The sequence below is a fragment of the Arachis hypogaea genome, chromosome 3 (genome assembly GCF_003086295.3).
Source record: "Arachis hypogaea cultivar Tifrunner chromosome 3, arahy.Tifrunner.gnm2.J5K5, whole genome shotgun sequence".
In the NCBI taxonomy this organism is placed as follows: Eukaryota; Viridiplantae; Streptophyta; class Magnoliopsida; order Fabales; family Fabaceae; genus Arachis; species Arachis hypogaea.
Window position 1 is genome coordinate 131291213 of NC_092038.1, and position 144179 is coordinate 131435391.

At 32.8% G+C, this 144179-nt stretch overlaps 10 protein-coding genes and 2 long non-coding RNA genes across 21 annotated transcripts in view; 7 read left to right on the plus strand and 5 right to left on the minus strand.

The window, feature by feature from the left end:
• Window positions 1–29754: 29754 nt before the first annotated feature.
• LOC112791684 (glutathione S-transferase U19-like) lies at window positions 29755–31880 on the minus strand. Its single transcript, XM_025834609.2, has 2 exons — window positions 31344–31880; window positions 29755–30241 (listed from the first exon to the last, which is right to left on the minus strand). The coding sequence occupies exons 1-2, from the start codon at window positions 31659–31661 to the stop codon at window positions 29897–29899; spliced, it is 663 nt and encodes a 220-aa protein (XP_025690394.1). The 5' UTR covers window positions 31662–31880; the 3' UTR covers window positions 29755–29896.
• Window positions 31881–32009: 129 nt separating this feature from the next.
• Window positions 32010–35032, minus strand: LOC112791683 (expansin-A13). 2 transcript variants are annotated; one of them, XM_025834608.2, is made up of 3 exons: window positions 34379–35032; window positions 32563–32893; window positions 32010–32379 (listed from the first exon to the last, which is right to left on the minus strand). In XM_025834608.2, exons 1-2 carry the CDS (start codon window positions 34918–34920, stop codon window positions 32584–32586), a joined length of 852 nt encoding a protein of 283 aa, XP_025690393.2. In that variant the 5' UTR covers window positions 34921–35032; the 3' UTR covers window positions 32010–32379; window positions 32563–32583. The 2 variants fall into 2 exon arrangements, with proteins under 2 accessions (XP_025690393.2, XP_025690392.2); XM_025834607.2 differs by having other exon boundaries at window positions 32010–32893.
• Window positions 35033–37227: 2195 nt separating this feature from the next.
• On the minus strand, window positions 37228–38823 carry LOC112782739 (protein MAIN-LIKE 1-like). The gene is made up of 3 exons (XM_025825295.1): window positions 38746–38823; window positions 37445–38187; window positions 37228–37360 (listed from the first exon to the last, which is right to left on the minus strand). Exons 1-3 carry the CDS (start codon window positions 38821–38823, stop codon window positions 37228–37230), a joined length of 954 nt encoding a protein of 317 aa, XP_025681080.1.
• Window positions 38824–49606: 10783 nt separating this feature from the next.
• On the minus strand, window positions 49607–53376 carry LOC112791685 (protein REVEILLE 2). Its single transcript, XM_025834611.3, has 6 exons — window positions 52239–53376; window positions 51652–51786; window positions 51435–51546; window positions 51233–51294; window positions 50689–51084; window positions 49607–50562 (listed from the first exon to the last, which is right to left on the minus strand). Exons 1-6 carry the CDS (start codon window positions 52248–52250, stop codon window positions 50203–50205), a joined length of 1077 nt encoding a protein of 358 aa, XP_025690396.1. The 5' UTR covers window positions 52251–53376; the 3' UTR covers window positions 49607–50202.
• Window positions 53377–68794: 15418 nt separating this feature from the next.
• On the plus strand, window positions 68795–69910 carry LOC112771428 (uncharacterized). The gene is made up of 3 exons (XR_003187062.2): window positions 68795–68899; window positions 69635–69729; window positions 69856–69910. It is a non-coding gene; the product is annotated as an uncharacterized lncRNA (long non-coding RNA).
• A 6420-nt stretch (window positions 69911–76330) lies between these two features.
• Window positions 76331–78110, plus strand: LOC112771433 (uncharacterized). Its single transcript, XR_003187064.3, has 2 exons — window positions 76331–76569; window positions 77711–78110. It is a non-coding gene; the product is annotated as an uncharacterized lncRNA (long non-coding RNA).
• Window positions 78111–83364: 5254 nt separating this feature from the next.
• On the plus strand, window positions 83365–89449 carry LOC112791686 (UTP--glucose-1-phosphate uridylyltransferase). Its single transcript, XM_025834612.3, has 21 exons — window positions 83365–83727; window positions 83877–83924; window positions 84109–84200; window positions 84299–84389; window positions 84830–84890; window positions 84993–85070; window positions 85153–85203; window positions 85304–85377; window positions 86077–86149; window positions 86271–86328; window positions 86440–86486; window positions 86584–86649; window positions 86941–86973; window positions 87406–87458; window positions 87535–87610; window positions 87690–87746; window positions 87830–87913; window positions 87994–88092; window positions 88170–88274; window positions 89038–89109; window positions 89190–89449. The coding sequence occupies exons 1-21, from the start codon at window positions 83645–83647 to the stop codon at window positions 89214–89216; spliced, it is 1428 nt and encodes a 475-aa protein (XP_025690397.1). The 5' UTR covers window positions 83365–83644; the 3' UTR covers window positions 89217–89449.
• Window positions 89450–92514: 3065 nt separating this feature from the next.
• On the plus strand, window positions 92515–93720 carry LOC112782745 (serine/threonine-protein phosphatase 7 long form homolog). The gene is made up of 3 exons (XM_029297472.1): window positions 92515–93064; window positions 93189–93275; window positions 93368–93720. The coding sequence occupies exons 1-3, from the start codon at window positions 92515–92517 to the stop codon at window positions 93718–93720; spliced, it is 990 nt and encodes a 329-aa protein (XP_029153305.1).
• Window positions 92904–94766, plus strand: LOC140182786 (uncharacterized). The gene is made up of 3 exons (XM_072230190.1): window positions 92904–93071; window positions 93189–93275; window positions 93368–94766. The coding sequence occupies exon 3, from the start codon at window positions 93757–93759 to the stop codon at window positions 94654–94656; it is 900 nt and encodes a 299-aa protein (XP_072086291.1). The 5' UTR covers window positions 92904–93071; window positions 93189–93275; window positions 93368–93756; the 3' UTR covers window positions 94657–94766.
• A 235-nt stretch (window positions 94767–95001) lies between these two features.
• Window positions 95002–96292, minus strand: LOC112782753 (uncharacterized). Its single transcript, XM_025825317.1, has 3 exons — window positions 96095–96292; window positions 95600–95995; window positions 95002–95514 (listed from the first exon to the last, which is right to left on the minus strand). The coding sequence occupies exons 1-3, from the start codon at window positions 96290–96292 to the stop codon at window positions 95002–95004; spliced, it is 1107 nt and encodes a 368-aa protein (XP_025681102.1).
• A 36880-nt stretch (window positions 96293–133172) lies between these two features.
• On the plus strand, window positions 133173–138526 carry LOC112791687 (FACT complex subunit SPT16). Of its 9 annotated transcripts, none has more exons than XM_072233547.1 (4): window positions 133184–133661; window positions 133813–133906; window positions 134368–134516; window positions 134970–138526. In XM_072233547.1, exon 4 carries the CDS (start codon window positions 134984–134986, stop codon window positions 138185–138187), a length of 3204 nt encoding a protein of 1067 aa, XP_072089648.1. In that variant the 5' UTR covers window positions 133184–133661; window positions 133813–133906; window positions 134368–134516; window positions 134970–134983; the 3' UTR covers window positions 138188–138526. The 9 variants fall into 9 exon arrangements, with proteins under 9 accessions (XP_025690400.1, XP_072089648.1, XP_025690399.1 ...); XM_072233546.1 differs by having other exon boundaries at window positions 133221–133661; window positions 134318–134516; XM_072233548.1 differs by having other exon boundaries at window positions 133223–133661; window positions 134318–134651.
• A 2090-nt stretch (window positions 138527–140616) lies between these two features.
• LOC112791688 (FACT complex subunit SPT16) overlaps window positions 140617–144179 on the plus strand; it is a 4880-nt gene continuing 1317 nt past the window's right edge. The window contains exons 1-3 of the mRNA XM_025834617.3: window positions 140617–141059; window positions 141403–141544; window positions 142032–144179. The exon at window positions 142032–144179 is cut by the window's right edge and continues 1317 nt beyond it. Coding sequence (XP_025690402.1) covers window positions 142046–144179 — 2134 coding nt within the window. The 5' untranslated portion in view covers window positions 140617–141059; window positions 141403–141544; window positions 142032–142045. The remainder of the gene's footprint in view (window positions 141060–141402; window positions 141545–142031) is intronic.

Consider the following 144179-nt stretch of genomic DNA (forward strand, 5'->3'; position numbering starts at 1 on the left):
AAAATCAATAAATGAGTATGTGTATCTTTTAGTCCTTTAAAAAATCTCACATCCACAAAACAGTAAAAAAAAAAAAAGGAAAAGGAGGGGGGCTGCTTTTATTTTTTTGCTAAATTCCTTTCTATATATAACATCAACCTGGTCACATTGCAGATTCTCTTTACTTGTTTACATGTTTCCTATCCTTCTTTTTCACAGTGAATTGTAATTCATTGTCATGTCCTTCATGCAAAGGACATTACTAGACCCTTTACCTTTCTTTAAAAAAAAAAAAAAAACTCTGAATAAAATAAAATAAATTAAAATTATGAGCAAATATCTATATGTGGAATTAATTATTTATTCACAGAATCACAGGGTCAACCTGTCCCTTTTGGAAACAGAATGATATAGGTGATTGTCCTCAGTCAATGCCATACTGTAGGTACTCTATAGAAATGGTTAAATACTAATATATTCCAAGGGAGAAAATAGGCAACAACAAAATATATTGAAGGTAAATGTTGATGAATTCTAGGATGCTTATCAATTGTTATTTAATTTTTGTCTAATTTATTTTTTGTGTTAAATTTTAATTTTTTAAAAATAATTTATTTTAATTTTTTTTAAATTAAATATTAATTTTTAATTTTTAATAAATAGACACTACTTTTTAGGCACCATAATATTCATCGTAAATGCTATATATGTGATATGATATTATTCATTATTATTGACTATTTAGCTAGTTATTATCTGGATTATGGATAGTTGCCTATTTATTTTTTTTGACAACTCACGCTAATAATAATTCACCCGATAAATCTGCAAATTATTTAATAGGGTAATAATAATTAACTATACCTGGCATATTTATGATAAATTTTGTATCAAATTATATATATATATATATATATATATATATATATAATAGTATGATTAAATTCCACAAGCATCCTTTAATTTATTGAAGGAGTAAAAGTTACTAATGAGAAAAAAAAAACGTAATTGTCGGACTCTGTTTTTGCTTGCAGACATTCAATCAAATTGAACTTGCCTTAAGCAATAAGTAATACAAATAACTTCAATATGATTCAAAGAAGGAACGAACATTCTTTGGCACAAGCAATAGTAAATTAAATTTAAAAGAAAACTTTAAAGAGACATTTGGTGTGTACGTTAACCCTAAATAATAATTTCTATATTGCCCACATTTTTCAACTTATTTATAGTTTGCAGGTGCAAACTGCAACCCCCAACCTAGCTAGCTAGCTACTACAATAATAAAATTAACCTACATACACTACATCATTGAGAAAATAAACATGCACGCCTTTATTTGCTAAAAGATAAATATAAGAACAGAATTATTTTAAATTGGCATGTCCAAAGAGTTAATCTTGACAAAATACAAGAGAGTGAAAGCGAACATAATAAAAATGTGAAACGAAAACATAAAAAAATGAGAAACATAATAACTACAAACTAATTAAAAAAATAAAACAACAGAATAATTATTTGATCTAACTAAAGCGATAAAAAACTTTAACAATATCCAAAGAAATAACCTTGACAACAGAAAAGAAAATAAGAATGAAAAAAATTAAAAAGGTGAAATAAATTATAAAAAATCAGATACTCCTCCTAAGACATTTTATATTTGGGCGAATTCAATGTGAAATTCATCGAAATATGACGAACTTTATATAAAATCTAGATTTATGACGAATCTTATTAATATAATGAGATTCGTCGAAAGTACAACAAATTTGGCTCAAATATATAAAAAAATATATCTCAAAAATTAAAGTTTGAATAATTTTTTTTGTTTTATAGTAAAAAGATCCAAAAAGTAGAATATCCATATAATAATTAAGGGGTAAGTTGCTTGAATTGATGTCTATACACTATATAGAGGTTAGGAAAAAGTTAGTATGTCGTTCCTAAGCAATTAACTGAAAGTGAAAACCCTTCCTTATGGTTAATTAAATTGCATTTCTATGTATATCATTTTCAAATTTAAACCCTTCCTTTCAAAGAAAGCGGCGGAACTAGTTTGACTTTAGTTATAGTTTCTTGAAAGTTGAAAATGTTAAAGCTAAGTATTCACTTCTCCTTAGTTACCAATAAAATAAGTTTATTAAAGATATATTATTTTTCATTTCTAACCATAGGATAACCCTAATTAAACATTCACTGCGCCAGTTTTAATTCTAATAATATAGTAGCTTTTATATGTTTAAATATGTTAAATATATAACTATTTATATTATTTTTTTATTGATTTAAATTTTTGGGATAAATAATTTTATAACATCGTATTAAAATTTTATATTCAAAAAATCTAAAATTCGATACTTGATAAATCTCAAAAGTTAAAAAATAGCATAAGATAAATAAAGGAAAAAAGAAAGCAGGTACAAAAATCAATCAAATTCAAAACTTTCACATAAAGAATAAACTACTATTTATATCCATGAACTTTGCAAGCATTGACAAAAGTATCCATCAAACAAAAAAATTAACATTATATCCATAAAAGATGGATTTCGTGTGACAAAAGTACCTAAACCTTAAATTTTTATTTAGTTTTTAATAAAATTCTTAAATTACCCCCACCTTTTATTATCTTTCCAAAACTTTCGCAATTCTCACTACCACCAGCATCTTTCAGGTCTGCGAAATGGGAGCATATAAAACTCTGTTGACCTTTGACAATCTATTGAATGCAGAAGAGACTTACACATTCAAAATGAATAGCCTAATACAGTTGTTTAATTTCATAGTGTATGGAGGTGGGACGAGTCGGAGAAAAGTGAAACTCGAAGAGTGTAACTATAATGCTTTGGGGTTCCATTACATGCATAGTCTGTGAATACTTTCAACATAATAGGGAGTCAATAGGGAGAGGTGGTTGGGTGTGATAACGTGACGAAATCGTGCACTTCCTTTAGTATCAGCTGTGTAGAAATCAATACTTATGTGATGGACGTGATCAATGAATGAGTCCACGTCACAGTAGGCACTAGCGGATTTGACGTTTTGGGGAAAGAGGTGGGACGCGAAATATATGGAGTAAATTGTAAGTTGGATATTGTAGGAGATGATGAGGAAAGATGAGATCACCATAAGATCATATCTACAAGGGTTTGTGATGATGTAGGTATATTGTCGCAAAGGCCAACAAATTTGACAGAAAGTGCAGATCAGGCAACGAAAGTGGTAATCGAGGTGTTGCAGGAGGAGGTTGAAGAAGAGGGTAGATTGGTAAATTCGGAAATAATTTTGAACGAGTGGGGTTATGAATATTTAAGACTCAATCAAATGAAATTGGTAACGTATCATCCTAATAATGGTGGTATTGAAGGTATGACAGATTTAATAAGATATGAGGTGAGTAATAAAGTGAATTCTGAACAAACTATTTCCTGGGATTATGGTTGTAAATCTAATGGGTTGGGTATATACGTTGCAAATATTAATTGGGTTGAACCTAAAATAAGGCTCACCAATGGAAAAGGAGGCAGCAATAACGTGTTTGGCCATGAAGGCCCAAGTTCCAAAGCACTTAATCAAGTTGCTGCTGCGGAAGGGTGTACTGGGCTAGGATTGAGGCAACTGGATCGCGCCTGTCCTGGGCGGGTCGTCAAGCAAGCGGGTCAGGTGAGCATGATTTATCATGGGAGAGTCGCAAAGAACAATGATGCCTCCATGCATAGGGATCTTCGTGAATTGGGGATGCGGTCTCAAGGCTGGGAGAAGCACAAACATACCCTGGAGAAAAACATCTTGCGGTGGCTGGTATAGTGACGTCACGATGGCCATTACATAAGTTGGGGGGCGCTGGCTCAGCAAACAGTGGTGGTGAGGGAAGGTTGACGTCGCAGTTGATCCGGGAAGAAGACGAATCTCAATCCTTCATAGATGCATCGGAATTGGCATATGATGGGGGTTAAGGAGGCTGGGAGAGGGAGACGGGTGGTGGAGGCGGAGGGTTGCAGAGGATTAAAATGTGATAGAGGGGCTATTGGGCTTCAAGGGGAGGAAAGCGCAAAAAAGGGATCTAATAACGGACACGGTGATGGTGATGACTCTGAGCATAATGGCGGTGTTAGTCAAGAAATTGGCAATATAGGGCTGCTAATAGAAGTGGTTAGTGACAGAAATATACCGGTACTAAATGGCAGAGATGGCTACGATGATGATGACACTATAAGGGGCACAACACATGTCAACGAGGATGAAGCCAATGACAATGAGGGTTTAACATTGGATAAACAACTGTTAGAAAACAAAAGGACTTGAGATTTAGCAAGGGAGTCAGGAGCAGAGCTATATAACGCATAAGATGACATTATGACTATTCTCCAACAACAGAATGAAGAAATTTCTCTGAAAAGAAGGTTGGCAAAACAGAAGGCAAAAGTTAGATGGAGCATACCAAAACTCATAAAAAGGTGTGTAATAATTTATTAAAATAATTTTTAGTTCTTGGAATGTTAGAAGATTGAGGGGTGATAGAAAGTTAAAGATGGTAAAGGACCTAAAGAGAAAATATAGATTAAATATGTTAGGTTTGGAGGAGACTAAAAGACAGTTAGTGACTAAATTTGATATACCAAAAATTTGGGAAATAGTTGTGTAGGGTGGGACTATGTTGAATCTGATGGTGCATCTAGTGGGTTGTTGTTAATATGGGATGATGAAATTTTTAAAATAAGAAATAGTTATAAAAGGGACAGATGGTTATGTGTCAAAAGAGAGTTATTGAAGAATAAGTTTAATTATGCTTTTATTTTGGTTTATGGTGCACATGTTAGAGATGAGAAGCTTTTTGTGTGGGAGGAGTTGAGTTACATAGCTGGGTTATGCCAGGTTCCCTATTGCTTCATAGGGACTTTAATGAGATTGCATAAATGGAAGAAAGACGAGGCACTGATAGTTTATCCTTGTCAGCCGAAGACTTCAAGAATCGGATACATGATATGGGTGTGGTGGACTTGCCAATTACTGACCGCAAGTTTACATGGTTCAGAGGTCGATACTGCAGCCGTATCAATAGGGTACTGGTTAGCCTAGAATGGCTTGAGAAGTTTCCAGAGACTCGGTTACGAGGTGGTCCAAAGGGTCGTCTGATCACTGTCCTATTATAGTAGAAGATAAGAGGCAAAGATATGGGCCGAGGCTGTTCCGAAGTCTTGACTCGTGGTTTACACATGAAGGTTTCCTAAGGATGGTCAAAGAGGAATGGAAAGGACTAGGTGAGGCGTAATTCACAGATAAATTGAAGGCCTTGACAGTTCTTCTGGGACGATGGCATAAACATCATTTTTGTGACATGGGCAAAAAAAATCATGAAGTTTGAGGAAGATATTAAGAAGATTGATGACATTTTGGGCGATGGTGTTTATGATGGAACAGTGGAGGTAAGAAGAATGGCGCTTGTGGTTTGCTGTGAGAAATGGTATGTAAGGAAGGAACCACATTAGAAGCAGATATCGTGCTCTAGACATGTGATGGACATTGATAAGAACACAAGGTACTTCCACAACTTAGCTTTTGCGAGAAGGAGAAACAATAGGATTGATACGCTACTCATTAATAGAAGATTGATAAGGAATCAAGTTAGAATTAAGATTGTGATTAGGAACTTTTATAAGAACTTGTATCATCAGGAAGAGTCTTCTTTGGTATGGTTCAGGGACGGTCTAGTGGAAATGATTGGTGAAGAGGATGCTTCGGCTTTGGAGGTGCAACCAACTCCTGAGAAAGTTAGAGAAGTAGTGTGGGATTGTAAATCATCCAAGACTCCAGGAAGTGATGGATACAATATGAACTTCATAAAAAGGTGTTGGGCTGAAATTGGCTCTGAATGTACGGCAGCGATGTCAAATTTTTTCCCGACTTCCAAGTTACCGGTGGATGCTAATCTCACTTGGGTGGCATTGGCCCCCTAAGTTTACTAGTGCAAAGGAAATAAAAGATCTAAGACCGATCAACATGGTAGATTGTGTGTATAAAGTCAGTTCAAAAATGTTGGTTAGGAGGATGCAAGAAATAATGTCACGTCTAGTAGGTGAGACACAGAGTGCTTTTGTCAAGGCCTCAAGGGGCAGAAGATTCATGATGGGGATCTTATCGCATGCAAAACTGTTCAATGGATTAAATTGAGGAAGAAGGAAGCGATGATAATAATGCTAGACTTCCAGAAAGCATATGATAGAGTCAAATGGAGCTTTGTAGACCTTGTGTTGCAAAATATGGGTTTTGGACGAAGATGGAGGAGTTAGGTTATAGAGTGTGTAAGAACGTGTTCTATGTCAGTATTGATAAACGACTCGCTATCTAAGCCATTTAAGATGGAAAGGGGTCTGCGACAGGGTGATCCATTGTCTCCATTTTTGTTTGCACTTGTCGTTGATGTTCTACATAGAATGTTTGGGGAGGCGGTAAGAAACGGGCGCATATCGTCGTTACTGGTGGGTAGAGATCATATTGAGTTATCATATCTTCAGTTTGTGGACGATACTGTTCTGTTTTGTCCCCCAGAGGAAGAGACCATTAAGAATTACAGGAGGATCCTTTGTCATTTTGAGCTAATGTTGGGGCTGAGTATTAATTTTAAAAAATCTAGCTTGATTCTAATTAAGTGTGATGATAAGTGGGTACAACATATGTGTCGCGCGTTGGGCTGTAAGGTAACCTTTCTTCCAGTGAAATATTTGGGGATCCCGTTAGGAGCGAACCCGAGGTTGGTAAAGACTTGGAAGTCCATTGTAGAAAAAGTAGAGGAGAAGCTTAGCATATGGAAAGCCAAGGTTCTCAATAAAGCCGATAAGTTGGTGCTTATTAAATCTGTATTGAACAGCCTCCCTGTCTATTATTTAAGTTTATATAAAATGCCAAAGGCTGTTGCAGAGAAACTAATTTCCTTACAGAGAATATTTCTATGGAATAAGGAGGATGGTAGGAATGGTATGGCAATGGTCAAGTGGGAGGTGGTGTAGGCTCCCAAAAAGTTTCGTGGGTTGGGCATCGGAAATGCCATGGTGCATAACACAACCCTTTTATTTAAGTGGAGGTGGCGTTTTTCGAAGGAGGATTGTCCCTTATGGAAGAAGATGGTTTGCCCTTATAATAACCTGAACCTAAATGTGATGCTATCATCCCAGGTGTTACCTGTCTGGGGGGCCATGGAAAGATATATGCGCTATATACAGTTCAAGGATCAACAAGTAAGACAGAATATGATTAATGGGTTGTCTATGGAGATTGGTGATGGAAGAGAGACTCGATTCTGGGAGGATGTATGGATATGTGGCGGTTCTCTGAAAGATCAATTTTTGAGGATTTTCTCAGTTTCAAACTAAAGAGGATCCGTTATAGGGGATTGTGGGTTCTAGGACGGGTTATAGTGGAGATGGAACTTCCAACGGAGGAGAGAGCTATTCAAATGGGAGTTGGATTTAGACTTAGTGAGCCAGTTGCAAGAAACTTTAAGACTGGTCAAACTTGCTTATGACAGAGAGAATAGAGTTGTGTGGAATTTTGATAAACAAAGTGTATTTTCTACTAACTCTTTTGTGCAGGTGTTGCATGCGGAAATGATTCCGGAAGATATAGCGAGTTATAGCTTTATTATGTAACAAAGGTGTTGAATATGGTCACCACTTGTTTCTTGGTTGTGAATTTTTTTGGCAGGTTTGGTGTGCATGGTTGTTATTTGTTGGAAGGAAATGGTCGTGTCCGGGGACGCTAAAGGAATATTTTCAAAGTTGGACTGAGCTATCAATTAGTAAGGAGGAGCGTAAGACGTGGATAGTGTGTTTCTGTGCAATTATCTAGAACATTTGGCTAAAAAGGAATATAATGATATTTTAAAATAAAGGAAAAGGGGTTGACGATATTATCCATCAGTCCTTTATGAACTATAAATAATGGTTAGGTGTGGATCCCTTTTGTTGTTGATGGCAATGTCGAAAATGACAGGAGGATATCTATTAATGTTCTTTGCGTTGGTTGCTTTGTTTTAATTGTTATTGATTGTTTTTGTTTGTTATCTTTTTATGCTCCATTTGTTGTGTTGAGCTTTTTTTTTTCAAACAAAAAAAAGGGTTATGAAAGTTTGAAATTTGATAAAGAAGATAAAGGGTAGGGGTAATCGAGAATTTTATTTAAAAAGTCAACAAAAAATTAGGATTTTGATACTTTTGTTATACGGAACTCATCTTTTATGAATACAACATTAATTTTTTTGTTTAATGGATATTTTTGTCAGTGTTCATAAAATTTATAGATATAAATAAAATAGTAGTTCATTCTTCACACAAATTAATAATATTAGAGATATAATAATCTAAAATTATTTTATTTAATCTAATATCTAACCTTATATATTTACTTTGATGGTAACTAATGAATATAAAATAAGATAATTTTTTATTGATTTAGACTGATTTTTAAAATATCTTTTAAATATTCTTTTCACAAATTGTCTTAATTAATGCTCTATAACAAACCGTGGATATGTGCTTTATCATATACAGAAGGGAGAAGGAAAAAAATCCTTCTCAATATAGGGTATGAAAGAACGGTTCCATCCAGGGACGGATCCATGCATGCATTGGGAAGAGGGGACATTTGCCCCACAAAGGTTTTTCAAAAAAAACTAATACTTACACTTTTATATATATATATATATATATATATAACTTATTATATTATATTTATTTTAAAATAAAATATAAATATTTTTTTTGTATTTTATATTTAAAAAATAAAATATAAATAATTTTTTTGTATTTTATATTTAAAAAATATTTTATTCAATTTAATTTAATATAAAAAAATAAAAAATAAATAAATTCAAAAATTATAATTAATTTTATTATATTAATTAATTAATTGATAATTAAATTAAAATTTAATTTTTTAATTAAATACAATTTAAATTATTAGTAATTTTTTAAAAATTATTTAAGATAAAAAATATATTATTTATATGTTAATATACTGTAATTATTTTGGTTAAAAAATTTATTTATATCATATATAAAGATTATAATAAGTAGATTTGACAATTAAATATGAGATAATAAAAAATAAAATAATTGTTTAAAAAATATATAAAAAAATAATATTTAGTCATGTTAAAAATAAAAATAAAAAGTCATTATAAATTATTTTTTGTTATTTTAAATATTCTACTGTGTATGAAATTATATTTTGATTATTTTAAATATTATAATAAGTGATTATATATATTTTTAGTTCCTATTAATAAGTATAGATAATTTTTATTTAAAATTTTAAATATATCTAAATCAATTTGGATTAGTTAAATGATAGCTTAATCGTTTGCTTAAGTAAATATTGGGATTTGAATTTCATTTCGTATGTATAGTAATTTATTACCAGCCAATTACAGACTATTAAATGAAACTCAAATTCATAATGAATTAGTCTTTAACTTATTGGGTATTGTAAAAAATAAAAAAAAATTTATACCAAAATTTTATTATATTTTTATTCTCACTATTAAATTTTTTTTGGTCTGTCACTGGTTCATCATGTTAAGCATTGATATATAGCTCTTGAGTAGTGTATCAATGATTCAAGTTCAACTTCTAAATTTCACCAAAGTTAGGGTTTAGTAAGCTATAATTTAGGTAGATGATAATGATATGAATTGAAGAAACAATTTCGTCAAATAAATTATTGTCTACCTTAGTTTCTTCCAATTATCTCCTTTCCTATTTAATATTACATCGCCATAATTAAATTCCAAATAAAGCAATATTTGTATGGTACCAGTTAATTAACAACTAGTAAATACCGTATATTAATAATACAAAATCTTGATAGAGAATTAGAGATACTTTTTAATCATATATGTGTAATTTAATTTTCTCTTAAAAAAAATGGACGTGAAGTATACATAGGGTTCATATGCTGATATACATAATTATATTAGGCATACATAACTTCATAAGTAATGTAAAGAAAATGCAATGACATTTTATATATATTAATTAAGGATATAAAAGTGGCGAATTATCAAATTCTCCTACAATAATGATTATCTATTCTTTATCAAATAACAAAAGGTAAATAAACCAGTTTTTTTTTTTTTTCATCAATCATCAACTCAAATTCATGGCATTTCTTATTCAAGAGATTCTTTATCTTTTAATGATTGAAACCATTAGCTTTTGACTATCGATGAATGTAATAATATAACCCCACAAGGATTCTTTTTGTGATGGAAAAAATCGAACCGTGGTAGAGTTAGTAAATTGTAGCTGGGGCAAAAGACATAATAATAATAATAATAATAATAATAATAATAATAATAATAATAATAATAATAATAATAATAATAATAATAAATATAAGGTACAATTTAACAACAAAAAATTATAAAATTTATTATTTTTGAACTATAATTAGTCAATAATATTTAAATATGTGAATTGAAAATATATTATTAAATTATTAAACAAAAAATATTAGACTAATAACTAAAAGTATTTACCAAAAATAATACATTCTGTTAACTTTTGAATTTTTCTCAATTAAAAGATTTGAAACACCAAACTGAAATATATTTAATTTAATTTGTATGAAAATGTGAAAAGTTGTGTCATCATTTTCTTTAATTGTCTGAGGCTTCATCCCTGCATGTCCCGGTAATTAGCTTCCAAAATTATTATTATTATTATTATTATTATTATTATTATTATTATTATTATTATTAAAACATGTCAAATTAACATTATTTAGTAATAAACAATCCCTGAAATACGAAAACAATATAAGTATGTAGTACGGACACCTACCTCTGAGTCCAACCAATGCTAAACTAACCAAAAGAGATTAGTAGCACATATCTTGACTAAAAGAGATTATTTATCCAAAAGCAACTTTAATTTGTCTCTCTAAAAGACTAGGTAGCTCAATAGCTCTTATTATATAGGAATCTTTGAAGATTGTACCAATGCTTAAAATCCAAAATTAAAAGGCAAACAAGTAAATTAAAGGTGTTTAATTATCTTTTCCTTCTATTTTATACGAATTGAATAATAATATTCTCCGGGTTCCATGGTTTTTATTGCTCCGTGGTATATATTTTTACAAAAATATTTTTTATATATTAAAATCAGTCATTAATATATTTATATATAAATATATGTAGTTTAATTTATTTTTAATATATATTTATATTCTAACATATATTTTATACTGATAACTAATTTTAATAGTTAATTTTAATATACATATAACACTACTCATATATCTAATAATATCTATACACACAAAGATAAGTTCTATGTTTTTTAAGTGAGTCAAATCATATTTTTCAACTTAAATTATCTTGTCATCTTATTTTTAAAAATTTATATGAATCTCCTTCAATTATTTAAATTTAAAACCTGAAATTTGAATCTTTATAAATTTCCTAACAATCTTTTTTATCTTCAATTTTCATAGAAGACAACTAATAATTATACAAATCTCTTGATTTTCTAAATCAATCGGATTTTCTAAATCTCTTAATTTTATTTAATAAAAAAATAATATCTCAACATATTTTTTAATGTTTAATTTTATCCTAAACATCCTCCAGCCCTATATATATATATATATATATGAAAAACTTTAAAATGATTATATTATTAAGATTTCAAGATATTATTTATGATTACTTTCTTTATTTAGTGCTTACAAGAATTTTTAGGATAATAACTATATCACATATTTCACATTCTTTGTGTTGCTGGGTCTTTGGAATCTCCATCTAATTAACTTTCGATCATTTTGAAATGATTTACACATTCAAATGTTATCATGAAGCCAGCAGACAAATTAATAAATGGGTGGATGCCAGTTGCTTTTATATATATATATATATATATATATATATATATATATATATATATATATATATATATATATATTAAAGAAAGAACAGTAAAACCTTCATAATCCCAAATATAAAATACTATTAGAGTATTATGTGTTAAACTGTTAATCCCTTGGCTCCAAACCAACCAAAAAGATTATTTAACACTTTTAATTAATCAATTAAATAATGATCATAAAAGGCAACTTTCCGTTTTGATCAGTGGTCCATGCATGACATAAAGACAAGTTTGTCCAAATGTAGCCAGCAGAAGAGCAAGATGTAATAGAATTATACAGCATAGTGTTTGATGCAAAATGCTTAATTTATTTTATTATTTATGATATCAATATCATTATAAATTCCATGCCAAGCAGTTCATCAATAGCTTTTGAAAGGTTATTTAATTTGCATATATTGAAAACTAAGACGAGGGGTCAGGGGAGGTTAATTTTTTTTAGATATGGAAAAAATTGTGTATAATTTACACTAATGGATAATTAATATATTTTTTTATATAAATTTATTTTTTTTGTTAATTTTAAGTAATAAATTGGACTTTCAGATTTTGAGAAGTAGAAAAATCTGATAATCAGATTTTATACTACTGAATAAATTAGAGAGTTCGATTTATATTGAAAGAAATATTTTTTCAATTGGATGGTTTGATTTGTAAATTTAAAATTTTTTAATATTAAAATATAAATCTAAGAGTTAAATTTATATGTTTAAAAAAATTTAAAATAAAATTTTAAATTTAATTCCCATATTTATGTGTTTAAAAAAATTAAAATAATAAATTTAACTTTTAAATTTATGCTTCACACATAAAAAAAAAAACATAAACTCTTCACATTGTTTAAAAAAAATATCATTGGAAATTTAGTAACAAAAATAAAAAACAACCATGAGACTGAAAAGTAATGTTATTTATGCAAACAATAAAAAATTAGAAAAAATACTTATGTATTGAGTGGTTATAGAATAAATAAATTTATTATATTTAGTTAAAAATTAAATAATAAAAGTATTTTTTATTAACGTAAAAAATGACAATCCAAGAACACTGAAAAAATAAATCAAAATGAAGGAACAAAAGTTTTCAACCCGTGGTCGCACGGGTCTTCTGCTAGTACATACTAAATAACGTAATTATCACTAGGACGCCAGGATTCATATGATTGTTCGCACATTTAGCACAAATTATTACGAGTTATATTTATTTAAGATGAGAGATCTTTTATACCCAAGCTTACACAGTTGAGTAATTTTTGTACGCCTTAGATTTCATTAATCCAACTGTTGAATCATGTCATATTATAATGATAATCAAATTTGCCAAATTATATATATATATATATATATATCATTTTGCATTTATGTAATTTAATAATTATATTTTTTTGTATTTTTTATTTTTTTTAAATTAAGAATAAGACTTAAATTCGTGACCTTTAGATGAATATGAAAAGACTATATCATTTAAATTATAACTTGTTGACTTATATTTTTAAAATTTAATAACATATGATCAAATCAATTTTATATTTTATAAATATCAAATTATTGATCTCTACAGTAAAATGCTGAAATTTACAATTGACTTGATAAAATTAATATGCATAAGAAGTTATTTAACCGTATAACTCAAATTTTTTTTCGATTGTTAGGTTACAACTTCGACCCGAAAGAAAGATAAAAGATATTAAACAACTTCTACATTTCAATCATATTTTTTTCGGTATTGTCATCAAAAATAATGATCAAGAATAGAACAATATTACTAATATAAAAATATCCAAAATACAAAAAATCACATCTAATATAAAGATTAATATAAAAAAAAAATTCTCCAACTAAATACTAAAATTATCATAACTCTTACTATGATATCTCTATCTTTTATTGCAATACTCTATTTCCAACCCTCTATAAAAGACCACATCCCTAAACGGATGTTTTGTATGAGAGTTGCATAAATCGATTATGAAAATAGCATTTCCCCATATGAATTTACATGCATATGTATTATTGAATTACTAATTCATTATTTTCACGAGTAAAGTTAACTATTCGTACTCCTTCCTCCTACGAACATAAATAATATTTATTTAAAATTTCATTTAAATAAAATCTATATCTAAACATATTATTGTCAAACTATAGGGAATTAAAGATATAATACTTACAAATGGGAATTTTATATCAATAATGGTGAGTATTATATATAGTTGTTTAAAAATTCTCTGAAATATTCTTATGATTATACTAAATAAAATAAAAATGGAGGCAATTAATATATTGACATTTTTAATTAATAATAACAAAATAATTTATTTAGTAATTTAAAACATTTTTTAAAAAGTCTTGTCAAGAGAATAAATTATTTCTACTATGTTGACCATTAATAGAAAGAGAGATAAAAAGACAAAAGAAATGAATGATGATGTAAAACTAAAGTCATGTTGTCAATTAAACAAAAACCTATCAATAAGTAAGATTATTGTTATTCCATATTTCCATTGTACATGTTTGTTTGAATGTTTTTATATATGATTGATGTAACTCCGCGATCCATACTCACACTCTACTTGGGAAAATTAAATAAAAAGACAAATTTGATATGATTTTTTTTTCTTTGTTTTGGTGGGGGGTGGGGGTTTAAAAACATTTAATTCCTCAACTGTGTGAATCTGACTATTTTTATTTTTCTCGCTCTAATTAAGTTTTTCCAATATTCCATACCACATATTTCTATGCTCAAACCAATAAGCATCTACTAGTATATAGAACTGATCCAGAAACAAGCTCTATAAAATAACTCACAGGATTTGATTCATTGATTGTTATATCTTACAACATTTACAGTTTACTCTTCTGGAGAAATAAAAAGTAAAAAAAAAATGGAAAATATTTTTAAAATGATGGAAATATAGTGAAATATAGCCCTATAGGGTAATCAAATCCTATTTTCAGACAACTGAGTCAATTTCTCATTTTTTTTAAATTGTTTAGATGATAAATATAAATGAAAATATTTTATATTATTATTATTATTATTATTATTATTATTATTATTATTATTTTCTTAATTACAATTATATTTTAATGTGATTCTTACTTATTACTATTGAAGTGTTATTTGTTATTCTTAAATATTATTGACAATTAATGAAACACTTACTTTAAAATATTCCAATATTATTATTATTATTATTATTATTATTATTATTATTATTATTATTTCAAACACTGCTAGGAAGACAATAAAAAATCTAAACAATGTAAGTAATAGGTTGCAGATCTAGTCCAATGCATGTAAAAAATAAAAAACTCTCCACAAATTACTTAAATAAAAAAATCCACTTAGTTATTCCAAAACATAACCATCTCAAATTTTAATTTACCAAAACATTTTCCTCCAATTTTCTCTTATTTTTCAACTGGCTGCCACCCCACCTTCATCAATAATCATCCCACTTCAGGCTTGTCACACATCGCTATCGGTGCCCCTCACCCATAGTAAAAATAACCATCCACTTAAAGATAAAAATAATCATCCGCATGCCTAATGAATTGAACATTCAACATATTTTAATTATATATAATTAAACTCATTCCAATAAAAATAATCATCGACATAAAAATTAAAATAACCATCTGTATATCTACTAAAATGACCATCTTAAACTGGCCATTGAAATAGAAAAAGAAGGAGATGAATAAACAAAACCAACAACCATGATCAAGCTCCCTTCAATCCACGTAAGGGGTGATGAATGTATCAAAATGCAGTCGCGTATGACAACGTATGTTGTTCGGATCTATCGCAGAAGGTAACGCTATCAACTAAAGGATGAGCGGCAGTGGCTGGCGTCTAGACGGCAGTGGACTGCAGGGGAGGGTGCATGGCCGGCGGCGGGTGGGCAGCGCGAAGGAGGTTGTCCGAGGATTGTGCGGCGCGATCGCACGTTCGTGGAGAGGTTAATCGCACGTTCGCAGAGAGGTGTGACATTGTCAGCTGAAGGATGGGTGGCGACGGCTGGAGTCTGGACGACAGTGGAATGAGGGGGAGGCTGCACGGCCAGTGGCGGTTGGGCAGCACGAAAGAGGCTGTCTAGAATCCGAACAACATCTGACCGAAGAAGTAAAGCAGCAGCTAGGTTACTCTGCAAACCAGAGTTTGCGATAGAAGAATGGATGTAATTGATTTGGTTTAAATTAAAATCCTTATCTTTTAAATTTTAAAATCTAAAATAATTAATAATTAATTAATAAAAAGATTTATTCTGTATTCTTTTTTTATTCTATGATTCACATTGTTTATTTTCGTTGTTATTTTTTCATATTTTCTCTATCATTATATATAGAAAATGGTATTTTTTAAATGAATAATGCTAGGACCAACACTTTTTTAAATTTTGGATCAATAAACAATTAGTATTTGAGAATTGAAGGATGGCTAAATTTGATTAAAATTGCTGGTGACGGAGGCTTTTCCTATTTAAATATATACGCATATTAAGAAAATATCTAACACAATAAATAAATGTAAAATAAAAAACTTTAGAAACAATTGATAAGAGAATGAGAGTCCGAGAGCGTGTGAGGAAGGAAAACACATGGGAGAAAAAGATCCTAGGGTTTGGAATCATACAAAGTATTTGCGTTTGGAGCTTGATTCGTTCTCAGTTTTCGTGGATAATTTGCCGAAAGACATATCAAAAAGAGAACTCTTTCATCTATTTAAGCGAACAGGAAGAATCATTGATATATACTTGTCGCGGAAGAACAAAAATGATCATATCTATCTCTTTGCGTTTGTGCAGTACACTAATAAAGGAGGTGCATTGAAAGTTGCCGCAAATATGAATGGTATGATGTTGAGAGGTAACAGAGTATTTGTTGGAGAAGCGAAGTACAGAAGGGGAGCGGCGAGCCAGAATGCGAGGGGCAAGGAAGTAAAGGACAACACCAGGGAGACTAATAAAGGACGCAACCCACTGAATAGAAGTGCGAAGGCAGCAGAAGAGAAATTGGTAAGGCAGCATGATGGAAACATCAAATATCCAAATAAAAATGAATGCACAAAGAAGGTAGAAATCCCTATAGTCAATGAGAATGTCGTCTGGCTACAAAGGAGCATCGTGGGAGATACGAAGCTGGCAATCAATTTTAATGCACTGCAGCAAAAGATTCATAATGTATTGCCAGGTGTAACACACATAAGGGAGCTAGGAGCATATAAGGCAATGATAACGTTCGACTCTGTGCTCAGTGATGAAGAAGCTTACACCTTTAGAATTAACGTTTTATTAAAAATGTTTTATCGGGTATGGAGATGGGATGAAACGGAGAGAAGCGAGTCTAGAAGAGTTTGGTTGGAGTGCTTTGGAGTTCCATTACATGCATGGTCAACGGACACTTTTCGCAGAATTGGAGAATAATGGGGTGAGGTGGTGAAGTGCGATAAACTGACAAAATTATGTAATTCATTTAGCGTGGGTCGAGTACTGATTGATACGAGTGTTTTTGATCTGATTAACGAATGGATACACATTACAATAGGAGCAAGTGGTTTCGACGTCCTTGTCAGAGAAGTGGAGAAGTGGAGGGAGAAGTATATCGAGAGGAATGCTTTGGGAAGAGGGAGGATGAGACAACATATAGGTGCATAGCAGATGGAGGAGAATTGCATAATGAACAGCTTGTCGGCACTCTAAACAAGGGCCATAAACGACCGGAGGTGGCATGGGACCAGGCGACTATTCTGATATCGATGGACAATCATTCTATCGAAGAAGAAAATGACAGAATGGTAAATTCAACTGTAATTTTGAATGAATGGAACCAAAAAAATTCAAATCTTCAGTATGGAACCGAAAATGAGTTTAATGCGGGATTGAAGGAGGCTGAGGATTCTCAGGGATCCTCTCATATTAACGGTGGGGCGGATTTGGAGGAAACAACATCTTGTGATTTTAATCAGCGTAACGGAAGCCAAAGCTATGTTGGCAATTGTTCTGATCCTGGGCTGGTTGCTACAAGGCCCACTAAGGGAATTATAGGGAATGGACCATATGGAGCTAAGGGGGCATTGTTGGGCCATTGGAGTAGGGCTAGCAAGGAATCCCCAAACCGGGTAGCAGCTGACCCGGTTTCCTTGCTGACCCGGAACGAGAAGGGGAGCATGGCGCATGGTCCAGCCATCGCGGCACACCCATCCTCATCTGCAGTTGGCCTTGGATCGCGACGCCACAGGGAGGAGAACCATGGACAACCCGATTCGGTGGCAAGGGAATTGGCCACTGTGTTGTCTCGGCTAGGAGTAACGACGCAGATCGGGGGTGTGGTGGGAGAGCAGCCTGGTCGGGTGAGGGCTGACGGGAAGGGATTGCGGCAATCTGTGGATGAGATTTGTGATCTGAGACTCGCGCCGGAGAAGGCCGCGCAGGTGACAGAGATGACGCGGCCTGCGGGAGGAACCGGGAGGAATGGGGCAGCCATGAATGATATAGGTGAAGGAGGGCGGTGGCCACAAGGAATGGAGATACGCACCGGTCCGATCCAGGAACAACGAACCTGCGAATCATAAGACAAAGTTCGACTACTTGAGGATGAGGGATATGGCAATGTTAATGGGCTTATGATGGGTTGCAAGGCAACAGAGGAGAACCAGCTCTCTGGAGGTGTTACATGGTCGGGACTGGAGGAGGGGGAAATTGTGATGGAGAGCGAGGAAGGGGTGAATGCCAGGGAACAAGAGGAACAACAGACTATCTACACACAACCAGAAACAGAGAGGGAAGCTGCCATGGATGGTGGCACTGATATGCAGAATGAAAACCAAAGACCAAGTTGGAAAGAGGAGATGGCTGAGAATAAATAGGCATGGAAACTAGCTGTAGAGTCAGGTGCACAATGCAGTGATGAGGATGATATTATGGCCATTCTGCAGGAGCAGAATGAAGTGCTTGCTCTGAAGAGACGACAAGTAAAGCAAAAGGAAAAAGTTCGACGAAGCAGGCCAAAAAACCGAAAGCAGGTGTGTAATAATGTTGCGAAATGATTTTAAGTTCCTAGAATATTAGGGGGTTGAGAGGTAATGAAAAAGTTAATATGCTTAAGAGTTTTATCAGTAAGAGTAGATTGAGTATGCTGGGGTTGTTAGAAACAAAGAAAGAGCTTGTAACTAAATTTGATGTTGCTCGTTTCTGGGGAAATAATAGTGCTTGTTGGGAGTTTGTGGGTTCCTTTGGAGTCTCTGGAGGGTTATTGTTAATGTGGAATGTGACGGTTTTTAAATTGAATAATTGTTATAAAGGTGATAGATAGCTCTGTGTAGAAGGGGTTGTGGTAAAAGATAAGTTTCACTGTGCTATATGTCTAGTGTATGATCCACATGAGAGAGCTTAGAAGACTTCTATTTGGAAAGAATTGAGCTATATTGCAGGGCTGTGTCAGGTGCCGTTCTGCTGCTTAGGAGATTTTAATGAAATTGTGCATCCTGAAGAAAGAAAAGGCGCGACTAGCTTGTCAGCGTCTGCGGAAGACTTTAAAGTGTGGATAAATAACATGGAATTGATCGATTGGCACTAAATGATCGGAAGTATACATGGTTTAGAGGACAGTCATGCAGTCGAATTGATAGGTGCGTAGTGTCTTTGGGGTGGCTTCATGAGTATCCGGGATTGCATCTGAGGGGAGGTCTACGGGGTTTGTCGGATCACTGCCCATTGATTATGGAAGATAGCAGAAGACTTGATGGACCGAGACCTTTTCATAGTTTAGACTCCAGGTTCACACATGAAGGATTCTTGAGAACAGTAAGGGAAGAATGGAGGGAGTTGGGGGCTATGCACTTCTTAAAGAAGATGAAAGCGCTGTCAACACCTCTGCGCAGATGGCATAAGCAGCATTTTGGGAATATACCTGAGAAGATCAAGAGGTTTGAGGAAGAAATACAGAAGGTTGACGATATGGCCAGTAGTGGTCGGTATGATAGTACAATGGAGGCAAGGAGGAAGGCGCTAGTGAAGTGCTGTGAAAAGTGGTATGAGAGACAGGATCTGCATTGGAAGAAAATGTCTAGATCTTGGCATGCTACTGAGATGGATAGAAACACAAGGTATTTCCATAATTTAGCTTCGGCGAAAAGAAGAAATAACATGATTGAGTCGTTCGTTATTCAAGGGAGGCTAGTGAGGAACTAACCAAGAATTAAGGCTGCGATTCTGGATTTTTATAAACGTCTGTACCAGCAGGAATATTCTCCAAGGGTGAGCTTTAGGGACGGACTAGTTAATCGACTAGATAGAAAGGAAGCTGAAGCTCTAGAGGCTTTACCGTCTATGGAAGAAGTGAAGAAGGCAGTGTGGGATTGTGAATCTTCTAAGGTTCCAGGGAGTGATGGGTATAACATGAACTTTATAAAAAGTGTTGGAATCAGATTGGGACGGAGTTCACTATAGCTGTTATGTGCTTTTTCGAGACAGCAACATTACCAGAGGAATCTAATGTTACATGGGTAGGGTTAGCTCCAAAATTTGTTGGTGCTAAGGAGATAAAAGATCTCAGACCTATCAATATGGTGCGGTGTATATACAAAGCCATTTCTAAATTGTTGACAACAAGAATGAGGAGTGTCATGCCAGGTCTAGTTGGGGAATCGCAGAGTGCCTTTGTGAAGGGGAGGAAGATACATGATGGAGCTTTAATCGCATGTGAAACGGTGCAATGGTTGAAACCGAAAAAGAAGGCTTCAGCAATTATTAAACTAGACTTTCAAAAAGCCTATGATAGAGTTAAATGGTGCTTTATTGATACCGTGCTAGAGAAGATGGGTTTCGGTAGAACATGGAGGTCATGGGTCAGGGAGTGTGTCAGTACGGCTTCTATTTCTATTATGGTCAATAGGTCTCCATCGAAACCCTTCAAAATGGAAAGGGGGCTCCATCAAGGTGATCCGTTATCACCATTCTTGTTTGTCTTGGTGGTAGATGTGCTTAACAGGATGATCGAAGAGGCGGTAAGAAATGGTCGATCTCTCCACTACTTGTTGGTCGGGATAATATAGAGCTATCACATTTACAATTTGCTGATGACACTATATTATTCTGTCCCCCGGATGAGGAGACAGTCAGAAACTATAAGAGGTTGCTGAGGTATTTTGAAATGATGCCTGGCCTAAGCATTAACTTTGAGAAATCCAACTTGATACCAGTGAATTGCAGACAGGAGTGGATTACCCGGTGTCAGCTGTTGGGTTGTCAAGAGGCGGCCTTGCCGGTGACGTATCTAGGCATTAGTCTAAGCGCGAATCCGAGACTGGTAAAGACTTGGAAGCCGATCATAGATAAGGTAGAAGAGAAACTCAACTTGTGGAAAGCAAAAGTCCTTAGTAAGGTCGGGAAACTGGTACTCATCAAGTCGGTAATCAATAGCCTACCAATTTATTACCTGAGTTTATATAAGCTGCCAAATGTGGTTGCAAGAAAAATCATCACGTTGTAGAGGAGGTTTTTTTGGGGCAAGGATGAAGGGCGACCAGGCATGGCTCTTGTGAAGTGGGAGCTAGTTCAGGCACCGAAGAAGTTAGGAGGGCTGGGGGTGGGTGATGTAGTGGTACGCAATGCTGCCCTACTGTTCAAATGGTGGTGGCGGTTCTCAAAGGAGGAATGTCCACTATGGAAGAAGATTGTGTGCTCCTATTATAATTTGAACCCGAACCTCTTGCTGTCAACTCAGAAACTACCCCTAAGAGGTGGACCATGGAGGGACATATGTCAAGTACCAATCAAGGAGCAACATCTGAGGCAGAAGATGATTGGTGGCCTTGCTATAGAAGTAGGGGATGGTAGATCCACCAGATTCTAGGAGATACGTGGCTCCAGGTGGGAAAGTTGAAAAACTCCTTTCCGAGACTCTTTTTGATTTCAAACAAAAAAGGATCAGTGATTGGGGACTGTGGGTTCTGGGATGGGATAGAGTGGGTTTGGCACTTTCAATGGAGAATGAAATTACGTGTATGGGAAACAGAGACCTTAGACCAGCTGCTTCATGTCTTGCAATCTGTTAGATTGATAGCAAAAGTGCAAGATAGAGTGGTGTGAAAATTTGATAAGGAAGGCGTTTATTCTACTAACTCATTTGTGCAGGTTATGCAGGAAGAGACTTTGGACGAGGAGTTTCTGAGCTATAAATTTGCAAAGGAGATTTGGAAAGGACTAGTCCCACATCGAGTAGAGCTGTTCAATTGGTTTGTTCTGGTAGGCCGGGTCAATACAAAGGATCGGCTATGTAGGTTGGGAGTTCTACAACTGAATGATAATCTGTGTGTCTTGCGTAACAAAGAAGTAGAAAACTTACAACACTTATTTGTTACTTGAGAGTTCTCTTGGCAGGTATGGTGTGCTTGGATCTCAGAGTTCGGACAAAAGTGGGCTGCACCGGGTACTTTGAAAGATCACTTTGAGAGTTGAAGATTAACGCCATTGAGAAAAGACTTGCGCAGGAGTTGGATGGTTGGGTTCTTCTCAATTATATGGAATATCTGGCTACGAAGGAATGATGGTATCTTTCAGAATAAGATAACAGGAGTTGAAGATTGTGTGACTCAGACATTTCTATATGCTAGGGAATGGTGTAGTAAGTAACTGAGGTTGTTGATGGCTATGCCGAAGATGAATTAGGAGTTATTTCTTTGTTTTCTTTCTTGTAATGTTTTCTCCATTTTGATGTTGAGCTTTCTCTTTCAAAAAAAAAATATAAAATAAAAATTACACTAAAATTTGAAAATAATAAAATAGATGTCAATAAAAAATATGATGATTTAAATTGTGAAAATATAGTAGTATGCTAGGCATTATCGAGAATAATTTATCTTCTGTTAATTCATAAATATAGCATCTTCAGATTCAGATTTGCTATATATATATATATATATATATATATATATATATTTTCACCTCCAATTATTTTTGTTTTATTTTATTTTATTTTTGTGAGCGTCTATAGGAATATTGTCAAGTCAAGACAAGATGGACAGAAGAAAATTGGGTAAATATTCTTTTTAACGATTTGATTGGTCCTCTGATCTCTCCTGTCACTAATTCAACCCTATTAGCACCAAATAATAATGTCAATTTCAGAAAGACACTATTCAATAGACCGGAGAAATAGCATAGCATGTAGCATTATTCATGAATCATGAGTCATGACCCTCCCCGACCCAATGTTTTTTCTAAAGTAAAAAAGCGAGTGCATTAAATTATTGTGATTATAATATCAACGTGATCATCACACGTAAGGCTATCAATTTTTGATTGCAGCCAATGAGAGAATGAAGGGAATTGGAATGAGAGGGTTATGTATGTTATGTGATATTAAACTTTAAAGTGATGGGTCATTGTGTCTAAAAGGGGCATGCATCATGCAATAGGCTTAAAATTTTGTTAACATGACAAGAAATGGCCATATAAGTTTCTATAACTATTAGGGGGAAAGGGGCACGTGCCCTTGTTGTCATGTTGTAAACTGTCCTCTTTAAGGGATGGCGGTGTCTTTATGCGTATGCGTGCTTTCAAACATATAACATGTCAAACACAAACAGACATATATACATGGCCAACACTTCAAAATTCAAACAATTCTCTAGTAGTAGATAATCTGATTAAGTTTTAGTAAATTGATTGATTATTGATTCTATTTAAAGTTAAACGTTAACGTAATTAAAAAAAGACACATAATGTAACAAGCAATTAAAGTGATTTTGGCTACAAATCCAAGCTAGGGGATCTTAGTGACATCCAGAGAGAAAATCCCAAAATGGATTTTGTCATACAACAACCCCCTCTCGCGTGTGTAGACTAGATGGGTCCTTGTTCCTCCTCCTTCTTGGTTTCTTTTTCCTTACGTCGTCATAGATGCTTAGATTAAACACTTTAAGCCAAAATGTTTGTTACGATGGCGGAATCAAGCTTATCTTATCAATTTGCAAGCACTCCACACTCAAGTTCATGTTGGTCAAAGATCACATTTTTAAAGTCCTTATAAGCCATAGGGCTACAAGGACATACGGTAATCCAAATATATAGGTCATATACAAAACAATAATAATAAATTAATAATATAATCATCATAGATAATCAAGTAGGATATAAATTTTATTAATTGGACGGTAAAAAAATTTTAAAAATTCTAATGAGCTTCCAAATTCATTTTCACGCTCTTTTTTTCATGAAAAAAAAAAACAAACTTTTATCCTTTTCTTTCGTGTCTCACGTCTTCTTCTTCAAGGACACACTTTTTCGCATAGCTACTTCCTCACTCTCTCTATGTCAAAAGAACATTGCTGCCTCATCGGAAGTCTATGCCATTCACCATGACCCATCGGAACACTATGGTGCTAACCACGTTGCATATTCAAAAATATGGAGAAAATAACATCCGAGACATGCAAAAAAAACATCCATAATATAAAAAAAAAACATCTAAAACATGAAAATAAAACATCCCAAAAATAACAAATTTTAAATATTTAAATTTTAGAAATTTTATATATTTTTGAAAATGTACAATAAAAAATAAATAAAAACAAACTATAAAAAAGATATCATTTTAAATCTTTCATATATTTAGATTTCGAATGTTTAAATTTTAAAGGTTTTGGTCCTTTTTCTAAGAATATACATTAAAAAGTAAATAAAAATAAATAACACATCACAAATCTCTTGAGAATGAAGAAGATTCACATGCTTATCAATCTTATTAGAAAGAGTAAAAGAGAATAATAGAAAAAGAATTTGTGTGTATTCAAATTGTATAAAATGATATAATATAGAAGGGTATTTATAAGTGTTAAGAGAATTAAAATAATAAAAACGTAATATCCTGTAATAAATAATCATATATGTTAAAAAAAAAAAAGGGGCAACCCGGTGCACAAGCGTCCCGCGTTTAACGCAGGGTCCGGGAAAGGGCCGCAATTATATCAGTGGCTGTTTCCACGGCTTGAACCCGTGACCTTGAGGTCACGTGGAGACAACTCATCCGCTGCTCCGAGGCTCCCCTTAATCATATATGTTAAATAATGTTAATTAATCTAATTGGTCCTAATTATACTATAATATCTCCCCTCTCAAACTCAAGTAATAACTTGAAGTTGAAACTTATTTAAAACAACGAAATAAAAAAATGTATAAACTAATAAAACAGGTGCAGACGGAACCGTAAAAAAGAAGCGCAGACGGAACTATCGGAAGGAAGCGCAGACAGAACTGTCGGAAGGAAGCGCAACCAGAACTGCTATAAGAAAACATAGGCAGAACTACCACAAGAAAAGCGCAAACGGAACTGCTGAAAGGAAGTGCAAACAAAATTGTTGGAAGAAAATGTAGACAGAGCTGCCGGAAGAAAACGCAGACAGAACTGTCGAAAGAAAATACAATTCCGAAAAGAAACACAGACGGAACTGCCGGAAGGGAACGCATACGGAACTACCGCAAGAATGGCCAACTGCAAAACTGCTGAAAAGATGGCAAATTATTGGAAAAATGCTGAAAAGTGACAAAGTGCGAAAAGAAGACAAACTATTAGAAGGTGATTAAAAACATATGATTTTTCCATGAAAATAAGAAAGTAGTGAATGAGCTAATTGGTAAGGTAAGAAAAGCATTGACAAAAGAGAAGGAAAAAAATGGCACGAAAGAAAAGTATGAAAAAAATCAACCTAAATCAACTTATCCTTCCCAAAGAGGATACCATGACTCTGATATCATGTTAAAAAAAGTGAGAGAGAACGGTAAAAAAAAATTTGTGTGTATTAAGTTAAAATAAAATGATACAATATAAAAAGATCAATGAATCAAAATCATAAAAACGAAATATTTTATAATAAATATTCAGATATATTAAATAATAGTAATTAATCTTAATTATTATCTAACACATGTTTTGAGCAGAAGAAAATTACAACACTAAAATTGAAATCTCATTCGTCAATTGAAGATGTCATTCACTAATCAGATAAGTGAAGGACGTGATGCTGCGTGAAGGACGCGATGGTGAGATAGGTGGTCCCGCGATGTTCACCGTGAAGAGGAGGTGCCGGTGATCAATGGACGCCGTGCGGAGATACTTGGTGTCCCCGATGATCAACAGGGACACGGTAGGGAGGAAGAGTGACGGAGGCGCACAATGCAAAAAAGTGATGATCTGTAGAAGAGCGCAATAGAAAGGAGGAGTGGTGTGTAATTAGAGTATAATTAGGATAAATCAGCGTTTTACTAATTTAAATTAGTATTTTATTAAATCATCTTTTTAGAATAAAATTGGCTATTATATGAGATAGTTAATAAAAAAAGATATTGGTTATCTAGACTTTTTCATGGTGATAAAGAACTATAGAGAATTTTTTCTGAGCTACATTTAAATAGACTTATTATTATCTCCTAATTATTATCGATGTATTTGATTTCAACATCCAATATTACTTGAGCAGTAATTGAGATGGAGGGGGAAAGGGACTATTAGAAGATCAAAATATCAATCAGGCAGATGAGTTGGACTTATCATCAATGGGGATAAGTTTGTCATGAGGGAGGGAAATTATTAATGATTTGAAAGTGAGTGGCAACTACCTTGAAATAATTAGAATAATAGTATAATACTATGCAAAATGCAAAAAATGAATTTTGGATATATGGTGCTAAACCGCTAATCATTAATGGTACAATGGAGTGGTTTGACATGTTTATCAAAAGTGCTTCCTTAGAGACCAACACACCCACTTAATGTGAATAGAGATCATGCATGCACTTATAACACTTCAATTCATTTTATTAGTCTTAATTATAATATAAGTACAAAATGTCCTTCATCTGATTAGTCTTGATTATAACATTTAGTGGTTAAAGTCCGAATTTATCGTTGATGATCTTATACAATTGATCTACCAATTAAGATGAAATTAATGTTGAATAGAATCTAACTTAAAATTGACCAAACTTTGACAATAACCTGACATTAAGAAATCAAGGTACCAATGAGTTGATCTTTCTCAGCCTTATGCCAATGTCTCATTACAATATATGATATGTTTTATCGTCTTATTGTATGTGGTTGTTGATGATAGAGATACATGCTAATGTTTTTTTGACTTGTCGCATAAGCATTGAATTAGAATCTTCAATAGTCTAAGTGGGTTAATGAAATTCCAAGAAAAATCAGCCAACCCTGCCTAACAGATATAAGAGAGAGCTTTCATGGTAATCACATACACAAAAGTTTTATTGCAATTGAAAAGCTTAGTTGTGGCATTGTGGTTGTTCTTTTCCTTCATTTCCCCATCTCATGTACATGGCCAATAAAGTAGCTTCACCAAAAAGCACTTTTGAAAGGGACTCAATTCAAGAAACTTAATTAAAATGCCATAGTTTTGGGAATTCAAGTCCAACTTTTGCTGTGATCAAATTAATTAGTCTACCAAAAAATGTTCATAGATTTATCAGTTTTGGGGAGTATGGACCAATTGTGAATGGCATCATTGTAAAGAACATCTGCTGAGAGTGACACATTGAAGTGAGTGAGGTACTCTTGTTGGCATGTGGATATGTTTTCAACCAAACCAAGTATTTTCAGAATATAGCCCCCCCCCCCCCCCCCCCCCCTCTTTTTTTTTTCTGTTTTTCTAGAGTTTTAGTTTTTAAAATTTTCCTTTTTGGACTAATATCCAAATTCTATTAATTTGCCTTAGTAGAATTTTATCTCCCTCTTTGTGGTATTGGGATTCAAAATTACTAGAAGATTTGACTATTTCTCTTTATTATCGGCATTTAGATTTTATATTATTTTATTTAAAGAAAAAGACGAAGTTATTTATTACTCGACTAACCCTATAATCCTGAACACATTCAATGATATAATGTATAAACTATGCTACCACATGCCTATGGAAGATGTAACAAGACATTAGCCTTGTCCTAAACTATAAGATAGTTGGGGACATGCTACAATTTTTGCTCATATGCTTTGTACTTAACTGCATGCATAGGGCTATATATATATGGATCCCCTTGTCAGTTCTCTACCATGTCATTTGTTGTGGGATCCATTTTTTGTGGAATTGTCTGCTTCACCCAGACATGATATGATTTGTTTTCAGCCTCTGCCATTTTCTATGCTTTTGGGAAAGCATTTCTTTCCCCTGCACCTTCCATCTTGGAAACCATACAATATGTTATTAGATTCTTTTTTTTCTGATTCTTTTAATTGGGATAAGCTTAAAAGCTACTAAAATTTTGGGTAATCAATTTATTTCTTAATTACTAATGAGGTTGTAAAGTTAAACCAAATTCATCTCCATAGCAGATGTTGTTCACTATGGAAATTTAGTAGTATTAAAAATTTGGAACTAAGTTTTGACTGCATTCACTTTCACTCATAAAAAACTGAGTTTATTAATATGGTACCATGCTACATTAAAACTCATCAATTCTTATTAAAATGTTGATGTGGTAAGATAGAAATTTAATCATCTCTAATTAAATTCTGATATGGCCCTACCATGAACAGATCTGGAAATTAAAGTAGTACTAGCTCATAATTTTGCATTTAAGGAATGATATTTACACATTACCAAATTTATGAAAATCTAATTGGACCCGCCTAATTCTAACCACAAGCCTGCAAGGAAAACATATTTATTTGGGTAGATGAAATTTTAAAACTTAATTAAAACACAAGACAAATGTTTTTACTTTTACCTAGCTACTCGTACAAATATACAGTTAATTGTTAATATTACCTAACTCGTTTTTTCCCTATTAATTTGGTTTTCGTGATAGAATCTTAAATGACTATAAATATAATGGTCATGATAAATCAATGCGGATGATAATATGGTATGGCATTAATGCTTCTTCTTTTTACTTTTTTTTTTTTAAACAAAATTCACTTTTCTCCAATTCTTCCCCTATTTAATTTGGTGGAGCATGGTGTATAAATTTTGTTTAAGAATGTTGGAGGTTTAAGAGTTTAAGGCTTAAAAAATAAAAATAAACGATTAGAATCTTGTTTGAAAGTTTTATTTTATTTTTTTAGGGTCAACTGGGCTTTCTGTTTCCGCCATATCTTTGGGTTTTGCGACTTAGCTTTTGTTCTGAAACAATGTAAACCTGCGATAGTTCGTAGCAAGTTGGGTAACAATTTTTAGTCATGCCCGAAATATTTGGAGAACTTTGAATTGCACATTTGATATGGTGCAAAAACAAAGTTTTGAATATTTGTTTGATAAAATACTGGCTGGAATTTCTTTAAAAAAAAACCGCAAAAGACAAGCTGGCAAGACTAACAGCAAAGTCCCCTTTATTCACTTTTAGCATAAAATTGGAAAATGTTATCCTAGTAGGAAATTTTTATTTCTAGCTATTGCCCAACATTTTATTGGGGCTTTAAAATAAGTACTACCCATATTTTCAATCTTTATGCATAACATAACACAAAAGCAACCTAGAAAGTAGATACTAAAAAGAACATACAACTCTCGTAATTTTGAATTTTTATTTTAGAGGGTAAAGTGTGATTTCTCATCCTTTAATAGTTTTTCTCTCATATTTTTTCTTAGTCCCACTTATAAAATAAATTATGAGAGATTATACTTTATCCAAAATTCAAAATTTAGAAGATCCAAATCCTAACTAATTATTCTTAGCAGAATTTTGCTAACTGCACTGGTTCAGGGATCACAAAGAGGGAAAATTTAAAAAATCTGACAATACTTTTTAACCAATGTTATAACAAAATCTCAATTATTTTTTGATAAAAGCTCACAGACAATTGATTTTATCTGAATTTATCAATTAAGAATTGTTAAATGATAATTTAATCAAATTATTTAAAAATTCTCAATTATTAATTTCATATAAAGATAACTGCACATGTGAGTCTGTGTATTATTTTCTAGTCTCTGGTCAGTGAGAACTGACTGATGCATACGAGTTAAGGTTTCGTCCATATTCAAAGGCCATGCATCTGCCTCAACTGTGTAGTAAACTGGTAGACATTTTCTGGGTGTGGGAGTGATTTGACCACAGTTGGCTTCTGAAAGCACCTCTTAATCCATGCTGTAATCTTGGGGCAGTGGTCTTCAACTTTGAAGGCACCAAATTTTTCACATGCCAAGAACCATGTTGTGAGAGGGATTGCAATCACATCAACATACCCAAAGGAATCACCACCAAAGAAGTCCTTCTCCCCAAGAGCTTCCTCTAGTTGCTTTAGGATCTCAATGAAATCCTTCTTCGCAACTTCTTGTTCTTCTCCTCCCTTGCTTAGCCAGATACCCTTCATGCTCTCAAACACCTACCAATCACACATATATATCAACTAACCGTTAATTGATTATTAATATTGTTACATGTCATGTTTGAATTACACTTTAAAAGGACATGCACGCTAGACTCTCAAGTGGTTGTGAGATTTAATAATAACAAGCATCTAGTTAATCTAAAACATAAGCACGTGACCAATATCCATATGATCTATAAAGAAACTTTGGTTTTCTTTCAATTAACTGCACAGCAAGAATGAATAAATTAACAATATCACAAAAAGCCTACGGTTTAAAAGCATGTACAAATTACAAACCACTTTTGAGATTTAAGCGAGATTACATACAGGGACGGATTTAGAAGGGGGCGAGTAGTGGTTTGAACCCCCAAAATTTTAAAAAATTATATTTATATATAAGATGTGTATTTAAAAAATAAAAAAATTATTATGTAATTTAATAGTTTTATATGTATTATTTTTGTGATGGATTTATGTTTTAATTGTTTAATTCACTAATATTTTTTAATTAACTAATTTAATATCATACTCTCAAGTCTTTGTATTTTTTAAATTAGTTTTTATATAATAATCTCTTTATTTATTTTTTATATTAATATATTTAATATTTATATTATTATATTAATAATGACTTACGTAGTTATATTTTAGTAATCACATTATGTACTTTAGATATTATTTTCTTGTAAAAAATACGTATTTTTCTTTTAAATTTACGTTGTTAAAAGAAAAAATTTTATAAAGATATCTTATATTTTGTATTCTATAATTTTAAATAATTAATAATTTTTAATTTATTTTTAAATTTTATAAAATTTTTAAAAGAATTAATTTTAATTAAGAAGATATGTGATAATTTTTAACTAAACACACTATAAATTATTTTTATTGAATGAAAAAAAATTATCTAAAATTTGGGTCTTCCATATTAAAATTTCTGGATCCCTTCCATATTATATAAGGGAAAAGATTGCATTGGGAACCAATAATCAAATGTAACATACACTTATTATTAACACCGTTGAAAATACAATTAAATGATGTGGTGTGTAATATTGCCTAAGCTAAGGTGAAGTTAGTAGAACTTATCCATTATGGAGCAGAGCAAATTTACCTTTTTGTCAATGAAGTCAGTCCAGAATCTTGCTTGGGCACGTTCATATGCACAAGTTGGAAGTAGTGGATTGGAAGTAAAAACCTCATCAAGGTAGCTGACAATGATGGAAGACTCTAGCAAAGGCTTGCCATCATGCAAGAACACTGGAACCTTCTGATGAATTGGATTGGATTTCAGGAGAAGCTCACTCTTTCCCCCAAACAAATCCTCCTCCCTTTCCTCATAATCCACACCTTTCTCCGCCAAGGCAAGCTTCACTCTCGCGCAAAAAGGACTTGTCGGGAATCCCAACAGAACATTATTTGTCTTTGACATCTTAGCTTCTTGCCTTTCTATTTGCTATTATGCTTTTCTATGTCCGTTACAAAATGTGAGAGTAGCTTGTAAGTTTATATAGAATGATAAACTTGAGTTTATTATGAAATCTTGGAGTTAACGAAACTTGCTGTTCTTGTTCTTGGTTTTGTGCAATTTTGTCCATTAAAACACTTTGTATCAACTTGTGTGTGTTGGTTTTAAGAGAACGTATGTGGTTTTCCGCCGTTGGAGAGGGAATATTATGCCGGCCATATAATTTATTTACCTAGTACGTGAGCATCTTCCTATGTTATCTTGGAAGAGATGATTTATTTTTCCTTTTCTTTTTGGGTTATAAGGGAATACTTTTATTGAAGCACTGATATTTATACAATCGTACTTACAAAATTGGTAGACATAAAATTGAGACTCATTATATATTCATATGACACTTACAAGTTACAACAGGAGGGTCCATCCTACGACAATGTTTAATATCTCATTTCTTGAGGATGATGATTCTTAATTTCAATTTGTTCTCCACTTGGACTAATATATTGGTACTTGGTAACTAGCAAGCATAACTCCTTGAGGGCACCATACTCTGAAATTTGGTTGAGACTTGAGAGAGTTAACGTTTTATAAAAAGTTTTATGCCAAGTTGATTTCTCTAATGTGAAACCAATTATTTTGTCATCCCCTTTGACAGACAGCTTCCCATGAATGCACTTTGCATCTGCAACACTTCATTTAATTATATTGCCCAAGTCTCATTGAAAGAATCATTTATGACAGAGTATAAATGTTTGGGTGTTCTCCCAAGAGTTATCCCAAGGGAGAAGTGTCGAAATAAATATAATTGATTATAACAAATAAAAAATAGTCCTTTATGGAGAAACGAATGAGACTAGTAGAATACCCTTGAAACAAGTTTTGTTGTTTAAGACTCAAATTGCTTGCCTTCAAAGGTTTGTCCAAAGGTCCAATGTTTGGGAGCAACATTGTAAGATGTAAGTGTGACACCATCGCTGGAAGTAACCTCGAAAGAAAGAGGTTGGTTCTGTAGTAAGGCGCTTACATGCCAGTTTTGGCCCCAGTTCCTCCCCATAGGAAGCCAGCCAGTTCTTGAACCCTTAACCTTCACGGCAACAATGTCTCCTGTCCCAGCCACATTGCTGATCAGCACAGAAATGAAGATCCCAGAACCAGCGATCGTGAATCGGATTCCTCCTTCCCTTCTGCACTTTATCCTGCGCCAAACAGTAAACATTATGTATGCTTAATAAGTAACAATGTAACATAAACCAACCGATTACATTCAACAACATCAAGATCCGTCTATGATATTTTACATAGTACTAAATCATCTAATAAATTTCATAGTATGTCAATATAATTCTTAAAAATAAATGTAAAGTAACTAACATTTTGTATTTTGTCTTGCATTTGAATCAACACTCTTTTGTTTTTAATATTAGTTTCCTAAAATGCTTCATTGTTAATATATTTATGAGCCACTTTTTTTTTGTCAGGAAACACTCCTGGACTTAATATTTCTTTTCTTTGGTCATGTGGACTAAACGTTGATATATTGTCTACACAATTAAAACTGTTAACTACATCTATAGATCTGCTCAGATGCTTCTACTTTGGGCCCCGGGCCCCGGTCCCCAAATAAATTTTTAACTGTTACAAATATAAGACCAGAAGTAAACCGAAAAAAAAATAAAAGACCGAAATAAAAGTTGTACAAACAAAATGGATCAAACTACGTTTATAAAGACAAAAAGTAAGCTTCTCAGCGCCTACTAATACCAAAATGGGCTTTTTGCCCCTTCTAATACCCAAAAAAAGAGACAAAAAAGAAGCTTTATAATTAAACTCATAATATAAATTATTTTGAATCTACCTCACGTATTTGATTTTGAGGAGTTCACTCTTGGGAGAAGAGAAACGCTCAAATATTAAACTAGAATAATGAATAGAATAAATTAAGAAACCTATACATTACGGATCTAGATATACTGGGCACTGGCTCTTCTATAATTTAATTGATAATGAACTTTTAGCGGAAAGTGACCGCCAATCCCTAGTTTGATGAAAGGAAATGAAAACGAAATCATATCCAACTAAAAAGTTATACACACAGACGGTGATGAGCTATACAGAATGGCGTGGTGGTGATTCTGGGGGAGGCTGTTGATAGGTCTGGGGTGTTAGGTGTTGGTTTGGTTGGTAGCTCGTTGTGTGTCTTCTTCTTTATTTTATGCTCCACTTTAATGTGTTGAACTTTCTATATTTCAAAAAAAAAAAAAAGTTATACACACTTTAACCAAACCATAATCTATGAGGCAGCAGCTAATAATAACACACGGACGGTGTTAGGGAACAATAATTTTATTGAACAATATAAACTACTAATCAAATAAAAACACAATACATTTTTAAATTAATCTTCTAAATTTTAATATTAAAATAATCATCCATAAAATAAATATTTGATATATCTATTATTTATATTATTTAATATTTTCATTATTTACTTATACTTTTTAATAACACAAATACAGACAACACAGGCTCTAAGCAGGCTGATATCTGATTTTGAAGATTTAAAATTACTAGTTACGTATTGTTTTAACTAATATTTAGTGTGACATTTTTTACTGTTATGCAGGTTGAATAATAATTAAGAAAAAAAAGAAGAGTAGATTAGCACAGTAGCCAGTAGGTACCTCCGATACTGAACCGGCAGGTTCCCTTGCTTCCAGATCGCGATCTTCTCGAAGGTGTCAACGGGGACCACGAAGTGCTGCTTCGGAGGGTTGCACCTCCCGCCGCCACTCTCCTCGTCGGCGTCGACACCGTAATTAGGTGCACAGAAGTCTGTCGCCGTTACCATCACCGACCTTCCGGGGATGCACCACCGACGGTCGAACGGAGAATCCTCCTCGGCACACCGCAGCTCGAAGCACGCACCACAGATCTGCCCCTGCTCAAACACCGCGTGGCTGAGGATCGCCGCGGCCGCCGCACCAGTGCCGTCAGAGTAGCCGCAGGCGCCTCCAAGCGCGTCGGTGGAATTGGCGGGGGTGTAGTAGGTGGCGTGTGCGGACAGCCATTCCGCATAAGGAGGAGAAGAGTGAGAAGAATGGGAAGAAGAGTTAAACGGCGCCGCCGGAGGTGAAGGAGAATAGTAGAGAGAGGTGGATGGTGAAGTGAGAATTACTAGTGTGATGGAGAAGATGGCGAGTATAGTAGATAGTGAGATTTGCATTTGCTTCCTTTCGTGTCTAGTTTGAAGGTTTAGGGTTGCCAACTTGAGAATCGTGACGATGATAAATAATGATGGTCGCAAAATTATTACTACTTCGTCTCCATCCCCACTCATCCCCATTTTGAACCCTCTTTTTATACCACTGCTTTCGATTCCCCTTTTTTTCTTGGGTAAAGGAACAGTAACTCACTGGCAGCTGCCATTCAATTTTTACTTGACCTTTCCACCAGAACTATCCTTTCGAGATAATTGTCAGGGCCGGGTTAGATTTTTTTTTTGTTAGGGGCCGGGTTGGGATTTTTTTTGTCAGGGGCCTCGTTGTCTTTCGAGGTAATTGTCAGGGGCTGATTTGGGTTTTTCTCTTATTTTTATGGTGAATACTATGGTGTCTAAAATATGGTATATATTTATTAAAAAGAATTAAAAATTAATATTTAATTTAAAAAATATAAAAATTAATTTTTAAAAATTCAAAATTTACTACAAAAAGAAAGTTAGACAAAATTTAAGCACCAAATCATAAACACTATAGAATTGGCCTACTTTTATTCTATTTGGTTAAACAGTTTGATTAAACTTCTTTTAAAAAAATAATTTAAATAATAAATATTTATATTAAAAGTAATTTATAAATAAATTATTTTGTGTTTGATTATTTAATTTTAAAAGTATTTATTTTAATAAACTTCTTTTAAAAAAATAGTTTAAATAATAAATATTTATATTAAAAGTAACTTATAAATAAATTATTTTGTATTTGATTATTTAATTTTAAAAGTATTTATTTTAAGAGAAGAACGATAAAAAAATTATTATAAAAAAATTATTTTTTTAACTTTTCTATAAACACTAAAATAACTTTTTTAAAAAATTATAATTTTATCCAAAATTAATTTATCGGGCAATTTACTAAATTAAACAAATTGGTTGAAATGTTTACCCAAATACATAAAATGGATTCCTCCTACGTGAATGTGCAAATTCAATTATATGTAATCCGTGGGAGGTTAGGACGGTTTAGGGTTTACACGTAAACCGTGGGAGGTTCCCACGGTTTATGAAGAAAGCAAGGCATGCATAAACCGTGGTAGGTTACCACGGTTTATGAGGAAAAAGAGATGAGTATAAACCTCTATGACCTACCACGGTTTATGTTGGAGGAGAGTTGTGCATAATACCCTGAATGTTGCCACGGTTTACAGTCACTGAAACTCTATATATATGTGAGTGATTGAAGCTCCATCAGAGATCATTTTCACAATGGCAGGTGAGGGAGAGAGTTTTCTAGCCTTAGTGCATTGCTGTGGCAAAATTAAAAAAAGCAAAAGCGAGGGTGTGAAGTTCACTGATAGAGAACCACTGAGTGTTTTCATCAGTTCGTCAAGCTCCTTATCAGATTTGAAGAACAGCATCTTGCAGAAGCTTGGCGTGTTTGGTAGCAAGTGGGTGAAGAAACTATACTACAAGATCCCCATCGCAGTTGTCTCGACCGGTGTTAAGTATGATACCTTTGTGGTTAAGGCTGATGAAGATCTTAGGGTTTTGTTCCATTGCGTAAGGAGTTTTCCGGAGATCAGAATCCATGAGTTGTTCGCGAAGTTGGAGGTCGGTGTTGAAAGTTCTGGGGCATCCGCTCCAGTTCCTGGCTCCACTGCCGCCGGAGGTGCATCTAGTTCCATGCCTACCGTCAGACCGTGTCATCAACCGATAGCATCCCCTTCATTCGCAGTGGATTTAGGCCGAGGAGAGGTTGTTGGTTCTGTAACTTTGGAGAATGCAGCAGTCGATGAGCCTCCTCACGATGTCGGCACTGGGGGTGGCCTGTTAACTTATATGGAAGGCTTTGGTGGACCCGATCGAGTAGAGAACGCAATGTGTGACGATGACTCTGAGCAGGAGCCTGTTGATATCGCAGGGGACAGTGACGATGACACAGGTGCAAATCCACATACGCAGCATATGCCTTCAAGTTCTGCCTCTCAACAGTACCCTCCACACTTCTCGACACTAAACTTGGATGCTCTGGCTCAACAGGAGGACGGAGGTAACATAGTCGGGGGCTCTTCTACAGAATTTCAGATCGGGCAATCATTCCAAAACAAGGAAGAAGCTGTGCTGAGTGTGAACCCTATCAACCTGGTGCCACTCAATCGCCGCAAAATATATCAGGCTAGTGAGGGCAGCCCAAAGCCTACGGTGCTCCTCAACTAGTATCTCGGGATGAATAACAGCAGCAACCTCGACAGAAGAATAAGGCTCCCACAGAAACTGTATCAAAGCAGTTACAATGTCGTTAGAACAGAAAATTTAGCATAAACCAATGCAAGTAAGATCAATATCTAAGTAACTCACATCATGGACACGCAATCGATCCAACAAAAGGCGTGCAGAAGCTAATCTTTGGGCCCCTCCATCGTTTCTCGGCATAAACGTGGCCCACCTACGAATTTCATTCAAATGATGTCAAAATGAAGAATAACACATGATGTTGAATAATTCAAGAACCGAAAATATAAAACCAAACCTGGAAGCAAGAGGAAACCCAAATCTATCAAATCCACTCGGCCTAAGAGTGGGAAACCTCCAGAAAATCCAAGACTGTAGAAGCTGAAGCGGCCCAGCTAAGTTAACAACGTTTCTGTTTGTTCCACGACAAAGACATCTATACAACCAGGCCAGCGCAGCCGAGGCCCAGCTATATCTACCCAAGTCGTCCAACGATGCCAAATAAGGCAACCACCGAAGGTGGACCCTGTTTGCATTCTTGTCCGCAAACAGCTGAGAGGACAACAACATCAGAATATAGGCACGAGCGTATACACGCACGGTCTCATCACTAGCATCTGCTGGGAGAACCCGGAACCTCTCATGGAACCATGTGTAGCACACTGTCATCTGCTTAACTTTACTCTGTGGAGGTAACTCCCCAAACAACTCCCGGAACCACACCCATGCTGGCCTACCGTGTTCCATAAAATTCTCAAACTCGGTCAGACACCCACTAACGGGCTCACCATCGATCGGCAAACCAAGCTGATATGCCACATCTTGCAAAGTAATACTGCACTCCCCAAAAGGCATATGGAAGGTGTGCGTCTCAGGACGCCACCGCTCAATAAATGCGCTAAGGAGAGGCTCATCGACCCAGAACCACTGACTGTTAAGCCTAGCCAAATGATACAACCCCGCTGTCTCCAGATAGGGTATAATCCGATCATGTAACGGCATATTCTGTTGTCTTCTGACGCCGCTAATAACCCTACCAGGCTGCAAAATGTGGGTAAAAAAAAACCTTCAACATAAATCCATCACTAAAACCATCAAAAATAACTTATAAAAAATTACTACAATAACAATAAAAATAATAAAATTAAATTCTACTAACAATAACCATGGTCATAAAAATTTCTAACCTACGAGTAATATTTCTACTAACAATAACAATAATAATTTTAATATTTATATAAATAAGTATAATCAGAGTAACAATAAGGATAAACATAACAAAATATATTTTTACCAACAATAATCCTAATAATATCAATATTAATATAAACAATTTTTCTAGGAATAACAATAAGAATAAAAATAAATTATTCTTACTAACCATAACCATAATAATGTCAATTTCTATATAAACAATTACATTTATATTAACAATAACCATAACAATATCAATATTTATATAGATAATATTAATCAGAATAACGATTTAAATAAACACATAAAAAAATAATTTTACAAATAACAACGCTCATAATGTCAACATTTATATAAATAACATTACTAACAATATTAATAACAATGTTAATGATAATAACTTACCTCTTCAGCGAGGTATCCTGCCACGTGAGCAACATTATTTAGTCGGTACAAGCGATCCTCAGACTCCGCTGGCTCCATCGGATTCCTCCTTCAAACCTTCAAAGCTTTTCCACAAGCTCCTCTCAACACAACAACTTTCCAAATTTTTTGGTGAAGCAAATGAACCGTGATAGCCTTCAACGGATTACATATTTATATATTACAACGCATAAACCGTGGGAGGTTAGAGGGGTTTATGCCTATGCAAACTTCTTCATAAACCGTGGTAGGTTACCGGGTTTTATACTCATATCATTTTCTTCATAAACCGTGGTAACCTACCACGGTTTATGCATGCAACGCAATGTTCATAAACCGTGGGAACCTCCCACGGTTTACGTAGAAAAGCAAAACCGTTCTAACCTCCCACGGATTACATATAATTGAATTTGCGCATTCAAGTAACAGGATCCCATTTTATGTATTTGGGTAAACATTTCACACACTTTGTTTATTCTAGTAAATTGCCCTAATTTATCAATAGAGATTAAAATCGTGATATGCAACATTATGAGTGTATGACGTATAATTCACAAATATAATCTATCATGGCCAGTAACCTGAAAAATGTAGATTACGTTTTATTTTTAGAGACACAAAAAGCAAAAGCTGCAACAGCTGCAAAATGCAACTTGCGTTTGTCAGGAAGGACCATCCAGTTGACGAAACGTGTCCCAGCTCCCTGCAACCTGCTGTGTTGACCGCCTTGCTAACGCACCAAACGAATGTTGCGTTTGTCAGGAAGTAGTGCATGCATGCGCAAAACGTGTTGAATGAGGATTTTAAGCAAGCCTTTAAAATGAAAAACATAGGTGGAAGGGAGAAGAGTTAAAACAAAACGTAAGCTACCACTTATAGGGAGAGATTCAAACGTTTAGGGGAGGAAAAGGGTTTGGAGAATAGTGTGGGAGGAAGAAGAAGAATAGAAGTTTTAGGGTTTTATTTTATAAAAAAAAATGGTTCGTAATTTTATGTTACTTGAAGAACACGTTATTGAATATTTAGATCATCTTTAATGGATAATTTTTTTATTTTATGATGAATGAATATATTTATTTGTATATTTTTATTTTTGTTTCAACTAGTAATTTTATTATTATTATTATTATTATTATTATTATTATTATTATTATTATTATTATTATTATTATTATTATAGAGTGGCACCCAATAGATCGAGTTAGACGACAGTTTAGGTTGGAGCAGCTTCCACCAAATCCTCATTTTAGATCGGTCGTGATCATTGCAGGTGTTTGAGCAACGCCCAGAATCATGACTGGAGAGACCGGACCAGGGAATGACTTGACATGTGGTATTATGGCCGTTATGATTTACTGCAGGTAAGGGATGAGATTGTCGACTTCCATCCCCTCCCATTATACTATGACTGGTACACACAGCAGTACGAGGGTCACCTACGACTGTCAGATAGAGTTGCAGGTGAAGAGGTCGACACGAACGCCCAACAAGAAGATCCACCACAACCAGCTGGACCTCAGCATCAAGAACCGGCCTATGACCAAGGGTTTCAGGTATCATTAAGGTTTATTAGCATTAATGTTATAGTTGTTAATTATTATCATTATTGTTACCGTTATTGATTAGCATCATTCATTTTCATTTAGGTTTCGGCACATGATCACCACTTTCAGGCCCGAGCATATGAGCACTAATTCATGATGTCGGGGTATGAGCAGCAGTACCAGGTGCCAGCATATGAGCAACACTTTTAGGAGCCGGCATGTGCCCAACACTTTCAGGCCGGGCCTACGGTCAACAGTGTCTGGCATATGAGGAGCAACAACCGTACATATCGGAAGGCAAAAGGGCCCTACATACCACATATGGTAATTCCAGCAGATGGTCAGTTCAGTCCGTTGGGTGGGTTTGATTCGATCAGCTTATCTCAGCTCATGAGAGACACAACCTATCTATTTTCGGCGCCAGAGCAGCAAGGGCCTGCTGGTTCTGAGCCATTTGTTGGTCGTCGCGCCACATCAGATCATGCCAATGACTTCGAGATGGATCGATCGTCGGGTCATGTAGATCCTCCTTATGCTTTCGCACTATCGCGCACCGAGTTGTTCGACTTGAATAAATACCCGCAGCTAGAAAAGAGATCTCTGGGACATGACCTGTAGCAGGAGTCTCATTATGGTGGAGATAGTGCTCCGGGCATGAGTGGTTCCGATTTGTACGACACTGGCGGTGCCAGCATGCCAGATGTCGGTGTTGGTGACACCGGTATTTCTTAGGATCGTTTGTATAATTTACGGACATAGACTGCACTGCTGGATAAATACACCCTATCTCAGTACGTGAAGAAGGCGCCGAGGAAGTAAGTTGTTGTAGTTTAGTTCAATCCATTTGAGTTTAGCTTTTTATTCAGTGTTTAGATCGTACATTATATTTAGATGTTTCTATTAGTCATCGTAGTTATTATTGTGTATTTAGATTTGTATCATATTTTTATGTTAGAGTTCCGTCTGTTGCACATTTTATCTAACTTCATAGTTATTATTCAGTGTTTAATGCATACATAAATAGACTGCGCAAAGACATAAAAAGTTTACACACTAGTTTGAACTAGGTAATGAAGGTACATAGAAAGTTACATAAAAAGTTAAATAGGTCATAAAAAGTTACTGACTAGTTTAAAATGCGTTAACATACGAAAGACTTAATCACGATTGACCCCCGGCAGAGCTTGGACCTGCACGCTGGGGACATCGGCTTCGGCTATTTCCCTCCCGTCCACTTATAGTACACCGGCGAGGACCATGCATATCCTGCGAATCCATCTCATTCAAGTATGGGCTACATTTTGGTCTTCCTTTGGTTGGACACCTCAATGTCCAATTCGCGATCACCTTCGCTCCTTCATATGGGAGCCCACGTAGATGGGTCACCCATCGGGACAAACTCGCATCTGTAGACCTTACGAATTTCAGACATCTTGTACACGTCATGCACATATACTTGCCAATCAATACGCTGGTTAGGCACAACATGCAAAGACGTGGCGACATGGGAGTCGCTCGACCTGGAAATGGCCACAATCGCAGTGTTGTTGCGCAAGGTTAACAGTGTAAATGGAACCATCTTGAATTTCGCGAACCTCAAATATCTCGTTGTGCTTGTCGAACCGATTGACCACAATGTTTCCTACACGTCGAAAACTTTCTTCAACTCTTTTGGTGGCAAATTCTAAATACGTGAATTCGTTGCGAACACGTTCATGAGCCTCGACAGTGAACAATTCGTTTAGCTGATAGAAAGTAGACCTAATAATGGCAGTCACAGGGAGGTTGCGTGCACCCATCAGGACAGAATTAATACACTCTACCAAGTTTGTCGTCATATGTCCCCAACGATGACCTCCGTTGAATGCCAACACCCATTTCTGAACATCGATGCCATCTCACCATTGAGTATATGCCTCAACCCACTCTTTAAGCCTTTGGTAGTTTTCATTGTACTCATGTTCTGTCCTATAATAGCCTATGAACAAACCATGTAATCATAAGCAGATGATTAAAAATTACTATGAAAATACCTAAAACAATGAATGCAGTTACCTGTGTTAACCACGAGTCTATGCAAATATGGAGCCTTGAGCCTTTTTAAGAAATTGGACACGATGTGCCTGATACAGAACATGTGCCACGCTCTTAGTGGTGACCATGCACCGTTACTGCAAGCTATTGCTGCGTCGATGGAGTTATGGCGGTCAGAAATGATGCTGATGCCATCAATGGTAACAACAGATCCCCGCAAATTGGTTAAGAAAAACTCTCACGCGTGTAAATCCCGTTAAATTAGTAAATAATAAGTTGATAAATTATTTCTTAATAAATAAAATTAGAAATATGAATATTATATCAAATTAGGATAGAGCTCATCGAAATAAGAATTTTGACATTAATTTCGAAGAAAACGGTCTAAGATTGGACCGAACGGGCCGAACCGGTTATACCGGGCCCCAACCGGCCCAGCAATTAAAATGAACCCAGCCTTCTCATCTTCCCCAATTCAGCAATATACAGCGCTGAAACAAATAAGGGGGGAAGGAGAAGAGAAGCTTGCCGAAAACCCTTACGGTAATTCAAAACGCCATAACTCATCCGTCCAAGCTCCGATCGCCGCACCGTTTGTGGCCATGCGTCCACCACGTCTAGCTTTACGTTTCTACTGGAACAATTTATAGGTAAGCCATTAATCACTCTCAGTCACTCCTTTCTCCCAATTTTCAAAAATATTGTAGGGGTATTGAATTTCTTTACTTTTTGATGTTTTAGGATCCAATTAGTTTGAGAAAAATGTTCACTCTTACTTATATGAAGCTTGGGTAAGGTGAGGATATCATAAATTTGATTTAAATTACTGAATTTATGTTTTGAGTATTAAATTGGGTATATATGTGTTATGAATGTGTATTAGGTTGTGAATAAATAATTAAAGTTTGAAATTGTGGACGTTGGAATTTTGCTGGAGGCTGGGCATTAGTATTTTGATTGAGCTTTGGGGCTGTGTTTGTGTTGGGTGAATTGCTTTGGTCGCTACGTGGGAATCGGCCAAGGTATGGTTTATGTTTCTTACATTTAATATATAATGTTATGTGAAAACTTAGTCTAGATGACTGTATGATATGTTGGAATGCATGTGTATATATTTATTGTTAGTATCTTGTGAGAAAACATGTCTGGCTTGGTGCTGGTTGATTAATTGATGATTTGGAGAAGTATGGACTTGAGGTATGTTTATGATGGTGGTTGTTGGGATGATAAGGAAGGCTATATTGTGTTATAGGTCTAGGATTTGTAAACTATGGTTTTTGGTTAGTTTTGGTTGATGAATTTGAATATTGTAAGTGCATTATTGTTAATTTAAGGTAGGTTTATTGTGCTGATTATTAAAATGAGGAGAAAGGGGTATATTGTATTGAAGAATGCAGGTTTAGTGGTGAAAGGAAGGGAGTTTTTGAATGAAAATCGAGGTTTGGGAAATTTTGCAAAAGTTGGTTTTTGGCCGAACTTCGGCGAGACATAACTTGGCTTTCGGACCCTCAATTTGCTCCCAACTTGTTTTATAGTAAAAATTGGGTTTGTGAAGTTTATGCTATTCGAATAACGGGAGAAAAATATTTTAAATCGAAGAACTTATTGTTGTTGGAAGATTGTACCTAAAAACTTTTTTTTGCAATTCTGCAGCGTTGCCATTGAATCTGTTTTTTTTTAAAGAACGTATGTCCATGCGTATGCGTGACCCACGCGCACGCGTGGCATGGATTTTTGGCGATGCGTATTCGTAAGGAGCTAGCAAGCATGTTCACGCGTACGCATGGCCCACGCGTACGCGTGACACGAGGGACTCACTTACGCGTACGCGTGGCCCCTATTTCAGCAAACATGGTTTTCAGAATTTTAAATCGCACTTCAACCTTCTAAACCTCTATTTTCATTCCTCTAGTCATTAATAATAGTATTAAACCTGATAATCAGATGAAGTTAGGAAACGGGAATAACTTGGAGGTGAAGTAAAGTTGAAAAGTGATGAATTGATTATGAAATGTTATAGATGATTATGTATGATACTTGGCTTGATAATCAAATGAATGATCATGTATGATACTTGGTTTGAATGATTAAAAGATCTGAGGTACGAGATTCCCTGGATAAAGTACCGTGGCTTGTCACCACGTGTACCAGGTTGAAAACTCGATACTCTGTTGACTCTATGACGTAAGGGTGACCGGACACCTATAAATTCTCGGGAATGGTACCCTCATTGAGCAATTTGATATATGCATGAGAAAAAGCTTTGCATAGACTCATGAGTTTGCCTAAGTGCATTTACTTTGTTAAGTGTATATTTGCTACTTGCAGTGCTTGTAACCTTCTTGTGTTTGCTTTTATCTGTTTATTTGTCTGTGAAATACTGACGCAGATGGAGGTATAGAGGAATGGTAGTATGGGACTTAGATTTAAGATTAAGTTTAGTTAGGTCTAGATACTCTTAGAAAACCATCTTTTATGCCTTCTATTTAATACTTTAAGCTCTATAATCTGAGTGTCGGCATTCTAGGATTGCCTCTGGCATTCTCAAGACCTTATATATTATGTGTGTGGCACATTTACCATACTAAGAACCTCTGGTTCTCACCCCATACTATGTTGTTATTTTTCAGATGCAGGTCGAGAGGCATCTCGTTAGGCGTCTGAACTCCTGAAGCGAAGTAGTTTCTGGGTTATTTTGTTGTACAGTGATGTATATATATGTACTTATCTTTCTCTCCGCATAACTTGTTCTTTTTTATCCTCTTAGAGGTTTATGGGGAGACAGAATTTTGTTTATGTACATTTGGGGTTTTGGATATGTATATATATATGTGTAAATATTCTCCGGCCAGCCTTGACTTCGCGGTTGAGTTAGGGGCTTGTTATTTTGTATCTTTGGCACTCTATTCCTACTTTTATTATCTTATGTTTGATAGTTATAGTTTTCTTAGCACGCAACTTAACTCGTTTCGTGAGCGTTGAGATTTTATTTTGCGATTTTTATTTCATCTATTCTTCAAAATTCCTAGTATATTATAATCTTCCTGCTATTATATGTATACATTATATTGTTGAGGTCGTAATACCACACCACCTTTGTTTTACGGCTTAAGTGTAAAGCTCAGTGTGGTAGGGTGTTACAACGCGTCTGCTGTCTTGCCCCCGACTATCGCAAACGCAATAGGCACAATGTTTTGATTCCTATCTTGTGCAACCGCCACTAGAAGTACACCTTTATATTTTTCGTACAGGTGTGTCCCATCAACCTGCACCAATGACTTGCAGTGTCTGAATGCTACAATACACGAATAGAAGCTTTAAAAAATGCGATGGAGAACTCTTATACCTTGAACCTCCTCACTCTCACGGTAAACGGGGGGCGTTTTTGAACATGAGACCTTGGCATCTTCACAGTTATTACTTTCAACCATACTGGCAGAGTCTGCTAAGAAACTTTCCAATCACCGAAAACTTTTGCTATAAATTTCTGCTTTGCCAACCAAGCTTTGCGGTAACTTAAAGTGTAGTCAAACCAGGATTGAACTTCTGCAATAATAGAATTTACCTTTATCGATAGGTTTGCTTCGACCAACGGCCTAATAGCATCTACAATTGTGTCTGAGTCTAACTTGTCATGATCTTGTGAAATCGTGCCCATGGTGCACGTGTGTTTGCCATTGTATCTCCTTATCTCCTAACAAGCTTTCTTTTGAATCAAGCTAGCTCGGATAAGCCAATCGCACCCTACACAATAACCCTTGCATTTCGCATAGAATATCCGCGACTCAGACTCATACACAGTGTAATCAACTCCTCTAAAGATAGTGTAGGTTTTTATTGCAGATATCACCAACTCTCTAGAACCAAATTCCATTCTGATACTAAACTCAACATCTTTCGCTGCAACGTTGCCTTCACCTACGACATGCGAACCACCATCAGTCAAATAAGGCAAATAAAATGCACACGGGTAGTAATTTGAATTAATAATCATAACATACTCATATTCGCATACTCAAGAAATTCTGAGGCATGCATGGCTTCGAGATTCAGAGTCCCCATAAAAGACGGAACACCAAAGGGGTGCTGTCTTACAATCGCATCCGCTTCATTTTGTACTGCCGGATTGCCTGTCAAGTCTCCGAATCGTTTTCGTCATCGGCTTTGTAGTTAGTTTCGAACTCCTCTTCACTGTCGTTGTTATCTTCTTCCCAAGCTATATCCCTGAGCTCATCAACATTGACCTCCTCACCAACCGCGTCCAGCCCTACTGCTGTTCGAACTCAACATACAGCTCTATCATCGGCACGTGAAATCAGGTTTGTTGATAAATACAGAACATCTGCTGCATACTTACGTCGTCAGTGATGGACATTATTTGAAACTGTATCGGCCCACCAAATACTTATACAGGATTCTTGTATAACATGTTGCTCACCCTTTTCGAAATGTAACTTTGTATGTTATCACAAAGACTATTTTGCAACTCTACAAAATTCATGGTGCATGGAATAGCTTGAAAATGGATATTCACAAACAAAAGTCACTTTTTTGCGTGTGTTTGGTATAATCTTCCCATTATAATACACTCACAAATTTGCAACACCTTCCATAATTTCAACCTCACCTAACCCGACTTTTTTTACACAAGTAACGGTAAAAAATTCACAACTATGACATATACGGAAGAGAGAGGAATAGAAGTAGAAATAAAGTGAGGGACTCCAAATGAACTTCAAATCGTATTTATAGACAACACTCTTGACTAAAATATTTTTTCTCTTCAAAACGCAACCTACGGTTTGCGTCCTTAAAAAAACTAACACCCAAAAAAACGCAGCCTGCGTTTTGTTGTTTCAAAAAAACCTTAAAATATTGTCCATCCATAAAAATGCAGAATGCGTTTGGACCAAAAAAAATTAAAAAAATAATAACGTGAAAACAATAAAACGGAGGCTGCGTTTTATTATTTTGATGAACAAAAAAAATATAAAAAACTATTGAAAATAGTAAAATGCAAGTTGCATCTATACTAACACCATAGCAGTAAAATTTTTGTTCATCCGTCTATTTCATTGCACTACATCATTATTGTTTTCATATAAAAAAAATGAGCCTAATTTTATTTTGAAAATTATACCAAATATTAATACTATACATTTTCATAAATTAAAAGTTAAAAAATAACTTATGAACCTATCCAAATAAAAATAAGATTTAATTATTCTGTTAGTTCCTATAGTTTCACCAAATTTTTAATTAGGTCCATATACTTTTTTTTCTTTCAATTGGGTTCTTACACTGTTTTTAATTTTATAATTACATCATTTTTATGTTAAAAATGTTAAAATTAACATCATATTTTTACCAAAATACATGCGGTCAAAGATTTAATTAAGTTTTTAATTATAAATACCTTTAATTTGCAAAGAAATATTCAGTTAACTCTAATATTTTTTACACTAGGAAATACTTAATTACAAAATTAAAGAAGTGGAAAAATTAGGTCCATATATTTTTTTCTTTCAATTGGATTCTTACACTGTTTTTAATTTTATAATTACATCATTTTCATGTTAAAAATGTTAAAATTAACATAATATTTTTACCAAAATACATGCGGTCAAAGATTTAATTAAGTTTTTAATTATAAATACCTTCAATTTGCAAAGAAATATTCAGTTAACTCTAATATTTTTTACACTAAGAAGTACTTAATTACAAAATTAAAGAAGTGTAGGAATCCAATTAAAAAAAAAGTATAAAAACCTAATTAAAAATTTAGTAAAACTATAGAAACTAACAAAATAATTAAACCTAAAAATAACCATGGTTGCATTTTAATCTGATATAACCTAATAGTAGTTGTAGAAGCACTAAAACCCATGCTTTTCATTCCATTTATTAATTTTCATCCCAAGTTTTTAATATAAAAAAGATTAGCTAATATGGTATATAATAAGATTATTAATAATAAATACATAATAAATATATATCTTTTTAAATTTGTAATTTTTAACATATGTATTTAGAATATAAAATAATAAAATTTATAAAAAAAAATTGTACAGGATCCAAAATCTACGCTGCAACACGACTTCTAGAATGCAGATGTGTTGCTACTTGCTAATGGTCATAGAAGGGCTATGCTTAGGGGTAGCAAACGGTCAAAATCCGCTTAATTCATAAAAAAAATAGATAGGTTAAAAATTTGAAATCATCAAATTTAAAAGTTTGTTTAATTTACACCATTTAATTTGTGAGTTTTGACAGGCTTTAACAAGATGGGATAGACTTTTTTGGTGGGCTAAGTATTTTTTTTATATAACTGTTTTTAATAAATTTTTATAATGTTATTGATCTATAATTATAAACTTAAAAATATTTATTTATATATTTTGGATAATATTTGTTTTATTTTGGACAATGTTAATTTTATTATTTTATTTAAAAAATTTAGTTTATAATTATATTTATTACATATTTATAATATAAAAATTTTAATATTTGTGAATTTAAAATTTATAAATTTATTGAAATGATTGTAAAATTATATATATTATTTAATATTTAATCATTTATAAAAAAAATATTTGCGGGTTTAATCCGCCAGCCTGCTGTTAGACAGGACGAGAGAGGAATTTAAGACCGCCTTACTAAGTAAAACAGGACGACCTGACAAGCTTTTCAGACGAAACGAAATTTTTCATTTGTCATCCGCCTACATTCTAAAAACGTTAGTAAAATGAGGCAAACCCCATTATTACTTAGAGTCTAAGACCATTCATTTCAAAATAACATAGAATAGAGAAAATTCCAAAAGCCAAGATACATATAATCAGCCATATGATTTTGACTCATTTGCTTGAGATATGACTCCCACTATCCGGTTTCTCTAAAGTTATATTAACACTTTCGAGAAAAAAGCACATTATTAAATAGTAGAACCCACAAATAATACATATTACAAATTTAAAAAAGATTAAAGCATCACTTTACCACTTTACTACTATTATCACTTTAGAAGATTTTTTTTTTGTAATTCCTAATAAGTGAACTTCATGTGAAATTGATATTTAAAAATTGTTTGATAATTTGACAAGTTTAATTAGATTATCTAAATCATATAATAATTTTCAACTATCAACTTCACGTATGAAAATAGCATCTTCATCGTAACAATGACCTGATAATGGTCAAGATGTAATGGTCAAGATGTAAAGACATTGACATACCTATTTATAACATCCAAGAGAGGGAGAAGATGAAAAACAGAAACAAATAAAATAGGAGTTGAAGAGAAAGGAAAAGTGTACGTGTGAAGAAACACAAGAACACACCAGGTCCTTAAAAAGTGCACCCTTAAGGTTACAAAAACAGACTGAAAATTTTGTTGGCAGATGATAAACTACCTCATGGACTTTGTCTACATAAGCCAACATTGGATAACTCCTCTTTAACAACCCACAAGAGATGCCTTGTTGGTAAAAACTGAAAGCCTATGAACAAGATATGTACCTTAACGAGGAACACTTCTAATGAGGACCAACTGAAAGATACAAACACTAGATAATTCACAGTTGAAATTAGGAAGAGAGAAGGGGTTAAAAGGAGGCTCAATAGAAAGCCTATCCCGACCATGGTAAAATGGAAAATAAAAGGTCGTCCTGGAGCTATATATATGAAAAAGAAAGTAAAGGCAGGTTTGTGGATATGAACAACTTGCACTTCAAGTATGCAGCACAAATGTCAAAAATTTCAGCTACTCTTATCTTTTCTACTCATCCCAAATCCTGATACTTCCAGCTAGCGCATCTCTCAAAGGAAAAACCTGCTTTGAATATGATCTCATTGGAGGGAACTATAATGAAAGCCGGATGCCTTGCTCTTCCCTATCAGTGGAAGAGTGGTTTTTTTCTCTCTCAGCCATGAACCTTTTATATGGGACAAAACCTCTCCCACAGGTTTCAGTTCTCATTCTAGGCCTTAGCTTGGATGTTGCTCTAGTTTCGCTTGGAACAATATGGCTAGGAAGTTCCGATTTTCCTTCCCCCTTGCCAAAGCAATGCACATTTATGTGTACAGGAATTGGTTTGCATGCCTCAATTGATGAAGGTGAGGGTCTGCATGTGTTTGTTACCGATAGAGTCATCCCGAAAAGCTTTACAGTCTGACCAAATGATTCTTCTACCATGCTTGCTTTGATTTCTTTCTTGGATATCTGGATGTTACGATAAACAAAATAGAAAAGGAAAAGAATATGACATCATATATCTTTTTCTAAGGATTGCCAATATGACATAGTATTAATATTGGAGTCAATAGAATGAATTGGAATTGTAAGTACCACAAGAGGGTTCTCATTGTGAGCTGAATCGGCATTTAGTCCAGCTTCCTCGGATGGGGTTTTGGGTTCCACAAGTGTAAATCCGCTTGAATTGACCCCGCTAACGGATGACATTGGGGATAAGCTTCCGTTAGGTGTATCTGAATCTGAGGAACCATGACTGTCTGAACCAACCCCAGTTAACACTGACTTGGGAGATTGGTTCTCTTGATCAAAATCTGCTTGTGACTTCAGAGAATTAGACCTGTTCGGCTGCTCTTTGACGGAAGTTATTTTATTAGGAGTCCCTACTAGCTTACGGGGGTAAGGATGCATCGGCTTTCGTTTTGGTCTTGGAGGAGGAATTTCAATTGACTCTGCAGAGTTGATAATCTTACCACTAGAGTCACGGAGAACCTGCCATGAATATATAACATAGAAGAGTTAAAGTGAATTCAAGCATAGATTAGTTAACCCTTCAATACCAAAGAAGATATTACTTTGGATACACAGTGGTCATTAACATTCAAACATACTTTATGGTTACTAGAATAGAGCAGTAAACCTTAGAAAAAAACTTCTGAGCATGACTTCGAATCTGAACAGCAGTCTTTGTGCCAACATGTTCTGTGGTGAAACAATAGAGGACTCCAAAACTTTAGAACAACCACAATCAAACTTCTTTAATGCTTATTTATATCTTTCTTTGGCTAGAAATCCTAATAGTACACACTCCATAGAAAATGAAGTTTGAAAATTAATGATACCTTCGATACGACGCCAGGCCCTGCCATGTAACTTTAAAGCCTCAAGAAACTTCTTGTGCTCTTCATCCGTCCACCTCTCTCTTTGTTTCTTGATGGTGTACGGTTTCCTCACCTATTGAAGTAGGGAGAAACTTGATCAAAACAAAGTTGACACCAGCACACAAAAATCAAATCTTAACATGCCAAAGCCACAAATACATGAGAATCCAGGGAGAACCTTGAGAGCACCATCATTTGTGGTTGAAAACTGGTCTTTGAGTTGAATATCTGTAACAGAATGCAGTTCAGAACCCGAAGATACTTCATTTCCCACTGGAGGACTACCCTGTGATGTGGTAACTCGATTTTGATCCTACATTAGATTCAAACAGCATGTATATAGTTATAATGTGATCATTAATTCATAACAGGAAATCATTTATCCACCAGTCACTAATCTTCCACGAAAATTCTTCACTTCACGTGAAAATACTTCCAAAAATTAATCAGCAATGAAAGCTTCTGCATTCTCTTAAAGGGAGGAAAGCAAAGCAGGTTCCTGCTCCTAATAAATTGTTTCTTGGGGCGAATCATTTAAAATTTACACTATCGTGAAGGAACGAAACCCATGTATATTTGACATTTGAAAACAGAAAAACCATAACATTAGAGTCCTATGTTTCCCATCATTTTGTCAAAACTCTGCTACCATTGACAATTTCAACTTCCACATGAACATGAGACTATGATAATATGTATAATTATCTATTATTGTTTCCATCAAAGGCCAAAAAAAGGATATAGCAGGGAAAATTTTATACGTACGTGAATGGCCATAACTGCAGAAACCGGTGCTCAAACTCAAAAGTGCCCAGCTTTCTTCAACTTTGTCTTCCCTCGCCCAAAAACAGAAACAACAGACACCAAAAAAGCCACTCTTTGCTTACTCAAATCCCCACCCAACAATAGTATGGTCTACATAAACAATCAAATGAACAAATTCTGTACAGAAAAAAGGACTTTCTTCCCCAGTTCCATGTCTCACCACTTTCATCAAACACCAATTTTCAGCTAAAAAACTACATACAGAACCCTCTTGGCTATAAGATCCGGTGATCCCGCACTACAAAGCATGTTCATGAAAAAACAATAGTATCCACACAAATCTGGATCCTTTTGTATAGAGAACCAAGAAAACTCATCAGAATCTTGTTTGCAATATAGAAAAGTGGAAATGGAATGAGTCACCAAAAATTGAAGGAAATTGTGAGGGAAAATAAGCAAAAACAATAGGAGGAGATATTCACAAACACCTTGCAGGCAGAAATAGAAAACAGCGTGTTTCTTTTTTTCGATCACCGGAGCAACCAAACTCGTCGTGAATTGGCACCGGTGATCAATGTAATCAAGCTCCTAAACACACTCCGATGAGAAATAACCAAAATTGTTTGGTGTAAACTACAGAGAGAGAAAGTTCTAAGCTTTGAAACGTTATGAGGAGAAGAAGTGAAGAGAAGAGGAAGATGGAAGTTACAAGTGAAATCTCTGACTCTCGAGAGGGCTCTCATGGTTGTGAGAAAAAAACGAAAAAGAAAAAGGGGCAAGGAGGGGGTGAGTGGTGACACGTCAGATGTTTGATTTCTATTTTCATTTTACTTGAAAAAAAAGTCATATTTTTTTAAAGGTAAAAACGACTTCACGGAAAGTTGATATTTGAGAGTTCGTTAGATGAAAATTTAGTCAAATCAGTCAAATCATCTAACGGCTCTCAGGTATCAACTTCACTTAAAGTCGACTGCACATGAGTTTCTACTTTTTTTTAAATATTCTAAAAACAGTATTAATAAATATTTTAAAGGTATTTTTAAAAATATATATATAAATAAAAATACTTTTTAAAATTCCAATAATGTAAACTGAAGGAAATTTTTTTGATAAAATATTTTTCTGTAGTACTAAGTATACAAATGAACAAAAAATATAGCATTTTTAAACATTTTTAAATTCATATTTTTAGCAATTAAAAAGACAATTATTAACTAAACTCGTTTTATTATTCCGACATCGAAATCTCGAGAATTCAAAGGAATCTTGTGGCTCATGTCAAAGGAGTTTGCGCACACGTGGCGTTCAGTGGTGGCGTAGGTTCCTCGCTTTTTTGAAAAACGGAAATTTTGTTTTACTTCGGTGGGCGGAGGAAGCAGACTGTGGATAAAGTCGCACGCGCGAAATTTTGCTACGCGCGGCTTGGGCGTGCCACGTGTGTCCATTCATTTCCCTGCACAAATAAGTTGTGGCCGATGTTCTTTTCCTAATTTTCAAAACAGATAAATGTCACTATTTTGAATTTATCCGTCTCCCATCAAATATTCCCCTTATCTTCTATTATTATTATTATTATTATTATTATTATTATTATTATTATTATTATTATTATTATTATGTTGTGTATATTTTGAGGAAGATCTGATAATTAAGAATATCTATTATTCATCGTCCAAAGATATAATTTCTTCATTAAATTATCAAGAGTGTTTGGATTAATTATTTACTAATTTAAAAATTTTGTAAATTATAAAATTTAATTTGATGTGCACACAAAATTTTATTTATATTTCTTACTTATTTATAGTAGTTTTGACTTTTTGTTATATTTTTTTCATATAAAAATGTCAAAACCTTTCATCCAATCATAAATACGAATAGTTTTTTTATTTAAGATGTATGTCGTCATTTTTGTCATGTAGATTATTAGATGTGTTTATTTTGTTGTGACTTTTATTAAGATAAATAAAACGAATATAGTTTTTTCTGTTAAATTTTTAATGTGAAAAATTCACAAAAATACACACAAAATAAAATACAATATGATAAAAAGTTGAACAGAAAACTATGCTAGGAAAGGAGGAATTGAGAAACACAAATAGAATCGAGAGTGACTGAATGAGCCAGAGCTGTGCAAATGGTGCAGTACAGACATCACATGGATAAATATTTTAATTGAAACAAAAAAAAGATAAATGATATAAGAAAATAAAATAAAATTGGATTCATTATATTATTAATGTGAGGATATTTTTTAGGCTAAAATATCTTGAGCCTCTGAAAAATAAGAAGAGTGTGGGTTGAGAAGCCATGCATGATTTGTGGATCGAAAATAAAAGAGGGTCAGAGGGACCCTTGCGCTTTTGGCCACGTCACAGCCACATGCCGTCACACTTAAGAAACAACGCCACGTGTCACAGTGGAAAGAAAATAGAGTTCGTTCTAGACCACTCGTTTCTTTTCTCATTTTTTATTAAGCTCAAAATTCTCTGGCCACATGTTTCTATTTAGGGTTTTTAATTTAATTAAATTAAATAAGAAAATGGTAGAGGGTAAGTATTAGGCAATGCCAGAGAGTGGAAGGCTGCAATCAGCGCTAAAAATGAGGCCCAACGCAGTGTCTGTGCTGAAGAGGAAGAGAACTGTCTAGTAGTGCGACTAATCTTTTTTTGTGGACTCATTATGTTATTTAATTTAATTATATATTATTATTATATTAGCTTTACTAGTAAGTGTTTTAGAAGTAAAATATGATTATGATGATAATTTTTATGAGTTTCTTTTATAAAACTTATTAACAAAATTCTTACTAAGTTATCATTAAAAAAAATATTATTTTTGTTTCATACTTTTATAAGATGAATAAGTAGGCTAAAAAATTTTGATATGAAAGTAAAATGAGTGATATAGTTTAATATGATAATTTTTTGTGTTTTTTAAAATTATGGGAGAGTTCGATTTGTGTTAAAAAATTAAAAAAACTCACAGTATACAACTCGGACCATGCTAGTTTTTTGGTAATGAAATTTTGCTTCACAAATCGTATGGTCCGATTTGTAGCCGATGAAATTTGAAATCTGAAACGTGGAATTCGGACCCTCCGTTTTTTGTTCTGGTAATTTTTTTTTACATGTTGAGAGACACAATTCGCAGGATTCAAATTCTGCTTCTTCTGATCCCACAACGAGGTGAAGTACCTCTTCTCCCTATATGCGAGTCCAACACTTCCTTTACTTCCATAAGTATAACGATATAAAATAAATATAAGAAAAATGAGTTTTTAAAATTATTATATTAACGACAGTTGTCTTAATCATTGTAATATTAAAACTCAAACAAATGTAAAATGTATAATTTGAGAACAATGCAAAAATATTTTATATTTATCGATCACATCATGGAAATTAAACTCCTATACTAATATTAACAAGAATCTTGTTAACAAGTGTTTTTTATAGGTTAAATTTGCTTTTAAATTAAAGATCGGACTTTATTTTAAACGTATTGTGTAAAATTAAAAAAATGATAATATTACTTTTATTTTTATAATGTTATTTTACACGTTATTTTTTGTATTATATATTTATATAAATTTATAAAAAATAATATTGGTAAAATAAAAGTGACAATCAATATTATCATGTGTAAATTTCAGGCTGTGAGTATATTTTAATAATTTAATCCATTGGTTTGGTGTGTCTGAATCTTGATTAGCATTAATGAAGCCATATTGATGTTGTTCTGATGCTTGAAATAGCCAGGAGCCCAGGACACGTTGTTGAGTTTCAGTCCTTTGTTTTTGCTTTTGAGGTGATTAAGACTGGGTTTTATTGTTGCTTTGCCTTTATTAATTAATTTGACAATGATGATTGATAACCCTTGGCTTTTAAACTCTTCCCTAAAGTGGGATTTCTTGATAGTTTTTCTACTTTAGCTTCATATATATATATATATATATATATATATATATATATGACTTTATCAGTAATGCTTAAAAAAAATCTAAAGTTATTTTATATAACATAATATTTATAATTTTATACATATAATATTTATAATTATATATTTATTATATTTATAATTATAATAATTATAATAATATTAATAAATATTAAATAAAATAATTTTAAATTATTTAAATTTATTTTTATTGTTTTTCAAACATTATATAATGTGGCTTTATTTTCATGTTTACTTCTACCAAGTGGTTAAGAACCCCGAGGTTGCTGTATGATTTGCTATTGTTATATGTTTGCTTTAATCAAGTTTTTACTAACTATTTTTGTTAAAAAATATGAAATATTATTTACAAATTGATTTTTATATTTGATTTATTGATTTCAGATTAATTGTTGTAATGTTTTATAAGTGAATATTTTAGAATTATTTCGTTATTTTCTTAAAGATAATTACAAGCAATGATTTAATTTAAAAAATTTATCTAATATAAAAATTTAATTATAAAGTTTAAAATGATAAAAATTTAAGTAAATATTTAATAAATTATATAGACGATCAAAGTAATTAGGATTTTTTATCTTTTACAATATCTTTTAATCAAATAAATTATGAATTAATCTATCGTAAATTTGAACTTTATTTAAGAGTTTGTGTTGGCTAATAAATTAAATTACCGTATATATAAGGCGAGATCGAAATACTTATATTTTATTTAAATAGACGAATTAACTAATTACTACTCCACTAACTCAAGTTAGTTTTTGTATTCTTCTATTATAAAAGCTACTACTATTTTGAAAAATAACTATTTTTATTATAGTTTCTACTAATTAAAAACACTCAAGTAAAAGTTATTAGCATTATATTTGAATAATTTTTCGCTTTAGAAATTAATCGTTTGATATTGGCCGCGAATACTTAAAGAATTAGCACCTAGCAATAATTAGGGAGTAACACTAGAAAAATAATAATATAAATTATTTTATTTAATTTAATAATTGTAAGTATATATTTATTATATCTAAAATTTTTTATTTATTTTAATAATAATTAAGAATTACAACACATTAAAAAAAACAAATTATGACTCCCTTTAGTTTCAAACTATATAGCCTTCGATCATTTTCATAATTAGGTAGTGCGTTGTATTTCATATAGAAATAAATAATAATGCGTTTGGTTCACTTAAGATTTTTATAGACATGCTGCGTCGAGTAGTCAAGTTACTTGAAATACCGAAACACATAATTAGAGTTGAGTGTGAGGATTGAGAGTTTGGAATTGAGCCAGCCAATGGTGGTGTCATTAGCTCTTAGGGATGCGATACGATATACTTGTAAAGATATCTAAAATAAATGAATAACATATAATGGTGCTATATATTTAAAGAATATCGGATGGAGTTATGGCTATGCTACAATATCGTGATTACAAATGCCCTAGGTGGAGCCGCCATGGCCGGTGGGTGAGCCTTCCACATTAGGATAGTAATGGGTAGGATAGATAAAATTTGAACTCAATCATAATTTTATCTACAAATTTCGATTTAACTCTATTAATTTATCTTATAATTTAACTCTAATCTTATTCACTTTCAATTTATAGATATACGATCTTATCTGTAAATTTTTACAAATATATAATATTATTATATAACCTAATGAGTATATAAATTAAAAATTTAATACAAATAATACAATCGTCTCATAAATAATATAATCATCAAATATTCAATTCTATATAAAATTTTTTGCTTAGTTTAATAACACAAACACAAAAACATTATGATATAATGTTGTATTTATATATCATTAAAATAAAATTAATTTTTATATAAATAAAGGTGTTAAATTATTAATTGATAATTTTAGTTTAATGGTAACAACTTTTTGCACTAAGTGAGAGCACATACCTATAATATATATATATATATAGAGTGTGAATTGGTCGCACTTAAATCTGATTTACACTCAACCCTATCTATAGACTACAGTAGATCAAATATGAATATGTGATAATATTTTTTATTAATATTAGTCAATATTAATAATTAATTTTTATTTTAAGATTTAAATTTTAATATTTAAAATTAAAATTTTAGTATTTAAAATATAAAATATGAATAAAAAATAATAAATTTTATTAATAATATAATATTGCTCCTAATGAAATTGATGACATGATATACTAACTAAATTCTAAATAAGCTCTTGTTTATCTTTATTTTCAGGCTGAGATTTTATTCGAATCCTCTCTCATCTTGGTGTACAAGCTGAATTATTTTATGTAAAATACGAGAGAATTAAGTGTGCATAGTTTGTATTTTATTTTTAATATCTTTTATTTTAAAATTTTACAAAAAAGAGATAAAACAGTCAAAATATTTTTTCATAAAATCTTAAAAATAAAAGAAAAATACAAATTTTTTTTGGTGACTGAAATAAATTAAACAAAGAAAAACAAAACAAACAAAACAAGGAACTTCTTAAATAGAGGGACAGTCCCGTTTAAGACTACTCTTAAACTCTTCCCAAGGTGAAAGAAGCTCCACATGCGAAAGTTGTAACTTCATCACCATCTTTGCCATAGTATCTGCCACCGTGTTTGAATCTCTCATAATCAAACGGAAGTCAACACGCCAATTCCAATGCATGATAACTCTTATTTTAAGCACCAATGGATCAATAAACCCAAAACCATCTTGAGTAAGAAGATTAAATGCTTCCACACAATCCGTCTCACAAATAACATCTCGTTGACCCACATCCCAAACTAAGAGATATCCTCTCCAAATAGCAAATAATTCTCCTTGAAGAATACTATTACTCTCAATCATTCCCAAACACCCCCTTTGCCAACTCCCATTACAATCTCTAATAACACAAGCAAAACCAACACTATCACCCGAACCAAAATAACTAGCATCACAATTAATCTTAAAAGTACCAATGGATGGGGGATTCCAAAAACCATTTAGAGTAGAAGGAAGGGACATACGTTGTAATTCAAAAATATTCCTAAGCTCCTTTTCTGAAGTTAATGCCAGACAAATCACTTTTTCCAGAAGCCAAGTTTCATGGGGATTAAATATGTCATTATTCCTTACTCGCCATATCCACCAAAGTCCCGAAAAGAACTTGAACGGATGCTCTCTGCTATGATACAAGAACCAGTTCTTCAAATCCAAAGGATGACAAGAAATATCCAACCTATGCCAGACAAGCTGAGCTTTTGGACAATCCCGAATACAATGTAAAACCGATTCCTGGCTAGAAAGACATCTTGGACACCTATCCGATGACGACATCCCTCTTCTAAAGCGAAAACTTGCGGTAGGAAGAGCCTCCCTAAGACACAACCAAGCCAAAAACTTATGCTTTTCCGGAACAAGCTGACGCCAAAGCCAAAGCCAATTCTCCCGCTCCTCCCAACCAAATAGTTGCTTACACAACCACAAGAAACCATTGTGTGAGTTATAGACTTTGGCAGCAGACCCACTCCAATACCAACCCACTTCCGGACCTGCTTGTTCATCTGGATTGTAAGAGAGAATATTACCTTTCAGATTTTGAGATAAAGGAGAATAAAGAGTATCAAAATGCCACCTACCAACCGACCAAATATCTTGTATCCAGAGATTCGAATCAGAAATGTGAACATAATCCATCTCATTAGATAACCGTCCTTCTCTCCTCCAACTAGAAAACAAAAAATTCTGGTTCAAATCTCCAATACACCAAGCAAACCCATCCTTCAACACTTTCCAAGCCTTGCAAAGACACCTCCAAATGGGAGAGTCCTTGTTCTTAGGATAACTAAAACAGTCATATAGAGATGATCGGTACTTGGCATCTAACAATTGGATCCATAGCTTGTTTGGCTGCTGGAAAAAAGTCCAAACTAGCTTCCCAAGAAGAGCAATATTTACACAATAAGGATCTCTAATCCCCAAACCTCCATATTTTTTTGGAGTAACTAGTACCTTCCAACTAACAAGATTCAATCATCTTCCATCAACTTGTCATTTCCAAAGAAAATTCCTCATCATAGACTCCAATTTACTAATGATTCCTTTGGGAAAAATAGAGACCTGCATCTAGTACGTGGGAATAGCGGCGGCAACAGAATTAACCAAGCAGAGTCTACCAGCCCGATTGAGTAAACTCCCTTTCCAGCTTGCTAGCCTACTCCGAACCTTATCCAGGACACCATTGAAAGCTGAACGAGTCACCCTAGAATGGCTAAGGGTAACTCCAAGATACTTGCCCAAGTCCTGGACAAATCTGATAGAGGATACCCTGGTGAAAATCTCTTTCCTTGTTGCAGAGACATTCTTAGAGCAAAACGCTTTAGACTTCTCCACATTAATCTTCATCCCAGATGCTTTGCAAAAAGTCTCTAAAACCAACATCACATTTTGCACTTGTCTCTTTGTAGCTTTACAGAATAGAAGCAAGTCATCCGCAAACATTAAGTGGGATATTCTTGGTCCCCCTCTAGAAATAGCAACCGTCTCCCACAAGCCCAAATCAACCTGATGACTAATAAAGCATGCCAATCGCTCCATACACAACACAAAAAGATAGGGTGACATAGGGTCTCCTTGTCTAAGACCTCGACTAAGAGTAAAGCCATTCAGACGACTCCCATTCCAAAGAATAGATAAAGAAGAAGCAGTGACACAATTCATAATCAAATTAAGTGTAGGAATAGGAAAACCAAAACTCTTAAGGGTATGAGCTAAAAACCTCCAGTCAACTCTGTCATAAGCCTTCTCCAGATCAATCTTAAATGCCAGTGTGCCTTTCTTTGATTTAGTCTTCTTCATAAAGTGGAGGACTTCTTGAGCAATAATGATGTTGTCAGGAGTTCCTCGTCCCGGAATAAATCCTCCTTGAAGCGGGCCAACAATATCCGCAAGATGAGGACGAAGCCTATTAACAAGGACCTTCGTGATGATCTTGTAAACTACATTGCAGAGACTAATCAGCCTGAAATCTTTCATAGATACCGGTGATTCAACCTTTGGAATGAGAACCAGTAAAGTCTCCAACATTCTCGGATCAAGAGTAACACCGGAGAATGCCTGCTTAACCATCTTCCAAACATCAAGACCAATGATCTCCCAATATTCTTTGAAGAAGAAAGCTTGAAATCCATCAGGACCCGGAGCTTTAAAAGAGTTCATGTGAAAAACAGCTGTTCTGACTTCCTCCATAGTAACTGGTGTCGTAAGATTATTGCAAACTTCCTCATTTAGAGAAGGAAGATGCACATCACCAAGGCAACCCAAATCAATATCATCCAAATGACAGAATAAGCTTTTATAGAAAGACTCTGCTTCTTGACTCAGAACCTCTGGATCAGTTTCCCACACTCCATCCTTAAGAAAAAGGCCATGAATCTTATTATACTTCCTTCGCGCAAGAGTTTGAATATGAAAGAATCTTGTATTCCTATCCCCGAACCTAACCCACTGCTCTCTGGACTTTTGAAACCATAGGAGCTCTTCTTACACTAGAGTATTATTATAATCATCAAGCAACTGTTGCTCTTTCTGACGCAAATAAATACTATCCACCACTTCCAAACGCTTTTGTAAATAATTAATCTGCTTCTCTAATTCACATTTCTTAACAAAAATGTTACCAAATACCTTCGAGTTAAACTCTAGTGAATTCTTCTGTACTTCCGAAAGCTTGCCATGAATCCCTCTATTACCAGACCACCATGACTGGTTCACAATATCCCTATACCCAGGATGAGTAGTCCAAGCAGTAACAAATCGGAAAGGTCGATTCCCTTTAGGCTGAGGACGACCCTTACAACGCATCAGAATAGGGCAATGATCAGACTGAAGCCTATTTAAAACTTCTGCATAAGCCTCTGGAAAGATAGATAACCAACTACTATTTATACAGACTCGATCAAGCTTTTTTGCCACGTCAACATAATTTTAGTGAAAATAAAAATACTTTTAGTGAAAATAAAAATAAATTAATTAATTTACAAATCACATTTTTGTATGGGTGGTAAGTAGAGAAATTCGTCCCGCCCTGCCCCGTCTATAGTGAAGCAGTCATAAAATTTCACCTACCTTGTCTAAGTATAGGTTGGTGGGCTAAGTCCACTAAATCTCCTATTTTTTTACCATGAACTATTAAATAATATATAATTTTACAATTATTTTAATAAATTTATCATTTCTAAAAATATAAAAAATTATAATTTTTATATTTATAAATATTAAGTCTTTATAATTATAAATATTTAATAAACATAATTATAAACCAAGTTTTCATCCAAACCATAATTATAAATATTGTCTCAAAAGCAAAATAAACATAATCCAAAACATAATTATAAATATTGTTTCCAAAATAAAATAAACATAATCTAAAATATTCAATTTTCATGTTCATTCTCTTGTAAGTTAGGTTGGAAGAAGTTGGGTTTTGGCAAAAAAAATTATAAAAATATTCTCTTGCCAAGAAACACTAAACCCGACAGAAAAGACAATCCCATCCCACCAAAGTCTACCAAAATCCGCAGTTTAAGCGATATAGATTAGACGAATTTTTGCTATTTGACGACCCCAATTTTTCGGTCTAATCCATCTTTTTTAGCAGACTACACAAACTAGACCGGTGAATTTAAGCCCGTTTGTCACCTCTACATTTCCGGATAGATCAATCAAACCTGTAACTTGTTACAAAGTGATGAGCTAACTTGTTTTTATTTGGCCGCGACCAATAAGCTAATTTCCAACCACATGATAAAAAGTCAAAAACTAAAGCCTTGCAGCACTGCACCCACTTAATAAAAACGAATCGTCGTCACTTCCAAAGGCTAAACTAAACTGAGACCGAACTTCCTCTTAGTTTGTCCTAACTTGCCTGAAAATGGCAGATGCCCAAGTACCAATCAAGATGCCTAACATTAACAATAGAGATGACATGTCACATGTAAATACGTGAAGTAGTGTTGCGTTAATTAGTTCATGATTGCATTCCTAACTTGCAAAATAACAATAATGGAGGATCATATTGGCACTTATAGTAACACCAACACTCCCAAATCTATTGCCAATAATCAATTGCCAAACACTTCGAATTCCATAAGATTACATTTCTTAAATGGCCTCGAATAAGCGTACACATATACAAGGTTGACATGACCTAAATGGAATACACCAATGCAAACCAATCTAGATAACAATGTTCCTTTTTCTTTATTCTAAACCCACGTACCATTAAATTGACGTTCATCATCAAGTTGGCAAATTACAATAATAACACACACGCACATTGTCATTATCTAGTTGCAAATGATTCTCTACTAAAAAAGTTATTCTAAACTTTTAAAAGCAGTAGTTTGTCAAAGCTTTATTAAATAAATAAACCATGGTTAAACATACTCGCATTTACTAAAGAAAAGACTTATGTCATCATGTTTTTATTGAATATTGATTAACATGTTGCAAAAGAACATAGTTGTTGAATTTTGTTTTAAAACACAATAAAGTGAATCGTAAAAAAAAGAAACATGGGACAAAAAGCAAATTTTAATTTTTTTTAATTATTTTAGATATTACCATCAATAACTAAAAAAATCAATACAACACTATAATATTACTCCTTGTAGTTTTTTATTGAAGATGCAATAATATTCGCAATATCCAATATCTTATTGTAAAATATTTTTTAATTTTTTAATCAAATATTTTAAATAAATGAAATAATAGATGACAAATTCATCAACCATTTTTTGCAATTTTTTTTTCATTGTCACTGTCATCCAACTCTCAGAATGTTTCTTTATCATGCCTGAAAAAGTCCAAAAACTCCCAGCATCGCAAGCCCAAGTACACCACGTTTGTCAAAAATACTCACAGACAACAAACAATTCATGAATATTTTTAACATTTTTAATTACTACATAGTACACATAAATTGTCATTAGGATCAATAACACTCAATGTGCTCACCCTCTTTTTAGTATTAGCTCTATTAACTAATACAAATCAAATTTTCGGCTCAAGATGAAACAGCTCTTTTTAAATAATTTTAGTAAAACTATAACTTTATATATCTTCTGATACCATTTATGCCTATAAAACCTACACAAAAATTAATAATAAACATCCATTCATTTTTTTATCTAACTTTTACGCAACTGAATCTTCTCTTTCTTATGTCAATTTGACTAATTATAAGACACAATAAAATTGACTAAACAATTCTGATTTTCATTAGTTTGTCAAAGCTTTATAAAATAAATAAAGCACGGATAAACATACTCGCATTTACTAAAAAAATTGGCTTGTCTCATCATGTATTTATTGAATATTAATGTAACATTTTGCAAAAGCCATAATTATTGAATATCTTACATCAAATAAAGATTCGAGTTTTCAATTTAACAACTAGATAATAAATATTCAACTATAACTAATAATATATTAAAATTAATATTATCTCACAAAAATATATCATATTTTACTGAAAAATGAACATTCTCGATATATCTATTGCTCACATTATTTAATATTTTCATTGTCTATCTATATTTTTCTTTTTAGTTTTCCTTTTAGTAATTAAGCTAGAAAGAGGAGAAATTAGGAGGTAAAACATCTAGAAATCTTTGTTTGGTGTTTACCAGCTATCTGAACATGATATATGCGAGTATTATGATATTGAGAGATGCTGGTAGCCAATCCCTATGCATATATATACACCATGGTATGGCATGTGGAATGATAAACATAACATGAACAGAGTCACTATGCTTAAGAAGATTGACAACTTGAAATTCTGCTACAGCATACTGTCTTTTACAATTATGATGATGATGATAATATATAGGATGATATAAGATAGGATATAATAAGTACATCTATCTATTTATATACATGAGTACAGAAGTTAGTTATAACAGAAAGACAAACCTTGAGTTGAATTAATTTGCTGCTGCAACAGATAATTCTAGTTAGTGAATAACATAATTATTCCTTTACTAAAGCTTCTTGATTTTTTTTTTTATCATTGTTGTATACTCTAACAAACTAGCATGTATATTTACATTATTATTAAAATATTTGATTGATAAATCATTGGTGTAAACTGATCTATATATACTTATACTATTAAATTTGATTTTCTTTTAAAAAAATAGTATATATTTACAATGGATCAAAATTTATTAATCATTATGTAATTTGATCCTTCTTAGGCAAGTCTACATCAGCCACAAAATCATCAACCTTCTATAATTTTTATCAGACAATTGTATAATTGTAAATATAGCAAATATCCTTTTTTTTTGTTAAGAAATAAAAATAGAGAAATTCTATGCTGTTTTTTGTTTTGGTATTTAAATTATCCAAATTAATTTTTAAAGTAAAAAAATATTTAAAATGTATTAAATATTAATTAGGTATATATTTTAATAAATTAGCCCCATTTTGTAAAGCACCCTAACAATCACCAAAATATTAAATATCAGTTGAAACTCGGATGCTTCCAGAATCGTGAGGTGGCATCAACAATGTAGAAAAAGCCCACGACAAACTAAAGGGCCCAATCGACTATATGAATTTGAATTTCAGATCCAATGGGCTCAGAACAAGTTTCTCAATGTTCGCGTCAAAGGGCCGCTACTCTACTCTTTTTCAAAACCGCACAAGCCGGGGGCGTTCGTTCTTTGTTCTTTTATCGTCCTCAGATTTGTTAAGGGTTTGTTTGGATACAAGTCTCTTGGTAATTTTAAATTTGGTGGTGTTATCATCATCATATTTTAATGCCAGCTTAACGCATTAAAGGAAAATGAAACATTACGCGAGATTTTATTTTGGGTGAGTAGGGTAAATTTGATTAAGAGGTTATTAATGCTTTTTATTTTCTAAAGCGTGTAATACTTTATATTTGATAGATAAAAAATTTAAAAGAATATTCTTAAAAAACACCTATTATAATTATAATTTTAGAGTATTTATATATTTTAGTCCCCACAAAATTTCGGATCAAATACTTTATTCTCTAACTAAAATTAATTCTCCATTAGTTCTTAACAATTATCTTTGTCAGTCACTTAAGTACTTTGCTCCGTCAATTCTAACGGAATACAAAATAGTTCCTGACAATTTTAATAGGGGATAAAATAATCCATGACCCCTTCTGTTCAGAAACGATACCATTTTCTTTCAATTTCTATTATATCTCGCATAATCCTAACATTCATACTCTCTCTTTTTTTCACCTTCACAATCTTCTTCTCCATCTTTTCCTTCCTCCTCTTTAACTCCAAGATCAAACCATGGCATAACTGCCATACGTATCGCACCTACCTCAATATGTCATGAACCACACACTTCCCAAATCTCTGTGACTGGTATACTCACGTCTTCCGCACTTCACCCACCAGAAGTATCCACCTCCACGTTTTCGATAACAGCATCACCTCCAATCCCGACAACGTCCACCACATCCTCAAGACCAAGTTACACAACTATCTCAAGGGCACATTTTTCTTCACTTTCCGGCAAGTAATATAGATTGTTGGATATTAGAACATCGTGAGAAGATTTTTTTCGACATCATATGCAAATTCTCATTTGAAATAGATCTCGAGTGCTTTATTCCTTCTTTCCCGGAGTCCAAGTTAATAGACAGTTTCGACCTCGCATCTAAGCTATCAGTACAGCAAGTAATGTCGTCGTCGTTGCTCATATGGAAACTGAAGCGATTACTGAACATTGGTTCGGATAACAAGTTTAAAGAAGCAATTAGAGTGGTGGACAATGTGACAATGGAGATGACAAGGAAGAAGAGGAGGGAGATGGCGGCAACGACAACCAATCTTAACAAATCGAACTTACTGTCTAAATTCATGGGATCCATCGAAGAGAACAAGTACTTGAAAGATATAGTCATTAGTTTCCTAAGTATGAATTGGTTGAGAACAAATTGAGGATTTTAACATTGAAGTTGTAGAATGTGCATTGTATAGCTTGAATTTGCAGTGTTAAATTGTTAGAATTATGCGAGATATGATGAAATTAATTGTTAAAAAATCAATCGAATAATTAATTTTAATTAAAAACTAAAATATCTGATCTAAAATTATTTAAAGACTAAAATAAATAAATACTCATAATTTTATTATTACAACTTATATGATTATACTTATTGAGACAATTTTATTTTATTATCAATTTATAATTATAAAGATGGCTAGCAAAATAGTGAAATTACATCCACAAGCTTCCTTGGTGGAACACGTGTTTTCAATGTAATTACATTCCTGCCCTACATATACATCGTTATTTACAACTTCTGTCCTTTTTTATCTTTCTTTTAACCTATTTGAAGCTGAAAAGTTGAGGAAACTACTTATCTCTCAAACTCTCTCTCCTGCAATGTTGTGATCTGTTTCAAGGTCCCTATTTATCTGGTGTAAAGTTCTCAGGGGAGTCGTTTGTCCAGTGGATTGAAGGGAGTGAATCGAGCAGCAATCCCAAAACCAGCATTTAGCTGGAGAAAGTGAAAATACTAGCTTTTTGATAGGATGATTGCGCGCCTTCAGATTGATTTAAAAAATTTTCAATTTTCCATTCAAATTCTAAAACTGTTCTACACTCAAACCCTCTCTTTCACTTGAAAGAAGATATTGCAGCAATCCCAATTAAATTTTCCGCCCAAATTTGATTTTAAAGGAAGTGGTTGTACAGTTGATTGAGCGGGAATTTTTCCGCTCAAATTTGGCCCAATAAAACAAATTTCCTAATTCATCTATCTCCTCATGCTCCCATTCACTCTCATAACTACCCTCTTTTTTCCGAACCCCCCTGACATTCTAAAACTCTCATTCTCATCCTCTGAAATCTTTTTCCGTTGAAAATCTTGAGAGGGAAAACAGGAGATTGCGTTCCCAATAAGAAGAAGGTGTGTCGCCGGCGATTCTCTCTCATCCGTTGCTGCCGGAATGTCTCAGACGGTGTCGATCCCCCGTGACAACACCTCCACAGATGACATCACCAAAAACGCCCAAGCATCGTCGAATGGGGTGGCTGCCGCTGCTACGAGGCTGAGGATCTTCATTAAGTTTTACTCAATGTATGGGCACGTGGAAGGCCTAGCAAGGAGGCTGAAGAAGGGCGTGGACGGCGTTGAGGGAGTGGAAGTGGTTCTCTACAGGGTGCTGGAGTTGCTCCCGGCAGAGATTCAGAGTATGGATACCATTTTTATAGTTTATTTTTTTTAATTAAAAGTTGAAATCAAGATGATGCAATTGTTTAATTTTTTAATTTAATGATTCCATACAAAAGAAGATTTGCCATTAGTCCAGCTTAGTTCATGACTTCATTCTCCATATGCCAATGAAATGGAGTAATTTGTCAGTGTTGAATTGTTTAACGAGTATATGATAATCCATGCTTCAGTAAAAACATTAAAGAAGATGAAGTTTGTGTTGCTGCTGAAACCTGAGGTTATTTTGTTGGAGAAATATTTTTTTTGTGGTGGTGTTGTGTATTCATTGTGTCATCTTTGCTTAGCATTTACCTGCAATTTAATGATACCTGCTTGCTTTATGATCAGTTGGCGGGAATGAAGGGGAGTTTGATGGATGGAAGTGGTCGAGGCCTAATGGAGGGCATGGAAGACTAACATCAGCACTGAAGACATAAAAGATTTAAACAAAAGGTATTGCCTAAATAAAACTATATTTTATTTTTTTTAAAATATTTTATACAAAACACTTTCCTTATGGGTGTTAATCATAGTCCAAAATGGATTGAGTTGAATTTGTCATTTTCCTGTGAATGTTATGGATTGAGTTCTACTAATATTTGGAGCAAAATTTACATAAAATTTTGTAGGTTACAGATTATGATTGGTTAAAAAAATATATGCATGTGCTTTTATTAAAACTTGGCCCAAATTTGGTTTTGTTTATGGGTGTTAATTTTATTTTCAAAGTGTTTTATACAGCTTCATGTACTGATTGATTATCCATATTATATCCAATATATACTCACAATTTGTGGACATTCCTGAATTATTTAATACTGTATAATTTTCACTTGGATTTTTAGATGTTCCTATTAAGACATTAAAGATATATGGGGCCGAGCCGCCGAGCAACCCTACCTATGCATTAGAAGAACCAATTGTTTCAGTTGGTGACAATGAGATTCATGCCTGTATTTATATGTGATCTTATATTAACGACTATTACTCTAAAGGGCCTCAACGGTTTTTATGTTGATGAAGATTGGTAATGGGTTGTTTAATTAAACTTAAATGATGATCAGTTATTTTTTTTTGTTTTATTGACTAATTATATTTTTCTTTCCTTTTTTAACTGTAATAAATGTTTGATATCTACATTTTAAAGCAAATGTTGCTGCCTCTCATACTTTACCACGTGTTTTGCAGATTTTTCATGTTTAGTGGACAGAGTGATGGAAAAGAATGACGTTTCTTTGGTTTCATCCGGTGATAAATTAAGTTACTATATTGAGTGATTAGAGGTAAGTGTAATGGCGTCTGTTGCATAGATTTTTTGAGTTTTTATATATTTGCATGTGTTATGCTCCCTTTTTTCTTTTAAAGAAAATCTAACTTTTTACTGATTACTTTTCTACTGCTTATTGAAGGAGCTCGAGTCTTTTGCAGGTAGACAAGATAGAATCATTTACAACGAAAAGCACATTGACAATTTTGGTATTGTTCACCCAAAGGTATAGGTGATTTCCTGAAATTTCGTTATCTTGATTGTAATACCTCTCCTGTTTTTTATGCAATTTTATATCATTGCCAACGTGATTGATTTCTTACACACTTTACCACTATGCTCACGTTAGAGGATTACCAAATTCATGTTATAGTATTAATTACCCAAGTGTGTGTTTGTCTGAGTAACATTTACTTACTACATATGATTTTTTGTGGCCAAGTTTAGCCATTTCCCTCTATCATTTTTTTATATTTTTTTTATTTTTAATTTAAAATCATTTTATTGTGTTGTGATGACTCTAATTCTTTTATTACTTATTAGTTCTTCTCACACCTGCTTAGTATTTTTTCTTCTTTCTTTTGCTTAGTGTTTTATTTTTATTTTTTTAATATATAAACTGGATGCGCATGAAAAGCTATGTTGGTATATAATTGTTTTACGTATAAAAGAAATTTTATTTTACTCTGTGTTACACAAGATAAATGAGGTGAAACCGAGTTTAAAAGAGCAGAATCATATTATTCGCAAAAGGTTCAGTTACCATCTCATCTAAATTATGTTATTATATAAGACTATAAGTAAAGAATCGTCTTTAGTTCAAGAAATGGTCCCTCAATTTGGATATAGTAAGCTATTTAGAATATGCAAACTTTTATAAACACGAGATTGGACAAATTTAAAATATTAGTCTAAAGATCAATTTTGTCATGTTGATTTTGCACTTTGCTAAAGTGTATGCATTCTTTCTTTTTCCTCCTAATGTTTTCATTCATTTGCAACAAAAGAACCTTTCTACTTTCTTATGCTATATTAGTCTTTCTTTGTTATCTTTAACATTAGTGGGCTTTGTGTTTCAACATTAGTGTTGTCTTCTTTTTCTTTTTCCCTCAAGTTTTTAATTTTTTTTGTTGTTGATTTTGTTTTGCTGTTTTTTATTTCAGGCATATATGAATGAGTTGTCATAGATGTCACCCCTATTTTTTAGAGCAAGAATTAGTTCATAGAATACAAAGTGTGTCATACCTTTAAGGTATATATTTCTTTTTATTTTTTTTTGAAGTGTTTTTTTTGTTGGTTCTGTGAATATGATGTTTCATGAACATAAATAAGTAATCCTGATTCATATCTTTGATCTGAGTCTTATTGCCCTGTATAATGGAGAGTCGCAAAGAAAAATTACACAATTTGGTTTTGCAGAGCAAGATTAATGAAACAAAGGATGTTATGAAGCGTAAAGCTTATGAGATTGATAATAATAATGTGGTAGGGTGGAGGTTTTTCGTTTTCATTTTGTTCTCTTAAGTAAATAAATAAATTATTTATTTAAATTTTGGAGGTGCATGTCATTTAACTAAATACTCTCCATGTACTCTAACTAAGTAGCCTTACTTCTTTTTTATGTTCTAAAATAATTAACATCAATCACACTCATGGATCATCATTCTAATAGATATAACAACTTGGAATTTCACTGGTGAAATCCTGAAAGAGCAGCAAGAAACTGCTGTATAGATAGTGTTTGTTGATAGTCCATATAATTTAGGAAACCATCTTAATTCAATGAATTTAGTTAATCTAGGTTTGGTAGTAAACTAGCAAGTGATTCACTCCTAACTTCCAGCAAACTAATGAGAGGTGCACCAACATAGCTTGATAGCAAAAATGATTTTGAAAGTGGTTGTAATATGATGTCATATATTTCTTGGCTTCTGTTATACATGTATTCACTTTTTATTTGAAAAAGTTAGGTTTGCTCCATGTCCATAATAGATGTTATTGTTACTTTTGAATCATGGACAGGGAGGAAACAACTTTTGTTATCCAAATACAGACGGATAAAAACATAAATTAGGACCTAAGAGGAGCCTTTTAACATTATTTTAATTATTACTCCGATGCATGTTGGCATGTGTGGTTTAGATTGGAAAAATGGAGATATTGTTATGGGGAAAATGGTAAACCCATAAGTCCATAACCATTTATAAGTTTGTCAACTGAAGGTTAGTTCTTTGTTTTGGAAAATAGTGTATAGAGTTGTCAAAGATGTCACCCTCTGCTCCAATTTGTTTTTTGTTTTTTTGATCCACATGTTAATGAATTTGAATTCTGAAACAATTTAGAGCATACAAAATGCTATCTTTTATGAGCAGCAAGAGGAACATTTACTGTGCAACTTGAACTATTTGTAGTTGCCAAGTCAAATAGAGATAGAACTTCTTTGATTACTTGCTTTTGGTGTTACTTTTAGTGCTAATGTTTCACATGTATTAAGGACTACATTAGCTGTTTCCTTACTCATTTAGGAAACTAAAATGTTGTGCAATTATAGTGGTTCATTATTTTTTATTTTTGATTGAGGAGTTGTTTTTGTGATGTAGATGGAGCATGAAAAATGTGATTTTGATGTCAATGATTATGGTGAGGAGGATGAGGAGGAACAAGAAGAGGAAGAAAATGGAGAGGAAAGAACACTTGAGGAAGACCAAAGTGGATGAAATAATGATGAGATGGAATAATTTGAGAAAGTGTATAAAGATCTTTATCACCAGGAGCTATAGCAATTATTAACCTTTTATTCTTAACATTGATTCATGTAGTTTAGTTTTAATAATATTTGATTCCATCATATTTTCAGTTGTTTTAATAGGTACATGTGTAAGGACATTAAGAAGAGTATTTATAATTTGTGATCAAGACATGGCTGGTAGCCTCATTGATGAACTAAATGAATACCAGATCTTTGATCGAGTCCTCCCTTCCTCCTTTTATTCCTTGCTTTTTTAATTGCATACCATGAATATACCTGTCTTTAGTTTTGGAATTCACAGATCCAAAAGTTAGATGCTTCAGTGCATTGTTGCAGCCATCAAGAGACTTGGATTCTTCATTTTTTACTATCTTGAAGTTCTAATTTTTCTTCTATGTGGTATTTTCATTTAATTGTTTTTTGGTTCATACAATTTCATAAGAAAAAATGTGTCTAATTACTAAAATAGAATAGTAAATGTTAGACATACTAGCAAAATTAGCTGTAAACTCTATTAATTTGAGCTACAGACATATGTAGCAGAGTTTTGTTGGTAATGCACCATGAGTTTTGACAAAATGGTAATCTTGCTTTCCATAAAATACTTGCTTCAATTTAAACTTTTTTGAGTCAAAGTACATAATTTATTTTGGTAGTATTAAAAATTTAAAAGGGATTATTTTCATTGCAAATAAAATATTTTTGTGATAACATTTGTTAGGTGTATAATTAACTTAAAAAGCGAACCTTACTTTATTAAAAATTTAACAGTTTTTGGCACGAAATTTAATTTTGGCTAGGTATTGTTTTCCTCAAGATTTTTAGTTCATATGAAAGATTGATGCATTAGCACATAGATTTATTTTTATAATTTTATACATCAAGTGATAAGTTTGAGGCTATATAGTTTTATTCATTCATTCACTATTGATAGAGGGGATGAGATCCCTTTGATCGAGTCCATTTTAACTAATTAAGCATAAATTGAATGCTCTATAAAATTAATAAATAATTTGATTTAAGTTTTTAAATGATATAATTTTTAACTCTAGGATATCCTTTGCTGTTGATTTTAAATTAAAAAGATGATATTGAATTGAAATAATATGATATCTTTTGCAGCTGAACAAAAAAGGTTTAGAATTTAAGGTTTAGAAAAAATTTATACATGATTTTATGAGAAATTTTTAAAATAATAATTAGCATTATTAAACTTTGAGTAACTCCATACTTTATAGATGCTGTTTGTATTTGTTTGTTTAGAAAGATGTTGGATAAGAAATTTTAAATTTAGAACTAATTAGGATTTACAATATTTATTGTGAAATTTAGTAAAAAGTAGTATTAGTCCTTGCTTTTAGCAAAGATTAAAAAAGGTTTTTGGCTGATTTTTTTTTTGTTACTAAACATTTCCGTTAAAAAAATTGAACATATTCTTAATCTTTGGTGTGCTTTGTTATATTTATTGTACTTAAAGCATCATTGTAAAGTTAAAAGATGAATGTGAGCAAAAATGCAACATATCTTAAAAATCATTTACACCTTCCTATTAAAAGCAAATTTTGTAATTACTAAGCTTCTTTTTGCAATGCCATTCCATTTTAGAAATCTATATTTATGTCACTTTGGGTGGTACAATTATTAAAAAGTTAAAAAATAAAAAAAATTTAAAAATATTATCTTAAAGTTTGCATAAATTTTATTTTATGACTAACATTTGAAATTGGATGCATAAAGTTTGATAAGATGAACTTAAATTTAAATTGCATGATTGACAAGGCCGTATTAGGTAAGTATTCTTTAACTCATGATTGACAGTAATATTTTCATGTTCTTTTGAATATCTTTTTTCAAGTTTTTTAATATTAATTTTTTGGATAATTTTTTTTTCTCTTCCTTCTTTAAGTTTATGTTTTTTTGAAGCATTAAAAGATAGAGACTAATAGTGCAAATGAAGATTGAGAATGTATAACTCTAGAACTAAAATTTAAATGAAGATTTATCAATATTTTTACTTGAGGTAGAAATATTAGGTATAGAATGCAATATGTTGTATTAAGGACCAAAAATCTTCGGCAACAGTAGTGCAGTGTGGCCATGCCAATTCTAGAGCTAAGATGCCATTTTTTTATTAATATTTTTAACTAAAGCCGATATTTTTAAGATCTTTTAAAAGGGATGCACATAATTGAAAAGTTTTTAGATCCTTTGTGCATACAATTTTATTGATGACATAATGAGGGTCATGAACAATTTGTTAAAGCAATTTCGAAATTTTTTTTTATTTTACTATAAAATGCAAATTATTTGTTAAAGTATAAAAGAAATTTAAGTAATTACAATAATTTATTATAAATTATAATTAAAAATACATATACAAAATTCTATCTTTAATTAGCTAAATCTACAAAAAAAAAGAAAGAAACAATTAGCATTTAGTTTAAATTATAATTCTTTAAACATATTAGTAGGGTGGGTTTAGGTTGCAAGTCATACTATCTTCACATCACTTATGATAGTATTTGTCAATTTTAAAAATTTTAAAAAATATTACAATAGATTTAGATTTAAACTTGATAGGAGAGATTAATTCGATAGTTTATTTAGAATCACGTAAAATCTTGATTGATTTTTTTTTTTAATGTTTGACCAAAAAAAAGTTTGATTTAAGTAACATGATTGTTTACAAATTGCAACTATGAACTATAGATTATTTACATGACTAAATTTATTGATAGAAAGTTATTGATGAACTAAATTCTTTTAAAGTTAGGACTTAAGTGATAGTTACGAATTCTTTTTTTATGTGAATTATGTACATGAACCAATTCTTTAATATACTTTAATTAATGAAATCATTATTTTACTGTCTTTTTTATTTTTGAAGTTTGTGATACTATTATTCGAATCGACATTCACATCATGAAAAGACATATCGCTAAACCCATCTCAATTCACTCTAACCATGGTTGGTTTTTCTATTTTTGATTATTTTATACGGGAGAGATTGGTGAAGGAGAATGCTTGGCTTCATTTAGCAATTTTATTAAAAGATTTAGGATAAATATCTACTTCTAATTGTTTCTCACTAAATTTTAAAGATTTTACTATTTGTTTTAACAATGTTTGCCATAGATATATTCTTATTAAACTGTGAATTTGTATTCTTATTAAACTCCATTCTTTGCTGTTTGTGATAATAAATGAGACATATAGTATAGTTGGAAGAAATTGTATTTTTGAACATCTAAATTTACCTATATTTCTTAAAAAGCTAAATAATTTTTTTTTTTCTGATTTATCACATTACATGCATAGGTTTGATGTACTGATTTTAAGTTATCGTATACTTTCTATTTTAAAACAAATTTTTTTAATAACAATATAACAAATTATTTTTAAATTGGTCACTTTTATTATTAATGATACTTTTTTAATGTATTACTTTTTTCCTATTTACATTGGCAATTTATTCGTGCGTTTGTACGAGTAAAACAAATGGTGTTTACTACGGTACAACGATAAATTTATACGTACCAGTACAATAAAAATATGGACAAATTAAAACACGATATGTGAATTATGTTTTCCATGTCAATAATTATTATTATTTTTTTAAATACATATTATATCAATGATTTTACTAAATTATCCTTATACTTTAATAAAAATAAAAATAAAAATAAATTTAATTTAATTTTTATAAAAAGACTTAAATATCCTTCTTTTAGTATTGGACAAAAACAACCTTAACTCTTTAATTTAATCATAATTTCAATTAACTTTAGTTTTATAATTTTAAATTTAAATCAATTCAAAAATCAAAATCAAAATACATTTCATTATTCATATACACTACAAAATTATTTTGTTTATCATGAACTCTAAAATCCTAAATTTCCAACGTACTCCAATCCCGCTCTCCTCTCCTCTCGGAAACTGAAAATTGAAAAGGGAACAAAGAACTCTAGCACCCCCAGTCTCCCGCAGCCCCGCAGCCACCGCAACACCCGGAGCCACTGGAGGCCCCGCAGTCACCGCAGCTCCCGCAGCCCCACTTCGTTGTAATCGCGAAACCCTCCTCCGCTGGGAAGCTCCGTCGCCAAGGTAATTAATTTGTCACCAATTCCAACATGCATGCTTACCGTTATATAATTTACCTCATCTATATCACACATTATAACTTTGTCAATGGTATTATGCTTGAGCGATTCCCTTGCGGTGGATCCCTCTCCTCCCCCCATAATAAAAACATTCTTTGGGCTGAATGAATAAAAGTTTTAGGTAAATCACATGGGATTGGGAATGAAATTAGATTCTTAAAGAGCATATAGGAGGGAGTTACTTAGGATGGTGAAGGAGGGTTGGATGAACAAGACATTCATGGTAGATGAATTCATCTGTCTCAGCACTTTGAAACTTCCCATCAATTACCAATGCCTGTAACAGCCACATAAACTTAGTTTCCTCTTCATAAAGGTAGATTTAATTCTTTTGTATAAAGAAGATGCTTACCTTTCCAAAGGGCTTAGTGTCCAATAGTGCAATGTGTTGATATTGGCTAGTTCCTGTATGCAATATACTACAACCGATCCAAAGAAAAAAATGAAATTACTCTTACATTAGTGTATCTTCTTAATAAAAGCAAATAAGATAATTGAAATATAGCTACACTTTGCTATGTCTTATTTTCATTATGTACTGTTTGTATATGTATGTATGTCTGCCTTTTTCATAGCCATAGGCAAAAGGAGCTTATCATTTTTTAGGATCACTTTACTTTTCCTAGCATGAGAAGCTGCAATCACCAAAGATTGTTCCACTTCTTCTATTTTTGTCTCATTTGGACTCAAAGAAGTTCTTACTTCTCTCACCATATTATCTCTGACTTTATTCTTTTCATGAATCTTCTAAAGTCAATAAGAAAAAGTTATAATAGTAAATCATAAATGAACATGAAAAAGGCCAAAATGCTAATGTGGTATTTCATCTGACAGTTAGTGATATGAGATTTTGGATTAGCTAAGAACAGGAAAGAAAAAAGAGTAGTTAAAAAGAGGCGGTGTGGTATTTCATCTGGTAGGGACGTAGTGATATGCAATTGATAATGGCTCAAGTGTTCTAAGCTGCTTTAGAATTTTTTCTTTTTACCCTTTTTATTTTTCACAGGCCAATTAACTTCAGAACAGGTTTTCCTGCTCAGCACCTTCTATAACTCCAATTGATTTTTGTTTTAAATGCAATGTAGGTGCCTCGATAAAGCAGCTATAGTGTCTGATGCTGAGAGCAAAATTGATTATTTCCCTGATCCATGGAGACTGCACTGTGACACAAGTTGAGGAACTGAAGATCTTGCTCTGCATATTCTATCATCTCCCTAGGAAAATTGACTTTAAAATTTAAAATAAAATATCTACTTTTATTTTTGACTCTATGAAGATGCTTCTAACCTTTCACGTGATGATTCATCTGATGAAAGTATTGACCTTCCAACACCATTTTAAAACAATGTTCCATCTGAATCACCTACTTCATATATTTCTTCCAATTATTTTTCTTATCATTTTACCACTCTATTTTTATTATTAAATTTGTATTTAACATTGTATGTCATATGAAATCTCAGTTTTAATTTTATTTTTTTCACATGTGATTTTGTTTTTTGTATAGCTTACTATTATTTTTATAGTTAGTTATAACAAGTTCTTGAGTTATTTATCCAAACGCTACAACTTTAAAATAAGTACTTTTATAACTAAAAATCCAAACACAAAATTTATAAGTTGCTATTAATAAAAGTCCTCATACGTTAAGCTCTTTTTCCAAAAAAGCTTATTTAAATTATTTACCCAAACTGAGCGTAAACTAAAAATGAAAAATTAGGACTTCAAAATAAGAAACTCCACTCCACAATCCTATAAAATAAAAACTAGAAGAAAATTGCTAAATCACAAACACCATGATCCTCTTGAATCCAAGAAAGGTTAACCATCAATTTGCCATTAGGAAGCCACTCAAAATCCACATAAGAACCATTCACTTGGAACTTCTTTGGAGGTTCACTTGAGTAACCCGAAAATTGGCCATCACCCTTAACCTTGAGCATAGCAACACCCTCAACATATTCCACTTCTTGAATTACACCTCCATTATTGAGCATATTTGTTAGTCCTATTGGTGCAAATTTGATGCTGCCAGATAGCACTCACTCCAGATTTGTCACTGCTCCCCTTCCCCTAATGAAATGCCCAAAAGAAGCTCTTGATGAGGGTAAAAAAGATGCATATTTTGCCCCAACTAGACAGAATCAACTTGCTTTACTTGTAATCAAGCATTTCCTATACATAGTGCACAAATTCAGAATTGTAAAAGAAAATGAGCCAAATTGAAAACAAGGTAATTTCATGATAGCAGTAATTTCCTAATTTAAATAGTTGATTATATAATAGTGAATAGTAGAATGTGAATTATATAATACTGGAATTACATGAATAGTTGTATTTCATTATAGCAGTAATTTCCTCAGGCTTGAACTGCACTACACAAAACCAACCAAGAACAGAACAACTAAAACTATTTCAGATATGCAAGAATCACTTGACTTGTTCTATGAACCAAACACTTGAAATCCCCAGCCACATAGCAGCCACAACACCCAGCAAGAATGTATTTGATAATAAGTAATTAAATTGGATGACTTGTGAGTATGTCAAGCAGAAATAACCCACCTCATGATTGATCCAGTTGGCATTAATCATATCATTCATGCTCTCATTGGTAAAAGTTTTCACCAGTAAAATACATTATTCATTTTAACATCTTAACAAATGCAAAGGGCAATACTTCGGCATTAAAAATAAAGGCAACAGGACAACAAACAGGGATTCATACAAACATCTAAGCTAAAGGCATACAATAGCAACTATTACAAGCATCATTACATGAACATACCTGTGTACAATAGTAAACACGCCCTCTTTTACCAGCTCGTGTCCTAGGAGGAGGCTTAAAAGCCACTGCTTCCAGCACTACTTGATTTAGTATAGAAGTTCCAAGTCTTCTTGATCTCTCCTTTTCAACTTCACTAGCAGCATCAATAATCCTTTGTTCAAAAAAGCAATATAGAATCAGCAATTCTCTCAGAGGATCAACTCCAATAAAAGATTTCAATCCTGAGTAAGTCATAATATCATGACAAATATGACACTAAATTATTGTCTACCTCCAAGAAACCTATCCACCATTATAATTGATCTAAAACATTAATTACACTCTATAATAAGGGGGAGAAGAAAGCCTGTAAGGCTGTAACTGAAATAGAGAATTTGCTTGAAATAGCTGAGTCCATTTCCATTAGCATAACTCAAGCCCTATAAATAATTTATGAAATCGTTTTGGTAGCACTAGTCTAGTATAGACAAGTTATGCAATGGAGATGATGTAACTTCCACCATTCCTATATAGCAAACCCTAAATTTCAACAAAATATAAAAAGTTGGGCTCATTCACAATGTCAATTTCAAGCTGATATTTATTTATAAAGATGAACTCCGTAGAAGGGTGAACCTGTTTTTAAGGAAAAGATGGAGTAAGTCACAGAATGAACGATTCGTATATGATGCAGACTAAATTTATCAATAATATTTCACCTAAAACATACTTGTCAACACTATGGCCAGCTATTGCAGTAGAATAAACAATTGGAGCCCAGTCAAGTATTCGAAGCTTCTCTCTGACATCTTGCTCATAGTATGTTGCAGTCTGCTGGTTCTTATTTGGTATTGTATCCCACTTGTTAACAACTATTACACAACTTTTCCCTTCTTGTTCTATTCTTTTAGCTATCTTGTAGTCCTTCAAAACATATTCATAGATGTGTGAGGAAAAATAAATTAAATAATGAATAACCAGTGTATGAAAATTGATTATGAACTAGAATACATAAAATAAAAACATCTATAAAGAACCTGTTCTGTGATACAAGCCATGGCCTCAATTACACGGGCTCAAAATGCTCATAAATGACAAATAAGAATAAGAAACATCAGCATAAATAACTCAATCAGAAAAATCAAAATAAACAAAGAAAAATTCCAACATAGCGCCGCACCACAGTATCTTCAACAACTCAGATCAGACAAATAAACAACCAAAATCAACAAATAAGAAAAATCAGCATAAACAATTCAAAATCAGAATCATGGCATAAACAACTCAATTGATTCCAGCATAGAAATCAATGAATTGAAAGGGCTGAGTTATATGTCTCTGCAATCCCTACCAGTCCAGTTCCACAACATCCGTTTGTAACATTTATAGACCCTGAAATGATTAATTAACTTAAAACATACATGATATGGTGATTATCAATTGCCACCAAATTAAATAGCACATGAGAGCCACATAACCTGAACTAAAAGGATTTTGTATGATCTTGAGCAGTGCAACATAGAAATCAATGAATTAAAAGGTAGAACCAGAAAGTGTGGCTTGCAAAGAACTAACAGTCGATGCTAATTGACCATTGAATAATTGAGCTTCTCCATTGACAATATCAGAACACAATCTTAAAGGTCCTCCTGCTGCAGTTCTACCTCCTGGTAAAGCACCCCAATAGCAATGTACTCAGAACCCACACTTTTCTTGCTCTCGCATCTTATAGTTGCTTCATCATATACTCATCAATTAACCAACAATAACATTATATAACGGTAAGCATGCATGTTGGAATTGGTGACAAATTAATTACCTTGGCGACGGAGCTTCCCAGCGGAGGAGGGTTCCGCGATGACAACGAAGTGGGGCTGCGGGAGCTGCGGTGACTGCGGGGCCTCCGGTGGCTGCGGGGGTTGCGGTGGCTGCGGGGCTGCGGGAGGTTGGGGGTGTTAGAGTTCTTTGTTCCCTTTTCAATTTTCAGTTTTCGAGAGGAGAGGAGAGTGGGATTGGAGTGCGTTGAGAATTTAGGATTTTAGGGTTCATGATAAACAAAATAATTTTGTAGTGTATATGAATAATGAAATGTATTTTGGTTTTGATTTTTGAATTGATCTAAATTTAAAATTATAAAACTAAAGTTAATTAAAATTCTGATTAAATTAAAGAGTTAGGGTTGTTTTTGTCCAATACTAAAAGAAGGATATTTAAATTTTTTTGTAAAAATTAAATTAAATTTATTTTTATTTTTATTTTTATTAAAGTATAAGGATAATTTAGTAAAATCATTGATATAATATGTATTTAAAACAATAATAATAATTATTGACGTGGAAAATATAATCCACATGTCGTGTTTTAATTTGTCCATATTTTTATTGTACTGGTACGTATAAATTTATCGTCGTACCATAGCAAACACCAAAACAAATAATACCATTATGAGATCAATGTCAACTATATTTAAATTATTAATTGGTGTGAAAAATAAATGAACACTATTAGTATTTGAAAAAGTAATGTACTCTAATTTAATACATAATAAAGTACTATTTTAATTTTTAATTCGCAGAGAATTTAGAACATTATTTATATTTTGACAGAATCACTTATGAATAATAACATAACATAATATTTTGTAGCTTTTTTTTTTTAGAAAAAGATAAATAAGTCCTTGACCTTTTGATCCACGGACATTTAATTCTGTGAGAATTTAAAAATGCATTTAAATTCCTAACATTTTTAAAATTTGGACATAATCGATCTCTCATGTTTACTTACGAAAAAACTAAACGTGACTCCCGTTATACTGACCTGATTGATATGGATACACACGTGAAAGAATTTTTAAAATGAGATAAATTAGACCCAAAGATAGATGTGTTCAGATTTTAAAGAGGTTAGAAATTTAAATATATTTTTAAATCTTCAAAACTTAAATGTCAGCGAACTAAAAAGTTAGAGATTAATTTGTCATTTTCTTTTTTTTAATAACAATTTTTTTCTATTTGCTTAAAAATTTTCATATATTTTTCAAACAATATCAATATTCCTTTATTTTTAACACCAAATAATATCTCAAATATGTTTTACATTCACGTTATTATAGTCTTTATTTATCTTGCCCGCGCATTGCGCGGGGATCTTGCTAGTCTAATATAAATGTTACTACTTTTAAAAAACTATTTTGAAAAAAAAAAAAAAGAAAGCAACTTTTGAAACTGTCAAATACAAAATCCACTTCAGTTTATGAGTAAACACCCAATCCGGTCCTCGTCCATTTTCACGAAGGACAAAGCGATCCCTGTCCAAAAAAAAGGGACACTTCGACCCTCAACCTTTTTATTTTGGGACAATACGGTCCCTCTGTTAAAAAAATTATTAAATAATAATAGAAATTAATTTTGTGGGGGTTTTATTTGTATTTTGTGGGGGTTTTAAAGCTCCACAAACTATTAATAACTTTGTTTTTAAAAAATTCCTTCATCAATGGTGGTTAAATGAAGAAAAACCATTGATAAAAATGATGCCACAAAATAAAAGTAATTATAGTATAATACCTTTTAAAGGAAAAAAATAACATGGAATAAGAAATAAAAGAAGAAAACTTTAATGTTGATAATATTGGTATTGGTGATGATGACGGTAGAAGAGATAATGATGATGATAAAATATGGTTACACAATAAAAATAATAGAAGTAAGAGTGATAATAATGAGGATGAAAAAGATAATGGTAGTAGTGGTAGTAATTGGTTATATTGAAAAGATTTTTGTGGGGGTTTAAAACCCCCACAAAATACAAATAAAACCCTCCACAAAATTAATTTTTATTATTATTTATTAAATTTTTTAACAGAGGGACCGTATTGTCCCAAAATAAAAAGGTCGAGGGTCGAAGTGTCCATTTTTTTTGGACAGGGATCGCTTTGTCCTTCGTGAAAATGGACAAGGACCGGATTGGGTCTTTACTCTCAGTTTATTACACATTTGAGCCGTGGCTCCAACCAAACAAGGCCTTAAAATTCCGTGTGACGTATAAATATTCCGGTGTATATTCTATCTAAATAAGCATTAACGTTTTGTTTGTCTGTCAACCTCTGAAATCACCACCACACCCCTCGATCTCTTTCATCTCCCTTATAACCACACCACCACTCTCTCCCTTTATTCGCATCTCTCCCTATACCCATCACTGACACACAGAAACACACTCTCTTCTGGAACTTTCTTCTCCTTCTTCTTCGCCAATGGCCACCGCCACTCTCAGCCCCGCCGATACCGACAAGCTCTCCAATCTCAAATCTGCAGTTGCCGGATTGAGCCAAATCAGGTTCTATATTCCATTCATAGCGCATTTCTGCTTCCTTTTACTTCTTTTTCTCTCGATCTCTTTTCTCCTTTGTATTCTTGTGAAAATCGCTGTTTGCGCGCCAAATTTTGTCGCGATTTCCAATCGGAACTTGATTTGTTTTTTGGCAGTGAGAATGAGAAGAACGGCTTCATCAACCTCGTCTCTCGTTACCTCAGGTCTGGATCCTTATTTCAGGAATCTTACTTAATGTTAAATCATGATTAATGATAATGATTAGATTCACTCAGCATGTGTCTTTTACTCTCGAACTATGCTAATTGCTACGTTATGGCGGAGAATTTCATTTTACTTTGAGTCTGATTAGCTTGATCGATTTTCATGCATGACGATGGATCGCAGTGGCGAAGCTCAACATGTTGAGTGGAGCAAGATCCAGACGCCTACGGATGAAGTCGTTGTGCCTTATGACAGTCTAGCGCCAACTCCTGAAGGTAAGTTTCTTTTTCGCGTTTTTCTTTTGTCTGATTGGTTTATCTGAATCCGATGTGACTAATCAATGTGTTTGCTGCCTGAACTGAAACTGGTGCAGCCTCTTCCGAGGTGAAGAGCCTCTTGGACAAGCTTGTGGTGCTTAAGCTCAATGGAGGCTTGGGGACAACTATGGGTTGCACTGGTCCAAAGTATGCCGAATCTGATTTTATTATTTTACTTGTTTATTGTAATTATTTGTATTTTTTTATGCTTACTTTAGATGCGGAATTTTCAGTATGTGATTTAAAGATTAAGATCATCTGTCTGATGTTGCCAATGAATGTCTGGTTCGTGCTTCTTTGATGCTTATCGCAATGATCAGTCTGATAAACTCTATTGACTAGAATTTGGAACATCACTAGGCGTTTCGATTGGTTTTTCAGCTTGGTTATTTAATCACCAGTAAAAAGAAGGAAATTAAAAAATAATTTCCTTTCAAGCTAGACTTCGTCACTTTATTATTAGTATTGTCATGAAAGTTTATAGATTCGTGAACGAGAAAAATTATGGAAACTATTTTTTAATATATCATATCACATTGTTCCATGGCATGTCTGTAACTCTTAATTTATGTATAAATGTAATGCAGATCTGTCATTGAAGTTCGTGATGGGCTGACTTTTCTTGATTTAATTGTTATCCAAATTGAGGTTAGTTTACGGTCCTCTCTTTGCTTGACCTTTATTTTGTGTCCTTTCCACTGATAAATACACTTCGTGTGCACTTTCCACTGATAACATAAATTGTTGTAGAACCTCAATGCCAAATATGGAAGCAATGTTCCGTTGCTGTTGATGAACTCATTCAACACTCATGATGACACTCAAAAGGTATATAAAAATTTTCTTTTAACTCTTCTGGCTGGAATTATGCGATAAATTATTGCGGATCTAACAATTTAACTATCTGTAGATTGTTGAAAAATACAAGAGCTCAAACATTGAGATTCATACCTTTAACCAGGTTTGTATCACTTAGTTTCTTGCTTCATTTTGGTTTTTTTTTAGAATTCAAGCTCTAAATTCTCATCTGAGATTGGTTTTTCAAATTCAAATTTATGCAGAGCCAATATCCCCGATTGGTTGTTGATGACTTTTTGCCATTCCCATCCAAAGGGCAGACTGGCAGAGATGGGTGGTATGATTTCATTTGTGTATTTTGCGTTTGTTATTCAACTGCATTGATGTAACTAGTGTCACTCGAGTCATGTATTTCTCTCCCTTTGAATTGGCAGTCCAGGACTGCTATAAATATAGTTTGTTGATGAATCAGAGGTTGATTTAGATACTTACATAGCATATCTATCCTTTAAACTACTATTTAGATGGCTATTCAGATTCAGAAAGATATGAATCTATGGCCAATTAACTACACTTGGGAGCTCAGTTGAACAACTTTCGTTGTTTTTGGTATGTGATTTGTCTCCTGCATTTCAATGTCATGTTTCAGCAATCCCGGAGATAACAATCTGAATTAAATCGACTTTTCATGGATGGGAGGGAACATTTGTAGTTTATATTGTCTGTTTTGTTTTGGCAGTCATCATTATTTCAGGGCTGTTATTAGTGTACCGCGAGTTGTATATGATGTGACACAATTAGGCACAAACTTTGGCATAAAATATCTATCAAATTTAAGTAATATCATATTCCAAGTACATCTTAAACACGTGTATTATCATATTATGGTTATGCTGGAAGTAGAACACATGCTTTGTTGTTGTTGTTGTGGAATTTGTCGTGTGTTCGTTAGTCAGCTGCCATAACTTTGGCCTTTGAGCATGTCTTTGCTCATAGCTTCCTAAGCTTGGTTTATGAGTAATTCCTTCATGCATAGGTACCCTCCTGGCCATGGAGATGTCTTCCCATCATTACTGAATAGTGGAAAACTTGATGCACTATTGTCACAGGTTTACACCAGAACTCAATTTATTTTTATTTGTGGATGGACAAAGTCTTATATTTCACCCTTTTTTTCTTTTTAAGAATCGTAACTATCACTGTTTTCCCCCCATTTTTTCCCTCTTACAGGGTAAGGAGTACGTGTTTGTTGCCAATTCAGATAACTTGGGTGCTGTAGTTGATTTGAGTATCCTTATTTAATATTCCGCGCTTCTTCATTTTTGGTTGTACTGCTTTTCAATTCTATATGAAGGTGGTACCTTTAGTATCATCCAGCCTCCTTGACTGGTTAATTCAGAAATCTTAAATCATTTGATCCAGAACAAGAATGAATACTGCATGGAGGTGAAGAACGATCATTATCATCAGCAACTGCCTTTGAGCTGTAGACCTCACATGATTTTGATTAATTTACCTATATTTTTTGGTGCCTGTTATGCAGGTGACTCCCAAAACATTGGCTGATGTGAAGGGGGGCACTTTGATTTCTTATGAAGGAAGAGTTCAGGCACGTAACCATTGCTGAATCACCACTTCTCAATCAAGATTTAGCTGATTAAATCTGTACTGTGATGGTTGCAAATGTCTAACTTAAAAACTGCTCCTGTTAATAAATCCTCCACAAATTTTATCCGAAAATTCGAAGGGGAAAGATATTTTGCTTGCTAGTTTGATAATTGCCCCGCTCTAAAGCATTTTTGGTTTCTGTGCCTTAAAACAAAATTTTAAAACTGTATTGTCCATTCGAAATTTGCAATAGTGTCAATAAGTGATGCTTATCTTTGATTCTCTAATGCAGTTGCTGGAGATTGCCCAAGTCCCAGATGAACACGTGAGCTACTAATCTCTCTCATATTCTCTTTTGAATCACCCCTAGTTCCCAAGTGGAGGGGGGGAATTGCTTTAGGGCATTATTTAGTTATTTTCTATGATGAGCTCTGTTTTCCGGTTTCTCTAATGAAGTAGGAAATGGTGTCTCCCATGATAGGAAATTAGAAATTCAGGAGCACTTATTACTAGACATATAAGAATATTCAGCTGCTACTAACTGATAACCATCGATGATATGAAATACAATCATCAGTTGTTAAAATAATTCCCATCATCATTTATGCACTATAAACATTGATGGTTTAAGATGATTTTGCTTGATAATGACACCTACATTAGGAATTTAAGTTAGAATCATGTTCCAAATACAAGTCTAGAACTTTGATTGACACAACAATTATTTCTTTAACATATGATGCTATCTTTTATGCAGGTCAATGAATTCAAGTCGATCGAGAAGTTCAAAATTTTCAACACAAATAATTTGTATGTTTTTTGGTTAGCTATCTAGTTATTTTAGATTATATGCTCTTTTGGGGTATTGATAACATACAATTTACAGGTGGGTGAACTTGAAGGCAGTTAAAAGACTTGTTGAAGCTGATGCTCTTAAGATGGAGATTATTCCTAATCCAAAGGTGTATATTGCATACTTATAGATGTGAAATAGCTCATCTTTCCATTTTATTTGGAAAATTGCTGACACGTGAGTTTTAGGAAGTTGATGGAGTAAAAGTTCTTCAGCTAGAAACTGCAGCTGGTGCAGCAATAAGGGTACTGAATGCATATTAACATGTTACTAAAATGATCTTAATGTTGAAACTGTTTAGTGCTCTGACATTTCTCTCTCTTAACAGTTCTTTGACAAGGCTATTGGAATTAATGTTCCTCGATCCCGCTTCCTTCCGGTGAAGGCAACTTCAGATTTGCTGCTTGTCCAGGTTATGGTTTTTTTATTCAAGTGATTGGAAATTGATTGGTACTTGATCTTTCGTTAAATGTAGTTTTTCTTGTTTTGCAGTCCGACCTCTACACTTTACAGGATGGATTTGTTACTAGGAACCCAGCAAGGGCAAATCCAGAAAACCCATCTATTGAGTTGGGGCCAGAATTTAAGAAGGTTAAGATCTATATAACACCGACTACATTGTATAACATGGTTAATGCAATTATTGATGTTCCCAATCTCGTTCACAGGTTAGCAACTTCTTGAATCGTTTTAAGTCAATCCCTAGTATAGTTGAGCTCGACAGCTTAAAAGTGGCAGGCGATGTATGGTTTGGAGCTGGTGTTGTCCTCAAGGTTTGGGATCTAATCCTCATATTATTTTGGTTATTTTACGGGGTAGAGAAATGCTTACTGTTGCTTAATAGTGATAAAATTTCTGTACTCCAAATTTTCGTAGCCCAATTGTTATGGTCCACATTCTTCAGGATTAGAGTAATTGTGATGATCATATTGGAAGTTTGATCATCCAGCAAATCCTCTATTTCCCCTCCCCTATCCACGTGCATATACACCAAAGGAATTCCCCTTGCAATGATTAAAGTCAGAGTTGCATTATCCTGTTTTAGGAACCCAGAATTGTTTTTCTAATATAAGCCTGATGCTAAAATTTTGAAATAGGAACCATATAAAGTTGGAATATCTTATACACAGTTTGATATTCTTATAGTTATACCTGATATTGTTTGAAGTCTATAGGCTTAATTAAAAAACAAAAGCATTATGCTATGAAAAAATGAAAAGCATTTACTTAAGACATAGTTATAGCATCGTTTAATCATGTATCTAAGTTTAACTAGAAGCATGAGGTTTGGTTGTGGTGGTTGTATGAAAGTAAACTTTGAATAACAGAATACTGATCATGTTATATTTAATTGACGTTCAAGGCTTCAAGCTACCCCGAAGTGAACCCTCCGATGAGGGTTCCTCTTTTATGTTTTCATTGCTAGCAATTCATTTTCTGCCTTGATAAGGGGAAAAAAAAATCGCTCATCAGTTGAGGTTATGAAACTTTTTTTAATTGGCTTTTGATAGCTGTTATCCTCGTGGTTTGGTACAGGGAAAAGTAAGTATCGTCGCAAAGTCGGGTGTAAAGCTGGAAATACCTGACAAAGCTGTCATTGCAAACAAGGTATTTTACCAACTTTAGTGTACTAAAGGGCAGTGTTTTATAAGTTCATCGTTTTAAGTACCTTGAATTGTGATGCGCAGGAAATTAATGGCCCAGAGGATCTGTGAGGAAACTAATGGAGTGTTGATGTGTAGCCTGGCAGTCTTGGGCTATTTTATGTATTGTTTTTAAGCTGCATAGGAAAAGAAAAATAAAGTAGTTTTTGTTGAGGTTATCTGCATATGGAGCTTTACGGTTAACTTTGTAAAGTTTCCATTAAATGTGTGATTTGTGAGCAATTGACAAGGACTCAAGGAGGACCATGTTTTAGACCATTTTTGTATAATAATTTGTTGCGTTAGCTTTCCGGGGGGAAAAAAATGTGGAAAATAGCCGTACTTCGTACCGCCGCCAATTCTCACAAGGCAGGCTCAAAATAAACAACGTATACAGATCGAAAAATTCAAGAGACAGAACTAAAATAAACTAACAAGCAGTAAACGTGAAATGGTATTTCCCTTGGCTATAGATATGAAATAAGTATTGGCCTACACAAACATTGCCTAATTTTTTATGCAGGGAAGTGAATTAAGAGAAAAATAAATGAATCTCAGGGAGCTGAAGGATCCCGGGGTCTCACCGCAAGGCCAGGAATCAAGCTCTAAAAACTTGACTTGATGAACACTGGAAGGGTGAAAACTAAAATTGCAGAAACTAATGCAGGAAGCGTGGTATGAATTTCCAAAGAAAGAGATGTAAGGATTTTTATTATAGAAACTCAATGGAACAGTGCTATATATATATATGGTATAAATTGAAGAGAGTATAATCTGATAAATGAGGAATGATTATAGAGGAGCGTGGAAAATGCAAAAGAAGAGAAAGTTCTGTGAGAAAAGAGGGAGAGAATGCAGAATAACAGAAAAGAGAGAGAACAATCAATCATTGCTGCTTTCCTCATTAGTCTTTCTTCTAATTTTCTTCCTTACAAACACTCACAAATCAAAATTTCAGAGGAAATGAGATAGAGGAAAATTGATATTTTTCATGTTAGATTCTAATGGAATACACTCAGTATGTATGTTGAAATGCAACTCCTTAGATCCTTAGTGAGGGCGTTCGTATATTGCCTCTGAAAAAGTTTTCAATGAAACAAAGAGCTGAAATGAATCGTTGATTTATCATTGAGTAATTGGATGTGTTATAATAGATGAGGCAACTTTGCTATATATAGCAAGCTACCATAGAATTCTGTTGAAAATAGAAAACAGAATAAGAGAATTGAAAATAAGTTAGATTTGACTATCACTTAACAATTGTGTTTTGATCTTCTTGATCTTGATCCTCTTGATCTTGATCTGTTATATTACATACTCTATCTCTATTACCTTCTCTCAAACTCATGGTGATTTTGGAAATAACCTTGAGTTTGAAATGAAACTTCTCAAAAGTAGGAGTTGATAAGGCTTTAGTGAAAATGTCAGCAACTTGTTCTATAGAGGGTATGTGCACAACCTTCAATTGATTCTGATTAACCTTCTCACGAACAAAATGCAAATCCAATTGAAAATGTTTTCAGTCAATTTATCAAGAACAAATGCAGTAAAGGACTGAGGAAAAGGGGAAGAAGAAGAAGAAGTGGCTGGGTTTTGATGAGAGATGATTGAGGCCATGGATCTTTTAACTATGCTCTTGATACCATGAAAGAGTTTTTAATAAAACAAAGAGCTGAAATAAATTGTTGATTTATTATTGAGTAATTGGATGTGTTACAATAGATGAAGTAACTCTGCTATATATAGCAAGCTACCATAGAATTCTATTGAAAATAGAAAATAGAATAACATAATTGAAAACAAACTAAGCTTGACTATCACTTAACAACTTTGTCTTTAATCTTGATCTATTATATTACATACTCTATTTCTATTAGCCTCGATATTTTGTTCCCTGAATTAAGAATGCATGAAATGCTTGAACCTTGTCTTAGACCAGAATGAGAAAACGTTTGGATTTCAGTATGGCTCAATAATTTTTTTTTATAGACATTGATTTGTTAACAATTCGATGTTGTTAGTCTCAAGATCATTTTGATCAATGATGATCATAAAATTTAGGGTAAAAAACCTATATGTGCCAAATGGGGTTCAAAATTATCCAAATCAGCCAAATGAAATTTTAATTCATGAATCCGCCAAAGAACAATTATATGTAATTCGAATCAATACGACTCGAATTTGATTTCAACGTAGTTCGAATTGACTTAATTCGAATTACTCAAAGCAATTCGCAACACGTAATTCGAATCGATATGTAACGATTTATAAACGTATAATTCGAGTCGATATGTATCGAATTATAAACGTATAATTCGAGTCGAATCAATTCGAATTAGTAGGAATTCGAGCCTTTAAGGTAGTTCGAATCAAGTTGATTCGAATTACTCAATGTTCGAAACTAATAGTAATTCGAAACGATATAATTTGAATTACAAGGGAGTAGCCTATATAAGGAGTTCGAGTCAAGGTCATTCGAACCACTTTTCCATTCTCACACCCCACCAAATCCCAGAAAAAACGATCCAGAATCGGTCCGAGAAAGAGTGGAGCGGCAAAGTCAGGCGATGGGGGACGATCCGGGAAGGCTGTATCGACTAGATGGAGTTGCTCATATCGCAGGGGTGATCAACGACGAGGTTAGTGGTTTTTGATAGTGGTTTATGATATTGGTTTATGTCAGTGGTTTTTGATAGCGGTATTGATAGTGGTTTATTTGAGCTGATTTGCATGCGGTTTTATTGGTTGTTTATGTTAGTGGGTTGGGCTAGTGGTATTGCATGCGGTTTATTCTAGTGGTTTTGTTTTCGGTTTTTTTAGTGGTTTATGTTTGCGATTTTGGGTGGTTCTTTCTTAGCGGTTTATGTTAGCGGTTTCGGGTGGTGGTATTGGAGGTGGTTAACTGAGTGGTTTTGCATGTGGTTTTCTTTAGTGGATTTGCATGTGGATTATGTTAGTAATTTTCTGCATGCGGTGTTAGCATGTGATTTTGCTAGTGGTTTACCACCATTATTTTCTGCATGTATTTTACAGAAAAGGTTTATGTTTGCGGTTTTTGTAAGAAATTCTGTTAGCGTTTGACTATATATATTAGTGCCAGTGGTATATGTTAATTGTTTACGTCGTGAATTTTATCTGTTAGTGGTATTGTAATTCAAAATATTTATGTGGTCAATGTAATGCCCAGCCCCGGCATTGCATATCGAGCATGCGGCAGCAGGGGATGCGACTAGATGAGAGATACGTTCCGTACTTGCAGATGGCCGGATTATACCATCTTGCGAGACTGAACGACAAATGGTTCAGATTGGACGAGCCCCTTGTGAGTGCCTTCATGGAGCGGTGGCGTCCGGAGACGCACACGTTCCACATGCCGTTCGGAGAGTGCACCATCACGCTTCAGGACGTCGCTTATCAGTTGGGGTTGCCAGTAGATGGACGTTACGTCAGTGGTTGCCTGACAGACTTTCACGTATACATAGAGGGTGGCAGGCCAGCGTGGCAGTGGTTCCATGAGTTGCTCGGTGTGTTACCTCCCGCGAACCAGATACAGAAGTTCGCTGTGAACTGCACCTGGTTCCAAGAGACCTTTGGAGAGTGCCCCGAGGGGGCAGATGAGGAGACGGTCAGGCGCTTTGCCCGTGCCTATATCATGATGTTGTTGGGCACCCAGCTGTTTGCCGACAAGTCTGGCAATCGTATTCACATCAGATGGTTACCATTTGTGGCTTGGCTTGAGGAGATGGGTGGCTATAGCTGGGGGTCGGCGGCACTAGCATGGTTGTATAGGTGCATGTGCCGAGTGGCCAACCGACATGTCGTGAAGTTAGCTGGGCCGTTACAGTTACTTCAGTCTTGGATCTTTTGGCGGTTTCCTAGTTTTAGGCCTGCTGGGTATGATGCGTTTAGCTGGCCCCTTTGTTCGAGGTACCACTATCTTATTATACAATTTACCCTTATTTTATGTATTTACAATTTCGCATGCAACTTTATTCCTATTAGAATCATTCATGAATGCAATACTATGTTTAATTTCCTATGCAGGTGGTCAGGATACAATCCTGGGATTAGCGAGAAGGGACCTTGGGTCCGATGGCTCGACTGAGGATCGACTTGTTACATGCTCGGGATGTAAGTACGCTAAGCTCATATGTGTAGTTACTGCTTCTTTCAGTTTATATGGTTTAACGAATTTGTCAAATGGATTTAATTTGCTTTTTCAGTTCATATGGATGCCCTACCCTACAGCACACCCGACGTCCTCCAGGTTGTCCATCCGGAGGTCTTGGAGCCTCGTCATACGATGTTATGGCGGTGTGTGACATCTCTGATATATTTTACGGTTGTTGAGTGGCATCAGGTTGATAGAGTGTTACCGCAGTTCGGCGGCGTACAGCCTCCCCCACATCCCGCCCTGAACATCGACTTCTTGATGTCGAAGGACGGGAGAGGTGGTGACCGTTGGTTCCCGTCCCATTTACAGCATTGGCATCTTCACTGGGAGACATGTGCAGATCACGTGTTACGGTTTGATGTTGTTGCTGACCCGGGACCCTCACATGAGTTCTTGGCCTAGTGGCATCAGCATGGAAAGAGGTTCTTGTCAACTGAGATGTACTTGGGGGATCCGAGAGGTATTCCTATTCCGGTTGAGGCGACGCAGAGGGGTGCCGGTCGAGTTCCAGATATGGACCGAGTTGATGACGTTCCTGACAGGCGTCGGGTTAAGAGGAGAGCTCGAGTTGGGACACGTCGTAGCCAGCGTGAGTGGAGATGGCTTGACCAGGCTATAGATGAGGGCGATGAGGCCGGTAGGGGCGGTGGTCGACGACAAGGGCGTGGAGGCAGGAGGAGGGGGGCTGCACATAGGCAAGATAGCCCTGATCGTGGTGATCATGCCGCTGGAGGAGGAGCTCCAGTGGGGGATGTTAGGCCCGCTCATGGCGGACATGGGGGAGAGTGGTATGGATCCGATATGGGAGATCCATCGAGCCATGCTGACACTGGGCTTGGAGAGGGGTCGCTCGGAGATTACTTCGTTGGTGTTTCCGCTGACGACCAGACACCTCAGGAGAATACGCCATGGGTGATTCCGGGATCCATGTTTTCAGAGTTTCTTGCCGGTGATGGGATTGACGCGGATTTTGGTGGATCACATTTCCTGGATGAGATCACCACCATCATGCAGGAGGATGAGGCAGCACGTCGACGGGGACAGACGACGGGGACACAGGCTTCTGCGCTAGATGTCGATCTGAATGAGCCTCCCTCAGTGGGCCCTGTTCAGTCTTTCGCCTTGGGTGGGACCCCAGCATCAGCACGTGTTGCTCCGTCACATTCAGTCGCCGGACCATCCTCATCCCGACCCCTACATGTCCAGTCTAGGGTGCCTGCACAGCCACCCCCGGAGGACGAGGAGGACGAGATCGAGGATGAGGAGCCCCTTATCCGGAGAGATCATAGGACACGGGTCCCACGTCGTTGTGGGACTGGGTCGCACCTATTTAGATGATTTGTGATACGTGGTATATGTTAAATCGTCATCTTTGTTGTATGTTATGTATTTCCGTCATCAATGCTATATTTTGTATTGTTATCTTTCTTGTATTTTATATATTATTGTTAACATTGTTGTATTTTATATCGTTAGTTCATCAGAGCATAACATATTTGATATTATGTAACTTATTTCCATTATTAGTAATTTAATTTGACATACATATCTTCTACCAGACGGTTTTTATGCACTGAAAACCGACTAGTTAGCAAACCTAGTACATCGTTTTACAAAAATAAAAGTACCAAAAGATCAAACTAATATAGCAGCAGAACATAAGACCAGACATTACTATTTATTTCACCCTGCTTGGCTGGGTCCCCCGGCCTGTGGACAACTCTGACGAGTGTGTCCGGGTTGCCTACAAAGGGCACATCTCTTGGGCCGGTTCGGATATGCCTCATCCATATTGGTCCGTATTCGAGTGGACCGTGGACGACCCTCCCTCGCACGACTCATACTCGGGTCCGGTATGACGGTCGGCCCGTCATAAGGTGGCCAGAATCCCTCCGGAATGGGAGGAGTGAACCCCATCTGATATACACTAAAAACAGAACTAGGTCGATACACCGGGTGGACGTATGGCTGCCAAGTAACACGTGAGTAGGCACAGCATGCCAATGCGTGCGAACATGGGAAATGAAGTGCCTGAAAGTATCCATAATCACATGTCTGAGAACCTAGTAAGACCCTGTAGCTTCCCAGTGAGAACGAACCAGTCGGAGTCATCTCTGCAACGGTGTACTCCGAGTTATCTCTGTCGTATACAGTCACCGTGAAGCACCTCGCCGTTTTTAGATTTGCCTCGATACACTTTACCAGGTATTGACTGAATTGTTGTCCGGTACCCAGCTAGGCCTGTGCCTCCCTCTCCTTGTGGACGAATAGTTCAGCCAACCTGCCGTATGTGGCCTTCACCAGCAAGCACACAGGAATTCACACACTCAGAGATATTGGTCGTCATGTACCCGAATCTGCGACCATTGTCACAATACTGCATCCACAACGAATACTCAATCCTGTTCGCCCACTCACACATCGCCGGGTTCTCAGAGCGCAGAATGTCAAACCAGTAATCGAACTCCACTTCGGTCTTGGCATATGCGGCATTCACAAGAAGCCTACGAGCATCTTTTCCCTTGAAGGTGAGGGCAAAATTAACTGCTACGTGTCGAATGCAGAATGCACGGTATGCAGCCGGAGGTAGCCATCCCCCATCAAGAGACTCAAGCGTGGCCTTGATGCCGTTATGCCTGTCTGAAATAACTAACAGACCTGGCTGCGGTGTCACGTGCTAACAGAGGTGAGACAGAAAGAAGGACCATGACTCAGCATTCTCACCCTCGACAAGTGCGAATGCCACGGGCAGTATGTTGGAGTTCCCGTCCTGTACAATTGCGACAAGCAACGTTCCCCCATACTTGCCATATAGATGGGTTCCGTCAATACTCACCAACGGCTTACAATGACGGAATGCCTCGATACAAGGTGGGAACGTCCAGAACAGCCTGTGAAAATAAGCTTGAGACTCGTCGAGCTGTCCCCCAACTCGAACAGGGCATGTCCGAAGGACTGCTACTGATCCAGGCATGGTCAACTGGATTCCTAACACCCACCTAGGGAGCTCGTTGTACGACTCATCCCAGTCACCATAGATGATGGCAACAGCCTTCTGCTTCGCCATCCAGACCCTCCTGTACGTCGGCCTGAATCTAAAGTGGGCGGCCGTGGCATTTTGGAGCACCTTGACATTGACAGATGCATCAGCCCTCACCATTGGCATAATGAATGTCGATATGACATGATAATCCAAACTCCTATGGTCGCTGGAGATAGAGGTGGCGAGACATGTATGCGGTCCGTTGTATCGTTTCACTTCCTAGGTGCCCTTGCGCTGCCGAAGACTCAACCGAATCAACCATGTGTACCCATTCCCAAACTCAGAACACTTTCCCATATACCAGCGATAGTCAGACTCAATTACCTTGTATTGTACCCCTCGACGGATGCTGTAAGTCTTCACACTCAACAGGGCCTCATCTTTATCCTGGAACTGCTGACCAACCTGGAACTCTGTCATACCAGCAGACCCGTCTGCATCTCTAGCGCCAAATCCAGCGGCTTGCCCAGGAAGCACTTCCTGCCTCATGGCATCCAGGTCCAATGATAAAAAATGGGGTGGGTATTGTTGTGTGCCAGAACTAGATCCACCAGCGGCCCCTCTTGGGTCACTCGCCCTGAGGTCATCGCCACTATCATCGGCAATCATATCCAGCTCAACATCATCGTCATCTGGATCATCAAACAATCTGTCTCCAACACCAGCCGGTGTAGCACAATGTAATGAGGTCGGAAGATGTTCCGCTGTACCAACCTCGTCGCCGACATTGCCCCTGAGGTCAACAGCGAACGAAGGGGATGCAACAGGCTGGGTCGGTGTCTCGTACGCAGGGACAAACGAAGAAGCAACGGCAGGTTTCGAACTAGAACCGGCCACCGTGGCTGCAGTGTGCATATTCCGATTCGAACCCCCCGAGCTGGATACCACATCAACCAACTTTGCCAACAGCTCTGGTGTCCTCACCTCGGGAAACTGCCTGCGACAATGATACATGGCCTGCAAGTCCTCATCGGTCCCAATCGTGAAACAGTCATACTTCACGGTATCTTGGAGCACCGTCGTTGGAATGCGATAGAAAAACTTTTTAACCCTTTTCAAACCATCCAAACCAAGCTTCAGCAGTACAGAGCTAACAAGGTCGTCATAGCTCGTCGTAGGCCTCACGATAATACATAGAGGATGCTTATCGGTGAACTTCACACGGGATCAAGTTTTTCTCTTAATCGATCCTCTGTGGTAAACCAACACTAGAAAACTATCCTCACTAGCCATCTGATCCCTATATTGAGAGCAACTCACGTTCACATCATATATATAGAGCTCCGCTTCATAGTAATTCGAATCATATTAACTCGAATTAGTTTTAGTTAGCAAACAAAAGTAATTCGAATCAAGTAGATTTGAACTCCTTATTCATGCTGCTGATGCTACTAATTCGAATTAATTCAATTCGAACTATGTTTCATTAATTCGATGCATATTGATTCGAATTACTTAGGCACGTTACTTGGGAGTAATTCGAATTAAGTCAATTCGAACTACGTTGAAATCAAATTCGAGTTGTGTTGATTCGAATTACATATAATTGTTCTTTGGCGGATTCATGAATCAAAATTTCATTTGGCTGATTTGGGTAATTTTGTACCCCACTTGGCACATATACGTTTTTTACCCTAAAATTTACACTTATAATTTTATATGTTAACATTCTTTTGTCCGAATTTTATCTCTAATGTTATTAGCTAGTCTAGGTTTTTTATTCTCTCTCTTTTTCTCTTCTAAATTAGAAATTGTATTTTTCCCCCCAATTCTTTTCACATTTTATGCTAGCTCAAAAATTTTCACTTATATATATTTTTTCACGGTATTCCTCAATCCGACAGGATAATAACTAATCCGTTATAGATCGGAGCTCCATTTAAGGATTTGTCGTTGACCAATGGGTTGCTACATGCACAAGGCGAGATTCAAACCCCCGATACTTACTTAAACTGACTAGTAAACTAACCATTAGACCAACCCAACTTAATTATTTTCACTTATAATTTTTATTCACTTCAATAATACCTATCTTTGATGTATAAAAAGCTTTTGTATTTGGAATTTCAGTTCCTCCAATTTTTAATTTTGATTTTGGTTCTAAAAGATTATAATTCCGTTTTGGTTTCTTTGTTAGTTTATTGTGATAAAAACGCATAACAATGTGCATAAAAAAATATTTCTAATTTTATTAATAAATATGAAATCAGTAAAACTTTTAAATTTTTTTAGTTAAATAAATTATTTAAAATTAGAATTTTAATAGACTAATCATATAAAGATATCAAGTTAGGATTTTTTATTTAAATAGATTAAAAAACTTATTTACTGAAATAAATAATTTTATAAATTATTACAAATATGTAGAATTACTTATCTCGTTTACACTGTAAATGAGATAAGACAGTGCGCGTGATACATGTATATTTCGTTTACAGTGTAAATGAGATATGTGCAACCTTATGTCGTTTACACTGTAAATGAGATACAATAAGATAATTTCTAACAACTATAAAAGGATGTGCAATGGCATTCTCCACATACATTTCATATATTCTTCTCCTACGTTTTTCTTCCAAAAAATGGGCAAAAATGTCTAGCAGTAGCGGCTATGTGGTTGTCTGTGTGTATTCCAATTGTCGTCTGAGGAACAGTAACAATGGGGTGATATTTGAGTGTGATAATCCGTTACTGTTGCGCATTCGGCACGTAAGTTCGTTGTCCAAGTTGAAAAATATAGTATTGAGCAACCTCAGTGGTTTAAAGAGAAAAGAGATCGGAAGGATGGAGTATAGGTTGCTAGTACCGTTGCGTAATGGAATTTTTCGGTTTCGCCTGTTTCGACTCCAAGGCGATGAGCATGTGCAACTCAAGTTTGACATCCATGAAAAAATCATGGCGGAACAAGTGATGGAGCCACCGAGGTTAGTGATGTTGGTGACAGTAGATCCGTCCTCTCGATCTTTGTGCAGGATGACCCACCTCTCGCACCACCATCGATTCATGTTGCTAGTCCAGTGGAAGATATGGACGTGGGTGATGAAGACTCCGACAAAGAGTACATTGCGGATAGCAACGATAGTGCTTCCTCTAAAGATGATGATGATGAGAAGTTTGTACCAGAGACACCGGACGAGGCAGTGGTGCGTTATGTTTTGCCTCCCCCCACCCGATTTCGACGCTATCAGATGTATCAAGTCACTATCATGCATTGGATCTGGACACGATGCATGAGAAATCTCCATTTTCCAACACCGGGAAAGACTATTACAACCTAGACGGTGGGGTGAGTTTCGGGTCGGCCACTGATTCAAAAGTAGAGATGCAGTAATGCAAGGTGTGAAGAACTACAGTATTCACAGAAATACTGAGTAACGAATGGTCAAATCAAACCGATTAAAGTACCATGTGCATTGCCGCCAAGTTGCAACTGGATGTCCCTAGAGTCTTTGTGTAGCCCTCCGATAGAACCTCAGATATTGATAAAGTCAAGTTTAATTGTGGCGTATTTACTCATTTATGATTGCTATATCTAGTGTAGTTTCCAACCATGAATGTTTTATTTCGTTAGGGAGGTCCGGAGGGTTGGTGGAACGCATATGTGTTTAGTACCCACCATGTCCCAAGACCATTGACAATTGGACAGCAGCCTCATTTGCAAGGTCATCCTGCCGTTGATACAGCCCAACACATCCGTCAGCAACAGTGGCAACCACCAGACGCCAGCGCTCTATGAGTGTCGTGATTAGGAAGTTGTCAAAGACAAAGTCCCTGAGAGGCACCGTGTCATCGAAGCCAGCCTCCCTCAAATACGGGACGATGGCATCCGGTGGTGGAAGCGTGTGACTTACTCGTCGAGGCAGAAGTAAGCGAGGCCTCTAACAACAAAAATGATCACAATTAGAAAAAATTTGTATACGTGCATCGACATAACAAATTGAATTAACTATTGTATACGTTTATTTAACAGAAATTTACACATATGTACTAACTGAATTTCTGTCAATAAAACTTTTTATGCTAATATTTACTTAGTTAATTAATAAACATTTTCTCAATACATTACTTAAAATAAAAACATTGACTAAATTTATTAATAATCTAATTCACAAACTTTTACTTAATAATTTAATTTAGATAAATACAAAATTACATAATTGTTTATTTAACTTAAAAAATAACTTTTACTTGGATAGTTAATAACTAAATTAATAAATTAAGAAACATGCAACCAATAAATTAACTTCAACGATTGGAAAATATCTACCCCAACATTTAATACCTAAATTAATAATTATGTAGTTAAAAACTTAATTACAAAACAATGAGAACCACATTTCTAGAATTATACTCTATCAGTAACCTGTTGCTATCGATACATTTAGCCACCTAGACCATAAATTGTATTCTAGTTCTTGGCAAGTACCTTGACCATGGTTATCCATATATGAGATAACATAAACATCAAGATAACGAAACTAACCGCGAAGTCGGTTGCCCCAACGTAGTGCCATGTCGCGTGCAATCGATTTATGTCTGGATCACGTGCATCTACGCGCGCCATCTTCGTCTTACTAAAATATATGGTCAGAAAATAGAAGAAAAGAGGAGAAAGTGATGAAAACTGAAAAGGTTGAACATGGGGAACAAAACCTCGCTGTAAACGACATCTATATATAGGCGTCACCCAATCTTATCTCGTTCTTATCTCATTTACAGTTTAAACGAGATAAGCTTACACGTATCTCGTTTTCACTGTAGACGAGATATACATGTGTCACGCGCATTGTCTTATCTCGTTTACGGTGTAAGCAAGATACGTACAAACTTATCTCTTTTACACTATAAACGAGATAAGTAATCCTACGTATTTTCATAATAATTTTTAAAATTATTTATTTCAATAAATAAAATATTTTTTAATTTATTTAAATAAAAGATTCTATCAAATTGTTGTGAATTATTATTTAAATAAATAACTATATTATATGTTTATTTTTTTAACATATGTAGCTCAACACAATAAAGTGGAGTAGAAAGGAACAAAGGACAACAAAAAACAAAACATAAACACAAATAAAAATGCTACGGAACGTAACCCAAGATAAGATAAAAGATCAAAGAAAGGGACTCCTCTACCTCAATTTGATTTTCTAATGCAACAGCTAAGGGAATCACTCCACCTCACCTGTTCACACCCAATTTTCTCAAAGAAACTCAAAGAAAATTTCATTCATTAGAAATTAAGGAAAAAAAGTGGCTACCAAGTTTTAGAGGGTTTTTATACCTCTTAAATTTAAAACCCCTAACTCATAAGTTGACTAAAATAATAAAATAGGCCAAATCATAACTGGGCCTAAAACAAACAAATAACAAAAATAAAATAAACATAAAATAAATTCCAAGAAGGTGATGTCTCTTTTAATTCATCTTGACTAATGAGAATCTTCAATGCATCTTGTAAAATAGTAAGACATTTGACTTTTGATAATCGTTAATCATTGTCTTGCCCAATTCTTGATGCATCTCTTGAACACATGATTTAGCCATATTTGCAAAACCTTCTTTTATTCTCTTAGTTGTTGCTCTTGTAATTGGACCAATTGGTATATGACAGTTCTCAGTTTGTCCCACATGACTCGTATCATTCCATCCCTTCTGAAAAAGATTCGTCCTCGAATCTGCATCACAATCAAAAGGGGATAGGTCAGAGACATTAAAAGTAGTTGATACATTATACTCACCTGGGAGGTCAATCTTGTAAGCATTGTTATTGATCCTTTCGAGCACTTGAAATGGACCATCACTCCTAGGGTCTAACTTGGATTTTCTTTGAGTAGGAAATCTCTCCTTCCTCAAATGAACCCATACTCAGTCACCAGGTTCAAAGACAACTTGTCTTCGACCTTTATTCACCCGTTGAGCTGTCAACTTATTTTTCTTTTCAAGCAATTCACGTGCTTTCAAGTGCATAGCTTTAACCTTTTCAGCTTTACCTTCTGCATCCAAACTAACAATATCACTCAAAGGTAAAGGTAATAAGTCCAAAATAGTTAGAGGATTAAAACCATACACAAGTTCAAAAGGAGAAAAGCCTGTAGAAGAATGAATAGTTCTATTATAAGCAAATTCAATAAAAAGTAAACAATCTTCCTAAGTTTTTAAATTCTTACCAACAACAGCACGTAATAAGGTCCCTAATGTTCTATTTACTACTTCAGTTTGACCATCAGTTTGAGGATGATAAGTAGTAGAGTATAATAATTTTGTGCCTAATTTACCCCATAAAACTTTCCAAAAATGACTTAAAAATTTTACGTCATGATCAGAAACAATAGTTTGGGGAACACCATGCAAACGCACAACCTCTCTAAAGAACAGATCAGCAATATTTGTTGCATCATCAGTTTTATGGCATTTAATAAAATGAGCCATTTTACTAAATCTGTCTACCACAACAAAAATGCTATCTCGACTTTTTTTTTGTTCGAGGCAAACCAAGAACAAAATCCATAAAAATATCAACCCACGGATGCATAGGAACAGGTAAAGGGGCATACAAACCATGTGGTAAAGACTTAGATTTAGCCTGTTTACATGCAATACACTTAGCACAAAACTTTTCAACATCTCTACGCATGCGTGGCCAGTAAAAATGTTCAGATAACACATCCAATGTCTTATGCACACCAAAATGACCCATCAAACCCCATTATGTGATTCAATAACAAGTAAGTCCCTATAGAACAAGCAGGCACACAAATTCTATTATCACAAAACAGAAAACCTTGATGTCTATAAAATTTGTTAAATGCACTATGTTCACAAGAGGAATAAATAGCAGAAAAGTTAGAATCAGTGACATACAACTCCTTTAAAAACTCAAATCCCAATAACTTAGAAGTAAGTGTAGTAATCAAAACATACCTCCGAGATAAAGCATCAGCAACAACATTATCTTTACCTTGTTTAAAGGCAATCACATAGGGAAATGTTTCAATAAATTCCACCCATTTAGCATGTCTTTTATCAAGCTTACCTTGTCCTTTTAAGTGCTTCAAAGATTCATGATCCGTGTGAATCACAAACTCCTTAGGTAAGAGGTAGTGTTGCCAAACCTCTAAAGCCCGAACCACAACATATAATTCTTTGTCATATGTTAAATATTTACGCTGAGCTAAATTCAACTTCTCACTGAAGAAGGCAATGGCTCATTTTTCCTGCATCAAAACAGCACCTATACCAATCCCAGAAGCATCACATTTAATCTCAAAGGTTTTATCAAAGTTAGGTAAAACAAGAATAGAAGCAGAACACAAACAGTCTTTTAGAGTATGAAATGCAATTTCTTATTCCTTTTCCCGTTTAAATCCAACATCCTTTTTTATAACCTCTGTGAGAGGCGCAACAATGGTAGAAAATTTTTTTACAAATCTTCTGTAAAACCCAGCTAACCCATGAAAACTTCGTACGTCAGAAGCATTCTTAGGCGTTGGCCATTCACGAATAGACTTTACCTTTTCCTCATCAACTTCAATTCCGCTCGCACTCACAACAATACCAAGAAATATAACTCGATCAATACAAAAAGTGCACTTTTTTAAGATTAGCATATAATTTTTCTTTACGAAGCACTTCCAAAACAGCTGAAACATGTGACAAGTGGTCATCCAAACAAGTGCTATAAATGATAATATCATCAAAATAAATAACAACAAATTTATCCAAAAAATCTCGCAAAACATGGTTCATTAGACGCATAAAAGTACTAGGTGCATTAGTTAACCCAAAAGGCATTACTAACCACTCATATAACCCATGTTTTGTTTTAAATGCATTTTTTCATTCATCCCCTGGATTCATTCTAATTTGATGATACCCACTTTTCAAATCAATTTTAGTGAATATGCTTGCACCATATAACTCATCAAGCATGTCAACTAACCTAGGGATAGGGTAACGATACTTTACCGTAATTTTATTGACTGCACAACAATCCACACACATTCGCCAAGTATCATCCTTCTTTGGAACCAACAAAACTGGTACAGCACATGGACTCATACTCTCCCTGATATGACATTTAGCTAATAACTCCTCCACTTGCCTTTGAAGCTCCTTTGTCTCTTCAGGATTACTCCTATAGGATGGTCTATTAGGAATACTAGCACCAGAAATAAAATCAATTTGGTGCTCAATCCCACGTAATGGAGGCAAACCACATGGCACGTCAGTAGGGAAGACATCAGCAAATTCCTGTAACAAAGAGACAAAGCTATTTGGCAAATTTGGGTTAAGGTCAGTGTCAGAGAATAAAGTATCCCTAAATCGAACCATAAACAAAGCTTTCTTGCCTATTAAAGCACTCTTTAAATCTCTCTCTTTTGCAAAGAAACACAATTTGCTCTCAACTTTCTCAATTTTCTTTGTATTTGTACTACTCTTATGACATTGACTCTTTTCTTTCTTTTCACTCACCTTTGGGCCTTTTGCAATATTCTTTTCTCTCATAGCCTCTTTTCTCTCAGATTTTTCTGTGATCTCACATCCCATGTTCCCCTTGGTATCCTGGTGAAGCTTCAACTGGTCAAGGTAAACCTCCTTAGGTGATAAAGGAGCAAGAGTGATCTTGCGACCATTAAAATCAAAGGAGAACCGATTCGTGTGACCATCATGAAATGCTCGACGGTCGAACTGCCAAGGTCTCCCCAGTAATAAATGACAAGCTTGCATTGGCACCACATCACACAATGCCTCATCAACATACTTTCCAACAGAGAATGCAATTGTCACCTGTTTGTCAACCTTGATCTCTCCACTGTCATTCAACCACTGCAATGTATATGGTTTAGGATGTCGAACACATGTCAAACCCAATTTCTCCACCATAAGTGTACTAGCCACATTAGTCCAACTCCCGCCATCAATAATCACACTACACACTTTTCCACCCACCAATCATCTAGTGTGAAAAAGATTTTAGCGTTGCTCTAGGCTATCTTCTTTCACCTGCAAATTCAAAGCACGTCTAACAACAAGAGATTCACCATGGACTGCATACTCAACATCACCATCGGAACAATCCTCCAAAGGTGGCATAATATTATGATCAGAATCATCACCATGATCAGAATCAGACATAATATCATCACCTCTAATAACCATCAATCTCCTGTTTGGGCATTCATTAGCATAATGACCCGTACCATGACATTTGAAGCATTTAATATCCCGATGCCTAGAAGTAGCAGAAGAAGAGTTAGAATTACCTTTCTTCTTCGTAGCATCAAACAATGCATTGGATTCAATACCCGTAGTCTTTGTTGTGTCAGCACCACGAGAGTCCCACTTGGGATTAGCATGAGACAATCCTCTTGGTGTTCTTCTTTGTTGTTGCCTCTCCACCTTCATGGCCATACTAACTAAATCATCCATCTCCACATAATGGTGTAACTCCACCACATCAGTAATCGCTCTATTCAAACCACCTACAAATCGTGCCATAGTAACCTCAATGTCCTCTTCTATGTTGGCAGTAATCATAAGCATCTCCATTTCCTTATGGTAGTCTTCAACAGACTTGGATCCTTGAGTTAGTCGATGTAACTTCTGATGCACTTCCCTGTAGTAGTACGATGGCACAAATCGTTTCTTCATGAGGCGCTTCATAAGATCCCAAGACTCTATAGGGTGATCATCATTCCTCCGTCTTGTCTTCACTAGTTCATCCCACCAAAGCAAGGCATAGTCAGAGAATGCAACTGCTGCCAAACGAACTTTCTTTGCTTCCGAGTAATTATGACAAGCAAAAATTCTTTCCGTCTTACGTTCCCACTCCAAATAAACTTCAAGATCATTTCTCCCTTTGAATGGTGGTATTTGCATCTTGATGGCGTTGATATTGCTATCTTGACTTTTATGTCGAGGTGTTAGAACCCCATCAGAGTCATCATCAGAAGGTACATGATTTGGACGCCGATTCCGGAAAGGTCTTTGTTTAGTATTCTTGGATAGTGTCTGTGTCACCTCTTGCCTCCATGCTTCCAATTCAGTCAAGCGATTAGTTAAGTGTTGAATGGCCCTTTGCATCAACTCCATGTCAACTACAGTATCTTCGGAATGAGTTGCCATAACAATAAACCTGTAACAAAAATTTATAAAAAGGACCTCACAATCACTCGCTCACGTGTTTCACTCAAAGATGGACACTCGTGTTTATTCTCAAAATTGGCTTTTACCCTCTATTGAACTTACCACTCTTGCCTTTTACCACTCTTGAATCTCTTTGACTGTTGTACTTTAGACATCAAATAAAAATAAAAGATAGAGAAAATTCGATGCAACGATAAGAGAAAAAGATGGAAAGGATAATAAAAAGGGACAAAGACACAAAAGACAAAAGATAAGGATAATAAATAATAATAATAATAATAATAATAATAATAATAATAATAATAATAACAACGTATGTAATTTTTTTTTTGGAGATTGTTGCTTTGTTTTTTTTAGAAGAACACAACGCTTTTTTTTAACTTTGCTGAAGTGCTCGTGCGTAAACTTTAAAGTACGTGCTCTCTCTTTTTTTTGGTACTCAAAATGTGTTGGCAAGAGAAAATTTACTAATAATAAGAAGAAACTTCGTACTCTTTTTTTTAATAATGAGAAGGAAGATAATAAACTAATAAGAAAGAAATGATGAAAAGAATAATGAGGAACACAAAGGCAGCAAGGACAGACAATAATCTTAGGGAAAGGAATTAAAAGTCAATCAACAAGAAAAAAAAAGGCGGAAGGATAAACTGTCTTTGCGTGGCTGGATTTTTTTTAAAATTTATTTAGAACACAAGAAGGATAAACGTAGATTAATGAAAATTAATCTAATACCTGAATTTTGATACCAAATGATACGGAACGTAACCCATGATAAGATGGAAGATCAAAGAAAGGAACTCCTCTACCTCAATTTGATTTCCTGATACAACAGCTAAGAGAATCACTCTACCTCACCTGTTCATACCCAAGTTTCTCAAAGAAACTCAAAGAAAATTTCATTCATAAAAAATTAAGGAAAAAAAGTGGCTACCAAGTTTTAGAGGGTTTTTATACATCTTAAATTTAAAACCCTAACTCATAAGTTCACTAGAATAATAAAATGGGTCAAATCATAACTGGGCCTAAAACAAACAAACAACAAAATAAAATAAACATAAAATAAATTCCAAGAAGGTGATGTCTCTTTTAATTCATCTTGACTAATGAGAATCTTCAATGCATCTTGTAAAATAGTAAGACATTTGACTTTTGACAATCGTTAATAATTATCTTGCCCAATTTTTGATGCATCTCCTGAACACATGATTTAGTCATATTTGCAAAACCTTCTTTTATTCTCTTAGTTGTTGCTCTTGTAATTGGACCAATTGACATATGACAGTTCTCAGTTTGTCTCACATGACTCGTATAAAAAAGTTGTAATCCGTTGTCATCTCTGGCATTGCCATCAACAACCAAACGGATCAACTCCACACCATTCCTTGTAACTCAAGAAGGACAAAATCTTTACTCCTTCAACACTTGTCTCTACTGTCTGGAAAACTCTGTTATTCCACCCCAACCAGATGTTTTAAATAACCGCACAGAATCTTATCAGCCATTTCTTTTGCTCAGACTTCCCACCTGTTACTCTAGTCCAACTCTCAAACAACTCGTTAACGATTCCCAGGATGGCCCATGCTCTATCAGTACACATCAACCAAGCACACCACGCCTGCCACGTAAACTCACAAGTAAAAAATAAATGATGTACAAATTCTATGTCCTTTTTACACAACGCACATATATTGTCATGATGATTAACAATGCCGAGTCTACTCAGCCTCTCCTTCGTGTTGACCCTACCTAATAACACAAACCATACAAATAGTTCAACTCTTGGAGGAACCAAGCCTCTCCAAATGGAGCTTGTGAAGTTGTAACTCGTGATGTCGTCTGAGAGAGTCTCTTTTTGTAGCACCTGCACAAAAGAATTAGTAGAAAAAACATCTTTTTTTTTTTATCAAATTTCCATACAACTGAATCCTCTCTATCAACCGATAACCTTAACACCCGTAACTGGTCGTGAAGTTGATTGAGCAACTCTAACTCCCATTGGAAGCGTTCTCTCCTCCACTGGAAGTCCCATATCCACTCTAGCCCATCCCAAAATCCACAGTCCCCTATTACGGATCCTTGTTGATTTGAAACAGAGAAGAGTCTCAGAAAACAATCTTTCAAAGAGCCACCTTGTAACCAAGCATCCTCCAAAAAATGAATGTTTCTGGCATTTTCCACCTCCATGGACAGACCCCTGGTCATCATATCTCTTGCTTGTTGCTCCTTAATATTAAGCTGTCAGATATCTTTCCACGGCCCCCCTCTTGATGGCAAAGGTTGGTTTGACAACATTATAGTTGGGTCCAACTGGTTACAAGAGCATACAACCTTCTTTTAAAGCGGGCAGTCTTTCTTTGAGATGCGCTATCACCACTTGAATAGAAGCAACGCATTCCTAATTAGAGCATCTCCCACCCCCAAGACACCTAACTTTTTTCGGAGCTTGAACTACCTCCCATTTCACCAGTGGTATCCCGTTATTCCCATCTTCTTTACTCCACAAGAACCTTCTTTAAAGTCCAATGATCTTTTCTGCAACCCCCTTTGGCATCTTATACAGGCTTAAGTAGTAAACCGGCAGGCTATTGAGAACAGGTTTTATGAGGACCAACTTACCCGCTTTGTTGAGAGATCTAGCTTTCCATAAGCTCAGCTTGTCTTCCACCTTGTCTATGATTGGTTTCCAAGTCTTCACCAACCGAGGATTAGCGCCAAGAGAAATTCCAAAGTACCTGACAGGTAATACCGCTTCGGCACATTCCAACAGACCACACATATTCATCACCCATTCCTTCTCACAATTGACTGAAATTAGGCTCGACTTTTCAAAGTTGATACTCAGGCCAGACATTAACTCAAAACAACACAGGAGCCTCTTATAATTCACTAGCGTCTCTGTTTCCTGTGGACAAAATAAGATTGTGTCGTCTGCAAATTGGAGATGCGACAAATCTATATTGTCCCTTCCCACCAGGCACCAGCAGTGGAGAAATTCTGCCATTCCTAACCGCCTCCCCCACCATCATGTGCAGAACGTCAACAACAAGAACAAACAGGAAAGGAGAGAGAGGATGGCCTTGTCTGAGGCCCCTCTCTATCTTGAACGGCTTGGTTGGTGACCCATTGATCAACACTGACATAGATGCTGTAGTCACACATTCCTTCACCCAGGTCCTCCATCTAAGACCAAAACCCATCTTCTGTAGCACTATATCCACAAAGCTCCATCTCACTCTGTCATAGGCTTTCTGAAAGTCCAGTTTAACAATTGCCGCTTGCTTCTTTCGCAGCTTAAGCCATTGGATCGTCTCACAAGCAATGAGGGCACCATCATGTATTTGCGACCCTTTACAAACGCAGACTGAGTCTTCCCCACTAGATGCGGCATCACTAATCGCATTCTTCTTACCAGCACTTTGGATATCACCTTATAGACACAACCAACCATACTAATCGGTCTTAAGTCTTTGATTTCCTTGGCCTCCACAAATTTTGGAGCTAGCGCCACCCAAGTAACATTAGCATCTGTTGGTAGCTTTGCATTCTGAAAAAAGCCTAACATAGCTGCAATAAACTCCTAACCAAGCTCATCCCAACATTTCTTTATGAAGTTCATATTATAGCCATCACTACCTGGTGCTTTACTAGACTCACAATCCCAAACTGCCTCTCGTACTTCCTCCGTCGATGGCATTTTCTCTAGCACTGCTGCCTCTTCGTCAGTAATCTGATATAAAACATAATAATTAATATAATGACTGCTTTTTTTAAAATATAGAAAATTACATGCAATTATCTTTATGTAAAATTGATATTAGAAAACTGTTAAATAATTTAATAAGTTTGACTAAAATATCATCTATTAGTTATCAACTATCAACTTAATATGAAAATAACTACATAGAGTTTTCACCTTTTAAAATATAAAAAATACTTTATAATCAAGTGATTTATGATTTATCCAACCAAATTCAACTAAGTTGTATAACTGTTTTTCATATTCACGCACACTCTTCTTCTTCTCTACTGCCACCGTCGCCGTTACCGTCATCTCCTCCTCTTCCTCTTTCTTCCTTTTCATTTGAATTTCTCCTTCTCATTTTTTTTTGTCATCCATCATCATTATCATTGTCATTAAGTACGAACCCATGCTTATGAATGGGGCATTTGCCTCGGTCTAATGCCCCATTCTCATTTCATATTTTTAAACCAAATATATATATATATATATATATATGCCCTCATTTTAAATTTTAAATGATCTCACTACAAATAAACTAAGCCCAATTATTAAAAGTCCAAACCCATTTTATCTTTTTATAATTTTGACTATTAGTTAACCTAATTAAATTTAGTCTTCTTCTGTTTTCGAATCCGAGCCGTCACTCATTTATTCTCTTAAACCCTTTTCTTAGTTTCATATTTTCAACCTTCTTTTTCTATTCCTTGTCTAGTAGTCATCTTCTCTTCATCAAAAAATAAATTTTAAATTCTCTATTTTATTTTATATAACTCTTTATGACTCTATGCATATTTCAATTTCATTGTGTCTCTTTTTGATATTTTCAATTGCAAATTTTAATTCAAATAATTATAGCTTGTTTGAATCCAAGTTGTTACCTAGATTTTTTTTAATTGGATTAATAGCTTGGTTGCTTTCCACTCACTGCACCATGAAAAAAATCTAGTTGTTCAAGCTGTGATGTTAATAGTTTGATGAACCATAAAGGATTAAGAGTGAGGAAAAAATAAGTTCTTCTCATTGTTGAAGAGAATGAAAAATTCCCTTAGAAAATATTTGTTGAGTTATTACACCTTATATACTATGTACTCTTTATGTAGTCTTACTAAAAAATAATTACAATGATAAGCCTATTATTGATAACAAAAAAAATAATAATAATCTAGGTAACACAAGTGACTCATTTTTTGCATTTAATAAGGAGAAGTTGCATCGTTTAGCTGAATTTTATCCACATGAATTCTCTTCTACTCAACTTTTGGCACTTGATAATCAACTTGAGAATTTTATATTGGATATGCGTCTTGATGATCAATTCTCAAATATAAATGGAACCGGTAGACTATCTTAAAAGTTAGTTGAGACAAAAAAGTATATTGTTTATCCATTGATATTTCTTCTATTGAAATTAGCTTTGATTCTACCTGTGGCAACGGTATCAGGTGAGAGAACATTTTCTACTATGAATATCATAAAGAGTCGACTTCGTAATCAAATGGGAGATGAGTGGTTGAATGATTGTTTGGTTACATATATGAAAAGAGAGACATTCAATCAATTGCCGCTTGCTTCTTTCGCAGCTTAAGCCATTTGACCGTCTCACAAGCAATGAGGGCACCATCATGTATTTTGCGACCTTTTACAAACGCAAACTGAGTCTTCCCCACTAGATGCGGCATCACTAAACGCATTCTTCTTACCAGCACTTTGGATATCACCTTATAGACACAACCAACCATACTAATCGGTCTTAAGTCTTTGATTTCCTTGGCCTCCACAAATTTTGGAGCTAGCGCCACCCAAGTAACATTAGCATCTGTTGGTAGCTTTGCATTCTGAAAAAAGCCTAACATAGCTGCAGTAAACTCCTAACCAAGCTCATCCCAACATTTCTTTATGAAGTTCATATTATAGCCATCACTACCTGGTGCTTTACTGGACTCACAATCCCAAACTGCCTCTCGTACTTCCTCCGTCGATGGCATTTTCTCTAGCACTGCTGCCTCTTCGTCAGTAATCTGATATAAAACATAATAATTAATGTAATGGCTGCTTTTTTTAAAATATAGAAAATTACATACAATTATCTTTATGTAAAATTGATATTAGAAAACTGTTAAATAATTTAATAAGTTTGACTAAAATATCATCTATTAATTATCAACTATCAACTTAATATAAAAATAACTACATAGAATTTTCACCTTTTAAAATATAAAAAATACTTTATAATCAAGTGATTTATGGTTTATCCAACCAAATTCAACTAAGTTGTATAACTGTTTTTCATATTCACGCACACTCTTCTTCTTCTCTACTGCCACCATCGCCGTTACCGTCACCTCCTCCTCTTCTTCTTTCTTCCTTTTCATTTGAATTTCTCCTTCTCATTTTTTTTGTCATCCATCATCATCATCATTGTCATTAATTACGGACCCATGCTTATGAATGGGGCACTTGCCCCAGTCTCATTTCATATTTTTAAACCGCCCTCATTTTAAATTTTAAATGATCTCACTACAAATAAACTAAGCCCAACTATTAAAAGTCCAAACCCATTTTATCTTTTTATAATTTTGACTATTAGTTAACCTAATTAAATTTAGTCTTCTTCTGTTTTTGAATCCGAGCCGTCACTCATTTATTCTCTTAAACCCTTTTCTTGGTTTCATATTTTCAACCTTCTTTTTCTATTCCTTGTCTAGTAGGCATCTTCTCTTCATCAAAAGGTAAATTTTAAATTCTCTATTTTATTTTATATAACTCTTTATGACTCTATGCATATTTCAATTTTATTGTGTCTCTTTTTGATATTTTCAATTGCAAATTTTAATTCAAATAATTATAGCTTGTTTGAATCTAAGTTGTTACCTAAATTTTTTTAATTGGATTAACAGCTTGGTTGCTCTCCACTCACCGCACCATGAAAAAAACCTCATGTTCTAAGCTATTCAAGCTGTGATGTTGATAGTTTGATGAACCATAAAGGATTAAGAGAGGGAAAAAATAAGTTCTTCTCATTGTTGAAGAGAATAAAAAATTCCCTTAGAAAATACTTGTTGAGTTATTACACCTTATATATTATGTACTCTTTATGTAGTCTTACTAAAAAATAATTACAATGGTAAGCCTATTATTGATAACAAAAAATAATAATAATCTAGGTAACACAAGTGACTCATTTTTTGCATTTAATAAGGAGAAGTTGCATCGTTTAGCTGAATTTTATCCACATGAATTATCTTCTACTCAACTTTTGGCACTTGATAATCAATTTGAGAATTTTATATTGGATATGCGTCTTGATGATCAATTCTCAAATATAAATAGAACCAGTAGATTATTTTAAAAGTTAGTTGAGACAAAAAAGTATATTGTTTATCCATTGGTATTTATTCTGTTGAAATTAGCTTTGATTCTACCTGTGGCAACGGTATCAAGTGAGAGAACATTTTCTACTATGAATATCATAAAGAGTCGACTTCGTAATCGAATGGGAGATGAGTGGTTGAATGATTGTTTGGTTACATATATGGAAAGAGAGACATTCAATCAAGTTGATAGTGAAACAATTATTCAACATTTTCAAAATATTAAAACAAAAAGAGAAGTACCCTCAAGATTTGAAGCGAAAAAAGTTAGCGGCTAATGCAATTTTTTGTTTTTTTTTTTGTATTCAAATAATTAATGTGCACTTTTATATTTTTAAATTAAAATTAATATATATTTTGATAGTAATGTGTATTATGTTTGCCCCCAACATAAATTTCTTGGGTCCGTCACTGATCGTCATCGTTATCGTTATCATTATAATGTTTTTTTTTCTCTTTCATTTTTTTTTCATTGCACATGTAATATTTCAATCCAATATGTGTGCATTCAAGTCTAATATATAAAGCAATACTCTTAAAAAAAGAACTAAGAGCAACAAAATAGAAAAAAAAGAAAAAAAATAAGAATAAAAAAATGTAGCATTAAAGATGAGATTAATCTATGTTAATGTAGTATATTTTTTGTGTTAAAATTAAAAAATTTTGGTGCTATTTTTATTTATGGCAAGAATTTAATTCAATAAGTGTAAACTTACATTCATTCAATTAAATAAGATTGTAATACAATACAAATATGTTCATTCAAATCTAATACAAGAAGCATTACTCCTAAAAAAAGATGTAAGAGCAAAATAAAAGAAAGAAGAATAAGGAAAAAAATACATTAAAAAATATAATTTTGTGTTTTATAGCAAAATTTTGATGTTAAAATTATGAAATTTCAGTGTTATTTATATTTATGACAAGAATTTAATCCAATAAATATAAACATACATTCATTCAACTAAATAATATTCAAAACAACTCCTCCTCCTCTTCTTTTACATTCTTATAATTTTTTTTCACCCTTTTAGTATTACAGTTAAGAAATTTCAGTGTTAAAATTAAGAACTTTTAGTGTCACGATAAAAAAAAAGTTTAGTATTATTTTATGATAAATTCTACATAATTCAAAACTCATTTTTTTTCTTTGTTATCATCATCATCTTTTTTTTGTTTCAACTTCTCATAATTCGTTTGTTTTACCTTTATAAGAATTAAAAAAAATCAAACAAAGAAAAAAATATACATAATGCTGTAAAAATCTTTAAGAAAAGGAGAAAGAAAAGAAAAAAATGCAACCATAACAAAGCAATAAAAGAACGATAATAACAAAGAAAGATGCAAAGAAGACGAAGGAATGCAAAGAAGAAAAATAACACAAAAAAAAAAAGAAAGAATGCAAAAAAAACGTGAAATATGAAAAGTTAACGTGTTCACATATACTAATAATGAACCTAATTTTTGTTAAGTTTAAATCAACTTAATTAGACTTGATTATTAAAAAAGCTAATAAAACAAACACATACTTTATAATAGTTTGGCACAATGAATCAAATTAGTTGGTTTAATGGTTAGTTCATTAGTTCGCTTAAATAAGTATCAAGAGTTCGAATTCTGTAATAATCCATTGGCCAACAACAAACTAATAAAACTCAGTATTTGGATTACAGTTTGCAAATGGAAGTTTGCATAAAATTGATTTTGATGAAAAGTAAGTTTGTGTTAACGTGATTTATGTTTGACCATCTTTATATCAAAATTGATTATAGTAAAATAAATGTTGTTTGGATTATACTACTCAAAATCACTTTTAGATGAAAAATTACTAAAAGAGATATTAATTTTAAATAATTTTTTATATACATGCAAAAATCAGAACACTAACAAAAATAATATAAAAAATATTTATCATATAAATAAAATAAATACAATAAAAAAATAAAAATATGAAAGAGAGTAGTACTATAAATTTTATGTCAAACAACAAAAAATTCTATAATTTTTTTAGTATTGTCAATATTTTTTAATTTAGTATTATTTTGGATTATAAATTTTTATTATTTATGACTCTATTGTTACGTATAATTAATTTTTTATTTATTTTGTCCTTTTTTATAGGATCATAATTTATATTATACAAAAAATTAAGTATAGCAAAATGAGTTATATCAATTATAATTAATTATCGATAATTGATATCAATTAATTGATTGTATTAATTTTTAATATGAATAATATATAATAAATAGTGTGAAATTAATTATAATGAATTAATAATTAATAAATAAAAAAACAAAAAAAAACTTTTTTATTGCTTTTTAATGACTACACGTTTTTATAATTTCACTTTCTTTTTAGCTCTTCCCTTCACATTTATTTCTTTTAATTTATTGAACTAAATAAATTATACTAATTATTTGTATTAACTAATTAAGTACTTAAAAATATTATAAAAAATATTTTTAAAATGTGTCCATAAGATACAAATTAACTAAATTATTTTTCAATTTAATGCGTTTGATTCATTCAATTGTATTAATTATAACTAATCAATTATGTAATTTGATTTGATTAGGATAAATATTTTATCATTTAATATTTTATTTAATTTATTAAATTACATTAATCATAACTTCAAATATTTAATTTAATTAGAGTAAATATCAAATTATTTTAAATTTTGTTTGATTCATTAAACCAAATTAATTATAAGTAATTTATTATTTAATTTGATCGAGATAAATATTAAATTATTTAATAAATAATATATAAAGCAATAAAATAAATGAACTCAATTAATTCAATTTATTATCTTATTATTTTATATATCTCTTTTCTTCCTCTCTATTTTGTATCTCGGGTAAATATTTGTAATTTTTTTTGTTTTTTTATTGTAATTTTGTTAATATTTTTCTATGATTTTATTTTATATTAATTATTTTTTATTTATTTTGATTAATAATTCTTAAGAATATTATTATTTTATTTAAAGATAATTTAAATTTTTTGTAATATTTTTATAAAAGTTGATTAATAGATTTTCAACTCTATTAGAATACAGAAGGTTTTCAATGAACAAGAGAATGGTCTGAATTTGCACGAATTCTAAATGTTCGAACTTATGATGTTATTTCAATTGGTTGTCATTACGAGAATGACTTTAATCTATTAGTGTCTAAGGACTAGAATAGATCAAATATTATTTAAGTAATTTATTTCTAATATTGGTATTTGATTAAATTAGTTTTAGAGAAATTTAAATTGTTGACTTAATTTATATATTACGACTATTTTTTTGAATATAATATTTTTATATTTTTAATATAATTTTTTTAAATTTATTTTCTTTCTTAGATATATGTATCACCTTTTTTTCTCATTTTATATTTCATATTAGTAATGTAATTATTAAAAAAATATCTATTTAAAAACATATTAAAACATCACTATTTAAAAAAAAGGAAAAGATATGTGAAAAATAGGAAAACAAATTAAAACATCACTATTAGAAAAAAAACTGTTAATATTCGTATGAATGGGACTGGGATTGTGGAATATATATGGATATAAAAAAAATTATAGTACGATTGTATAATAAAAAATAATCATATATATATATATATAACAAAATAATTATAACAAAAAAAATAATTAATATATGTGATTTAAATGTTTTTAATAATAACCAGTAACATGGAGTTTAACAAAATATAATTCATATATTTTTTTATTTATGTATATGTATAGAATTATTTATGTACATGTATATATATTAAAAAAAACTACCGTGATATATATAGAATTGTTTAACAAAATTAATATATACGTATACATAAATACAAAAACTATTATAATTTTTGAAAATTACACATAAATTCTTTTTTTTTCTCAAATAAATTTATTCTAATTATATTACAATTAGCTCATGAATAATGTATGATTATATTAATTTAAAAAAATATCTTTATTATAATTATATCAAATTAATATTCAATACGTTATTAAATTATTTATCAATCATCGATATTTTTAATCATTCTAATTATATCAATTAATATAGTTCTAATTCTCATTCAAATATAATAATTTTATTAGAAAATAGTTAATGCACATATTAATAATGACTTATTTAATTTGATATCAATTAGTAAATAATAATAATAATAATAAAGCATGGAGGGAAATGATAATAATTTTGCTAAGTTCTAATTAGCCGTTAGCACGGATATTATAAAAAATATTAAATTAACCCGTGATAATTACTAAAACTATAATCTTACGATTATTATAATAATGATATGATAATAGCATCGGTAGTAGTAATCATAATAAGAATATTTGATTTTAATCATAAAATAATCAAATCTTATGATATTAATAATGTACATTGATTTTAAATATTTTTAGTCATTTTAATTATATTAATTTTAAAAATATTAATATAATTCTAATTCTTTTTTATTATCCAATAATAATAATAACTTGAAAAATTCGTATATAAACTATTTCAATTATCCGTGTATTATTATTAAAATTTTATTTATATATCTACTTAATATACTAAAATTGGGTTTTTCCCCAACTAATGGAAGTGGGGTGTCGATTCCTCATAAATCTATTTTTCGCGAAAATGAATGTATTATTTTCTCTTCTAAGTTTATTTTATAAAAATATCTTTATTATAATCATATTATAATTAGCATTTAAGTAATAATGCATAATTATACTAACTTAGAAAAATATCTTTATTTTTAGAAAGTACTATTCTCATGTAATAAAAGCAATATTCTCTCTTTTAAAATTATTTTTAGAAAAATATCTTTATTATAATTATATTATAATTAGTATTTAATAAATAATACATTATTATACTAATTTAAAAAATATATTTATTTTTAAAAAGTACTATTCTCGTGTAATGAAAGCACTATTTTCTCTTCTAAAATTATTTTTAGAAAAATACCTTTATTATAATTATATTACAATTAGCATTTAATGAATAATGCATGATTATACTTATTTAGAAAAATATTTTTATTATAATTATATAAAATAATTAATCTATCTACTTAATATACTAAAACTGGGTTTTTCTCCAACTACTAAATGTGACGTGTCGATCTCTCATGCCTCTATTTTCCCTCCAAAATGAATAAAATTTTTTCTATTCTAAATTAATTTATAAAAAATATCTTTATTGTAATTATATTATAATTAATACTTAATGAATAATATATAATTATATTAATTTAGTAACATATCTTCATTATAATTATATCAAATCAATATTTAATGCACTATTAGACTACTTATCAATTATCAATTAAAAATACTTTTAATAATTTTAATGACAATAATAATCTCAATAATAGTAATAATAACAAGTTTAATCACCCGTGCCATGCACGTGATAAGATTAAAATTATAATTTTAAGTTGTTATGTTAAATTTTATTTTAATTATAATAATTTAATTAATAAAAAAATAACTTGTATGCGTTGTTTTTCTTTTCTTAATATAGTGTTAATTGTATTAACTATAAAATAGTTATTTAATCTACTTTTTTCAATAAATCAGGTATATATACTCAATATGACCATAAATAATTTAGTAATACTTAAATCTACCAACAAAGTTTTATATGTTAGTATACTGTGAAGTAAAAAAATATCAAAATCAGCTCAAAATGAAGAACAAATTAATAGAGAATCCTAATGTAGAAAGTTTTGTAATAAACAATAAATAATTTAAACCTACTGAATAACAATTCAATGCTATCCTTTGATACCTGCAAAATATATACATGAAACAACACTGTATCAATGTTTGTATATAAAATTATATGATTAACGTAATTATAAAATTATTTGTCAAAGAATAAAATTATACAAATTTTTATGATAATTTTAATATTCTCAAACTATTAATGTACAATAAGAATTCATCTATTAGTTCCTAGAATTTCTAAATTTTTTTAAGTGATAGTAATAAATTTTAATAAATAAATAGATTTAGTAAGACATTTTGTTATTACCTTTTTATTATAGGCTCTCAAAAACTTCTCTATATACCACATTCATCGTGCAGTAATTTTCAAGTGTATTAACCCGTGTCATGCACGTGATAAGATTAAAATTATAATTTTAAATTATTTTGTTAAGATTAATTTAAATTATAATTATTTGATTAATAAAAATATTAACATGTTATGTATTATTTGTTTTTTCTTAAGCTAGTGTTAAATATATTAACTCTAAATAGTTATTAGTTGGTTTTAGTAATCTACTTTTTTCAATAAATCAAACATATATACTCAATGTGACGATAAATAACTTAATAATACTTCGACCCACCAACAAATTTTTATATGTTGTTTTACTGTCAAATAAGAACATATCAAAATTAGCTCAAAATAAATAATAAATTATTAGAGAATTCTAATGCACAAAATTCTCTAATAAACAATGAATAATTTAAATCTACTAAAAAACAACTCAACACTTTTCTTTGATGCCTGCAAAACATATACCTAAAATAATATTATATCAATGTTAGTATATAGTTTTACAATCATCGGCCGTATTTACTATACACGACTCCTTCTTAAAAGTTATTCTATACACGTGTGCAGTCGAAAGATAAATTACTGAACTTTATTTTATTTTTCTAAATTATTATAATTATGCATTATTCATTAAATACTAATTGTAATATTGTAATATAATTATAATAAATATATTTTTCTAAAATAAATTTAGAAGAGAGAATAGTACTTTCATTTTGGAGGGAAAATGAATTCATGAGAAATTGACACCTCTCTTTTATTAGTTGATAATGTATTAAATATTGATTTTATATAATTATAATAAAAATATTTCTCTAAATTAGTATAATCATGCATTATTCGTTAAATGTTAATTGTAATATAATTATAATAAATATATTTTTTAAAATAAATTTAGAAAAAAAATAGTAATTTCATTTTAGAGAAAAAATGAATTCACGAGGAATTAACACCTCACTTTTAGTAGTTTGAGAAAAAATTCCAGTTTTAGTATATTTTGTCATTATTATACATTTTTCTCTAATCATATATCCACTGTTTTCTTTTCTTTGTTTCAGCATTTTGAACCTGGGTTTAACTTCTCGTAGTTCTCACTTCTCAGTCATTCTATTAGATGTAGTTGATAACTATTGAAATTCTTTGATTAATATAGAAGAAAAATATATTATTATATGATAGAATTAATATGAGTATATTTTATTATTAAATAAACAAAGTTAATATAAAATAAAATTATACATAAAAAAATAAAGAAAATAAAATTAAAATAGCAAAAGTGATAAAAAGATTATTTTTATAATTTTATTTTGTCATTTTTATGTATAGAAGATTAGAAAATAGTAATTTTTTAACTAAATTAATTTATATTTGTTGTATTCAATTTAAATAAGTAATAAATTATCTTATTTTAATTTATTCCTTAAATTTATATATCATAAAAATTAAATCAAATAATTAATATACATAATTTTAAATTGTGTGATACTTAAATATCTATTCAAATTAATTAGTTGATATAATTAATTCATCGTAATGAATTGACTTTAATGAGTTAAACAAAATAATACAGAAACATGCTACGTTGATTCATCATTAAAGATAAAAATTCGATTTTTATATGATAGGATAGATAATATAATAGACGGCGAGAAAGAGAAAGATAAACATTTTAGATCCTAAGTTGTTTCATTTGAATGTTACAATGTGGGTATCACATTATTTTACTTATTCTACCCTATGGACCCTTTTGTAACATTATTCAGTATCAATAGAATTTCACTACCTTTGAGTACTAAATTAAAATTCAAAATGAAACTAAAAAAAAGTAAAGAGTATAAAATTATTGATTGAAAAATACTCTAAATAATAAAAAGCCAAATTAACTTTAATATTAAATTCATTAATACGATTTTAATTTTATATAATAGTTAGAAAATATATTAGTAAAAGCAAATGGAAGAATAGCTTTAATTAGTATTTGATAAAATATTCATTTAGAATAATTAAAAAATATAAAATATGATATTATTAAAAATAATACATTTTTATGTTAAAAAAATTATATTTAAATAAAATATTTATAAAATATAAAATTTAGAGTAACATAGCTTTATAAACATTAATCATTAATCAATTATAAACTAACATAAAATTATAATATAATTTATTTATGAAAAAATAATCAATAATTAATATTAATAAATATAAAAATCATCCAAACACTTTAATTAAAAGTATGAATGGTTAATTATTATTCATTATTAATAATATTTTGTTCATAAAAAAACTGAAAATATAATTATTTAAATTTAGGTTTTAGAAAAATAAACGTATAAGTAACAAATGATCTATTTTATCATGTATATTATAAATTAATAAATTAAACTAACTGATATAATGAATTATAATTAATTAATTGGTATAAATTATAATAAATTATATGATATTTAAAAAAAATAAAATGAATAAAAGAGTAAAAAAATAGAAGAATAGAAGACTACAATAAAATAAATTGAATGTAAATTTTATATCACATCTGCTTCAATAATAATAAATAAAAATACATCAACTTAATATCTAAGAAAAAAGGATGAGATAAAATCATAACACAATTCTAAAAGAAAAGTTTAAATTAAACCATAATATCATTGCACAACACAAATTAAAAGTAATTTCACACTACAAAATACCACACAAATAGATAAAAGACTTAAGCTTAATTATGGATTTTTTATTTATTTATGCAAACATGATAACACCATGGTCTATAAATGCTTAATGGATAACATATCATATATTGCTCTAAATGATGAGCACGGGAGTTGAAGAGTGTGTGCTGATGTGTGTTCATGATAGTTATCTTCTTGTGACGGCGCCTCATAGGAAGAAAAAGAATTGTTGTAAAAGCTACCCAATGAAAGAGTAATTGGTAAATGAATGATATTTTCTTCTAGCATATATGGTCTTTTATAGCGGTAAAATAAAAATGGAATGAATAAAATTTGTATTTTAATATTAGAAATAGAATTTGATATTTATCCTAATAAAATTAAATAACTAATTAGTTATATTTAAATAAATAAAATAAATTAAATAAAAATATTTTTAAGAATTAATCAAATCAATTAGTCAATACAAATAATTAGTATAATTAATTTTATTTGATTTATTGAATTCAAAAAATAAATTAGAAAATAATTGATTGAATTAATTAGTTGATATAATTAATTTATTATAATTGATTGGATTTAATGAATTAAAAAATAAATAGGAAAACATAGGAGATAGTGATTTTTTTAACTAAATTAATATGTATTTATTGTATTTAATCAGTATAAGTAACAAATCATCTATGTTATTATATATCTTATTTAATCTTGCATGGCACGGGTAATTATAAATTATATTTTGATTTCTAATTATTTACGTACATTAATGATTAAAATATATAACATAAATATTGTAATTATTATAATTCTATGATATAATTATAATTAACATATTTTATCATAATTAAATATTGATTTGATATAATTATAATGAAAATACTTTCTCAAAATAATATAATCCACTAATTATTTGGCAATAAACCTTAATATGATTTTTTACATCTCCGCTATGGGAAATAACTACTTAGATATAATATGTAATATATTACTACCTTAATAAGTTAAGGCACAAACACAGGATTTAATTAAGGTGATTGAAACTTTCACCAGACAGAATATGACCTCAATGAAATAAAAAAGGGTATTCGATTTTGCATTAATTAGCTATTCGAAAAAATAACATACTCATTCATTATTCATGTTCCATTATATTTTTTAAATAATATATAGAAAACATATATCCTGTGTATAAAAATGTGACTATTAGTAATTTTATTAATAAACTTTTTTTAAACTATTACTAATTTCAATTTTAATAGAAAATATGAGGAAATAATTTTACTTGCCATAAATAATATACTAAAACTGCTAGTATATTATCTTCTATATGGTTAATTGAATTTATCAATGATTTTTCCGTGTAAATCGTTATTACCCAATTTTTAATAACTACTTAATATACAAAATTTGAAATTGAAAATTGTTATTACTAATTCAATTAATTGGTTAATTGAATAATAATTGTCAAATTATTAAGGTGCAAAATCATTGATTTACTTAATAGATTTTCATATATTATTTATATTTCAAGTAATAATTTGAAATTATATTATTTACCCAGTTAATAATACTATTATTAATAATTATTTTTTGCATTAATTTTTAAATCAATTATTAAATAATTATTTTTGTTAAGATAATTGTTTATAAATTATTTCAAATTATATTTTGTTAAGATATAATTATTTAGATTATTACTCATGGCACGGGTATAATTTCATTTTATACTAATTAATCAATTATAATTATATGACACGGGTGTAATTTTAATTTTATCCACCAATTATTGGCAAATAAATTTTATTTCAATTATAAATAAAATCTGTTTTTATTGGCAAATAAATTGTCTTTAGGTCAATGATTTAATATATGTGTAGGTTCATTTTTTTGTCAAATATAATGAAAATACAAATAAAGAAATAAAGGATAAAAATAAACTTAATAATATCTGACACTACTTTATTTTATTAAATTATTTAAAAATACCAAATCTACAAAAAGTAATCGTAATATATAAATTGAGGCAATAATTTAAAATTCTATAATTATAATTTAATCAAATACTAATAGTAAAACCAAATTACCTAAACAATATTGAACATATTCTAGTCCTTAGTCACGTAGAGTATAGAATCATTATTGTAACGACAACCAACTGAAATAACATCGTAAGTTTCAATATTTAGAATTCGTGCAAAATCAGACCATCCTCTTGTTAGATAAGCTTCATCATTTGCTATCCATGCAATGCGGCAAGGTATAGAATTGTCACACCGAGAAATCAAACTAACTCTTATTCCCCTCAATGGCATTGCATGCATGCAAAAGAAAGCTGGTAATTTCTGAAAAAAATCAAAATATGTTAAAAAATTATTCTAATAATGAACAGCTTAAACTAAGAAAATTTAAATATATTACCAATAGTTGAAATTGCATATTTGAATTTGTCACGAATTTAGCAAAACTGAACTGAAACTGAGGGAATTCAATTTCATTATATGCTCCACTTCGAAGATTTTCGGGCAGACGTAAAAAGCATGGAGGGGATGGAACTTGAACTTGCCCTATAAAATTTCGTGGATGCAATTCCTCAATAAAAAATCGAGCTCCTCCTAAGAAATCTAACTTTAACCACATTCTATTGGGTTAGTCATAATAGGTGAGTAGATCCAACCATCCTTCGGTAAAGTAGAGACTATTGCCTCTTCTTTAAACGCTTATATCCATGTAGTTGGAACCCGAATCAGTGAAGACAACTCGATGAGGTATTTCATGGATGTGATGCATTGTAAATGATTGTGGCAAAAGACAATCGAACTGGAATATTAGACGATAAGAATAACTTAGAGTAACAACAAATAAAAAATTATCAAAAAAAATAATATAATAGAATGAGTATATGAAAAATATTATAAAAAATTATAAATTGTACCTTAAAATGATCAACTTCAATAAAAAACGAAGAATACATTCTTATTCTATGAAGTAGTAAAAAAATACTAAATATAAAATTATGAATTGACTCTCAAATTTAGATTCATGTATCACAGGAAAACACTATATATAGACTTTAGTAAAACAAAAATAAATATATAAATACCTATTATTAAGGTAATTTTTTAATAATGCATTAAATTTTGATTTGATACCATTATAATGAAGATATGTTTTTAAATTAGTATAATTATATATTATTCATTAAATATTAATTACAATATAATTATATTAAAGATATTTTTTATAAAATAATTTAAAAAATTATTTGATATACGTGAATCGGGTAACAAAGATTTTTTATTATTATTATTATTATTACTATTATTGATATTATTATTATCATTAAAATTATTAAAAGTATTTTTAATTGATAATTGATAAGTAATTTAATAGTGCATTAAATATTGATTTGATATAATTATAATGAAGATATGTTGCTAAATTAGTATAATTATATATTATTCATTTAGTATTAATTATAATATAATTACAATAAAATAATTTAGAATAGAAAAAAAAATTATTCGTTTTGGAGGGAAAACGGAGGCATGAGAGATCGACACGTCACCTTTAGTAATCGGGGGAAAACCCAGTTTTAGTATATTAAGTAGATAATAATAAATCTTTGTTACCCGTGATATGATGAAATTATTCACGTTTATCAATTAATTTTTCTAAATTATTTTATAAAAAATATCTTTATTATTATTATATTGTAATTATAATTTAATGAATAATATATAATTATATTAATTTAGAAACATATCTTCATTATAATTATATCAAATCAATATTTAATGAATTATTAAACTACTTATCAATTAACAATTAAAAATACTTTTAATCATTTTAATAATAATAATAATAATATCAATAATAGTAATACTAATAATAAAAAATATTTGTTACCATGATATGATGAAATTATTCACGTATATATCAATTAATTATTCTATATTATTTTATCAAAAATATCTTTATTATAATTATATTATAATTAATATTTAATGAATAATATATAATTATACTAATTTAGGAATATACATTCATTATAATTATATCAAATCAATATTTAATGCATTATTAAAAAATTATCTTAATAATAAGTAATTTACATATTTATTTTTGTTTTACTAAAGTCTATATATAGTGTTTTCCTGTGGTACATGAATCTAAATTTGAGAGTCAATTCATAATTTTATATTTAGTGTTTTTTTTTACTACTTCATAGAATAAGAATGTATTATTCGTTTTTTTATTAAAGTTGATCATTTTAAGGTACAATTTATAATTTTTTATAATATTTTTCATATACTCATTCTATTATATTATTCTTTTGATAATTTATTATTTGTTGTTACTCTAAGTTCTTCTTATCGTCTAATGTTCCAGTTCGATTGTCTTTTGCCACAATTATTTACAATGCATCATATCCATGAAATATCTCATCGAGTTCTCTTCACTGATTCAGGTTCCAACTATATGGATGTAAGCGTTTAAAGAAAGGGCAATAGTCTCTACTTTACCGAATGATGGTTGGATATACTTACCTATTATGACCAACCTAATGGAATGTGGTTAAAGCTAGATTTCTTAGGAAGAGCTCGGTTTTTTATTGAGGAATTGCATCCACAGAACTTTATAGGGCAAGTTCAAGTTCCATCCCCTCCATGCTTTTTACGTCTGCCCGAAAATCTTCGAAGTGAAGCACATAATGAGATTCAATTTCTTCAGTTTAAGTTCAGTTTTGCTAAATTCGTGACAAATTTAGATATGCAATTTCAACGATTGGTAATATATTTAAATTTTCTTATTTTAAGTTGTTCATTATTAGAATAATTTTTTAACATATTTTGATTCTTTTTCAGAAATTACCAGCTTTCTTTTGAATGATTTTGCACGAATTCTAAATATTGAAACTTACGATGTTATTTCAATTGGTTGTCATTATAAGAATGATTCTATACTATACGTGATTAAATTATAATTATAGAATTTTAAATTATTGCCTCAATTTATATATTATGAATATTTTTTTGTGGATGTGCTATTTTTAAATAATTTAATAAAATGAAGTAGTGTCAGGTATAATTAAGTTTATTTTTATCCTTTATTTTTTTATTTGTATTTTCATTATATTTGACAAAAAATGCAACCGACATGTATATTAAATCGTTGATCTAAACACAATTTATTTGCCAATAAAAATAGATTTTATCTAAAAAAATAATGAAACATGAATAATGTATGATTATGTTATTTCTTCGACTAGCTAATTAATGCAAAATCGAGTACCCTTTTTTATTCGATTGAGGTCATATTTTGTTTGGTGAAATTTTCAATCACCTTAATTAAATCCTGTCTTTGTGCCTTAACTTATACAGGTAGTAATATGTTACATATTATTTGGTATATCTAAGTAGTTATATCCCATAGCGGAGATGTAAAAATCATATTAAGGTTTTTTGCCAAATAATTAGCTCATGAATAATATATAATTATATTATTTTGGAAAAATATTTTCATTATAATTATATCAAATCAATATTTAATTATGATAAAATATGTTAATTATAATTATATTATAGAATTATAATAATTACGATATTTATGTTATATATTTTAATTATTTATGTAAGTAAATAAAATACAAATCAATCAAATCAGATTATCACAGTAAATAATATGTTGTATATTATTACGGAAAATAATCCGTGAATAAAATTAAAATTATACCCGTGCCATATAATTATAATTTATTAATTGGTATAAAATGAAATTATACCCGTGCCATGAGTAATAATCTAAATAATTATATCTTAACAAAATATAATTTGAAATAATTTATAAATAATTATCTTAACAAAAATAATTATTTAATAATTGATTTAAAAATCAATGCAAAAAATAATTTTTAATAATAGTATTATTAACTGGGTAAATAATATAATTTTAAATTATTACTTGAAATATAAATAATATATGAAAATCTATTGAGTAAATCAATGATTTTGCACCTTAATAATTTAACAATTATTACTCAATTAACCAGTTAATTGAATTAGTAATAACAATTTTCAATTTCAAATTGTGTATATTAAGTAATTATTAAAAACTGGTAATAACGATTTACACGGAAAAATCATTGATAAATTCAATTAACCATATAGAGTTTAATATACTAACAGTTTTAGTATATTATTTATGGCAAGGAAAATTATTTGCTCAAGTTTTCTAATAAAATTGAAATTAGTAATAATTTAAAAAAAGATTTATTAATAAAATTACTAATAGTCACATTTTTATACGCATGATATATGTTTTTTATATATTATTTAAATTTATGTTTTATATAACAATAATTTTATATACATTTATATATCACTTTTTTTAATGTATTCTTAAAAATATTGACATATAATTAATATAGATAACATATATACTTAATAAATATCTTTATTAAATTAATTATAACGATTAATAAAGATAAAAACATAAGTATAATCTAATTATAGCAAGAATTCTCATCAAAGTAATTGACTAATAATTTGAATATAATTGACTAATAATAATAATATTATATGGACATAAAATTAATTAGTTAACAAATTGAATTTAGCTTATGGAGTTTTATTTTTTACTCAAATTTTTAAGCATTTCAGATATTTATTTTTTATATTTATGATAACTTTTGACCATAAAAAGAAAAAAATTAGTTTTAATTGTTTCCTATTTTATTTATATACAATCATAATTAAATTTGATATAATTATAGTAAATCTCTATAATTATAGCAATATAAAAATGCTTCATATATAGCAATAATATTATACATATTTATATATCTCCTCTTTTATTTTTTTTTTCAAAATTTTGGCATATAATTAATGTAGACAATATATAATATTAAACTGTTTTGTTATGCATATATATGAATTTATAAAATACCCCGTATAATTTATACGTATGACATAATACATATGTCAAAAAAAGATTTCATATTTTTTGTTAACCACTGTTTTGTTATATGAAATTGTAATTTAAATTAAATAATTTCTATTTATATAAAAGTTAATTTGGCTTTTTATTATTTAGAGTATTTTTCAATCAATAATTTTATACTCTTCACTTTTTTTTCAGTTTCATTTTGAATTTTAATTTAGTACTTAAAGGTAGTGATATTCCATTGATACTGAAATAAAGTTACAAATTAAAAGAGTCCATTGGGTAGAATAAGTAAAATAATGTGATACCCACATTGCAACATTCAAATAAAACAACTTAGAATCTAAAATGTTTATCTTTCTCTTTCTCGCCGTCTATTATATTATCTATTCTATCTATTCTATTATATAAAAATCGAATTTTTACCTTTAATGATAGAATCAACGTAGAATGCTTCTGCTTTATTTTGTTTAACTCATTAAAGTCAATTCATTATGGTGAATTAATTATATCAACTAATTGATTTGAATAGATATTTAAGTATCACACAATTTAAAATTATGTATATTAATTATTTGATTTAATTTTTATGATATATAAATTTAAGGAATAAATTAAAATAAGATAATTTATTACTTATTTAAATTGAATACAACAAATATAAATTAATTTAGTTAAAAATTTACTATTTTCTAATCTTCTATACATAAAAATGACATGCACGTGTTATGAAATGCATAACTCGTAAACAAGATATCAGATCCCATCTTCTTCTTCTACTTATTCGGCTTCTTCTTCTACTTTCTTCTACTCGTGTTCTCTCTTCTTTGGTATGAAGTAAAAAATTTTGGTAGTGAAGTTTCTGTTTTTGTTTAGGTGAGTGAGAGAAATGGATGATAGAATTCTTTTAAAAGTGTATTATTTTGGTCAGATTTTGTTACAAACATCCGAATGAGTAAAATTTATTTGTGAAAATCCGTTAGATGTTGTTATTCCCTTCACAATCTCATTTGAAGAGCTCAGATGTGTGATCTGTGAGAAGATAGATTTTGAGATGTCAAGGAAAATATTATATATTTTATACAGATATCCCATACCGGTGTTTGGTGGATTCGTCCAATTCCGTTCCTGACGAGGAACTCCCTGAACACAACTGAACTGTCGCCTATACCAATCAGTTGCATGCCATTCAATGCATTCAAAAGACACCAATGACACCGTAGCACTCCACACAACCGAGTGCATGTAGATGTCTGCAGGAATTATGTCCAGATCCACGCGATTCACAGCATAAGCAACCCACACAAACTGAAAAAAATTAACGAGATTGATGATTACAATCCAAATAACAATAACACTAAACCCGAACCAAATACTTCTTTAATAAAAATATACTTGGCCTTCCTGAAGATCATCCAAGGCCTTCCTAAAGTGAGCAAGTATAAGATACCTAAAGCATCGGTTCCCACGCTTCCAGTTACGCCACCTAATATGACTTGTTTCATTAACAAAATTGGATTCTAAATATGAAGATACGGAGTAAATGTAAGATATTTTGCAAGTGGAAAACTGCAGGGTTCCCTAGGAACCGACGCTAGATATGGCTGGCGGATCCAAGCCCAAACGAGCAGAAGTGTTAGTGGACCGTCGATCTCTTTACAGTCAAAATAAAATGCCTTGCATAACGCCCTATACAGGTGTGCTAAGCATGCCGATCCCCAACTGTACTGTCCGATACTGCCAAAATCACGAAGCAAAGGCAGAAATTTCCAGTGTACAAATGCTCCAGACTTGTCTCCAAACAAGATTGTACCGATCAACAACATAATGTGACACTTCACATACCTCTGTATACTGTTTTCATCAGTCAACTGTAAACATTCTTTTAGATCACGAAGCCACGTCAGTTTTATGCAACTTTCTCTATGGTCTGACTTTCTCGATGCAATGCCAAATTGGTGCAAACACTCCGCCTCTAAGGCTTCAAACTACTCATAGTCATCCCTGTGACTGGAAGACCGTCCGTCGGAAGACCAAGAATTATAGCCACATCTTTCAGTGTTACAGCACATTCACCAATCGGAAGGTGAAAGGTATGTGTGTCTGGATACTACCTTTCGACTAAAGCATTTACCAGTGCTTTTTGATATTAGGCTATTCCAATCTGGGACGCATGATAAAAATCAGTAAATCGTAAATGCTTCTCCACCTTATTATTATACCGATCTAGAAGAATAGGGTGATCACATGTCAACATCTGTGAACTCTACAAAAATATATATTATTAGTCAAATTATTAACAATTACTAATTTACTATTAAAATATAATAAATTTCTAGAGCAACTAATTTAGTAAACTCATGCTAATTTTTTTGTTAATTACCCAATTTAGTAATTACTATGTTAACCTACCAATTAATTAACTATCATTATTAAGCATTTTTCACCATTAATTCAACAACAAATATTAATTGAAATCACACAACTATTATAGATAATTTTACTAAATCTAATTAAAACAATTTTACTAATCCAATTTACTAAGTAATAATATTTTAAGTTTTAAATTTAATTGATTATCTGAGAAATTATTTCTAACTTACTAATAATAATAATTAATATATACTTTCAATTTTTATTTAACTAATATTCCACTGTAATATTAAAATTTCACTTACAACAATATATTTATGTGAATTAAAAAGTTAACAATGAATAAATAATTATTATCGAAAAACAAGCACATTATATTATATTTTACAATACCTAATTATTAATCAAAATCATCAACATTATTCCAAATAATTCGGCACCGATTTAATTTATTGTTACGAAAAATTACTATAATTTATAAAATTATAATTTCTAAAATTAATTATAAAAGTTAATTAATTCATTATAATTTCTAAAATTATTACAAAAAATTCTAAACATGTATTTTTTACTAATCTATCATATTAATCTAACTCAAATATTATCATTGATTACAATATTCTCTAACTATATTTACATATATATTTCTAACTATTATTTAAACATATTTATTCTTAAATTTCTATCAATAATAATAATAATAATAATAATAATAATAATGTTACTAATATATATTCCTAAGTTAAAACTACTAACAACAATTATAATTAAATTTTTAACAATAATAATTATAATTCTAAAATATAAAAAAAATTTAATAAATAAACTTACATAATCAAGATAGCCGAGATATTTTACAATATAAAATTCAAAACGATCAATATCTTTATATTTTTTTTTGGCATTTTAATTTTTTTTTAATGAAGTAGTAAAGGAAGCGGAACTTGTCGAAGGATGAAGAAGAAAAGAGAATGTCTACTAGGTGGGGATGAAAGAGAAATTCTGAAAATAACTCGGTGTAGATGGAGTAAAAGGGATATATTGGGTTAAGAGGACACCGTTGTGGGAAGCAAGACGTAAGCGATACGTGGCTGGAGTGAACAATTTGAACCGTCCGATTTTTCTTACGCTGCTGAGCTGAACAATTCGAACTGTCCAATTTCTCTTACGCTGACACCACACACAAATAAATCATACCTGATCCTCATAATGGGGTCTTATCCTATTCTAGCCTCCATAATAAAATTAAAAAATAAGAAAATAAAGGATAAAATTAATAATTTTTTTTACTTAATTTTCTAAAAATAATCAATAATCATAAACGTGAAGTACAAAAATTATAAATTTTAGTTTTTCTTAAACGTAAGTTTAAAGACAGAATCATTTATACATTCAAAAAATAAAAATTACCAAATATAAAATGAAATTTTCAAGAAACTCAAATGTAGTTCTCTCCTTTTCTCTCTAAAAGCGTTTGTCAAATACACCAATAATTATTGATACGGTGAGTTGGGGATATATGCGGAAAAGAAAAGTTTGGCGCAATTTTTTTTTTCTTCAGTCCCGTTCCGCGGGTTCAAGTTAAAATACTAAAAGTACTAAAGAGGCATCAGCGCCAAAAGAACCCTAATTGTTCCCTCTCTTCGAAGTTCGAAGAGCTCTTTCTACGTTCTTCTCCAGTCTTCTTCTCCGCCACCACATTCCATAGCATTTTTCAGTGATCTGAAAACTCCATTAACCAAATTCACACTCCATTCTCCTTCATACTTGTACCGTCTGACACTGTAACCCTTCGTACACAGTCAATTAGGCCCCAGAAGAAGTTATTGAACGAAAAGAGAGAAAACAAAAAACCCTAACTTCTTCCGACGCTCGAACTGAACAGAGGAACTTCTTCAAATCCTACTGAAGGAACTGAGCGAAACGGAACGAAACGAAGCGAGTGTCTTTCGCCGACTTCGACCTTCCACTGTGAACGACTTCGGTATTTACTTCAAACTCTTAATTCCGCTGAAATCGCGCACCCTTTCGTACTTTTCTGCTCGTTCATCGTTTTCATTTTTTTTCTCTTTTTCCTCCTCCTATTTAAACCTGTTGTGAGTTTCGAGGTTTTGTGTGTGTTTTGGGTTCTCCAGTGTCAGAACTGCAAAACGACTGAAGGCGGTGCTTGTTTCATACGCCTTAAGCGCCTGCCGTGGAACTGATTCCCAGCGGATGCTTGCAAATACGGTGTGTTGTAGTTGCAGAAGTGATGGTTTGTGAAATCTTCTTTTATTTATAGAAAAAAGAATGGGGAAGTGAAACCCTAGATTTCATTTCAGAAAATACGAACAGTTTTTTTTGCTGTTCTCAAAATTTTTGTGCCTGTTGGCTGTAAAATTTGCAAATTAATATTCGCTCAAGAATTATGAATATTGGCTGGGATCTCTTTGGTTTGGAGTCAAGTGAAATGTTTGATCTAGTTTCTCCTAAAGTTTTGCGCTTGTGTGTCTTGGTTTACAGTTCTGCATTTGAGATTTTTTGCTGTTTTGGTTTGTGAACTGCATGCTGATTGATTTTATGTGATGTTTTTTGTTGTGCATAGTTCATGTGATTAAGCAGGGTTCAGGCTCTTCGTATAATTATCTTGATTGTTTGCAGGGAATTGTACAAAACTAGTGATGTTATGTTTACTACTACTGTGAATATAGGCTCACTTAGAAGTGGATAAGACAGGAATTCTGTGCTTCTGCCTTCTGGATTGCTGCTGCTACCTCAACTGTGTCATTACTAATACCGTGGAAGAAAATTTGCGTTCTGCACACCAAACTGGAATTTGCCAAAATTTCTCCCTCGAAAGGTCCTACTTACTGGAATCATTCATAGTATATGCTCTTATGGTGTGCACACAATTTTCATTTGCTACCTGGATGTGGTAACAGTTTTTGGAACTTTGCTGTTTGCTGTGTTGACAACTGAACCATACATCTGGCCTGTATGTATTGGGGACTAAAGTGACATATCAGTTTATTTTCTATTTTGTTGAGTGTTTCTGATATGTGCAATGAAAAATCCAACTGCATTGCAATTACTTGTTTTGACATGCCAAATGATAATGGAATAAATTCCAATCCTAGTGTACTCTGGTTCCATATTATGCTTTATGACCGAACTTGTTGAGATAGGAATTTGTTGGACAATTTGTTGGTCTATCTACCCATATTATGTGTTCTCCAAAGAGAATAGTAATCATATTAGCATCCATAACTGCTTGTTCAGAATCTTTATTTACAAATTTTCCCTGTTCTTTCAGAGAGATAATACACCATGGTTGAGCTTAGGAATGGAAGTGCCCAAGCTGCCAATGGAAAATCTAGCGCTGCTGGATCTGCATATTCTATTGATCTGAATGCATTTCAAACCCGACTTAAGTTGTTCTATTCACACTGGGATGAACAAAGAACGAATCTCTGGGGCTCCTCGGATGCAATTGCTGTTGCATGTCCGCCACCTTCAGAAGATCTGCGATACCTGAAATCAACTGCACTAAATTTATGGTTGCTTGGGTTTGAATTCCCGGAGACAATTATGGTCTTCATGAAGAAGCAGATCTATATCTTATGCAGTCAAAAGAAGGCATCTATACTGGAAACTGTGAAAAAACCTGCCAGAGAGGCGGTTGGTGTGGACCTTGTTTTACATGTCAAACTGAAAAATGATGATGGAACTACTCTAATGGATTCTATATTTCGTGCCATCCGCACTCAATCAAAGGCTGATGGGCATGACTCTGTTACTGTTGGATACATACAGAGAGAGGCTCCTGAAGGGAAGTTGCTTGAAACATGGGCTGATAAATTAAAGAATACAGAATTTCATCTGATTGATGTGTCCAATGGGTTTTCTACATTGTTTGCTGCAAAGAGTAATGAGGAGCTTATATCAATTAAGAGAGCAGCATATCTGACCACTAGTGTGATGAAAAACTTTGTGGTTTCGAAACTTGAAAATGTAATTGACGAAGAGAAGAAAGTTAGTCATTCCGCATTGATGGAGGAGACTGAAAAAGTCATACTTGAACCCTCAAAAGTCAATTGTAAATTGAAGGCAGAGAATGTTGATATTTGTTACCCCCCAATTTTTCAGAGTGGTGGGGAGTTTGATCTAAGACCTAGTGCTGTCAGCAACGATGAATTACTTCACTATAACTCTGCAAGTGTAATTATATGTGCTGTTGGAGCCCGGTATAAGAGTTATTGCTCGAACATTGCTAGGACCTTCTTGATTGATGCAGAGCCTCTTCAGAGTAAGGCTTATGAGGTTCTACTCAAAGCCCATGAAGCTGCCATTGGTTCTTTGAAGCCTGGGAACAAGCTGAATGCCGCTTACCAGGCTGCAGTTTCTGTTGTGGAAAAGGAGGCTCCTGACTTGATTTCCAATTTGACAAAATCAGCTGGGACAGGCATTGGCATTGAGTTTCGTGAGTCTGGATTGAATCTTAATGCTAAAAATGAGCAGATAATAAAGGAAGGCATGGTTTTCAACGTGTCCCTTGGATTTCAGAATTTACAGTGTGAGAGCAGTAAGTCTAAGAACAAGAACTTCTCTCTGTTGCTTGCTGACACAGTCATCATCAGCAAAGATAAGACAGAGGTTGTGACTTTGATGAGCTCAAAGGCTCTAAAGGATGTGGCTTATTCATTCAACGAGGACGAAGAAGAGGAAAGGCCAAGTAAAAGATCCCGTGGGATTGATGGAGAGCCCGTTGTGTCTAAGACAACTCTTAGATCAGACAATCATGAAGTTTCAAAGGAGGAACTTAGAAGGCAGCATCAGGCAGAGCTTGCTCGTCAGAAGAATGAAGAAACTGCAAGACGGCTTGCTGGTGGTGGAAGTGAGAGTGGAGAAAACAGGTCATCTGTGAGGACTACTGCAGATCTGGTGGCATACAAGAACATAAATGATGTTCCCCCTCCTAGAGAGATGATGATTCAGGTTGATCAGAAGAATGAAGCAGTTCTTCTGCCTATAAATGGAAGCATGGTGCCTTTTCATGTGGCTTTCATTCGAACTGTTTCCAGTCAGCAGGATACCAACCGCAACAACTATATCAGGATTATCTTCAATGTTCCTGGTACACCTTTTAATCCTCATGATGCGAACTCAATGAAGTTTCAGGGGTCTATATATTTGAAGGAGGCTTCATTCCGCTCCAAGGATTCAAGGCACATAGGTGAGGTTGTTCAGTCCATTAAAGCACTGAGGCGACAAGTTGTATCGCGGGAGTCTGAGAGAGCCGAGAGGGCAACCTTGGTCACTCAGGAGAAACTGCAGCTTGCAAATAATAGGTTCAAGCCGATAAGATTGTCTGACCTTTGGATCCGCCCTGTTTTTGGTGGTCGTGGAAGGAAGATACCAGGTACACTTGAGGCACATGCAAATGGGTTTCGATATTCTACCACCAGGCAAGATGAGCGTGTGGATGTGATGTTTGGTAACATCAAGCATGCATTTTTTCAGCCAGCAGAGAATGAAATGATTACGCTCTTGCACTTCCATCTTCACAACCATATTATGGTAGGAAATAAGAAAACCAAGGATGTTCAGTTTTATGTTGAGGTAATGGACATGGTCCAAAATGTTGGAGGGAGTAAGAGGTCTGCCTATGACCCTGATGAGCTTGAAGAAGAACAACGTGAGAGAGAGAGGAAGAATAAGATTAATGTGGAGTTTCAGACTTTTGTGAATAGGGTAAACGATCTTTGGGGACAGCCCCAATTCAATGGCCTTGACCTTGAATTTGATCAACCCCTTAGAGAACTTGGCTTCCCTGGCGTACCTCACAAGTCATCTGTATTCATCGTTCCGACTTCAGCATGCCTTGTTGAACTGATTGAGAACCCTTTCCTTGTTGTGACACTGAGCGAAATTGAGATTGTGAATCTAGAGAGAGTTGGGCTTGGGCAGAAGAATTTTGATATGACTATAGTTTTCAAGGACTTCAAGCGGGACGTTCTTAGGATTGATTCCATCCCTTCCACTTCTCTAGATGGCATCAAGGAATGGCTGGACACAACCGACATCAAGTATTACGAGAGCAGGCTGAATCTGAATTGGCGTCAGATCCTGAAGACAATCACTGATGACCCACAAGGCTTTATTGAAGGTGGCGGCTGGGAGTTTCTGAATCTGGAAGCTACTGATTCAGAATCCGAGAATTCTGAAGAATCGGACAAAGGCTATGAGCCATCGGATATAGAGCCTGAATCTGAAACAGATGATGATGATTCTGACAGTGAATCACTTGTGGAGTCTGAGGATGACGAGGATGAGGATGACTCGGTGGAGGATTCCGAAGAAGAGAAGGGAAAGACATGGGAAGAACTTGAGAGGGAAGCAACGAATGCTGACAGGGAGAAAGGGAATGACTCTGACAGCGAAGAAGATCGGAAAAGAAGGAAGGCGAAAGCATTTGGCAAGTCGCGAGCTGGTCTTAGTGGTGGCATGCCTAAGCGGTCCAAGTTGCGGTAGATCTTGGTTTTCCTTTGATAGTAGTTTCTTGTTTAGTGCAGTGCTTTTTCGTTTTAGCTTTCCTAATTGGGATGCAGAATTCGGGGAATTCTCTAATCCATCCATATATAATGTGGTGTAAGCGGAAATCGATTATCCGATCAAAATGGAACTTATCCAATTTAATAGTTTTAGCATCCATGGGTATTCTTATTACTTTAGATCCGTTTCCATTTTGGATTGATATGAATTTGTAGGAAGCTGTTAATTCGTAGTTTAATATATGATATAATGTTGATTAGTTATATTATTGATCTGGGATGATAAATAGTTTGAATTTATATTTTTCATTTTTAAAAATATTTGAGCAGTTTTTCTATATTTTATTATTTATTTGTTGTATATATTTTATTTCTGGGTACCTGAGTAGCTAAATTGATCTAACTTGGTTTCATTTATATATTTTCTTTTTTAAAATGTTTTATAGCAGGTTTTCCCACCCCAAAGCCTTTCAACATATTGCACTAAAGGTTCACGCATAAATAAACTAGAATGGTTAGGAGAGTTAATTGTAATGTAATGATAGTATAAGATATGATAGTGTGAAATAATTATTTTTGCTTATATAATAATACGTAGTGTACGTATCAAAATTAAATTTGCCAAATTAATTCCCTTGTAATTTTTTTTTGAAAGGTAATTCCCTTAAAATTAAACTGTTATGTGTAGCGTATCACTAGTTCGCCACATCAACCCTTCAAACATTTAAAATATCATCATCTGTATTCCATATTTTAAATTTTTAATGTTATATGTTTGGAGAATTAATAGTGACATTGGTGAAATGCAAATTAATGACGACATAGATGACTAAATAAATAATTTGCTAATTAGTAGATCATTTCAAAGGCCTAAGTAGTTTTAGGGTTCAAAGTGAGTGGAGTTGACTCAAATTAGATTAAACTTAAGTTTGGTTTATAATTTGATTTAGTAATAATTAAGTTTATTTTTTAAACTCAAACTTGATTTACCAAAAGTTCACAAACCGAATCAAATAATAAGATATATAATTTATATCAATAAATTATAATTTATATATTTAAAAAATATTTAAAAAATTAATTTTATATATTTTTTATTTATCAATAAATTATAAATTTTTTATTTATGTCTTACATTAAAATTATATTTAAAAAATATATAAAATTTTAAATAATTAATATATATATATATAATCAAATTAGTTCATGAACTAATGAGCTGAGGTTATCCAAAGTCAAACTCATCTAATTTAATTTATGACTTTAATTCCAGACTCAGCTGACTATTAAGGGTGTGTTTGGCAACCACGTTGAAAAGCACGTTGCAGCTTCTTTAACGCTTCAATTTTTGGTTTGGCTAATTTTTCTATCTGTCAACGCAGAAGTGATTTTGGTTACAAAATCACGTTTACAAGAAGCAATAATTTCTAGCTTCTACGTTGCACTAACTGGCTTTTAGCCATTGACATTTAACCTTTATTTTTTTTACCAACTTTATCATTTATACATAATATTGTATTATTTATAAAATTCTTATTATTTCTCTTTACATGAGCTTTTTTTATTATTTATTATTTATATTTTTTTACTAAAAAAGAGTACTAAAAATACTAAAAATATACTATATAAAAATATATAAGAAAAAATATAAAAAAATTAAATATATATACAAAAATAACATTATAATTTAATGTTATGTCCTTTTTAGTAATTATCCATCTAAAAGTGATTTTAACTAATATTATTCAAACAATATTTATTTTATCAAAATCAATTTTAGTATAGAGTTGCCAAACATAAATCATGTTGACACAAACTTACTTCTATCCAAAATTAATTTTATAAAATCACTTTTATTCAAATTCTAGTTACCAACTGCAATCCAAACACACACTTGGCTCAATTACAAGTTGAGAACTAACTCATGAGTTAGCTTGACTCAATTCTAGTCCTAAACTTAACGTGTTAATTGTAAAATGAGTTCCATTAGTAATATGCATTGAAAGTGTAACTATTTCGCTATACTTAGATGAATTAAATCCAAACACAATTTTAATTATAAACATAGACTAAATATCTATTTTGGTCTCTGAGATTCACGCGATTATTCATTTTGGACTTTGAAATTCAAAATTAGGTTCTTCATATTCAAGTTTGGATACAAATATAGTTTCTCAACTCTTTTCGGCGATGACTAGACAAATAAATATTGAGATGTCACCCTCCCTATCATATTAGATGATAAGTAAATAACGTCATTTATCGTATACAAAATAATTATATTTTTGATTTGTGTGGTAGAGAGAGTGCCATATCAGTATTTTATTTATCTAGTCATCGTCAAAAAGAATAAAAAAAATTCTAAAAATTTAATATAAATAATTTTAATTTTCGAAAACCAAAATAAATAATGACTTGATTTCATGTACCAAAATAAAAATTTAGTCTACAAACTTATCATTTAGGCCTTTAGCCCTAATTAATGTTTTTCATTTCTTTACTCTTTTTAATATTGTTTTATTGTCTTTCTATCCTTCCCGTGTCTGTGATGACAATGATCATCAGCAGCAGATGAACCCTGCTTTCTCAATTCTAATCTGAAAGAGATCATTATCGTCATCTATGTATTCCTTAATCTTTTCGTTCTGTTAGCACAATACTCCATTTCCCTCTAAAACACATTGCATATCCACAAAACCCTGTGTATGTATGACGTATGCATTGAAATTTTGAAACTCCGATCGGAAAATCGTTCCCGTTTTGACCGCTACTGATTCGGGCTTTCGAATTCCCAAATTGAAGATTGAAGGAGCTGACCTTTCACACACCCCAGATGCACAAGGAACGAAAAGGTTTTGATTTTTCCATTTTGTTGGTTGAATTTTGGTTTTTCATTTTCCCAGTTGATTTTAGAGTAATGAAAGTCGAAACCCCAGATTTCATGTCAGAAAATTGTAGATCCCCCCCTCTCTATTTTTTAACATTGTATTTGATATTCAAAAACTTTTGGCCAAAGAATTGGATACTATTTGTGATTTGTTCGAAGTTACAAAAAGGATCTATTTGAGAGATTTTTACTTTATTGTCATTTGTCTCAGCTTGCAATAGAGTATAAATTGAAATTATACATTAGGCGATCAGATTGTTGGATTTGAATCCCATCTTTGATATACTGAAGTTTTGTCTTGTTCGAAGGTGAACATTACATGTCAAAGAGACATTCCGTGATTTTTGGACTGTTACTACAATCCATTGGTGTTTAAATTCTGAAATGCTGTGGAAGCTTGGTGATTTTCATTCACAGGATAGAAGTCTTCTCATAATTATTCATTCAAAGGTAACTCTTTACCTGATCCATTCATTGTTTTGAACAAAATTTTCATTGTTATCCATATCAATCCACAAGATTTAAGGAATATTTTTTTTATGTGAGTTTCACAAACATTAACTGCTTGTTTGATTACTTTTTCCTTCCTTTGTGGACAATGTAACGTGTATTGGAGTCTGAAAAGAAATTTTAAACTAATGCAATATCTCTTTTGCAATGGTTTTTTTAATTTTATAGAATGGAAAAATTTCCCCATTTGGTTTTGAAACTCAAATAGGGATGAATTTGAAAATTAGAAAAGTAGTTCAATACTAACAATAGAATTGAGAAGCCAAATATGGGAATGGCATACAGGTTATAAGTCTTGATTTTCTTAAAGACAAATGGTGGTAACACACCTGTGGTTGTGGTGATTAAAGAAGAATTGCAAGGACTCTAAGGCACTAATTGGCTCCCTTTCTTGTTACTGTCTGTTTTTTGAATTTATATTTTCCAGAGTGGTAGCAAACTATGGGGGAACATCGCAATGGAAGTGCACAACCTTCCAGTGGAAAGGGCAGTGCTGCAGGAAGTACATATGCCATTGATTTGAATACATTTCAATCCAGACTGAAGAGTTTATATTCACATTGGGATGAACACAAAATAGATCTGTGGGGCTCTTCTGATGCAATTACAATTGCATGTCCTCCGCCTTCGGAAGATCTACGATACCTGAAATCCACTGCTCTGAACTTATGGTTGCTTGGATTTGAGTTCCCAGAGACAATTATGGTTTTCATGAAGAAGCAGATCCATATCTTGTGCAGCCAAAAGAAAGCTTCTATTCTTGAATCTGTCAAAAAAGCTGCCAGAGAGGCAGTTGGTGCGGATCTTGTTTTGCATGTCAAGCCTAAAAATGATGATGGAACTGCTCTGATGGATGCTATATTCCGAGCCATCCGTTCTCAGTCTAGATCTGATGGTCATGATACTCCTAATGTTGGATACATATCAAGAGAGGCTCCTGAAGGGAAACTTCTGGAAGCTTGGGTTGAAAAATTGAAGAATACAGAATTACATCTGATTGATGTGTCCAATGGGTTTTCTACATTGTTTGCTGCAAAGAGTAATGAGGAGCTTATATCAATTAAGAGAGCAGCATACCTGACCACTAGTGTGATGAAAAACTTTGTGGTTTCGAAACTTGAAAATGTAATTGACGAGGAGAAGAAAGTCAGTCATTCCACATTGATGGAGGAGACTGAAAAAGTCATACTTGAACCCTCAAAAGTCAATTGTAAATTGAAGGCTGAGAATGTTGATATTTGTTACCCCCCAATTTTTCAGAGTGGTGGGGAGTTTGATCTAAGACCTAGTGCTGTCAGCAACGATGAATTACTTCACTATAACTCTGCAAGTGTAATTATATGTGCTGTTGGAGCCCGGTATAAGAGTTACTGCTCAAACATTGCTAGGACCTTCTTGATTGATGCAGAGCCTCTTCAGAGTAAGGCTTATGAGGTTCTACTCAAAGCACATGAAGCTGCCATTGGTTCTTTGAAGCCTGGGAACAAGCTGAATGCCGCTTACCAGGCTGCAGTTTCTGTTGTGGAAAAGGAGGCTCCTGACTTGATTTCCAATTTGACAAAATCAGCTGGGACAGGCATTGGCATTGAGTTTCGTGAGTCTGGATTGAATCTTAATGCTAAAAATGAGCAGATAATAAAGGAAGGCATGGTTTTCAACGTGTCCCTTGGATTTCAGAATTTACAGTGTGAGAGCAGTAAGTCTAAGAACAAGAACTTCTCTCTGTTGCTTGCTGACACAGTCATCATCAGCAAAGATAAGACAGAGGTTGTGACTTTGATGAGCTCAAAGGCTCTAAAGGATGTGGCTTATTCATTCAACGAGGACGAAGAAGAGGAAAGGCCAAGTAAAAGAGCCCGTGGGATTGATGGAGAGCCCGTTGTGTCTAAGACAACTCTTAGATCAGACAATCATGAAGTGTCAAAGGAGGAACTTAGAAGGCAGCATCAGGCAGAGCTTGCTCGTCAGAAGAATGAAGAAACTGCAAGACGGCTTGCTGGTGGTGGAAGTGAGACAGGGGAGAACCGTTCCTCAGGTAGGACTTCAGCAGACCTGGTTGCCTACAAGAACATAAATGACCTTCCCCCTCCAAAAGAGATGATGATTCAAATTGATCAGAAGAATGAAGCAGTTCTCTTGCCTATTAATGGAAGCATGGTACCTTTTCACGTTGCTTTCATTCGAACTGCTTCTAGCCAGCAGGACACAAACCGCAATTGCTATGTCCGGATTATTTTTAACATTCCTGGGACTCCTTTCAGTCCTCACGATGCAAACTCAGCGAAGTTCCCAGGATCTATATATTTGAAGGAGGCTTCATTTCGCTCCAAAGATCCAAGACACATAGGAGAGATTGTGCAGTCAATCAAAACACTCAGAAGACAAGTTGTATCAAGGGAGTCTGAGAGAGCCGAGAGGGCAACCCTGGTCACTCAGGAGAAACTGCAGCTTGCCAATAATAGGTCTAAGCCGATAAGAATGTCTGACCTTTGGATCCGCCCTGTTTTTGGTGGTCGTGGAAGGAAGATACCGGGTACACTTGAGGCACATGCAAATGGATTCCGTTATTCTACCA

Bases quoted from the DNA above. Each gene is read 5' to 3' on its own strand.
- LOC112791684 (XM_025834609.2), bottom strand. From the start codon at position 31,661: ATGTCAAAGACAAATAATGTTCTGTTGGGATTCCCGACAAGTCCTTTT. The intron at 30,242-31,343 runs GTAAATTTGCTC...TGTGATTGGTAG, and splicing joins CTGACTTCATTGACAAAAAG to GTGTTTGAGAGCATGAAGGG.
- LOC112791683 (XM_025834608.2), bottom strand. From the start codon at position 34,920: ATGCAAATCTCACTATCTACTATACTCGCCATCTTCTCCATCACACTA. The intron at 32,894-34,378 runs GTACCTACTGGC...TGTTTGGCGCAG, and splicing joins CTGCCGGTTCAGTATCGGAG to GATAAAGTGCAGAAGGGAAG.
- LOC112782739 (XM_025825295.1), bottom strand. From the start codon at position 38,823: ATGGAGCCAGCGGAGTCTGAGGATCGCTTGTACCGACTAAATAATGTT. The intron at 38,188-38,745 runs GTAAGTTATTAT...CACATTTTGCAG, and splicing joins CAGGATACCTCGCTGAAGAG to CCTGGTAGGGTTATTAGCGG. The intron at 37,361-37,444 runs GTTTGGTTTTAT...TGAAATTCGTAG, and splicing joins GGGTTTCCTCTTGCTTCCAG to GTGGGCCACGTTTATGCCGA.
- LOC112791685 (XM_025834611.3), bottom strand. The intron at 51,547-51,651 runs GTTCTCCCTGGA...CTACTTCAATAG, and splicing joins CAAATGATGGTGCTCTCAAG to GTGAGGAAACCGTACACCAT. The intron at 51,295-51,434 runs GTATCATTAATT...GTTTCACCACAG, and splicing joins GGCCTGGCGTCGTATCGAAG to AACATGTTGGCACAAAGACT.
- LOC112791686 (XM_025834612.3), top strand. From the start codon at position 83,645: ATGGCCACCGCCACTCTCAGCCCCGCCGATACCGACAAGCTCTCCAAT. The intron at 83,925-84,108 runs GTCTGGATCCTT...GATGGATCGCAG, and splicing joins CTCGTCTCTCGTTACCTCAG to TGGCGAAGCTCAACATGTTG. The intron at 85,378-86,076 runs GTATGATTTCAT...CTTCATGCATAG, and splicing joins CAGACTGGCAGAGATGGGTG to GTACCCTCCTGGCCATGGAG.
- LOC112782745 (XM_029297472.1), top strand. From the start codon at position 92,515: ATGCCGTTCGGAGAGTGCACCATCACGCTTCAGGACGTCGCTTATCAG. The intron at 93,065-93,188 runs GTTCGAGGTACC...TTTCCTATGCAG, and splicing joins TGCGTTTAGCTGGCCCCTTT to GTGGTCAGGATACAATCCTG. The intron at 93,276-93,367 runs GTAAGTACGCTA...TTGCTTTTTCAG, and splicing joins ACTTGTTACATGCTCGGGAT to TTCATATGGATGCCCTACCC.
- LOC140182786 (XM_072230190.1), top strand. From the start codon at position 93,757: ATGTACTTGGGGGATCCGAGAGGTATTCCTATTCCGGTTGAGGCGACG.
- LOC112782753 (XM_025825317.1), bottom strand. From the start codon at position 96,292: ATGCCTGGATCAGTAGCAGTCCTTCGGACATGCCCTGTTCGAGTTGGG. The intron at 95,996-96,094 runs GTACAGGACGGG...CACCTCTGTTAG, and splicing joins GAACGTTGCTTGTCGCAATT to CACGTGACACCGCAGCCAGG. The intron at 95,515-95,599 runs GTTGGCTGAACT...TACCTGGTAAAG, and splicing joins GTGAAGGCCACATACGGCAG to TGTATCGAGGCAAATCTAAA.
- LOC112791687 (XM_025834615.3), top strand. From the start codon at position 134,984: ATGGTTGAGCTTAGGAATGGAAGTGCCCAAGCTGCCAATGGAAAATCT.